This window comes from Coregonus lavaretus, assembly GCF_964263955.1.
Source record: "Coregonus lavaretus genome assembly, chromosome: 24".
In the NCBI taxonomy this organism is placed as follows: Eukaryota; Metazoa; Chordata; class Actinopteri; order Salmoniformes; family Salmonidae; genus Coregonus; species Coregonus lavaretus.
The window spans coordinates 32,048,140-32,164,152 of NC_140011.1; the positions used below are offsets into that span (position 1 = coordinate 32,048,140).

The window sequence follows — 116,013 nt, forward strand, 5'->3', positions numbered from 1 at the left end:
AGTTCAAATGTGGCTTTTGCAAGCTTGTGAAGGTCATCGACGTAGCAGAGAGGTTAACTACTCACGTTCTGACTTTGTGTCGACCCACGATGAAGGCCACTTTGCGGCTCCAGGGGTTGACGAAGGAGGACCAGCTGGTATCTATGGTGAGATACTCCCCGTTCCGGGCACACATACGCAGGGGCGAGTGTTCAAAGGGCTGCCCCGCCGACTGGAGAACTGAGGGGAGAACCAAAGATGTTAAAACTATGATAGAGTATAAGTACATAACCAATCATCCATTTGCCAGTTTCTAAATCCTTACAGAATGTATAAGGCATGACTGTTGGACAGAAGTACTCACTCTTCTTGTGTATGGCCACCATGACAGGCCTGTCATCAGGGTGGAGGTACATGAGGACAGGAGTCCCAACCAGGTCCTGGGGCAGGTAGCCTAGCAACGGCACAGCTCTTTCATCCACTTCCTGAAAGAGACAGCTGGGGGTGTGGCTAGTGTTAAAAATCCTCTTGTCCGCTGGGATACGTGGAGCTTCGTATCCTGAGTGCACCTTCTCAGCAATGAGCAGGCAGCAGGGCTGTGCCTGGGTCATGTCGGAGTCACGTAGGGTTAGCTGGTAGGGGGTCATACGGAAGGGGTAGTACCGCACCTCCCCCTCGCTGTCCCTCCCACCACTGATACGGCAGAACATGGATTTCTCCTGGGTGCAGTCCACAGGGGAGGTCACTGAGGGAGATATAGAGGGGGGGGGGGGCATTAACACCACAGCAATATTTATATCACATGTAAAAATTTTATCATCCATTTCCATGTGAATTCAGAGCTAAATTAAAGGACTTCTGTAGGAGTCTTACTGGAGCCAGTACAGGAGGCCCAGGGGGGCAGGCGACAGGGAGCGGTGCTGCTGTAGAAAGTGCTGACGTCCTGGGGGGCCAACAGCTCTGAGAAGAGTGCCCCCTGGAGTCGATTAGGCTTAGTGCGCAGCATGGGAGAGGCCTGGGGGGAGATGTACACCACCTTCCCAGAGAGGAACGACACTCCCACAGAGAACGTGTCCTATTACAGGAGAGAGAAGAAACAAGGGAGGTCAGAACAATGTTCAGTTGGGTTTAAAAGCTTTTAGTCTGTTTGAGAGCCGTTGGTCTGTTTGAGAGCTGTGGGTCTGGTTCTAGTAGATTAAGATTGTGCTCTAGTTCCTACCGTATTCTGGAGTGTGTATTCAGAGGTGATGTTGTCCAGTTCCTCTGTGGTGAAGACTGAGAGGTCCAGACTGCAACCGTGGCTCTCCTCCACACTCCACTGGTGATAATACTCCTGATTCGCTAAACACACACACACATTAGTATAAATAGTATAGATGGATAGTAAGCTTGCTATTTCATGCTAAAGCCTTACAGTATACAGTACATCTAGCAAAAGGCAGGATCAAAAGGCTGCATCTTACCTCGGACTTGTTTGACACAGTTGAGTGCATACTGCAGGGAGGCCAGGGTACTGGAGCGGCCTTTCACCCGGTGGTCTGCAGGCATGCGGATCTTTAGCTCCTTCAGGGCCTTGAGCAGCTCTCTCTGGGTCTGCAGCCGGGCCGGCTGGTCACTGCTGCAGCCGCTGGTGGACGGGTGGTCCTGCTCCGAGCTGCCACTCAGCAGGCTGTAGACCATAGAGCTGTTGGGAGGGGAAGGGCTGTGGGAGTTGGAGCTGACAGGGGCAAAATAACATGAAGTTATTATCACTGCTGAGCAGACATTTTCATAGTATAAAAATGATACCCATTGATTCTCCTGGCTACCATCTGAAAATGGAGTGGTGTTTCAAATATGTATTCTGTTAAATGTGTTACCTTTTGCTCTCTTTTGTCTCTATGGCAGAGTCCTGCCCGTTATGGGCGCTGCTGCAGGTTGATGCCTCGCGCCCCATGTGACCTTCCACCTCTCTCTCGGCTGAGTCGTTCCCGCTCGAGTGGGCATCGGTGTCATCAGAGTTTGAGGACTTGGGGGAGGACTTGCCCCCAGACCGAGTTCTCTTTCCATTGGAGCTACCAGAGCTGCCAGTCTGACTCAGTCCAGACTCAGGGGACTGGCAGCCCGCCTTGAGTCCCACCACATCTTCTGCTACACCTACTCCACTAGTGTCATTTCCAGAAGTGGTGTATGCATTCTCATCACTCATAATAACCAGTATGAGTGATTTACTATTGCTGTTTGACAAAAATTATCTGTCAAAACAAAAAAACTGTGATAGTAATACTGCTACTAGGTGGGGCTACTAGACTTAGATAGAGTCATGGTTTGGTAAAGTAAAAATTAGCCAGAAGATAAAAAGTTTGGACTGTGTCTCATTGATCTTGAGATAGAATTGACCAAAAAAAATTCAAAGTTTATGAATCTGATAAGCCAATTGAAGAGAATATGTGTGAGACCTTTATCAGTTTGCTCTTCCTCATGTGCACACAGTCAGTGTGCGAAATGGTTTTGACAAAATACCTGCTGGAAGAAACAATTCACAATCATGAGTGGTGAGTAACAAGACATCATGAGTCATACCTCTGTGTAAAGACAGTAGCACATCTCATCTGCAATTAAACATCAATAAAATCACACTACTGTGAAAGTAATTGTTCACCCAAACTACAAATGTACATAACTAAATGGCTGGATTTGAAGTAATCTAAGGTCATATGAGCATCCAAGTAAGGACTTTTTAAGTAAGGATTTAACTAATTGCAAAAATAATAAATGTTAGCAGTTGGTGGGAATGCTCCAAACAAACTCAAAAAGGTGTCCATAGCCTAATTTCAATCTAAGAAGACATTCAAATAATATAGCTAGCTAGGGGGAACTATCCTTTTTCCACCAACCTCACATTCATTTTGTGGGGGCTCAAAACTTGCTCTCCATATATTCCATTGACCATAATAAATAATTTCATCACTTTGAAGAACAGTTAACCGACGATAACAGGTAACATATAGGCTAAATAAACTAACTTTATAGTCCATTTCACTATCTGGCATGTCTTGAGGATTTACTGTAAGTAGCAGGAAGACACCGTTGTGGGATATTATTGTTGACGACAGAAGACAACGTGGGAAGGAAGACACCGGTGGGGGGTGTTTGTGTTGATGACAGTGAAGGTAACATGCCTCAACTAGACAACCGGCATGCGCTCATGCATTTATTCTACCTGACACAAGTCTGGCAAAAGATGAGTCTCACTTGTAGGAAACGCGAACTGAACCAAAACAACATTAAACTGTACCTTGGTATCTGACCGTATATGTAAATGTGTATTGGTACACAACATCAATCCCTTTAACGTTACAGTACACTCTTGCCATGCATGCCACAACAATGCTAGCTACACTTGCCAATGTCAGTGCTGTTGCTGATAGCTTGATCATAAAAAAACATAAACATAACCAAAATAGCTAGCTAAATTAGCTATGTAGCAACTATTGCTTGTACTACTAGCTAGTTTGCTAGCTGGCAAGTAAAGTTAAATAGTTAGCTAGTAACCTAGCTAGCACGGTAACGTTACTTTTTACCAGTTAGCTGGCTAGGTCTTGATCAAAGTTGACATTCTCACCTTTTTCCATGAAGAAAAAGTACGTTCCGTGGGATTATATATATTTTTGTCTTCAACAATGTATTCAGTAAAGTTAGGTTTAAAATGATTGAAAATTGTGAAACATCTCAATGTTGATCACCTGTAACTACACAAAATGTGTACAGAACAGCACATTCCCTTTATATGACTGGGAGGGAACACGCAAAAGAACACGTGCTTACGCCCCTTGTTTGCTCCCATGTGTTGCAGTGATTGGTCCTCAACTGACACCGACTCCGCCCTAGTGCTGTGTCCCAAGGCCCGGCGAATGCATTCATTGGTTGAGTATGGCGGTGTCTTGACTACACGGGGCTCTGCTTTTCTATCACGTTGCCCCAGCGGTGCCCTGTCAGTTCCAAAAGCATGCTAGAACATTTGTTGGCAACGTGCCTCTGTCAATACTCTGATTTGGCGTCATTTCCTCACCTCATCCTTTCCTTGTGTACTTTACTTAACCACAACACATGCATGTGAATAATTTTAAGGGTTTCTTTATATCAAATTGTTTCTACAGGTAATAATAAAGGAAAAGATGCATGGAAATTGGGACTAAGTTGATAGGACACATTTTAACTCAATTCCAGACATACTGTATGTTATCCATAGGCCGACTAAATGAGCATACAAATGCTACTGCAGCAGTGTGACTAGCCTTTTCACAAACATAAATCCTTTCTTCTCCAAAAGTCTACACTACTGCCAGAGGAGGAACCCCCACCCCACTGATAACACTAGCCTACTATTAAAGTTATGTCCTTAATTGAAACAATAACAAAGCACTATTAAACCCTGCCTCTGTTTTGGTAAAAAGCTGCGGGATGGGCCTGGAGAAATGTAACCACTCTCAAATTCATAGACAGAGCTATGGATGCAAGGACTGACCATCTATGAAGAAAAAAAAAAAAGCCATGTTTAACCATGTTTTGAGGTTATACAGTGTTTGTTTACATTTACATTGTTTATAAACATTGGAGTAAAACAAGCTTATATTTTGCGTTCTGATGGGGTATGAAAGTTGAACTAAGCTCATGACGCATTTATACATTATTTTCTTCAAGAATCAATGGGTAACATTAATTTATAAGTCCAAAAATGGATGTAGCAACTAAGGATTCTAGCTTTAAGAGCCATTATTAAATGAAATACAGTGTCAGTCAGTCCATCCCCTTGAATTGTTTTCAGATTCTAATTGTTTCTAGATCCTTATGGTATCTTAATTCTTTATATTGTTAAAATTTCCCTTTGGGCATTAAAATGTAATCTCATTTCATCTCACCTCTCTAAAGCAGTAACACCATCAACATGTGTCATGTGGTGCAGCTATGGGGGGTGACACATGGGGTGACATGCATTCACAAATCAGTGAAGTAATTGTAAAAGTAAACATCCACTGGGTGGTGCTACTGACTGTTTGGACCTGCCTACCTGGGGTGTATTCATTCAGCCGATTCTGTTGCAAAAAGATTCTTAAGGCTGCAATATGTAACTTTTGCGGCGACCCTATCAAATTCACATAGAAATGTGAGTTATAGATCTGTCATTCTCATTGAAACCATGTCTAAGAAACGGTAGATCTGTTCTATGTGCACTATTTCTATGCTTCCCGTTGTTAAGTTTCATTTTTGCATCTTTTCCTTTGGCTTTTGTACACCAGCTTCAAACAGCTGAAATGCAATATTTATGGTTATTGAAAATATATTTCACAGTGGTTTAGATGGTACAATGATTATCTACATTTGCTTGTTTTGTCACATAAACTGAAATTAAGGGAACTTTTAGAATTTTAGCAACCAGGAAATGGTGTACCGATTTCTGCATATTGCACCTTTAAACAGAAGCAAATGGAAATGAAACAGGGATGGACCATTTCGTTCTTAAATGGTAAACGGTTTCCGTAATGAATACACCCCTGCTGAGGCCTTCGCCTGACAAGACTACATTTTCCCTCTCTAGGCATTGTGAGGGGACATACCTAAACACTAATGTCAAACCAATGAAATGTTGACTCAAACCTATAATTCCTATGGCAAAAGTGTAGAAATCTGTGTTATAATAATTCTATGAATGTGCTGTGCCCATTTCAATTACATACAACTTCATATGAGTGTACAGTCCACACAGTGTTCTTCTAACTTGGCCCTTGGTTCCTTCTTTTTGGAGTGAATTCACAATGTTGGTGATCTGAACACTCAACAAATGTTTTCTTGACTAACATGGATGGGCACTTTCCCATAGTAACCCTAGCTAGCCTAAATATAATTGTAAAATCCACATCTTCTCTCCAGGATGATGAAACCCTAAATAGGTGCGAGATTATGTGTTTGATCCATACATTCCATGAAAGCTACGTGATGGCTGTCTGCAAAAATATTTTGTGAAGACAGCTTATAGTTATTTTAGGTTCATGTTTTTGGTGTGTGATTCATCTCTTTCTAGCTCAAATTCAAGTGAGATATACCATCCTGTCTTGGTGACATATGTAGTCAATGAATATATCTGGTTTGCAACACAGTTGTACAATTATCAATTGTATTTGGACCCATTTTATCATAGATTTTATTTAATTTCCTCATTATTTTCAAACACACGCACACACACGCTGGGAATTGCTAACTCTGAACAATAAACACAGGTCATCAGAATGATTGGTTTTCCAATATATATATATATATATATATATATATATATATATATATATATATATATATATATATATATATATTTCCATGATGTTCATCAATATAATAAGATATTGATAGATTTACACTACAATTGTGTTTTATGTACTTCTGGTTTTCAATTGGTTTCCTCTGTACATTGTAATCCACCTTGTTTAATATCCAATCCCATTCAAAACTAAAACACAATAAATTAAATAAAACAGACTGAACAGAACACATTACCCATGATCCCCCAGTCTATTCCCTCCTGAAAGGCCAGGCAAACAGAGGTAATGTTGACTGTCACTTCCCCAACCCCAGTCCCCAAATAACAAAATAATATTCCCTCCCCAAAATGAACAGTTAAAACAAAAATAAACATAGTTCATCTTTCCCCCCTCTTCCAATGTACACACAACCTAAGCCAATGACATCACACCAAAGTTATTACTAACTTTATGCAAATTACAAAGAAAACATAGGGTCCGACATTTTGTATTGGTGAGAGCATTGTGATTTTATAGCCAACCTGTGAAGGTCCAGTGCCTCAAAAGGTTCCCTCCTATGTTGAAGTCACTGAACACCTCTTAGGGTTGGCAATAACACAATATTCTCATCCACATCATATCCTAGCCCTGCAAAATACACCCAGAATACAACAGAAAAAAAGTGCCAGGACATTAAAAGTTGTGCAGACCCTTCCTCACGGAGAAAAAAAGCAACAGAAAATGAGCACTCACATAACATCAATTTGTCTATCTTTGTATCCAAATTTACTGAGCACTCTTAGGACAACCCTTGGATTTGTGAACAACACAGCAGTCCTACCCCGACCCATAGTGTCATGTCACTCCAATCCACTGAGACAATAATAACTCGAAATTGTAATTATTTGCTATTCAAATGTTTATATAGCTTTCATGTAGTTTTTTGTCCTCACCTTGTAGATTTTGATTAACTGTTATAATCTCCGACCTGAGGAAATAGGAACCCCCTTCCCCCAAATACACCCCCACAATACAACACCAGACAATACAGACTTTTTTTTATACATGTTTTGTTTGTTTTGTTTAACAGCTTTAGATAAAGTTCATATTTTTTATCTTTAAATTGTTGTCAGAACGACAGAGACACAAAAAAGAGGAGTTGTGCTATTATTAGTTATAGGAGCATGTGTCTAAAGACTTGGTATAGATTAAAGTAGTTTTATGGTGGGGGAAGGGGGCTGAAGCACGTTTTACTTAGATTTGGTTTCTCTTGCATATCTTCAAATAGCACATCATGTCACCATCTATTTGCCGGTATGACATACTAACTAAGATCTGAAAGGGTTAAAAGGTCATTTGACTAGGTATTTTGGGTTAAGGGTAAGCTTTCAAAAACAGGTACCAGTACCATTGCTTTTAAAGTGACACGGGTAAAATATGTTGTGTTACTCTACTTGTTTTTGATGGCAGTTGGCAGCCCAAGCAAGAAAATCTGGTCTTTGGTAATTTTCCTCTGAATTAGTTTGCTCTACTTAAATGGAATAAAGGGGTAGGGTGGAGAATATGCTTTACAGGGATATAATGGATAAGGCCATTTCCTTTAACTTGTGTGTGATAGAGAGAGAGAGAGCGAGAGAGAGAGAGAGAGAGAGAGAGAGAGAGAGAGAGAGAGAGAGAGAGAGAGGGAGAGAGAGAGAGAGAGAGAGAGAGAGAGAGAGAGAGAGAGAGAGAGAGAGAGAGAGAGAGAGAGAGAGAGAGAGAGAGAGAGAGAGAGAGAGAGAGGGAGAGAGAGAGAGAGAGAGAGAGAGAGAGAGAGAGAGAGAGAGAGAGAGAGAGAGAGAGAGAGAGAGAGAGAGAGAGAGAGAGAGAGAGAGAGAGAGAGAGAGAGAGAGAGAGAGAATGAATGAGAAGGGGGGAGAGGGGGGCAAGAGAGAGCAAGATAATATTTGTTGTTTATTCATAATGTGATGGGTGGTTGGGGGGGCTCTGTCAGTGTACATGTAGCATAGGAATATTCCTTGAGCATACCTGGCAAAATGGCAAACCTGACCCGTCTGAAAGACAGTCAGTGGGCTAATCTGTTACCTCCCCACTCTGCTCATCTAATTTAGTTGTCATGGAAACAGCTGGTCCACATCTGTGAGGTCTAAGCGGCCTAATCTGTCAAGAGTTTTACCAACACACACTCACACACACACTCACAGTGTAGGATCCTGAATCAGTGTGGGGGGAGCTGGGAACGGAGGAGAAACAGGAGGATGTAGGAAGTATGCAGATCCGGTGGAACAGAGGGCAAGAGGTCATGTTGAAGTGGCACAACCTATGGGAACAACTGTGTATCCCACAGTTCCAGGGGTCTTTCTGTTACTACTCATAAAGTAGACTAACAGAGCTGGCAGATAGATATCACTAGCAACTGGTAGGCATATACAGGGGCATTGGACAAGAGGTGACCATGCAAGAGCAATCCACTTAGACCATACCATTAAGGGCACCAATGAGAAAATAACAGAAAATAAAAGCCTCTCCCTAGTTACTTGGCAGTGTTAATCTTACAGAGCTGAACCGAAAAAAGACACGTACACACACAACGCAGAGGTAGAGAGGAGCTCACTGCTCGTATCAGTTAGTGAAGCCCTGATTGAGTTCAGTCTCCTCTTTACCTCTCAGCTTCACACAAACACAAAAATATACTATATAAAATAGACTTTATTACTATGTTTAAAAAAGAAAAAGGCAGTAACTAGGGAGGAAATGTAAGAAAGAGAGAGAACCACAGCACTAGCTAAACGCTCACTCTATCTTGTGTGTTGGGAATGTTAAGATGGTTTTTCATTACATTTCTAGGAATGTTCACTTCAGTTTTACAGCAACTCTGAATCTGTCTATGAAGCTGGCACCCATGGGCCAAGTTAGTCCCGTTCTCTAGATCATCTTTTTTCTACTACTGTGTGTCCATGCCAATTGCTTCATCCATCTTAATAATTGTAACTTCACTTTCAAATAAGGCTGAGTTGTCTGTGTATGTGCACATCAATAGGTGAGGTTTTGCTGCATGAGGTTCTATCTCGGCCGGTCATTCTGTTGACCAGTCAGACAGCGCCATCAAAAACAAAGTTCTTTGTGCATTTCACACCGCCTACCTCTTTTCAGTCAGCCACCCCCTACACAAAATAAAGAGTGTATGGGAATGTTTTGACCATTAATGTGATATATTTTGATCAGAGACTAAGGCTTCACTGTGTCATTGTGATTACTTAGTGTGTGTTAGTCATGACACCTCTGTAGGATTGGTGCATTGTCACAGCAACTTTATGTAATTTTATGTTGCTGAAATGAACAAATTAAACAGGTTAAAATGATGATCCACCAAACCAAAACTATTATGCCCTCCTTTCTATCAATATTGTTATTTTCCCCACTCTGGCTTGTTAGATTGATATCTGCGATAATATTTACGATAACTTTATACAGGTTATCTATTTTCAGTTTTTGAAAGATACTTACACATACATGTGCTACACTGACAGCATTTGTACTAGACTGCCATGAAGGAATGTTCTCGAAATAAGACACTAAGTAAAATAAAAAAAACATCTCCAGACATTGGTACAATTCTAATGGCAGTTTAAAAAGAGAAGGTATATGACTGGGAAAAGATAGACAGGGAAACATGAACAGAAAAAAAACAGAAATGGTGAAAGGATTCTAAAGAGACAGTACGGCTAAATGGTATAGGAGAGAGAGAGAAAGAGAGAGAGAGAGAGAAGCAAAAGATGGGAGAAGAGGATGGGAATATTGATGAAGTACCTCAGTTAAAGGAGACTATGTCACTGTGCAAAGATGCACCTATACTCTGTGTGAGCCAGAGCAAGACAGAGAAATCCAGAGACAGGCAGAGAACAGTAAGAGAGAACGTGCAAAATATACACACTCTGATTAATAGGCAGTAGTTCAAATCTGAAGCATAAGTCAAATTAATTAAAAAAAATAAAAAAATACAAAACGCACACCCACACACAACCTACAAAAACATTATATCAGAATAAAACTCTACAAAGAACTCTACATATTTCTGGAATATAACAATTATCACCAGGGTCATCATTTTCCTTTCTGTTGTCATCGGTAACAATCACAACAAGTATTGGGTTCTGAGTATGAACGACAGATTAGAAAAGCAGGTAAGTATTTACAATGGAGGCGGGGCCACAGATTTACAGGACGAAGATTGACAGGAGTCCAGAGGTGAGGCGGTGGAAGCAGGGGCTGAGGGGGTCAGGGGGTTCAGGGCAGGGTCATATTGAGACTATTTGGGAGCAATTTAATAAATTAATCGTCAGTGGATAATTTTCTCATCAATTTAAAGGATTTTCTGTTGCAAGGGAGCGGGCAGTCTTGACTGCAGACTGGGGTAGGAGCCACTCATCTTAGGTGCTGAAGTAGACTGGCGAGAGAGAGAATTAGAGAGACAGAGAGCAAAAGAGAGAGAGAGAGAGAGAGAGAGCGAGAGAGAGAGGGGGTGAGAAAAAATATACTATTGAAGCAGAGAGTATATCTTCATTCAAACTGCCATGGCAGGGAGAGTGTGGGTGTGACCCTTACCGATGATGACAATGAGGACAATCGCACATATCAGTCCCAGGATAATCATCATCTGAAGGAAGCAGAGTTGGACATGGAGAGGCAGTAAATCAGGGGTGATGGAACATGAGGTCAATCACGAGGTATACTTCAAGCCTCAAAGGGAACTACTATTATCATAAATAAATGTTGACCAAAGGACAATCTATCACAGTCTATTACCTTGGCATTCTTCCACCAGTACTTGTTCTTGAGTTTTGCAGCGCTGGTCTCAAACTGTGAGGCTCCAGCCTGCAGGGCATCAGCCCGATCATCCAGCTCTGACAGCTTCTGATCACGCTCCAGAACCTTATCCACGTTTACACGCATGATATCCACCACCTGGGGAGGGCAGACACATGGGCCGAAAACATACAGGGTGAATCACTCAATCATCTCAGACTGAGTGGCTGTGTGTGCTCCACAGTGTTACATACAGTAATGTATTGTTTACATTAGTGTGTTGGACACGCATTCATCCAGTCCATGTCAGCTTGTGACTATTCACAACATGTGAGCAACGTTATGATATTTCTGTGGGTCAGTATGTGCGTAATACAAGGTGAGTGTGTCTGCATGTTACTCACCTCATCCACCTGAGCCTGTGTCTGCTGCAGGCGGCGGTTGCTAGTGAGGTTGGGAGGGGGCGCCGCTCCATCTGCGGGGGGGGCGCCGGCAGCTGCTGGGGCAGACCTGCCAATCAAACACAACTCGTCAGTCAGTCTATTCACCTTCAATGATGTAAGAATGGTCATGTAGTAATGCATGCATCTACTAAATAGTCAAACCAATCCCTTTGGTACATAGAAGTAAAATAAGTTACTATCAAATCATGGCTGCTTGGAATTATCCACCATCACAGTACTCACTGAGGCAGAATCTCAACGTTATAGGTTTGTATCAAGTCAACAGCTTGACTGGATGATGGGAAAAAGAGGCAGAATACCTCTCTTTAATGAGCCTCAGCAACAGGCTGAATGGTTTACAACTACTGAACAGTAACACCAAACACCAGGATCCAAGGGCCTAGATAAAATGATCCACTAAGCATGAAATACAATGATACGAATCAGCTGTGCTTACGGACCTTTCCACTGCATTCATAACACCAACTACTGAAATACATTCAGTGAGGTTCTGAATTAATGAATCCAAACCATCGCATTCTCTGTCCTAAGAAGGCATCTACATCTGAAAGCTGAATAAAAAGCTGAATAAATTGATAAATGATGCTCTCTCTCTCTAATTACAGACAGGAATCAAATGTTTTTACAACCAAGACGATAGAAAAATAGAAAGAAAGCTAATCATAATGACTGGCTGGCATACTATCTGTCCTAACGGCATCTTCCTAAAGGAAACATGAAGATGACCCATATATTTTGCCTGTCATGTCCAGCAGACATACCAACCTGACCTACAAGCCTCAGCTGGGCATTTTTAGGGCTGTTCTAAGGGGAAACGAATGGACGACAATCATACATCCTGAAGCAATTACCACAAGTCTGGTCCTATCAATCTATTCTGCCCATGTATTCTGACCATCTACAACTGTGTACAATAACTCATTACTTCTCACCAAATGATATGAATGTGGCATTCTTTATTTTCATTATGAGCTCACTGCAGTTGTTCTTTTTTCAAAACCTTGACTATTTGATCATATAGTTCCAAATGTAGGCTAGATTAAAGTCTTTGAAAAAATGGAATGGCACTGGAAAGGCCCAAAATATTATGAGAATGCCAGGTAGTCCTTCCTCTGTGTGCTCCCTTTGCTCTGTTTCAGTCCTGCTAAAGCTGTGTTAGTAACTCACTATGTGACCATGGAGCTGAGCTGTGTTAGTAACTCACTATGTGACCATGGAGCTGAGCTGTGTTAGTAACTCACTATGTGGACCATGGAGCTGAGCTGTGTTAGTAACTCACTATGTGACCATGGAGCTGAGCTGTGTTAGTAACTCACTATGTGGACCATGGAGCTGAGCTGTGTTAGTAACTCACTATGTGGACCATGGAGCTGAGCTGTGTTAGTAACTCACTATGTGGACCATGGAGCTGAGCTGTGTTAGTAACTCACTATGTGGACCATGGAGCTGAGCTGTGTTAGTAACTCACTGTGTGACCATGGAGCTGAACTGTGTTAGTAACTCACTATGTGGACCATGGAGCTGAACTGTGTTAGTAACTCACTATGTGGACCATGGAGCTGAGCTGTGTTAGTAACTCACTATGTGGACCATGGAGCTGAGCTGTGTTAGTAACTCACTATGTGACCATGGAGCTGAGCTGTGTTAGTAACTCAGCGTTTATTGAGTCTCGCCAGTATTTCCAGCACCCACATAGAGCAATAGTTGTGTAACTGTAACTGCACCCTCAATCAGGGGTCAAACACTGTACTATAAATGGCTTTAGGAAAGTACTAGTGTTCATAATAACTCTACCTGTATGTGAGAGTGAGTATCAAACTGAAATTGTTATTTAATTTGAAGTCTCTGTAGCCTTTTCATTATTGTATCATCATAGGGGTATCATAGGGGTATCATAGGGATAAGTGGGTAGTAATTAATGCACAGCATTGAGTATGAACCACTTTCAATCTTGTTTCTCAACTACATCTGGAGGCTGCTTCCTGTCTGTAGTGACCCACTTTCTCCACCAGAGTGAGACAAAACTCAGTATAAAGGTAACCTTTAAGGCCGTCACACACAGCTAATAATGTGGCTACAAATCCTTCTGTACACTCTCGATGTTTTCGTTTGCCTGGCTTATCAGTCCAAAGCAAGCCCTGTCTGGAAACACTTGTGTCATTTTGCCACATTAATCATTATGCTACCCAAATCTTATGTGTTTTACTGGGAGCCTCCATTATGTTAGTGATGTCATTAGTGAGGTCGCTCGTGTTCTTTCTCATCTCGTTTACAACAATTATATTTTTAGAGGCCAAATCCTGCCCAGGCTCTTTCACCTTCCCCGCGGAAGAGGCCATCGTCATTGCGCCGCGAGGAAAAGTAAGATGAACGATGGACGAGGACGGTTATTGGCAACTCACCCTGTGTGTTTTGTACATCATTCCCCACATTGCCTACAACAACCATTGTTTTCTCAGGGCCTCAAGATAAAAGGAGAGGGTGGATTGTGTGCACTGTGACGGGGAACATATTGAAAGTGCACGACGAAATGGATTGTGTAAGCTATCCTCGGAAATAAGAGTAATGGAGTGTCGACAGCAGCCTTGGGGGGAACCCAGGGCAAGACCACACTGTAAAGGGGTTACCATGAATTTGACAGTAGCTTACAGGCAGCTAGGTGGCAATTAAAATTCTGTATTTCATATTAGAGTACACCTACTGTAATATAAATACAGTATCAAAGCAAGTACTGTGTAATGACACACAGTACAATACCGTAAATTTGACTGTATTATGCTGTAAAAAAGTAAATGCTACCGTGATTGGAATGAATGAATTTATTAATTCATTGAGGGGAGGGGTTTGTATTTCACAGTATTTTACTGTAATTACAAGGGATTGGTGCAAGCAGGTTTGCTGCTAGGTAAAGGGTTTACACATTACAGCATATTCATGACTATTTTGTGTTTTATGTCACTTGGACTCTAGAGGCCTTAACAAAGGCTTCCAAACTGGCAGCGACTACAGGGCAAAACAGACCAAAAGGACCTGGCAAAATGCTCAACCATTTAAGGTTCAAGACTTGCTGCCACTTCAATCTGTCCACTATTCTGTTTAAATTGATGGGACTCTATAACCAAATAGAAATTAAATTGGTACGGCATTCTCACTCGCGGATGCAACAAATATGCCTCCAAATATGTTAATGAGCCAGAATCAACAATACCATGCACCCGCTAGTGGTCAAAGGTTTTTAGCAGTCTAAAGATACAGTACGGTACTGTATACTGTGGTGTGCACAGTAACAATCGAAATAGAGTCATTTTCCCACAAGGCACCATAATTTCCAATATGCTGCAGTAAAAGGTTTCAGAGTTATTTTACTGATAATACCTAAAATTACCATATAAATTACAGTTTTTCGTTTACAGTGCAGGCCTAACTCACATTGGCAACGTCCTCAACCAACAGGGCGAAAGAAACGTCCCTTGTCAAGACAATCAGCCTATCAGCCAGTAACATTTTCATATTCCCTTTGAAAAACAGCTGTCATGCTCTGCTTGATCATAATACAGACACACACATGACAATTAGCCTTTTGCTATTAATAGGCAACTACATTAACTAGTAGGCCTAACTACCCGTATTTCTTCACTGCTTTATGGGCTTTATATGACCGATTGACATAAACATTCTGATGAAGCATTTACAAATCGTCTATCATCCATTACGAGACAGCGCTCACACACACCATAGCCACAAAAACTGTGGACTCTAGCCTGCAAGTCTGTTTCAGCACTGTTGGAAAAAACAGCGACAGGCAGCGCTGTCCAGTTCTGAAAATGAGGATTGGCACGGGCGTTGAATGGTCCCCAACATTTCTCCCATTGCAGTTAGCATAAGGAGAGGTGGTTTCATATTTGTAGAAAAGTTGAGGATGGTCCTGAGTTTCGTCTGAAAGCGATGTCACCACCAATTTATCGCGGGCGTTACAGTGAGGAAATAGGATAAATGCATAATCAATGGTATGGCTACATGTGTTTATCAACAGCATGTTGAAGATGTAACACTAACATTTGTTGCCTGGCTTCAACGAGATGTACCGGTAGTCTGTTTCAACAGCTTGTTTGTATGCACGAATCGACAGAGAAAAGACTAACACGGCCATCTTCCCTGGCAGTGAAACACCTGCGTCCTATAGCCTAGCAGTCGCAAAAAAACACACACAAAAAAACACGACTGAACATAGTAGGCCTATAGCTTGTCAAGGAAAGGAGTGGAAAACGCCCACATCCCCAGTGTACCCTTGACTCCTCAAATAAAATACTTTAAAAATTGCCCGTCCTCGCGTGACAATCGACAGATATGAACGTCAGTTACCCCGACCCCCACCGTTGGTTAGCAATATAAAAGGATAAGCCCACAAAATGGCTAATAATAGTTAATAATAGTCCAAGTCCATAATTACATCCAAGATAATATGGATGTATTGGTTCTCGAATAAGATGTTCAACGTGTTGAATGAAAGAAAACATGTTATTAGGTCAAAGTTGCTCATAATAAATGTATTTTGAGCAGTATCCATTCATTTGTCTAGAGAGGAATGGCAGAAATCCAAATCCAAATAACCAAATTAGAAATGTGAAGGTTTTCTACTTTCAATTCCAATTTCATTTTACAAATGGATATGGAGATAGCCTACAGACGAATACACGGACGTCAACCCATTCAAATCAAACCAGTCCAACCCGGAGAAAACGCGTGCATGTCCAATTCCAATTATTAAAAAAATTATATTTTAAATGTGAATAAATATAACTAATTATAAATAGCCAACGTGACTGAAATACGTTGTAAAGAAATATGGCTGACAACAGGGGCCAATGAGTAACCGTTATTCAACGCCTATGGAATAACCTATAGGCTAATGTTGGATATGCTATTTAACCTATGTGTGTTATAATGTATTGTCAGTAAATGTCGATAAATAAACATCAAATAGTAAATAAACACAATGATCATGGAATTATAGTGTTATTTAAGCCTGACGCACGATTCAAATGCCATATATGCCTTGGAGACAATTGTTAATTTAATTGGCTTTCTAAAAACATTTCTGAACAACAAATAGACTTACACCCTGCTACCCACCGACCACGGAAAGATACATTCACATTAGACAACAGGCAAACAAAGAAAATAAATGTCACAAGTAGGCTAGGCAACAGGGTGATACTCACATTTCCTATGATGGTTTATTAATGTACGCAAGTCCGACTGGAATGTAGGCTATTCGCCTAATAAGTGGCTATTGAGTGGGTTGCCTTCAGCGTTCTTTTTCCTCTCGCTCCCTCTCAGTCGATTCACTCTTTTGGCGTTTTCTATAGGAGGGAGTGATAATGTTTACCACCAATATGTGTTTATTCCCCCCTTGTAAATGTTCCCCTTTTCTCCGTTCGTGTGCTTCGCCAATATCGTTATATTATAACTGAGCTACCGCTAGACTCCTCTGTGCCACTACTGTAATGAACATGTAATAAACAGACACTTGGAGGGGAACGAAGATGGCTTGATGACGTCATTCGTCATCCTGGGAGCCGCAGGTTTAAAGGGGTGGTCAGCCAAAAGAATGAAAGACATATGGCAGTGTGCCCATATACGGTCAAGCCTTACCAGGGGTTGATCAGTTTTAAAATCCATAAAAATCATAATGGGGAGTAAGCTATGTCATTGAAAACCATATGCTATTAGTTGAAAAGGCAGAGTAGCCTATTGTCATATTGAGGGTGGAGACTCATTAAAGGTGGATGGAACGTCAACAAAATGGCGTTCCTTGTAAGGGGGTGAGGTGAAACTCCAGCCTCACATTGAAACCAGCAGGTTGATCCCGAGAATTGAGATGTAACTACCGTGGCGTCTACAGGTCGGATATGAACCTTCCAATGCCCGGCAACACTTGCATAGCCTACCAACCCAACATGGTAACACTAGTATTAGTCGTGCAAGAAAAACTCCTGGTAAAGAAAAAGCATACATGTAAAAAGTATACATCCAGACAAGTTAAACTGATTTATTCTATTGCACAGTTCAATAAAAGCAATTGAGAGCACAGTTCAAGAAAAATATCTGACAGCGGTGGGATTCGAACCCACGCCCCCGAAGAGACTGGAGCCTTAATCCAGCGCCTTAGACCGCTCGGCCACACTATCTCATTAACTATGAGAGCAATGTCAGAGTAATATAAAAGACACAACCCAACTCCAGACTGGTATATACAATGTAAATTATATTGATGATTGAGGGAAGTGTCCCAAATCTATAAACCATCACGCTGAAGCGAGCCTAATAGTCTGTGATAGATGTGATCCTCTTTTGAATGAAAGATATTAACAGGCGGAATCTCTATCCATATTAGGTCAATTACGTTGTCGTACCCGCACATGACTCGCCCACTCAAGTTTCCGGTCCCACTAGTTACCACAGCCACAAAGACAAGATTGTCTAGGCCCATATTGTAAAAATTCATGAATGTTTTTTGTTGTTACTTTTTGGTCTGATTTTAAGGTTAGGATTAGACATAAGGTTAGCAGTGTGGTTAAGGTTAGGGTTGAGGTTAGGGTTTGGGTTAGGTTTAAAATCAGATTTTAAGAAGAGAAATTGTAGAAATAGGCGGGAGTTATGACTTTGTGGCTGTAATAACTAGTGACGACCCCAGTTTCCTCAAATGGATAGCAAAACAAGTTTGGACACACCTACTCATTCAAGGATTCTTCTTTATTCTTTACTATTTTTTACATTGTAGAATAATAGTAAATATATTAAAACTATGAAATAACACATATGGAATCACGTAGTAACCCAACAAGTGTTAAACAAATCAAAATATATTTTATATTTGAGATTCTTCAAATAGCCACCCTTTGCCTTGATGACAGCTTTGCACACTCTCAACCAGCTTCATGAGGTAGTCACCTGGAATGCATTTCAATTAACAGGTGTGCCTTCTTAAAAGTTAATTTGTGGAATTTCTTTCCTTCTTAATGCGTTTGAGCCAATCAGTTGTGTTGTGACAAGGTGGGGGGGGGGGGGGGGGGTATACGCCAGGGTTGTGGGTTCGATTCCCATGGGGGACAAGTACGAATAACTACCGTTCAAAAGTTTGGGGGCACTTAGTAATGTCCTTGTTTTCGAAAGAAAACCACATTTTTGGTCCATTAAAATAACATCAAATTGATCAGAAATAAGAGGCAACTCCGGGATGCTATATCTCAGACTGGCCAATAAAAATAAAAGATTAAGATGGCCAGTCTGAGATATGGCTTTTTCTTTGCAACTCTGCCTAGAAGGTCAGCATCCCGGAGTTGCCTCTTCACTGTTGACGCTGGTGTTTTGCGGGTACTATTTAATGAAGCTGCCAGTTAAGGACCTGTGAGGCACCTGTTTCTCAAACTAGACACTCTAATGTATTTGTCCTCTTGCTCAGTTGTGCACCGGGGCCTCCCACTCCTCTTTCTATTCTGGTTAGAGCCAGTTTGCGCTGTTCTGTGAAGGGAGTAGTACACAGCGTTGTACGAGATCTTCCGTTTCTTGGCAATTTCTCGCATGGAATAGCCTTCATTTCTCAGAACAAGAATAGACTGACGAGTTTCAGAAGAAAGTTATTTGTTTCTGGCCATTTTGAGTCTGTAATCGAACCCACAATTGCTGATGCTCCAGATACTCAACTAGTCTCAAGAAGGCCAGTTTTATTGCTTCTTTAATCAGCACAGCAGTTTTCAGCTTTGCTAACATAATTGCAAAAGGGTTTTCTAATGATCAATTAACCTTTTAAAATGATAAATTTGGATTAGCAAACTCAACGTGCCATTGGAACACAGGACTGATGGTTGCTGATAATGGGCCTCTGTACGCCTATGTAGATATTCCATAAAAAATCAGCCGTTTCTAACTACAATAGCCATTTACAACATTAACAATGTCTACACTGTATTTCTAATCAATTTGATGTTATTTTAATGGACAAAAAATGGCTTTTCTTTAGAAAACAAGTACATTTCTAAGTGACCCCAAACTTTTGAACGGTAGTGTATACACTCACTACTGTCCTACTTATCCAGAGTGATTTACAGTAGTGAGTGGTTACATTTTTCAATTGGGTTCGATTCCCATGGGGGACAAGTACAAAAAATGTATGCACTCACTACTGGAATTGAACGCACAACCCTGGCATGACAATCCTGATGTTGCAAGCAGCATGCTCTAATAACTGAGCCACACTTCCTTTGAGCACAAACATTACATTAATGATGCCCTTTTGACGAAGTTAACAACAACTTTTTTATTTATGGGCCAAGTTAGCTAGCTGGAAAAAAGTGTGGCCAGATCACACAAACATTTATTGTTAGACGCTAATACTAACTACATCTTAATAGATTGGCAGTACATTTAACATACACTGCTATATTGTGTTTGAGTGACTAATGAAGACTCCAGATTGACGGATGCAGATGTGGATTGATCCAGGCAGATGAGGCCTGCTGCTGACAGTCAAGAATTTTGACAGGTTACCAGTATGGAGTATGGAGTTAGCTGCCAAAAGGTTGAACACACGTATCATTAGGATCGTAAGAAAATCCATACGTAAATTATTAGGATTGTAAGAAAAGCCATGCGTGAAACAAGAAACTTAAACATTAAATTAGATCTGTAAACGTACAAACCCTATGTTACGACTATGAATGAACATTTACACAATTCTTACTTTACGCCTCCCTTTACTCGGTTACAGACCTTTTTTATACGTACAAACTTTTGTCAGTAATGTGGCATCTGCAAAGGACATGAACCGAACATAGCTAGTCGAAGTTAGCTAGTCAATCAAGCAACTTTAGGCCAGATGTTAGAGTTGCTTTGCAGCTTCCAGTTTCATTTCCAAAATAAAAGTCTAGAGCTTGTTTTAGAACAGCATTCAAAAACGACTTTACACCAGTAGATGGCGTAGTATAGGCTTGGGCCTTCAGCAAATGATTTGTGTGAGAATGATAAAGACACAGAAGAGCCTTGTCTAGAATAACTGCCTGAGCTGCAAAATAGAAAGTAAATATGATTTAGGCTAGGCCTATTCCGATATGCCATGCTGTTGTGTGTTATTTAATGACCATATAATTGCATACATTTTTTTTATAGCTGTGTGGGGCTACTGTGGTGATCATTTAACCTAATGAATCACACCTTTTCCAGTATTTGGGAGCACATACTGTTGGCCTTATATTAGGCATTTTGACTGTTGTATTAGTGAATTCCACTCTGTATGTAGGCTTGTTATAGCCATTTGCGTTGCACAACCCCATCACGCAGAGGCTATATCCATATCAATAAATGAGACAAAACTAAATATTGATAGCCAAGGGGTCCCAAATGGTCAAGACTATCTATAGGCTATTCTTATTGCCAGATCTGTTTTCCCTATCAGCCACTGCATGTGCTTCTTCAACTATTTTGTTTAACATTTATTTAGAGGCTATATTTAGAGGCCTGTGAGCTAGGGTCTCTTTTTAATAAAACACAAAAAGAGTTCTAAAATTATTCCGCAAGACACCAGTACCCAAAATGATAGCCTAACTTGCAATGCCTACAAGTTGAAGGCCTATCGAACTTCGATAATTTTGAATTTACACATGGATTTCAATAGACAAATGGAATTTATTCTCTTTGATTTAGTTCCTATTGCAACTCAGACAAATGACTGAATGGACAACATACTGACTGACTGAACTGAATGAAGGATTCATTAAATGTTCAAATGAGGAGTTGTACGCATCATGCATGCTGTGCACTTTATTTGGCTAGTAGGCAAATGGGCCTACATTAGGGTATAATGACTCTATGGCTGCATGCCTCCAGAAGGGCATGGGGGGTGTTTTTCCGAAGGCACATTTACATTAACGTTTACATTACATTAACGTCATTTAGCAGACGCTCTTATCCAGAGCGACTTACAGGAGCAATTAGGGTTAAGTGCCTTGCTTAAGGGCACATCGACAGATTTTTCACCTAGTCGGCTCGGGGATTAGAATCAGCGACCTTTCGGTTACTGGCACAACGCTCTTACCCACTAAGCTACCTGCCGCCCCTAAGCTACCTGCCGCACATGGTGCTGTGGTGCTGCATGGAGATCACAAGCTCTTCAACTGGGCAGCAGTGTCGCGATGGAGGGAATAGCCTATACGGAGACGACCTAAGACCACTGCAACAGAGTTACTGTAAAGTGTGGGAATAAGCTTATTCCAGACATAGCCTACGTTTAACCTCTCCCTTGTTCATTTCAACGTCCATATGTACATGACCCAATTCATATAAATCATGTACAATTATAAAACATTAATATGCTTTGGCAAGATTTTGAGTGATTAAATAAATAACAAAATATTCTATAACAAAACTATTTTGAGTGGCAAAGACTCCAGTGGTCATGCATCATTCATAGATTCACCAAACATCTATTATTATTCTATGTTTCATTATTCCTGGCAGATACTAATGGTTATAATTGCAGACGGAGCCCAGAGAATGGGATGGTGCAATATTGAATCTGTCATATTTTGATAAGGTGCATGCATGGGGATGTCTACGTTACCCGGAGATATGCCCATGCTGTAGAGATGCAACTAGCGGACTGAAACTTCATTGTTGTAGGCATAATACAGCTAGTGCTATCTAGACTTGTGCTGGCAAACAAATCCATTACATTAGCTACCTAAATGTGAAGTAAACTCAACTGAGGAGTAATAGAGAATGGAGACTTTTTACTTGAAAACGTGCAGGATACCTCTTTCCGGTTTCACTGACTTCCGTTTTTTTTATACCCTTGTTATGCTTGTTCGCGTAGCACTCCTCACAGGCCGTTTGGTGAACCTTTTTTTTTGTTGGTGAGATGAAACTGCCAAAACTCTGGTATTATTGTACGTCGGAATTGCAAAACAAGATTTGTTCAAGCCTAAAATGTTAGTCCGTAATCGTAACATGGTGTTTGTATGTTCACAGGTGAAATTTCACATTTATGTTTCATGTTTCAAGCATGGCTTTCTTACGATCATAACAATTTACGTATGGATTTTCCTACGATCCTAACAATACATACGTTCAACCTTTTGGCAACTATCTCACTCCATATATCAGTCAGTGGCTTTTTTATCACCTTGTCCTCCTATACCAGCCTACACAATATTTACAAAAGTACAGTGAGGGAAAAAAGTATTTGATCCCCTGCTGATTTTGTATGTTTGCCCACTGACAAAGTCATGATCAGTCTATAATTTTAATGGTAGGTTTATTTGAACAGTGAGAAACAGAATAACAACAAAAAAATCCAGAAAAACGCATGTCAAAAATGTTATAAATTGATTTGCATTTTAATGAGGGAAATAAGTATTTGAGCCCTCTGCAAAACATGACTTAGTACTTGGTGGCAAAACCCTTGTTGGCAATCACAGAGGTCAGACGTTTCTTGTACTTGGCCACCAGGTTTGCACACATCTCAGGAGGGATTTTGTCCCACTCCTCTTCACAGATCTTCAAATCAAATCAAATCAAGTTTTATTGGCCACATGCGCCGAATACAACAGGTGCAGACATTACAGTGAAATGCTTACTTACAGCCCTTAACCAACAGTGCATTTATTTTTAATAAATAAGTAAAATAAAACAACAACAAAAAATTGTTATGAAAAAATTGCAGAAGTAAAATAGAAGTAAAATAAAATAACAGTAGGGAGGCTATATATACAGGGGGGTACCGGTGCAGAGTCAATGTGCGGGGGCACCGGCTAGTTGAGGTAGTTTAAGTAATATGTACATGTGGGTAGAGTTAAAGTGACTATGCATAAATAATTAACAGAGTAGCAACAGCGTAAAAAGATGGGGTGGGGGGTGGGGGTGGGGGGCAGTGCAAATAGTCTGGGTAGCCATGATTAGCTGTTCAGGAGTCTTATGGCTTGGGGGTAGAAGCTGTTGAGAAGTCTTTTGGACCTAGATTTGGCAGCAGAGAGAACAGTCTATGACTAGGGTGGCTGGAGTCTTTGACAATTTCTAAGGCCTTCCTCTGACACCGCCTGGTATAGAGGTCCTGGATGGCAGGAAGCTTGGCCCCAGTGATGTACTAGGCCGTACACACTACCCTCTGTAGTGCCTTGCGGTCGGAGGCCAAGCAGTTGCAATACCAGGCAGTGATGCAACCAGTCAGGATGCTCTCGATGGTGCAGCTGTATAATTTTTTGAGGATCTGAGGACCCATGCCAAATCTTTTCAGTCTCCTGAGGGGGAATAGGCTTTGTCGTGCCCTCTTCACGACTGTCTTGGTGTGTTTGGACCATGATAGTTCGTTGGTGATGTGGACACCAAGGAACTTGAAGCTCTCAACCTGTTCCACTACAGCCCCGTCGATGAGTATGGGGGCGTGCTCAGTCCTCTTTTTTTTCCTGTAGTCCACAATAATTTCCTTTGTCTTGGTCACGTTGAGGGAGAGGTTGTTGTCCTGGCACCACACGGCCAGGTCTCTGACCTCCTCCCTATAGGCTGTCTCATCATTGTCGGTGATCAGACCTACCACGGTTGTGTCGTCGGCAAACTTAATGATGGTGTTGGAGTCGTGCCTGGCCATGCAGTCATGGGTGAACAGGGAGTACAGGAGGGGACTGAGCACGCACGCCTGAGGGGCCCCTGTGTTGAGGATCAGTGTGGCAGATGTGTTGTTACCTACCCTTACCACCTGGGGGCGGCCCGTCAGCAAGTCCAGGATCCAGTTGCAGAGGGAGGTGTTCTCCAAGTCATTAAGGTTTCGAGCGTGACGTTTGGCAACTCAAACCTTCAGCTCCCTCCATAGATTTTCTATGGGATTAAGGTCTGGAGACTGGCTAGGCAACTCCAGGACCTTAATGTGCTTCTTCTTGAGCCACTCCTTTGTTGCCTTGGCCGTGTGTTTTGGGTCATTGTCATGCTGGCCCCGTCCATCGTCCCTTTGATGCGGTGAAGTTGTCCTGTCCCCTTAGCAGAAAAACACCCCCAAAGCATAATGTTTCCACCTCCATGTTTGACGGTGGTGATGGTGTTCTTAGGGTCATAGGCAGCATTCCTCCTCCAAACACGGCGAGTTGAGTTGATGCCAAAGAGCTCGATTTTGGTCTCATCTGACCACAACACTTTCACCCAGTTCTCCTCTGAATCATTCAGATCTTCATTGGCAAACTTCAGACGGGCCTGTATATGTGCTTTCTTGAGCAGGGGGAGCTTGCGGGCGCTGCAGGATTTCAGTCCTTCACGGCGTAGTGTGTTACCAATTGTTTTCTTGGTGACTATGGTCCCAGCTGCTTTGAGATCATTGACAAGATCCTCCCGTGTAGTTCTGGGCTGATTCCTCACCGTTCTCATGATCATTGCAACTCCACGAGGTGAGATCTTGCATGGAGCCCCAGGCCGAGGGAGATTGACAGTTATTTTGTGTTTCTTCCATTTGCGAATAATCGCACCAACTGTTGTCACCTTCTCACCAAGCTGCTTGGCGATAGTCTTGTAGCCCATTCCAGCCTTGTGTAGGTCTACAATCTTGTCACTGACATCCTTGGAGAGCTCTTTGGTCTTGGTCATGGTGGAGAGTTTGGAATCTGATTGATTGATTGCTTCTGTGGACAGGTGTCTTTTATACAGGTAACAAGCTGAGATTAGGAGCACTCCCTTTAAGAGTGTGCTCCTAATCTCAGCTCGTTACCTGTATAAAAGACACCTGGGAGCCAGAAATCTTTCTGATTGAGAGGGGGTCAAATACTTATTTCCCTCATTAAAATGCAAATCAATTTATAACATTTTTGACATGCGTTTTTTCTGGATTTTTTTGTTGTTATTCTGTCTCTCACTGTTCAAATAAACGTACCATTAAAATTATAGACTGATAATTTCTTTGTCAGTGGGCAAACATACAAAATCAGCATGGGATCAAATACTTTTTTCCCTCACTGTATGTGGCCACCCCTTCAAATTAGTGGATTCGGCTATTTCAGCCACACCCGTTGCTGACAGGTGTATAAAATCGAGCAAACAGCCATACAATCTCCATAGACAAACACTGGCTGTAGAATGGCCTTACTGAAGAGCTCAGTGACTTTCAACGTGGCACCGTCATAGGATGCCACCTTTCCAACAAGTCAGTTTGTCAAACTTCTGCCCTGCTAGAGCTGCCCCGTCAAGTGGAAACCTCTAGGAGCAACAACGGCTCAGCTGCGAAGTGGTAGGCCACACATGCTCATAGAACGGGACCGCCGAGTGCTGAAGCGCATATTTCGGGAAAAAATCGTCTGTCCTCGGTTGCAACACTCACTACCAAGTTCAAACTGCCTCTGGAAGCAATGTCAGCACAAGCACTGTTCGTCTGGAGCTTCATGAACTGGGTTTTCATGGCCGAGCAGCCGCACACAAGCCTAAGATCACCATGCGCAATGCCAAGTGTCTGCTGGCGTGGTGTAAAGCTCGCCGCCTTTGGACTCTGGAGCACTGGAAACGCATTCTCAGGAGTGATGAGTCACGCTTCACCATCTGGCAGTCCGACAGACGAATCTGGGTTTGGCGGATGCCAGGAGAACGCTACCTGCCGAAATGCATAGTGCCAACTGTATAGTTTGGTGGAGGAGGAATAATGGTCTGGGGCTGTTTTTCATGGTTCATATTGCTCTAACTCTGGTTTTCATCAGACAGCAACTTAGTTGAAAAGGTACAGTTGAAGTCGGAAGTTTACATACACCTTAGTCAAATACATTTAAACTCAGATTTTCACAATTCCTGACATTTAATCCTAGTAAAAGTTCCCTGTCTTAGCTCAGTTAGGATCACCACTTTATTTTAAGAATGTGAAATGTCAGAATAATAGTAGAGAGAATGATTTATTTCAGCTTTTATTTATTTCATCACATTCCCAGTGGGTCAGAAGTTTACATACACTCAATTAGTATTTGGTAGCATTGCCTTTAAATTGTTTAACTTGGGTCAAACGTTTAGGGCAGCCTTCCACAAGCTTCCCACAATAAGTTGGGTGAATTTTGGCCCATTCCTCCTGACAGAGCTGGTGTAACTGAGTCAGGTTTATAGGCCTCCTTGCTCGCACACGCTTTTTCAGTTCTGCCCACACATTTTCTATAGGATTGAGGTCAGGGCTTTGTGATGGCCACTACAATACCTTGACTTTGTTGTCCTTAAGCCATTTTGCCACAACTTTGGAAGTATGCTTGGGGTCATTGTCCATTTGGAAGACCCATTTGCGACCAAGCTTTAACTTCCTAACTGGTCTTGAGATGTTGCTTCAATATATCCACATAATTTTCCTTCCTCATGATGCCATCTACTTTGTGAAGTGCACCAGTCCCTCGTGCAGCAAAGCACCCCCACAGCATGATGCTGCCACCCCGTGCTTCACGATTGGGATGGTGTTCTTCGGCTTGCAAGCGACCCCTTTTTCCTCCAAACATAACAATGGTCATTATGGCCAAACAGTTCTATTTTTGTTTCATCAGACCAGAGGACATTTCTCCAAAAAGTACGATCTTTGTCCCCATGTACAGTTGCAAACCGTAGTCTGGCTTTTTTATGGTGGTTTTGGAGCAGTACGCTAATCTCTAGGAGACAGAACGTGTCTCCTTCCTGAGCGGTATGACGGCTGCGTGGTCCCATGGTGTTTATACTTGCGTACTATTGTTTGTACAGATGAATGTGGTACCTTCAGGCGTTTGGAAATAGCTCCCAAGGATGGACCAGACTTGTGGAGCTCTACAATTTTTTTTCTGAGGTCTTGGCTGATTTCTTTAGATTTTCCCATGATGTCAAGCAAAGAGGCACTGAGTTTGAAGGTAGGCCTTGAAATACATCCACAGGTACACCTCCAATTGACTCAAATTATGTCAATTAGCCTATCAGAAGCTTCTAAAGCCATTACATCATTTTCTGGAATTTTCCAAGCTGTTTAAAGGCACAGTCAACTTAGTCAACTTCTGACCCACTGGAATTGTGATACAGTGAATTATAAGTGAAATAATCTGTCTGTAAACAATTGTTGGAAAAATTACTTGTGTCATGCACAAAGTACATGTCCTAACCGAGTTGCCAAAACTATAGTTTGTTAACAAGAAATGTGTGGTGGTTGAAAAACAAGTTTTAATGACTCCAACCTAAGTGTATGTAAACGTCCGACTTCAACTGTAAATGCAATGACTTAACTCTGGCTAGATACAGTACATTAAACACAGTGATGGGGTTGCCTGACGACTCATCTTGAACTTATTTCCGCTGCTCTATCAATCGCTCCATACATTCATCATGGAGAAGAAACGCTAGTAGGCTAGGAATCTCCTGGTATCTTCTTGCTTTGTAAAGTGTTGTGGCCTGTATGGAAATTGTTTTGCCGGCAGTGTTGGGGAGTAGTGAACTACAGTACATGTAGTTCAACAAATAATTTAACTACATTTTGCAGTAGCTTGGTGGTAGTAAACTAAATTGATATCTTGGTGGTTTTTTCAGTAGTTAATGACTTTTTTTGCCATGTAGCGGTGTAACTAACTACTGGAACTACACACTACTTTTTTTACAAAAAGACAAAGAAATATGGGTGAAGTAGGCAAGAATTTCCTTTCCCTTTCAGCATCAGACCTGCCTAAATCTCACTTGAAACATCGTTTTTGTGTTTAATAGGCAAAATTACACTTTCTGTTAACATCTTACCCATACGACCCAACATACGAAGTGATATGTTCTTACAATTTGTAGTCATTGACATTTGAGATTTACATATGACAATTTTTCACTAAGTAGTTTGGATGTAGTGAACTACTTTTACAAAGTAACTTTAGTTAAGTAAACTATATTTTTCTTAATGGTAGCTTTAGTTTAGTTTGACTTCTTCCAGTGTTAAGTAATTGGTAGCTTGGTAACTATAATTTCAGAGTAGCTTCCCCAACACTGCTTGCCGAACAGTAAATTAATTAACAGTTTCAAAATGTCTACATGTGTGTAACATTATTCAACTGTGTTAAATTATGTGCAGCATGAGTGAGGAGCTAGCAGTTGCAACCCAAAGGTTCCTCAGGACAGGCTAGCTAGCAATGAGTGGCGCCAGCTGTAGCTTGCAGCAATTTGACACAAGAGGCACGGTGCTCTCGAGCTGTAAAGGGGACATCGGCTGCACCGATAGTCAAGATAGCCGATAGACTAGCATAGGGCTACCAAGAATATCGGCCCGACAGATTATCCGTCGTTCTCTAGTTGGCTCCCATTCAAATTAGCCCCAAGGTTGTCTTTTTAAATCTCGTTCATTCTCTTAAACTAAATATCATGACTGTTTTCTCATTCGCTGGGAATGTTGTTTGGAATGTCTGAAAAAATATAATTTGGTTGATATCGTTATCAACCTGCATAACCCTTTAAAATATAAATGTTCATGTGCAGAGTGTGCTATTAGTGGTTTCTTTTTTTTGCAAAAAATCATATATTTTTGCGAAAATTGTAGTGGGTAGTTCCAGTAGCAGTGTTAATTTTGTCAAACAATAACTATGATGAAATATATTCGTCAACAACCTATTTTTCCTGACGAAAACTAATGACAATAACGAGACAAGATGCCCTGAAAGAAACGATAACAATAACAAATTACTTTTCATTTTTGTTGACTAAAAGAGATGAGAATTCCACATAAGACTAATGGACATTCAATTTGACATTAAGCTCCTTTTAATTAGTGGGGTTATGGTATGGGCAGGCATAAGCTAGGGATAACAAACACAATTGCATTTTATCGATGGCAATTTGAATGCACAGAGATACCGTGACGAGATCCTGAGGCCCATTGTTGTGCCATTCATCTGCCGCCTTCACCTCATGTTTCAGCATGATAATGCACAGCCCCATGTCGCAAGGATGTGTACAAAATTCCTGGAAGCTGAAAATGTCCCAGTTCTTCCATGGCCTGCATACTCACCAGACATGTCACCAGTTTAGCATGTTTGGGATGCTCTGGATCGACGTGGACGTCAGCGTGTTCCAGTTCCCGCCAATATCCAGCAACTTTGTACAGCCACTGAACAGGAGTGGGACAACTTTCCACAGGCCACAATCAACAGCCTGATCAACTCTATGCGAAGGAGATGTGTCGCGCTGCATGAGGCAAATGGTGGTCACACCAGATACTGACTGGTTTTCTGATCCACGCCCCTACCTTTTAAAAAAAAGGTATCTGTGATCAACAGATGCATATCTGTTCCCAGTCATATGAAATCCACAATTTAAATTGACTGATTTCCTTATATGAACTGTAACTCAGTGAAATCTTTGAAATTGTTGCATGTTGTGTGTATATTTTTGTTCAGTGTAATTAACTACTGAAAACACAACAAAGATTTGAATTTAGTTAAACTACCATCCAGCTACTGCAAAATGTAGCTACATTACTAGTTGAATAGTGGAGCTACTCCCCAAGACTGTGTAGTGTAATGTAGTAAATAATGTGGCATGGTGACAGAGAGTGATATAGGCTAGGAATTGAAATATGGAGGAAAACATTATCTGTAACTTTAATTAATCAGTAAATTAATATTGAAATCAACTGGGTCAGCTCTATGGTGCTGTACCCTGCTGCTAAAACAGTTTTCTGAGTCCTACTGTTGAATCTGTTTTCGAAGTGTGTTCCTTTCTGTCATGGTCACGATAAGCAAGTGCAAAGGTAAGAGTACAGTCTTGTGAGTTTTATGTTGTGTTTCTACATTTCTGCCGCCTGGAGCATCAGAGAACCTTTGCCATCACCAGTAGCACTGGATCAGTAGTGGAGTAGCAGTCTCGCGAGAGCTAGTTTATTTCTGTCTGTTATCTTTTGTATTTAGTCAGCGAAATAACACAGCAATTAGGACAAAGTTCACCGCAAAAGGTTTGCTTGTAGAAATAAGTTATTGTGGTTTAGGTGATAGTACAAATGTTACATTTTAAAATCAAATAAACGAACTGGAGTAAGCACCAATAGGAAGGCTGGTGGTGCTGAGATTATGCTAATATTCGCCGCAAAGCATTCTCATCAAATAAGCAGAGGCTCCTGATGTTTCATGACATGTGCGTAAATATAACGATAGGCATACAAAATATCGACTTTTGGATAGGGCTGACATGAACTTAAAATTAGAAATATATCAGCATCGGCTAAAATGTCATCTTGTAACCATGACCTAAAATGACTTGCCACACATACTTGATCATCGCTGCCATATTCTAAAAGTATCGTCAGTGAGGTACATCCTTACCTGTTACTTCAGAAATGGAGTATCAGAACATGATGAATGGAGATTGATGAGAAATGATTATTCTCACCTGGTCCTCGGAGAAACGCAACACTCCGAGGATCCTATTCTGATAAACTGACGATGTGAGAAAGCATGTTAAAAGAAAGTCAAAAATTCTACACTTATATCATCTTTTTCAGTAGTTTCAAATAAAGAAATACAAATGCAGTGCCCAGTACATCTATCCAATTCTAGCGAACTGATTTGAAAACTTGATTAGTTGTTGTATTTATTTAGACCCTATCTGCAGCCCCCTTCCGCCCACGCACACAGATGAGATTCCCTAAAAACACGCTATTTCGGAACAGCTAGTGACCTTTTTGTGACAGGTTAGAGTATATGCAGCAGGTTTGGAGAATTAAGTTATAGAAATAGTGTTGAGGTCTCAGATTTGTCAGCGATTTAGAAATAATGTAGTTAATGAAATATTCTTAAATAATATGTAACAGCTATTTGCTAACGACGAGGTGGCCGAGTGGTTAAGGCGATGGACTGCTAATCCATTGTGCTCTGCACGCGTGGGTTCGAATCCCATCCTCGTCGTTGGAAGAGATTTTGTCCTCGATGGGAGATTTGTAATTGTAATATGTTTTCGTTTGACATTGTGTACAGCTCGATTTCTACGAGTATTTATGGATATTAAATTGATGGTGATGTTGCAAACAATGCGGTGGTTATCTGTATCGACATTAACTGTAATTCAATGTATGCCTAACAAAATATTTAGATACCACCAAGGTCGCAAGTCCTTTATAAATCAGGTACATTTTCTATATTTGACTACGGCAGTTACAGGACTGGATCATAGCAATACATTTGAAATGCAGACGGCTACTTTATTTCGTCACCTTGAATTATGTAATTTTATTAAATGTAGTCTAAATTAGGATACATTTTCGTTGTTAAGTAAATACATGGACAGCATACAAAGAACATTGCGCTCGTTGTGTTGCCAGTGGTGCCGTGGCTTAGTTGGTTAAAGCGCCTGTCTAGTAAACAGGAGATCCTGAGTTCGAATCTCAGCGGTGCCTTTTGCAATCTCTCAGCTATCACTTAATTGAACAGAAATGCAAACCATGGGCAGTTCTTCATTTTTAAGAGCTTTGAAATTCAACTGTAAAATACTCTAGCTATATTTCTACAGTCGCTGTTATATGTATACCACCATTTTACTAGACTCAACAAGCTCTGTCTCACATAAGAATGAGATGTTCATCTATGTTTCTCAAAGGTAATTAAGGTTAAGTTTGGCACTAACTCCGAATTTTTAAGGTTAGGGTTAAATTTAGGTGTTAACTATGAATGGTTAATGAATGGAACATCTGGCCTCAAAACTCAATTGGCAGCGGTGGGATTCGAACCCACGCCTCCTGAGAGACTGGAGCCTAAATCCAGCGCCTTAGACCGCTCGGCCACGCTACCTTACGTTATAACTTCAGGAAATGTTTTTGAAAACACAAGTCACGGCCAACTATATGATAACGTAATAAGCTATATGATAACGTAATACTTTTTGTGTTGCTTCATTGTCCCTTATTACATACTCACTGGCACACACACTGTATGTCGTCCTGCCAATTACTCTAGCTAGCATTAGTGTGTAGTAACAGCATCCAAACCTTACAAAATGCACCAAAGTAGTACTAGTCCTACAAATGTTAAATCTACAAAACAGACCGTCTGGAGAGCTCGTTTCATTTTTATTTTCAGTTATCACTGCTGTAGAGCGAACTTTTACCACAAACAATTTCAAATGGGACAAGTGACACATTTTAATTTTTTTATATTAATTGATAACAGACACACACACGTTGAACACAATATATTATAAGTCCGTTGTCTCTAAAACTGAATCAATATTATCTGATGGAACTGAGAAATGTAATACATGGGGGGAAATTGTTGTGTTTGTGTATAATTGTGTTTGTTATGGTTTTGCTCAAAGTCCTACCTGTATTTGGTCAATGACCTTCTACTGTACTGCAGCACTACTGTGTTGTGTTTGTACTTAGATAAACAAAACAAAAAACTGTCTACTGGGGGTCAAGTGCTGGGTCGGAATAGCGGTAAGGGTCAAAGAGGTCACGGCCCCAATCATAAGGGTCAGAAGGCGCTACGGTCTCCTCGGTGGCCATTTCTTCTTTCACCTCCTCCTCTTCCTCCTCTTCCTCCTCTTCCTCCTCCTCCTCCTCTTCCTCCTCCTCCTCAACAGGGGCCACCACAACAGGGGGGAGAGTAGGGGGTGGTGGTGGCTCAGTCGCCTGGACAGGGCGAGGTGGGTGATCGATCAAGCAGTCAGGGTCCCAGTAAGGGTCGCAGTCATACTCCATCCCTTTAATGACAATGGGAGCAGGAGAAGGAGGTGGGAGAGACTTCTTAGGAGGGAGTGGAGGTGGGGGAGGTGCTTCAACAGCTGGTTCTGCAGGTGCGGCGGCAGCTATGACCACCTTGCCGGTTTGGGGTTTGCAGGTAGGGTTGTAGCGTGGGTCACAGAGGACTGGGATGGCCCCTGCAGGCAGGTAAACGATGTGAGCTTTACAGAGGGGGTCTTTGGGGTTACACAGATACAGGACATCAGCCTCAATAAGAGAAAGTGGGGCTGGTGTGGTAGGAGGGGGCTGAGTGGTAGGAGGCAGTGTGGTGGTAGTAGGAGCTGCGGTGGTAGGTGGTGGGGTTACCACACCCAGGGCATTCTGGTAGCTGGAGGCGTCTGGGCCATAGACCTGCTCTAGGTGACGCATCTGCTGATACAGTATCCTGATCTTGTCAATCTCATACAGCTGGGAGAAATGGAGAGAGAGAAAGATCCACACAGGATTTGAGAATGAGAGAGGGAGGGAAAGAGAAAATAAGTGATCAGATTGGTTGAGGGATAGGCAGATGACAATAACCTAAATTAAATCTGGTTTAAGATTCATTATAATACCGCAATAAAAAAATACAAATCTCTCTCATGATGTGATCCCTTTACTCACTCCTTCAATATGGCCGATGCTGTTGTAGAATTTGTAGTAGGACTGGAAATCAGGCATGCTGCGGTGCCACTTAGGGTCCGGGTCGACGTTCCGTTTGGGGCGTGACTGAGACAGGAAGCCATGAGCCTGGGCAGAGTCGATGCTGACCTCCCCTACAGCTGCATTTAATGACAGGAATCATGGTGGGAGAGAGGGGGGTTGGAGACAACACATTTAAGCAAAATAATTAGAAAACATCTTTCTTTCTCGCACGCGTGAACACACTCTCTCTCTCTCTCTCTCTCTCTCACACACACACACACACACACACACACACACACACACACACGTCAAACATAAATCAAAGAGTAGGCTGCACAGTAAAACAAGCACGTGCTGATGTTGTATTTTTTAATATTAGGGCGAAATGAGTGCCTTATGTTATATTAAATGAAGTGCCCTTTAATATAGACCACATGGAGAATTCAATAAATCTGATTTTGAAAATGAAAAAAAGAATTTAGCATTTTGACATGTCCCTCCACCAACCCTGTGTAACTTCTAGGAAGATTTTAACCCACTTAATCCCAAAATGTCTCCAAGTTTCACCATCATTGTAAAGCCCTAGTTATTTTATTGCTTTGACAAAGTTTTTTCTGAAGATTATTATTTATTTCATGTGATTAGTGATCATTTACGTTTTTCCCTCATTTTAAGGTCAACCCTGTTACGTGAACTGAACTCTCGTTTTAATATGGTGAAACATTATTTTATTTTTTTTACAAAAGAAACATTGAACATCTAATAGTCAAATCATAGAGTAAAAACAGGTGAGCTGGTTCTACTCTTTTTGGCCATTTTCTGGTGTTTTGTGGTGGAAAACTGAGGGTGTCAAGCATAACACTTAAACCCTGTTACCCATAGATAGACAGGCCAGAAATGTTTTAACAATTTCACTTTTTTTGTGAAGCTTGCAGTCAACTGTTACTTTATTTGGCACTTACTAGTCTTTTAACCTTTTGAGATGGGAAAATGTGTTTTTTTATTAAGTTGAACATGTGCTCTTTATGACAGAATGTTACAATGGTGAAATCAAACTTTTTTTTTACAAAGTTACACTTCTCAAAAGGCACCAAATTGGTGGAACGACCCATTACCTCTAGTCTTCAGAGGTGTAGCATCCAGCAAACCTGCAGAGAGGGATAAGGGGTAGAGAATACAATCAGGGTCAGAGGTGGAGAGGAGTCTCTTGCTGCAGAAATATCTGCACTCAGAAGTTTATGAAAACTCTATAATTTTCTATTTCATAAAATCTGTTTGCGTTATCACTTGCATCTACCTAAATCATCTCTTACTTTTGCAATTGAAAGCTATGCCCCCGTTCTAGTTTCTGCTAAAATGACTAAAAATGTAAAAAAAAAAAAAAATTTAGTTGCCATCTAGGCAGAAATGTTGGTTTAATGTGGAAACAGACCTGGCAGTAGGCAGTATAGTGTCCCCGTCAGGAGAACCTGAAAAATCATCCTTGCCACCTGGATAACACACAAAAAGATGCATCACTGACGTAAAATACAGCTTGAATTCTGTTTTGATCATAAAACAGACTAACATAACTCGCCGCTCACCCAGTAGAGTTGTATTGGCATGCAGACCAGCTGCATATACCAGGATGATCAGAGATAAACTGACTATTCACAATGCTCCAGTTTCCTCTCACATTTGAAACTACGTCAACATTAGCCTGTACTTTCTGCATAAAATAATAGGTCATCTAGATGACTTCACAACAAGATTTTAATTTACCCCATGAATCACTTCAATCATCAGTCGTCCTTATAACAGATTCATTACATTACACAGGACCCTAAACTGGCACATTACGCCTTGACAGCAGTGATATTGATCTAGAATATAAAGATGTTCCCACGTCACTCCAGAAAAGGCTCTGGTGCACCAACTACTGTTTTAGGCACGCAATCACCCTTTCCTAATAATGATAAATATGAATTTAATTAACCTAGTCAGGCCTCTTGACCACCCTTATGATCACAGCACATATTATATTAAGTACATCATCTGCAAATCATATTCTTACTTACCTGTACTTGTATCTCTTCACAGTCCAGTGTCAGTCAGATAACATTACAGTTCATAAATACTGAACTCAACACAACTCATAATTTGGGTGCTTTCCATTGGCTATTGACCCCAAGTAACTCCACCCCTTGCACCTCTACCATCCTTTTCTTCTTGAAACATGGAAATGGTTAAAGCGCTCATTAAGCGCTATTATAAGTGTGTACCCGAGGGAATAACTATAAAAGTCAAACTTCAAATGAAATCCAACTCGCTGTAAAATGGTGACAGCCAGGCACCCGCTGAGGGCTGAAACGGTGCATGGGGGAGACAGGGTCCCTTGATGTTATGGCCCCACTCCAGCTGCATATGGTCCTGTTAGATATACTCAGAAGAAGACCTAAACTCACAAATACATTGTAGGCCATCTCTTTATGTCATATCACTACCAGTATGGTATGGCATGAACCTCATTACCTGACGCATGCATGTAGGCTAAATTAGATTGTCTCACCCCATGTTCAAGAATGGCCTTTTTCCCTTTATTCAGATTACAACCTCTCACTTTCAGTTATTTGAAAAAGAAATCATCTCCCAAATATCACTATTTCTAAAACAAGCCATAGAAAGTTAGTTGCAATTTCAATTTAATCCTCCAGAAACGACAGAACAAATAATGCAACAAATATTGTGGTTAAACTCAAATATACTAATTTATTAAAATCTTCGTAAATGATATCATAGGTAGAACTGGTGGAGTTATGTCGCACATGCAGCTAACAAAAACATATGGAAATGTCTGCTCTACCCAAAATTACAACCAAATAATTGCAGCATTACCGCAAAAATGGAAGAGGAAAGTGGAAGGGGGAAAAAGTAAGGAACTTGTCTGTTGGCCCTGCATTAAAGGCCATAAATCGGTTAAAGAAAATTGTGATAAATAAAAAAGTATACCTGTTTCATTTAAGGACCAAAGGATTGACAGCCGTCCCATATAGATTGCAAAATAGTTGGGAAGAGATTTTTGACGTACCGATTCCATGGCAAATGGTTTATGAACTGATACGCAAAACGACGCCGGATTCAAAACTTAGAATTTTTAATTTCAATTATTATACAAAATTATTGCAACCAAAATAATGTTATTTATATGGGGGATACAATCTTCCCAGCTCTGCAGATTTTGCTGCGAGGAGACAGAATCATTAGATTATTTGTTTTGGTACTGTCCATTTGTAGATTGTTTTTGGTAACAGGTCCAGGAATGGCTGAAGGATTGCAATATTTACCTGGAGCTAACCCTGCAGATAGCATTACTGGGTGATCTGAAAAGTCATAGTCAATCGATCAATAATATAATAATACTTTTAGCAAAAAAAAATATTTTCAGTTTTGAATCTGTAGAAACAATGAGAATAGAAGGGTTCAGAACTTTTGTGAAACATCACAGTACAGTTGAGAAACATACGGCAAGTAGAAATCCAATATGGATGGTGTTAAGAGATAGATGGGAGGGGTTGAATGGAGCTGAAGGTTGGGACTAATAACAACTAATAAACAACAAAATAACTAATGTAAAACATACTGTGTCCATAATAAGTATATAGGTTGAGAACTTTTGTGAAAAAGAGCACAGTTTGGGGGATATGGCATGTAGAGGCAAACCAGATGGACATCATGAAAATGATCAGAGAGGTTGAGGGTAGAGGAAGTTTAGGAGTAAAAACAAACAAAATATAATTATTGTAAAATTGACTGTGTCCATAAAATGTATATAGTATGTATAAGCTGGAAGTAGCTGGCCCTCCTGTAGCTCAGTTGATAGAGCATGGCGCTTGCAACGCAAGGGTTGTGGGTTCGTTTCCCACGGGGGGCCAGTATGAAAAATGTATGCACTCACTAATTGTAAGTTGCTCTGGATAAGAGCGTCTGCTAAATGACTAAAATGTCAATTGGATCACTAAAATGTAGAGGCCTAAGCGTTGTTGTTTACTCCAATTAGGGGAGGGGTGGTGGGGTTGGAAAGTAATAAAGGAAAATACTTTTTTTTAAAGTATATATATATTTGCCGTAAAAAAACATATGGGGGATTGGAAGTGATGCAGACAATTACATTGATGGAAGTTACAATCTATCTGCAATATTAAAGCTGATCTACCCCCTACATTTTTTAACTAATTAAATACTAAATAAATACTCAGAAGAAGACCTAAACTCACAAATACATTGTAGGCCATCTCTTTGTCATATCACTACCAGTATGGTATGGCATGAACCTCATCACCTGACGCATGCATGTAGGCCAAATTAGTTTTTAAAAATCCCAATACAGAATACTTTTCCAACTTTTTTAAAAGGTCCAATGCAGGCATATTTATCTCAATATCAAATCATTTCTGGGTTTACAATTAAGTATCTTACTGTGATTGTTTTCTATTAAAATGGTCAAAAATAAACAAAAACAGCTTATTAGCAAGCAATTTAACAACAATAATTTTACCAGGACTGTCTGGGAGTGGTCTGAGTGGGGAGGGGAAACTGAAAATTAGCTGTTATTGGCAGAGAGGTTTGGAACTATCTTTCTTATTGGTCTATTAACTAATTTGCCACATGGTGATGTCACCATGGAAGGCCAAAACTCCATTCCACCATGAAATTTCAGGCAGTCTTTTCAAACAGCTCTTACACTAAAAGGAGTTTATCATCATATTCACAATTGCACAGTATTATTGCAACCTCAGTGTGGAAATATATATAACACAGAGGAAAATCACGTTTTTGACTGCACTTGGCCTTTAAACTCTGTTCAGATGTGTGTTGGACTCCAAGGGGGTAATATTAGCAAAACAGCTATTTTCCTGACGAAACCTGCTTGAACGGCAAAAGTAACCCCTTCTCACAAAACAGCTGGGGTTTTCCGTTTTAACTTCTGTTACTTGGCAAGTAAAAAATGTGGTTGGGGGTGTAGGGTTGACTTCTGTTTCAGTAAATACTGCTTAAAAGGGATATCAAAAGCGGTCTTTACCACCTTGTTGTCACAGGTTACTAACAAATGAAAACACCTACGTTTCTTTGAGGGTCAAGTAAATTATTTATTTAAGACAGGCCTCACTAAAGGTACACCGAATGTAACCACATCGCACCCAAATAGGTAATTAGTAACAGTTTGCACTGTCAGACATTCAAATTCTATGGCTCTAGGTCACTTACCCTGAGGGAGACAAATATCACAGAAAAACATTGTACCACTGTGATCTTTAAGGAAAACCATGTTCTCCACAGGGAATTGAGAAAGCACAGTGAATCACTACCCTTGATGAACCAGACAGGCGCTGTGGCAAGGGGCCTCCTTGTTTACTTTGATAACTCAGTCACTACAATCTAAAACACCTAAGAGGAGCATTAGACCTATTTGTAAACCTATAGAAATTATTCTTTAAATGTTTTTTGACATGAATGGAAAAGCGGGACTGAGGGGTGGCAATATGGCAGTAAGGGACGTAATCTGGGTTGTAGTCGTGGCAGAGGCCCCCTGAACGGGCAAGAGCCGCACTTTAAGGAGGCGGAGAGGTGTCTCAGAGAGGTGCTTAAACAGGTGTGAGGGGGATGGGGTAGGAATCTGAGATATGCGCTGAAACAGTGGAGAGACCCTGACAGAAACATTCTCAACATAATAATCATATATACTATCCTGTAATGATACAGCAGAGGATTATAAACCACTTTCATGGCCAACCTGTCCTTACCAGTCTATCCTCCACCCCCTTCAACAACAAACATTCCAAGGAAAATGAGCTGTTGTGTTTGGGGCACACATTAAAACAACATATTACCATTATATAGCAGACAGTGGAGATGACTAATATGATATCCTTTTGGAGCGCTTCGTGATAATACTGTTAAAGGTAGTCTTTCCCAGTCGTGTGTCTTTGAAACCTCTACAATGCTTCACATTAGGGATAAAACACAGTGGTCAATAGTATTTGGGGTTTTAGGCTGGGTATCTGTAAAGCACTGTGACTGCTGATGTAAAAGGGGCTATAAAATTTGATTGATTGATATAAACATCAATATGGAATGAAGTTCAAAATGTGTTATTTGTCACTGGCCTTACAAGTTGGGATGTTGTAGCTAGGAGACTGCTATCCCCTCAAGACCAAGGGGATAGATTGTCATCACGAATCTTTGGTTAGTTGTCAACGTAATAACAAGTGCTACTTTGATTTACGAGTCGACATTCAAAGCTGTATTATTACTATTGCATGACTACAAAATACCTTCAAGCTACAGTAGAGTTCACTTCATACTTTGACAACACCTGGGATGGTATACTACAACCAATGCAAGATAGGGTCTAAACAAACACTTTATTTGTTACTTGTTCATCCAAACATACACTTCACGTCACATTCCAAATACCTCTTGTGTAGTGTTGGTCATGTGATCTTACTATCTTCCACTAAAATCCTTTACAGAAATATGCTTGACATTCTTGCCCTGCCAGGTCTATCTGTATGAGTTAACAGGCCTGTTTGTGCAGTCCCTTCCCATGTTTATCACATGCTTTGTAAACAACAGCTGTAGATCCGCTCCAGTGGTCGCACTCGGCCAGTGCTGTCAGACCGAGAAAAGTGCAATGCCTCTTAAGATTGACAGCAATTGCCCAAGACTCCGCCTCTCAACACAAGCTAGTCTTAGTGGCCCCATTTAGAATGTAAAACCACATAGAAGCATAGTTAGAAGCATAGCACATGATCCGCAACCAGTTGCACTAAATTCCAACAAATTTGATAAAACGGAAATGACTGCTGGGATGTTCAGGGAGAGTCAGCTGTCTGACTCGAGTCACATAGCCTATCTGAGCAGCTAGAGGTCCCAGGCCCTATATGGGTCACAGAGGAGACAGCAAAGGTGCAAGATAATAGGTTAATTTGTGTTGACCAGGGGTAGTGAGTCAGGAGGGAGATCAGTTCCAGTCATAGTCAGTTTTGCATGGGTTTGCACAGTGACTCTGAGATGCACACAGGCTGACTGTTCACCTAGCAAAGCTGACCAGAACTAGCAGCAACATCGTTTTCAAGGGATCTAAACCTTTGTGAATTCACATCACATTTGCACAGCAGCTGGACTCGCCTTTGCTTATAGCTTAAAGATAGACTCAGTTAAATGACGTTGCCACAAGCAGCACTGCAGATATTGAGATGAGCGAGATGCAAAACTCGCTCTCACACAGACACACACTGTATCTGCACATGCGCACGGGTTCGCTTCACACTGTTAGAGCGTGATAGCCATGGGACCAAAACAGTGGAGAAGTTGAGCCTCGCGCTTAAACGCTCTTAGTTGTTGTGGAAATGTACCTACTATGCGGTTTACTATCTGCATCTACATAATATCGCTGAGTCTACCTTTAAAACCCACACTAGAGATCCCTGGCAATGTTATTTGCGGCAACTGTGACCAAGGAATTCCTACCCTCTGGTGGAACTGGCTGAGTGGTGCACATCATGAGTCAGGAAGTGCTGGTTTTGCAGTAGGTCTGATGAGTTTATCTACCTGCACAAACAGCACTTTGGACACCAAGGGGCATAACGAACTAGTTCAGTGGATGCCACCAATTACAGCAAATATGTAATTGGGCAAATAGAATGAAGTAGACTTCTTGTTGGATGACCACGTCAGAGTTTAGCAGATAGGACGTCTGCTTTGTGACAGAAGTGCTCACATTGCGGTAGGTATAGGGCATAACCATTACCTGCACTGTAAGCACTTTATTACATAGCAGACAAGCTCCCCACAAAGCACCAGCACAGGACATTCTCAGTAAACCTTGTGAAGCATCAGGGGTCTCCACACATTAATTTAATGAAATGCAATGGCATGTAATTAGGGGGTGAAGTGTTAAAAAGATGTATAGACTCTTCCAAGTTCCCACAGTCCACAAAACTCACCCTTTGGCCTTACTGATGGTCAATTTGAACCAATCCCAGGGATCTGAAACCAGGCATCGAGTTGGCAGATACAGTGCCTTCAGAAAGTATTCACTCACACCCCTTGATTTACAGCCTAAATTTAATATGGATTAAATTGAGATTTTTTGGTCACTGGCCTACACACAATACCCCATAATGTCAAAGTGTAATTATGTTTTTCGAAATGTTTACAAATTAATTAAAATTGAAAAGCTGAAATGTCTTGAGTGAATAAGTAGTCAACCCCTTTGTTATGGCAAGCCTAAATAAGTTCAGGAGTAGAAATGTGGTTAACAAGTCACATAATAAGTTGCATGAACTCACTCTGTGTACAATAATAGTGTTTAACATGATTTTTGAATGACTACCTCATCTCTGTATCCCACACATACAATTATCTGTAAGGTCCCTCAGTCGGTTCCAATGCCTCGCAAAGAAGGGCACTGATTGGTAGATGGGTAAAAAATTGAAAAAAGCAGACATTGAATGTCCCTTTGAGCATTGTGAAATTATTAATTACACTTTGGATGGTGTATCAATACACCCAGTCACTACAAAGATACAGGCGTCCTTCCTTCAGTTGCCAGAGAGGAAGGAAGCTGCTCAGGGATTTCACCATGAGTCGAACGGTGACTTTAAAGTGGAATTGAAAGTGTTTTAACTACATTTCAGATATAAAACAAACAGACAATCATAATTCCAGTCAAAAATATCAAAGTCCCAGTTTATGCTACAAAACCAACTTTATAAGAGGTTTTAAAATTACATTATATTTGACTCAAAACTCCATGACGTACAGTAAGACATTGTTGGCAGAATAGATGGATGCAGTTTAATGCATGATTAATATAATTCACCAATACATTTCTTGGTAGGCCAAAAAATATTGCTATCAGGTTGTAAATCACAGCTGGCCTGATACATTGTTTGCTGCCTTCACCTATTTGGGATGCGCTGGTTCAGTTTCAATGGCTCAATATTTTGGACAAAAACGGACAAATGTAACTAAGGCTGGGAATGTCAATACAATCAAACTAGAAAAGGCAGTCATAAAGTGGCTAATAGGCTAGCATATCTATTTATGTAGCTATTTATTTAGCAAGCTAAAAACACAGAGCCTAACGTTAGCTAGCTAGCTAGCTGCTGGGAGGATGTCATGTCATTGGAAGAGTGGGTGAGTGACCGACTTTTTCCCATCATATCGTTTTTTCGGTGGCTACTGCTAACTAGAGATGCAGGTGTCATTTGGTTGGCTAGCAAAACATGTGAATCACTTTGTTAGCTAGCTTGCTATGCTGAACTTGAACAACTGTTATCCTGTTAGCATATCTCTTGCGTTCATAAATTCACTCTACCTATCTACTTCGATTTCAGAGCACTGTCGTCTGAGAATGCCAGAGCGCAGAATAACTGATGAATTTACGAACGCGCAACGCCCACTGAATATGACCCGTGTCAGCAAACTAAAGGCAAAAAAGGTAACAGTCACGAACGTTCTAGATAACATGTAAACAGCCTAACCAGACTGCTAGGGCAAGTAAAGTGGTCATAGTGAGGTGTTCTCTCATTTGTGTCTGGAAGTAGCTAGCAAGCTAGCCAACTTTAGGCAGTTAGCTTGGGTGCTTGACTGCCATTGTAAGGAACGCTCTGATCAACCTTACTCCTCCGCCAGAGCGTCCAGTGTCAATCGTGCAGTGTGCGCTCTGAACAAAACACTCAATTTACAAATAGACAATATGACAACGCTCTGAATTTACGAACAACCCAGAGCGCACTGACACACTGAAGTGAATTTATGAACGCACCCTTAGTTGTCAATCAAATGTATTTGGTATTGATGAAATGGGCGGACAGGCAAGTTTCCATTCCGTTGTCAAAATATGGGTTTTGACAAGCATGCATTGGCAGGCAAGCTGCAGAAGGAGGAGCAGGTTACTATTCCCCATCGTTTATCAGTGCAATTTTGACAGCCAACTAGCTGAGATGTTTGAGGGGGTTTATGTAATGTTCCGTCGTTAGATTTGAGCTCATCTTGCACTGGCTAGCTTTAATCGTTGATCTTGTTGTTGATGAGCAATAACTGAGGGAGAGAGCCTACCTTTTCATGGTTGGACTTTTCAGGAGTCCCAGGGTATTTACAGAAATCTATTCAGGTGTATTTTGTGGCTTTTGGCGAATGCGTTCTAATGATCTTCTGTCGCGCTGTTGCAACTGCCTGTAAACACACAGTCCAGTTCAAAGTGAATGATGGCAGGCACGTGTGGCTTATCTGCAAAGGCCTACTGTAGCTCTATTTATTTAACGTGACCAAAACAAAGGAGATGATTGTGGATTACAGGAAAAGGAGGACCGAGCACGCCCCCATTCTCATCGACAGGGCTGTAGTGGAGCAGGTTGAGAGCTTCAAGTACCTTGGTGTCCATATCACCAACAAACTATCATGGTCCAAACACACCAAGACGGTCGTGAAGAGGGCACGACAAAGCCTATTCCCCCTCAGGAGACTGAAAAGATTTGCCATGGGTCCGCAGAGCCTCAAAGTTCTACAGCTGCACCATCGAGAGCATCCTGACTGGTTGCATCATCGCCTGGTATGGCAAATGTTCGGCCTCCGACCCCAAGGCACTACAGAGGGTAGTGCGTACGGCCCATTACATTACTAGGGCCAAGCTTCCTGCCATCCAGGACCTCTATACGAGGCGGTGTCAGAGGAAGGCCCTAAAAATTGCCAAAGACTCCAGCCACCCTAGTCATGGACTGTTCCCTCTGCTACTGCACAGTAGCTTCTAACCCGAAGCCATAAACCTCCTGATCAGCTAACAATTACACACAACAATGAACGAACAGTCCAGGGCTAAATAGTGGTGATGATGAGGTGCAGGTGCGCTGGAGGTGATTAAGGTGCGTTGGGTTTCCATTCCTGTGTTTGCCGAGGTGGTGCAACGGGATGAGACGTGACACTCAGTCAGAAATTCACAGGTTTCAGATTTATTCAGGTTTTCGTTCTCAGAGTCAGACTTTTTTTTATTTTTTTACAGAAAAACAACACAATTGTATGTTCTAAGTCCATAACAATGCTTAAACCACATCAGGAGACCACTTTTGAAGTCTGGGAAAAATCTAAGAAATTCCTGTTAATTAAAGTGTGCAGGCACCTAGCACTGTTGTTTGGTTAGTGGTGTTTCTGTAGCACATGAGATGGAGTTGACAAAATAAATGGCCACTGGATTGACGCAAATAATCATCATGATATTATTCTGACAGGTAGGCATGGGCTACATTGTAGCTAGTTAACATTTAATAGAGAACGTTTTTGGGAAAGCCTTTCCATCTACCAGAAGACGGTTAGGCCTATCATTAGCGTCATTATATGTGTCCTGTTCCTTAATTGTTTGAAACCTGGACATGTTACTTCATATTATGAGGCATGTCTTACCTTGCTTCAAATTAGCCTATAGCCAAAATCCCACCATAGAAACGTGGAGGCAATTATTTTTATAGACTTACTCATATGCGTTCTCCTGTTCTATCTTTTTTTTTTTTTTTTTTTACTTTCTTTCATTGTCTAGCAGCCAAAAGGCATTATCCTAATCATATTAGCAACCCATGATAGTTGTTTCATCTTTAAATCCCCCCTCTTTCTAACAGATATTTCCATCTCTGTCCATGAAACCGCTTGCATATTCAGTGCGCATTTAGAACGGTGTTTTCCCGCAAATTACATTTTGGAACATTCACGTGTAGGCGTACTGTCGTGTGAACATTGCTGCGCCTAAAATGTGAAGAAATAATAGTTTATCAACATTTTAAGCTAAACATTCCGATCTGTTCCATCAACCCTTTTAATTTACACGGCTTATACCTCCACTACACTACTTTGATACGTATCAGTGGGGATTAAGAAGTGAGTATATGCAATGCCCACTGAAAAATAATTGGACACACCTGCATATACCCTCCACTACACCACTGACCATATCTAAGTGCTCACTTGTCAGTTTATTTTTTAAGCTGTCATATTCTTCCTGGGGGTGTATATAAACAGATTTTAATAAGATTTCATGTTGTTAAAATGCTGTCAGTTCCACTTTAAAATAGTTAGAGTTTAATGGCTGTGATAGGAGAAAACTGAGGATGGATCCACAACATTGTAGTTACTCCACAATACTAACTTAACTGACAGAGTGAAAAGAAGGAAGCCTGTACATAATACAAATATGCCAAAACATGAATCCTGTTTACAACAAGGCACTAAAGTAATACTGCAAAGAATGTGGCAAAGCAATTAACTTTTTGTCCTGAATACAAAGTGTTATGTTTGGGGCAAATCCAATACAACACATTACTGAGTACCACTCTCCATATTTGGTGGCTGCATCATGTTATGGGTATGCTTGTAATCATTAAGGACTGGGGAGTTTTTCAGGATAAAAAATACACTGTATTGAGCTAAGCACAGGCAAACTCCTAGAGGAAAACCTGGTTCAGTCTGCTTTCCACCAGACACTGGGAGATGAATTCACCTTTCAGCAGGACAATAACATAAAACACAAAGCCAAATCTACACTGGAGTCGCTTACCAAGAAGACAGTGAATGTTCCTGAGTGGCCGAGTTACAATGTTGACTTAAATCTGCTTGAAAATCTATGGCAAGACCTGAAAATGGTTGTTTAGCAATGATCAACAAAAATGTAATAATTTTTAAAATAATAAACGGGCCAATGTTGCGCAATCCAGGTGTGCAAAGCTCTTAGAGACACACCCAGAAAGACTCACAGCTGTAATCACTGCCAATGGTGATTATAACATGTATTGACTCAGAGGTGTGAAAACCCATCTAGTCAAGATATATGCGTTTTATATTTCATGATTATTTTTATTTTTTTTACATTTTGACATTAGAGTATTTTGTGTAGATCGTTGACAAATGACAATAGGCTCTATGCACGCATCACTTCCGCATTGGCGTAAGGATGCTTGGGCATTTCCGGTTACCGGAAAAAAAAACATTAGCCAGTGACAGTAGACCGTTATGATGGCAGAGATGAAGTTTACAAGGTGTTTGCTGGAGTTGGCTAAAGTATCTGTTAATGATATACGGAGGGTCGTCCGGACATCCAGTACGGAAAGCAGTGAGCGGTGAGCTACCAGACCCATCAACCCACTACCTGCCTATGCTGACATGGAACCAGACTCTCTTCCCCTTATCTGCAGAATGAACATCACATCTGACAAACCACTCGTGGACTCCATTTTTGGCAAGGTACCAACTGGCAGTATCCTGTCATATCAACACCCACCACCTCCACCTGACAGTGTTGTCATCCATGAGGATGCACCACCGTTCCCAAAAGTGCCACTGGACGGTTACCATTTACAACCAACAGACTGTTCATACGAGATCATGACGGATCAAGAAAAGCTTCACCTCAGTTCTCTGTCTGTGACTTTGTCACAGTCACACCTGATTGAGGAAGCAACCAGATGCCAAAGTGAAACACCCGAGTGGCATTCACTGAGGAAGGAGAGAGTGACTGCTTCACATTTCAGGGAGGTAAGCCATGTTAGAGGTACAAGCACAGCAGAAAAACTGGCAGAAAGAATTATCAGAGGGACAAGACAAACACCACTAATGAAAAGGGGGCTGGATTGGAAGCAGGTGCATTGAAGGACTATGCAGTTCAAAAAAATCTTAATCTGACAAAGTGTGGGCTAGTCGTGCATCCGGACGCACCTTGGCTGGGTGCATCGCCTGATGGGCTGGTATATGACCCACTTGAGCGACCATCATTTGGTCTAGTTGAAATGAAATGCCCAAATGTAGCCAGCTACATAGACTGCAAGTTCCTGAGATTTGACCATGGCCTACACAAATTGAAGGAAAGCCATTGTTATTATTGGCAAGTCCAGGGACAGTTACTCATCACAGGCATGGAATGGTGTGATTTTGTTGTCTGTGTTGTTTTGTTGTAAGAAAGTTGACTCGTCTAATGTTAATCACCCACCATTTATGTAATTCACTGTCTTTGGGAAAAGTAAAAAAAACTAACAGAAGAATTGCCTCTGGCAGACACTGTGATGGCTGGAAGAGCTGTCATCCCGTTTTTGAAAGGACACTTTCGTACGTTTACACGTCATCGTGTTATAAGTCAAGACGAAGTATTACAAGTAAAACATTAACATAAACATGAAGAAACAACAACAACGACGAAAATTAACCGTTTCAGATGTTTTTGACGACAAGCATTCAATGCTAGCATACGGTAGCACAGCATTCTACGATAACCGGAAGTTTACATCCATCCTGAGATTTAACCGGAAATACGTCATGATCGCCTGTGCATATCGCCTATCAAATAGATTTTAATCCCACTTTGTAACAACAAAATGTGGGAAGGGGGAGGGTTTAGAGGTTGATTGTAAACAAACGTTTCACCCACGTGACCTTTCCCTCCCCCTCCTAAATCTACAAGACAGTCATGTAGTAGTAAATGTACGCGCTATGCAACCTTATTAGAGCGCCAATATATTTCAGAATAGCCAGCTAGCTGGTTTTGAGGAAATAGGTTTCAGTGGGTAGTCAATTCGTAGCCCACACACTGATTGTGAAAGTCGACTTCCAAAATTAGGTAATGTGCATGACACATTATGACAAATCAAAGAAATATAGCTAACGTTAGGTAATCCTTGCTAGATAGAAAATCAATCTGGTGATGCACTTTCAGACCTAAACCAACTTTGACCTCGTTGAGATTTTCGTCCTTACAAATTCAGCTAATGAGAGGTAGCTAACATTTGTGCCACTTTCTTCAGTGGTAGCTATTTACCCTCCTACTCAGAAATCCCTTTGTTGTGTAGCTAGCTAGCTAACGTTAGCAAGCTGGATAGTGACGCGTTTAGGTTTACACGCCTGATACAACCAAGTTGTGGACAAGCTCCATAGCTCAAATTGCCAAAAGACTTGAGCATTCAAACAATTTATAGTTTGATGACCAAAGCAACATCGATGAAAAAATAATAAAAAACTAAATAGGCGTGCATGCCTCACGCCAAACCAAAATAAAAACAATTCGTTACTAACCTTTAACTTGACTTAAAAACGCAGACTTTCTCACCGGTTGTGTGGCTCACGTCTTACAAGCCCAAATTGCAGGTTCTCTACAGAACCATTCACACTCAACAATCTCTCCAACAGCCGCTGTTTTTGTAAACAAAGAAGCACATGGTTTCACAGCCATAGCTATATTCTTTATTTTCTTCCGCTCATCAAATAGTTAGTACCTGCACTCCATTTATAATGTTTTGGCTTTTCAGACATCTCAAAACATGTTGCTTTAGTGAAACTTCCATCCTGTATCAACGAAACAATACATTTTAACTTGCAAAAATATGAACGTCTTCAAAATGCCGCTTCCATGTTGCAAAACGGTGTAGGTAAATCCCTCCCCGTTTGTAAATCCCTCCCCGTTTGGTCCTAGAGTAAATGGTTTCCGCTGTAAAACCAACAGACAAAACGTTTTGCAACAGAATTAGCGTGATGAATACACCACAGGGCGATCCGCGAGTCGTCCGCTGAGATCCCTGCCCGCGCACACAGGATGGGTGGATCTTGAGGGGATTCGATTAATGCCGCGGTGCACTTAATCAAGCTTCCTAATTGTGACGCATAGGGTCAGTCACTACATACAACACTTCGATTTTACTCTACGGTATTTATAATATTAGGTAAACTTTTATCCCTCACACAATTAGCAGGGTGTCCGCGGGTCATCCCCAAATAATAATAACTCATACCCAAATAATGTTATTGACTCGTCCTATACTTATTCGTGGCCAATACATACATTGGAGAAAAAACACTTCAAAAGCCCAACCTCAAACTTGTAGGCCTACCTCAAACAAACCTTTAAAAAATGCTTGCTATTTCCTCATAGAGTATCAATCAAATAATATTTTTAATGACCGGCATACGTCCACACCATTCTGTTGTTGGAGTATGCCCCACCATTCCAAAACAGAAAAGCTGCTATTTAACATGCTTAATAAAAAAACTTTGGAAGGAAAACTATTTCACTCATATTGCTGGTGCATTCACGCTCAACAGTTGGAAAACCACATCAGTGTCCGACTTTCGGCTGTAGCAGATGCACCTTCCCCGACTTCACTCTTCGACATTCGTCTGAAGTCGGGTGCTTCAGCCTTACCACTCAAAACAAGCCCAATATTGTATCCTCTCTATACAGCTCGCCAGCTTAGTAGTCCTAAAAAACAGTTCGTTCAGCCATTCCTATGGGGAAAGAATAAGGTTTGGCTTTTTCAGACAATTGCAGTCCCCTAAAATACTGAGTACCTCTGGCACCTCCCTCATTTGCAATTGCTATTGTGGGGCACTTAAACATTTATATTGTGAATCTTTCTTGGGCATACCAAAGTGTTTGTTGTGTGAGACAATAGGATATAGGACAATAACGGTTTCCATATGTTACATATTGATGAACAGTGGCTCAATAAGCATGATTGTGGCCTCGTGTTCTATGGTGCTTCATACCGTTGGAAACCGTCAATGAGAATGAATGCTCCAACATAGGCTACCCTCACTCGCCCTCTATTCAATTAAGACTACTTTCAGGGATCATTTCTTTAGCATTAGGCCTATAGTAGAGTGAAAATGTGCAATGTATTCGACAGGTAACGCTAATCTAATTAGAGGGGTGGTCCATAGTTATCACAGCCAGAAAGTCCTAAACCCCGCCCATTTCTACAATTTATCTTTTAAAAATGTGATTTTAAACCTAACCTTAAACACACTGCTAACCTTATACCTAAACCTAACCTTAAATTAAGACCAAAAATCTAATTTGTGTTTTGATGCATTTTTACAATATTTCCAATGTTGACTTTGTGGCTGTGGTAACTAGTGAAAACCTATAGGCGCAGTTCTGAAATATTCAAGAATAGTTTTTCATTTTCCTTGTAATATCAGCCCTGCCTCAAATACATTTTAGTTTCAACATTTCAGAACGCGGACCAAATCTGCATTATGCCAGTGTAGTATACCAGAGGGAGGCAGAAGAAAGCCAGAGGACTAGGGAATGTTTTGACTGATAGCAGAGATACTGTATATAATGACGAGATGGTCTCCTCCCTAAAAATAGGAGTCGTTGTCTCAAAGGCGGGAAGGCAGGTCGTCTGCTTATCGCTGTATATTCCCACGTGGACCGATTTTGACTGGTGTGGACCCTCTCGCTTCGTCTCTTCCTGTCTGCTGATAGCTACATCTTCGGTAGCTGCCAGCTAGCAGTTCTCAGCGTCAACGTTAGCAAGGTACGTGGCCAAAGTTTACTATACTGCAATGCTAGCCAGCAAAGTATATAAATGACTTGGAAAAAACTAACTTGCTTAATAATCTCTGCGATTGTCAATGTAGCTTAATCGAAGATCCAAGAAGTCTGAATTCCAGGTCACAGTAGCTAGTGCTGCTAGCTACATAAACACAACTGACTGGAATCCACACGAGCTCCGTTATGTGAGTATTGCATTATCAGATCAACAGACCTCAACAGCAGCTGATTTGTTATTATTCACAGCAATTAAGATGGGGGGAAATGATTGTGCGGGAGTCAATGTCAGATTCAATCAAATAATTCGTATAGTTGTGTTCTGAATCTGTCCATGAACAGTGTTCCATCTGAACTTATTTTCCATTACCAGACAATGTCTTTGGCTCGGATGTTTTGCCGTTTAAATGGCTATTTGCAACCAATATCGAAAGCACAGGCTCCGTTGGTCTCTGGATTCATACGAACCCAGAATGAAGTGAGACATTGGCAGCATACTGCTCCACAATCGACGAGTTGTCACTGGCAGCTTCAGGAAGAATGCCTTGGTAAGTATGACTATTTGTCAGCCCTTTACCAAACTCTATATGAACATTTGATTTGCTCTAGACAGTCTGTTTTTGAATACAGCTACATATGTGTCTGCCCTTCTTTATGAGGCTTTCGAAACACTCCCTGCTCTTTGTAGTTGAATCTGTACTTGAAGTTCAATACTTGACTGAGGGACCTTACATATGTTGTATGTATGGGGGACAGAGGAAGGGTTAGTCATTTAAAAAAATAATGTCAACCCCTATTATTTCACACGGAGTGAGTCCATGTAACTTAGGTGATTTGTTAAGCCACATTTTACTGCTGAATTAATTTAGGCTTGCCTAAACAAAGGGACTGAATACTTATGCAATTACTATTTTAGTTATACAGTGAGGGAAAAAAGTATTTGATCCCCTGCTGATTTTGTACGTTTGCCCACTGACAAAGAAATGATCAGTCTATAATTTTAATGGTAGGTTTATTTGAACAGTGAGAGACAGAATAACAACAACAAAATCCAGAAAAACGCATGTCAAAAATGTTATAAATTGATTTGCATTTTAATGAGGGAAATAAGTATTTGACCCCCTCTCAATCAGAAAGATTTCTGGCTCCCAGGTGTCTTTTATACAGCTAACGAGCTGAGATTAGGAGCACACTCTCAAATGGAGTGCTCCTAATCTTAGCTTGTTAACTGTATAAAAGACAACTGTCCACAGAAGCAATCAATCAATCATATTCCAAACTCTCCACCATGGCCAAGACCAAAGAGCTCTCCAAGGATGTCAGGGACAAGATTGTATACCTACACAAGGCTGGAATGGGCTACAAGACCATCGCCAAGCAGCTTGGTGAGAAGGTGACAACAGTTGGCGCAATTATTCGCAAATGGAAGAAACACAAAATAACTGTCAATCTCCCTCAGCCTGGGGCTCCATGCAAGATCTCACCTCGTGGAGTTGCAATGATCATGAGAATGGTGAGGAATCAGCCCAGAACTACACGGGAGGATCTTGTCAATGATCTCAAGGCAACTGGGACCATAGTCACCAAGAAAACAATTGGTAACACACTACGCTGTGAAGGACTGAAATCCTGCAGCGCCCGCAAGGTCCCCCCGCTAAAGAAAGCACATATACAGGGCCGTCTTAGGTTTGCCAATGAACATCTGAATGATTCAGAGGAGAACTGGGTGAAAGTGTTATGGTCAGATGAGACCAAAATGGAGCTCTTTGGCATCAACTCAACTCGCCGTGTTTGGAGGAGGAGGAATGCTGCCTATGACCCCAAGAACACTATCCCCACCATCAAACATGGAGGTGGAAACATTATGCTTTGGGGGTGTTTTTCTGCTAAGGGGACAGGACAACTTCACCGCATCAAAGGGACGATGGACGGGGCCATGTACCGTCAAATCTTGGGTGAGAACCTCCTTCCCTCAGCCAGGGCATTGAAAATGGGTCGTGGATGGGTATTCCAGCATGACAATGACCCAAAACACACGGCCAAGGCAACAAAGGAGTGGCTCAAGAAGAAGCACATTAAGGTCCTGGAGTGGCCTAGCCAGTCTCCAGACCTTAATCCCATAAAAAATCTGTGGAGGGAGCTGAAGGTTCGAGTTGCCAAACGTCAGCCTTGAAACCTTAATGACTTGGAGAAGATCTGCAAAGAGGAGTGGGACAAAATCCCTCCTGAGATGTGTGCAAACCTGGTGGCCAACTACAAGAAACGTCTGACCTCTGTGATTGCTAACAAGGGTTTTGCCACCAAGTACTAAGTCATGTTTTGCAGAGGGGTCAAATACTTATTTCCCTCATTAAAATGTAAATCAATTTATAACATTTTTGACATGTGTTTTTCTGGATTATTTTGTTGTTATTCTGTCTCTTACTGTTCAAATAAACCTACCATTAAAAGTATAGACTGATCATGTCTTTGTCAGTGGGCAAACGTACAAAATCAGCAGGGGATCAAATACTTTTTTCCCTCACTGTATATATAATTGTTCTTCCACTTTGACATTAGAGTATTTTGTAAATTTAAATCTGTTTTAATCCCATTTTGTAACAATAAAATGTGGAAAAATCTGATGGGTCTGAATATTTCTACAAGGCACAAATAGTAATTGCATATGTCCTAGACTACCCCTTTTTTAAGTAATACATTCAATGCAGTATTAGACTATGAATGATGGGCGGCAGGTAGCCAAGTGGTTAAGAGCATTGAGCCAGTAACCAAAAGGTTGCTGGTTCGAATCCCCTAGGTGAACAATCTGTTGATGTGCCCTTGAGCAAGGCACTTAACCCTAATTGCTCCTGTAAATTGCTCTGGGTAAGAGCGTCTGCTAAATGATTAAAATATAAATGTTAAGCTTCTAATTTAGCGTCTGTCTTCACTTTTGCGCATTACACACTGGCTCTCCGCTGGCCTCTCTCCTTAGCGCTTGTGGAGTCCCAGGAAAAGCTAGACTAGAATAGATTGCTGGATTTTTTTGTTGTTGCATTTCTTATACTAATAGACCAGGGATTAGCAACTGGATTCAGCCTTGGGCCGATTTTTTTTAATTTCTTGAGCGGGATGGTCGGGGGCCGGAACATCATTACAAATAATTTGTAGACTATAAATTGACCGCAAGAAGGCCAAACAGATATAATATTTTACTAAAACATAATCATTTCTCAAACCTTGCTTACATTTGTATACGATCACGTCTCTCTATTATGCGTGGGAATACTTGGGAACAGATTTCCAAAATTAAAATAACCTATAGCTGATTTCCATGTGTTTTTACAGTCTTTTATGTCCCAAATGTTTTTTATATATAAAAAAAAAAAATCTCAGAACTTGGAGGCCAAATAAAACCACTTGGTCTGCGCCAGTTGGGGAACCCTGTAATAGACCATTCGAAGACGGATGCAAGCTTGCTCTTGTTTGCTGAATGTTAAATACAGCAGCCAAAGGAACTCACAGAGTTTGAAAGAAGAGACCCACTGGGCACAGACGTCAGTTCAACGTCTAGTTTTGATTTACATTTGGTTGAGTAGTCAACTAACGTGAAATCAACAAAAAATTTCACCATGACATTGGATTCTGGTTAAAAGTTGGGTAAAAAAAAAAATTATGCTGTTACGTTGATTACTTTTTGCAAATCCAATCAGTTTTCCATGTTGATTCAATGTCATCCCATAGATTTTTTTGATTGAAATTACATGGAAACAATGTTGATTCAACCAGTTTTTGCCCAGTGGGGAGAGAGTGCGCGATGGCGATAGACTATAGCAGTTATTTACAGACCCATAACCATTCAATCTTCGTGAAGAGAAGAAAAAGCCATCTGCATCTTATTCTAGTCCTATATTATTCATGTCATTACAATGATGAAGATAAGGTCAGAATGATTGGCCTAAGAAAAAAGCATTGCATTTCTTGTCTATCATTCCTAATGGCAATTTCCCTTGTCACAACTGCATTCACTGTTATGCCATGATCAGCGGGAACTCTCTTATCCATCCCCACACGGGTGAGAGGATAAAGATTTGGTAGAATAACCTGTAAAGCAAAATATGTTGTATATCTCCTTAAGTGTTCCTTTGAATTTTATTATGTGGGTAAGAAAGACCAAACTCTTGCCCCAGCAGGTCTCAATAAGGAATGTTCCTTTTCTTGTTTTTAATATACCCTCCTATAGGCGATGACATCATAATGTATCAAATTGATTTGATTTGATTTATTGTGTGTTTGTGTATATATATTTTACATATTAAACCCTAGTCTGGACCTGGCACTTCACACTTGAATAGGCCAGTTTCCACATGATAGACTAATATGTACTTGTAAATCTGACATTTGAATCGGCAGAGCTCAGCTATGGAGGGCTTGTGATGCACTTTGCCTATGTGTGGCTACGGGATCATTGCCGCTCTGCCTCCTGCTTCAACAGCAAGACCAACCAGAGGAACCTGGATACAGCAAATGTGGAGCTAAACATACGTCCCACCAACACCAGGGTGGATGATGAGAATATCTTCCTCACATGTAAGTCTTGGTTTGAAGATTGATTTTCCCAACTAAGAGGGAGAGAAAATATTCTCTACCCAGTTCGTCGCACATCACATACAGTAGGTGGCTTTCTTTGTTTTGATTTGTTGTAGATTTTAATTTTTTCTCCTTATGAATAGCTACAGTTGGTTTTGGCATGAAACACAGTTTTCTTTGGAACCAAAGTGAAAAATTGATTTTGTTTCTTTCCTTTGGACTCTATTGGAAGCCCATATTATGGAGGAGCCTAGCCTAAAATTATCTTCTCCACTGCCAAACCTGAGATAGTTATATCTTCTTAAAAACAAGCATCTTTTGGGGAGATCTTTGACTCTTGAAAAAGCTTGTAATGTACTGCAGATATTGCTGCCATATGCTTTATTTGAATTACATGTTTGTACAATGGTACATCTTTTCACAAGGCATTGGTTAAACTGTAACCGTTCACTTACTCAGGGTGCAATCGGTTGAACATTTCAGTGAGGTACTGTATCTAGGTCAGTTTGATGTCGTCAAGAACTCTAAATCCATGCCAGTAGTTAAGCCTATCATTTGATAATTTTCAATGGAGAACCGCAATCCCATTTTCTCTATGGCAGAACTGTGATCTATGCGCCTATTGTTACTCATCATTCTTTTTAACAGTTATTGAATGTATATTAGAAGGAATTGTCTTTGATTTGTCTACCCCAGGGCCTGATGGTCACGTGACAAGGTACAACCTGAGTTGGCTGGCTCAGAACAGCTATGAGGGACAGAAGCAGAGTGCCATGCAGCCACGCATCATCTGGAACTCAGACATCTATACCAGTGCCAAGGTGCCCTCTGCCAACTGGGACAAGTTTATGAGCTGTGATGATGAACTGAAAAAGTTCCTTAGGAGCTTTCTGCTGTATGGCATTGCTTTTGTGGAGGGCGTCCCGCCGACTGTTGAGGCCACAGAGACTCTTACCCAGAGGGTCAGCCTCATCAGGTATAGTAAGCCCCTCTGTGATTGCCTGGGGTAGGGAATGAGAAGGGGGGTTGAGGGGGCTTAAAAGTAACGGCATACCACCCACCACAATGCATACGAAACATGCATGGTTTTAGAGTAGGGATTATTTAATAAGGAATGAGAACAAACACCCCAGATATCTATTTTTGGGGGCCATTAAATAAGCTTGATATTTATCAGGGTTGGCTTGTTTACACTCTTTGTATTGCAAAGTAACAGTGCTACAGAGAAGGTTTTGGTTTCTTTAACAACAAGTTTGATACTTTTGTCAAACTCGGCACTTGGAATGGAGGGTGGATTTGTCAAAAGAATGGGCATTGTGTCTCCTCTGCCAGTGTACTGAGAGAGGAGAGGTACTTTGTTCTCATTAATCCACCAGGTCTGTTCATTAATGACTCTGCAGGTGGTGTGGTTTTGAAGTTTCAAACGCCTGAGCAAGCGCACTAATCCCTCTTTGTACTGGACTCTACTTTGGGGTGAAGAGGAGGGAAGGGAGGGAGGGAGGGAGGAAGCAGCGTGTATTAGAAATTCATTGCACATGGTTGCCAGATAAGGACATTTTCGTATTGTAGTCCAGTGAGGATATTTGGTAATCAGAAGTAATTGCCCTCCTCCTGACACCCCAAAGAAACAAAATATCACTCACTATTTGGATCACAGTTGCCATTATAAACTTTTTTGAATTGTTCTTGTACTATATAATGTTTTAGGTATCACTTTTGAAACAGTTGACTCTACTTTGTGTTTTCATTCTTGTTTCTTACTAGGGAGACTATGTATGGCAAGATGTGGAACTTCACATCCGATTTCTCCCGAGGAGACACTGCCTACACCAAACTGGCACTGGACCGTCATACAGACACCTCATACTTCCAGGAGCCATGTGGGTATGTATTTAGATCGATGTTCACACATGGATTATTTGAACTGTATTGGAGTGATCATGTCAGGTCAAAGTATCAAGGCAGCACACCTGTTGATCTGTATCTTGGTTAGGTTGAGATTCCTCAGATGAAGACACACTTTAGACATCTTAGGTTATTGTGTTAGGCTATTACAGTGATGTTACAAAAACTGTAACAGTTGTAACAACAGATCCAGCATTGTGAAACAGGCCATTCCTTTTGCAAGCTGCAGTTGGACACTGTTTAATCACCTGCTTATGGCCTTTTAAAGACATGCTCCGGAACTTTGGCAACTAGTAAGTACTTTTTAAACCTCCTGCTGTGGACTGAATGTGTAGTTCATACATGCAGAATTACTGTCTTACCTCAATTAGCCACAAAATCCCTAGTTTGAAGCGACCGTTTTCTGGAGGTTGTGCAGCGCCATTTTCCCTACAATTTCCCCCACGTGGGCCAGCTCCTGGCGATTTGAGTTCTAGCCAATGAGCTTTAGCCTTTCGCCATTTGAGTGACAGCTAGCAAGACGCACACACAGCAGAGCGAGAGAGAGAGAGCAATGACGTGGTGCACATATGTGATATAGTATGCAATTTTCGGGGAACACTTTTGGCTTGTGAGCGCTACTTTCTGAACTACTGGCTAAAAAGTATACAAAAGTACCGGAGAATCTCTTTAACTGATAAGACACAAGCCAGATGCACATTGCTATGCCACAGACTTCTTGAATCTTGATAAAATAAGATATAGTACAACATGAAACTAAGCTCTACCTTGGCCTCCCATGAAATTACAGGGCAATACGCCATCTACTGGGCATTTCATAATAACGTGACTTACTTTGATGCCATTGACTGTGACTTGCAGGATCCAAGTGTTCCATTGCCTTAGACATGAGGGAACGGGAGGAAGAACACTACTTGTAGATGGATTCTATTCTGCAGACAAAGTGCTCCAGAAGACGCCTGAAAACTTTGAGCTGCTAGCACGGGTTCCTATCAAGCATGAGTACATTGAAAATGTCAGCGACCACCACAACCACATGATCGGCATTGGCCCTGTGCTCAACGTGTATCCCTGGAACAATGAGGTGTACATGATCCGGTATGACCAGTCTGTTGTAATTTGAGATGATCCGGTATGACCAGTCTGTTCTAATTTGAGATGTGTATGTCTCCCTGAATGTCTTGCTTTAAACGTATCTTCCAACGTCATTGGCCATACAACCTTACATTAACCAGTCTTGGTTACCTATTAACTCACAATGTTGTATGCATTTGAAAAATTTGACACCCATCGATACAAATTAACTCACTTTGGAAGGTTCTTAGTGGAAGGCTCAGGATCTGGTGCTCATATGCAGCAAAACGTTTGTTATTCCAGCTCCTTTGAGATCAATGTAATGAATATATGATCTGATATTGAGTATTAATATGGTATCACCTTCTGTTTGGTTGCCTGTCTTACAGATACAATAACTATGACCGTGCAGTCATAAACACTATCCCCCATGACATTGTCAAGCGATGGTATGTGGCTCACAGAGAGTTGACCACAGAGCTGAGGAAGCCGGAGAATGAGTTGTGGGTCAAACTGAAGCCTGGAAAGGTAAGGAAAAATAGTTGCCTTTTCATTGATCTAGCCCGAAAGGATTTAGCACTACATGACCAGTTGAGCTAGATATTGATATAAAAGGGGGGGGGGGAAACATCCCCCACTTAACTGAAAACCAGGATTGAACTGCAGGTGACGGGTGAAGTCTTACAAAATCTTACACAAAAAATATGTTCCCTCTTTTTCTGTAAGGTTCTCTTCATCGATAACTGGCGTGTCATGCATGGCCGGGAGTCCTTCACAGGCCTGCGGCAACTGTGTGGCTGCTACCTGACCAGAGACGACGTCCTGAACACTGCCCGCTCCTTGGGTCTGCAGGCCTGAGTGAAGAAGAGCCACCCTGAGTCTCCAACCCTTCCAGCCAACACCAAAGTCCTTTAGAGATAAAGCAGGACTTCAGCCCGGTACCATCAGAAAAGCACCATCACCCAGTCAGTCATAAATCAATGTTTAAGGAGACCGAAAAGTCTTATAGAATCAAATCGTTTTTGTATTATGAGCATTTACTGAGTGAAATCATGTATTTCCACTGCATGAATGCAGTTAGATATTGTTCATGCAGAACTAAATGCCATTCCTAATATGGGCATAAAATAATTGTACTGTACTTCAGAAATATTCTCTACCCAGAAATATTTTACATGAGAAGATAATATTATTAGATTTGTTGAAGTCCAGAAAATGGACTGATCTGTTTGGGATAGAAGATCTGTAGACATACATTATGTATGCACTATGCTCTTGTCACAACAACAATCATCTTTTGAACTGGAACTTAACATATTGAGGTGTTTAACTACATATTTTTGGCTTTGTTTTAGGGATTCGTTTCTAGTATGTCATAAGTACTAAATAGCACGTTTACTAGTCATTTAATTGTTTATGAATGTATTAGGAAATGTTGCCTTGTTTACATAATGAAATAAATTGGGTGATTTCTCAACACCTTTTTTCCTGATTTCTATTGGGTGGCTGTGTTTTTTGTCATGCCCAGAAAGACTGACATGAAACCACAGACAGAAGAAGGAGTTAGTTATAAATATATTTGATGAAACCATATCCAGCATGAAAAGGAAAGTACAGGGCCATGTTAAGTTGGCAAAATGTTCTCGAATGTTGCAGATATTAATGCCATGAATAGAGCCGATGTGATTCCTTAGTCTACATGTCAGAGAGGCATGTTTGATCTACATAGCCTAAATATATCTGAAGTTGAACGTTCTAAAACGTTAAATCCTGCTGAACGTGACCCATATTTGAGGTATTTGGTCTGGGTGTCATGCATAGACCGTATATATAAAGGTAGCATGTTAACAGAACATTTGTTTTATGTTGTCTCTCGAGCGCATATAATTACACATACTAAACCATCTTTGTTAAAACTCTGCTCGAGCGACACCTTCTGTTCGGACTACTTTTTCTCGTTTGGTTGAGCTTGAAATGAACTATCGCGTGGCTTAGTGAGGAGGTAGTGTTTTTTCTTAAATTCATGCACACTGAGCACGCTTCGTGCTATCCGGGATCTCATTGAGCACACACGTGTTGTCGTCAGGTCAGTCGCGCAGCAGACCGAAGATGGCGGATGTAGAAAGTAAGTAGTCCTTGCACAGTCTAACAGAACTATCTTATTTCAAAGTAGCTAGCTACAACTGCTGTGACATTTTAGGTGTTTGTTGTTGTGTATGTTTATTTACTAGGAAATTGTGAAATATTACTAGCAACACTGCACCCAACATTGAGGCATGATCAAACAAGCGGCCACGTTCCCAATAACTTTGCATGACCCAGCGTAAACCATGTGGGTATCCAACTAGCTACACATATAGCAGTATATTCATTGATTTATATAGTTACTTGCGTATACTCCCAGATCATGGTATTGCAATCGTGCTGAATTTTGTTGGTAAGATGGCTAGCTAACTTTAACAACTAAGTAGTCATAGGTTACGTAGCTAGGTAACGTTAGATGGCTACTGTAACGTTACATAACTAGATAGCAAGTAACTAACGACGTAGTTGTCTAACTGTAACTATGTACTTAGCGCTAGCTAACAAAGTACATACTTTTGGGTAACAGTAGTGCCCAATGGCAGCCTCAGAACTTTATCTTAGCTAGCTAACGTTACGCCATTTTGTTAATAATCACACTCAACTAGAGGGGTTTCATCCAGACACAGAATGGTTGCCACGTTCCGATGGTGGTCACGCTGTCTGTGAAACGGTACTGCGAATTCATGAATATGAACTATTTTCAGTTAACTAGCTTACTTGCAATATCTGAGTTGTATATGTGTCGTTATGCACGTTTCTGTGACTGCGGACACCGTACATAGTTGGGTAAAATTGCCCGTAAAGGCTCATTTTCTTACACCACCAAAAGTACCACGTGCCAGTCGTGTCGGCCACGTGGGAGCGCTTTGCCAAATCGAATGTGGTATGCTGATGAGCAATAACTATTAGCTATCTCTCAATTAGCTGATTAAACTAAACGATTTACGATGGACCACCACCATTTAAGTTTAAAGTTTTATTAGTCGTATGTACGGGATATGCATGGTATACATCTTCCAACGAAGTGCTTACAGTACCTACAGGTTTCTTCTCGACAATCCTCCAGTAGGGAAACGTCATGGAACACATGTTTGTTGCTAGCTAGTAACATTATCCCTTTATTTTTCCTTTCAAGTGAACTCTGCTAAAAAGCAGAAGAAGAAGAAGGAAAAGACAGTTGCTGTTGATGACGTTGGGGTAAGTCCTTACAAGCTTTTTTCACTGTTAGATTCAAATGGTATGAACATTTCCCCTAAATTCCTCATTTTTTGGTACAGGATATTCAGGAGAGTGGAGATTTCCTCATCAAACCGGAGTCCAAAGTTGCTAGTCTGGACACATCTCAATGGCCTTTGCTGCTGAAAGTGAGTTTGGCTACTCTTGTCCTGTCATCCATCTGTAGAAGCAGGATGCTGTATCTGAAATGATGAACTTGTTTATCCATTCGCTGAGTGCTGCTGGGCCCTGGCCCTGCAGCCCCCTGTGTCTGTTCTTGACTCAGGGGGATCAGCGGCTTGACTCTATGCTTTTGCCCCAGTGTTCTACTGGGGTAAACTGTGTTGGGGGCAGGTGTGCTGGTGCTATGGTTAAGGGCCCGGCTACAACTAAGACGAGCGTAAACTCCTGATCACATGCACATCCCTTCCATGCAATTACATTTGGTTATTTGTAAGGGAAATTCTTAATTCTAACTTCTCCCCTGTTGACTCATTTTGTCATGCAGAATTTTGACAAACTCAACATCAGGACAGCTCACTACACACCCTTGCCAAATGGCTCAAACCCTCTGAAGAGGAACATTCAGGACTATGTCAGGTAACTTTTGGTCCTTTTTGCTCAGTCGTGTGAATTTTTTATGAAGCCACATGATGAATGTAAATAGATTGCACTAGCACTATGTGCAAAGATGACTCCTTATCTATCACCCTTGTCTGATGGCTCTACACGGATGCCTTTTAAAATATTGAAGTGTTGTCTGTGATTTCATTTTGCTCCACTCCTCTAACTCAATCCATGTGATGTGCAGGACAGGCTTCATCAACTTGGACAAGCCTGCCAATCCCTCCTCTCACGAGGTGGTGGCCTGGATCAGACGTATCCTGCGAGTGGAGAAGACTGGCCACAGTGGTACCCTGGACCCCAAGGTGACAGGCTGCCTCATTGTGTGTGTGGACAGAGCCACACGACTGGTCAAGTCCCAGCAGAGTGCAGGTGAGTCACCTTGTAAACCCAACTCCTTCCTGCTCTGAATGTTTACCTCCTGATGGTTATGTAAACACATTAAGATTGGCCTCTCCTTACTACTCTTCTGCCGTCTGTTTCAGGCAAAGAGTATGTGGGAATTGTTCGGCTGCACAATGCTATTGAGAATGAGCACACGCTTGCTAGGGTAAGTTATCTTGTTAATGCAGTTTTTTACTCTTAGCATGGTTCAGAGTTTGTAATTTAACTGTAAAAGTATGCCAATAAATGTGTCTGCTTTTGTAATATTAAGTTACTGCCTCTTGACATGTATGTGAGATGATGATTGTGTTTATCCATTCTCTGAGTGCTTGCTAGGGTCCTGCTTTCTCTGTGGTGCTCATGTCTGTTTTAGCCATGAGTGTCTGCTGTGCCCCTGGCGCCACTCTGCCACTTCAGTGTTCTACTGGGGCAGCTTGTGGTGGAGACAGGGGCAGGACTGGAGGGCCCTGCGATAACAAAGACGAGTTGACACGCCTGATCACACATTAGTAAGGACATGGGTGTTATACCGGTGTTGTGGGACGTCATGGTTAATCCAACACTTGTCTCTTTTTTTTTTTAGGGTATTGAAACCCTTACAGGAGCTTTGTTCCAGCGACCACCTCTCATCGCAGCCGTTAAGCGCCAATTGAGAGTTAGGACCATTTATGAAAGCAAACTCATTGAGTACGACCCAGAGAGGAGATTGGGTAAGGAATCGAATGCTTTATTTCCTTATGCTCCGGTTAGAAATGTTTGTCAGTACTTGAATACATGAAATTACGATACTCTTTATAAACTGGAAGTTGTTGATGCTATTTTAGAGATGATAATCTAACCGTATTGTTTGTTGCAGGTATTTTCTGGGTGAGCTGCGAGGCTGGGACCTACATCAGAACCCTGTGTGTCCACCTGGGGCTCCTCCTGGGTGTTGGTGGTCAGATGCAGGAGCTGAGGAGAGTTCGCTCTGGTGTTCTGGGAGAGAGGGTGAGTCTCTTACCTCTTTCATAATCCTTTGACTGTGTTTTGTCTGGTTACTTTGAGGTCCAAAGTGTTGAGTTCGGTTCTGGGCCTCTCCCCAGTCCTGGTAATTATTCTTTGGCACAGAAATGGCATAGAGTGGCTCTGAATAGAAAGTGGACATGCCAGCCACTTGATTCCACTCTAGCCAACATGTTATGCGAATGTTGATACTTAGGCCTATGGTCTGTTTAATGTGTAATGTATTTAGGACTCATTCAATGTTGGAACATGTTCTCTGCAGGACAATTTGGTGACCATGCACGATGTGCTGGATGCTCAGTGGCAGTATGACCACAACAAGGATGAGACATACCTTCGCAGAGTCATCTACCCACTGGAGAAGCTTCTAATATCTCACAAACGTCTGGTCATGAAAGACAGTGCAGTGAGTTCTTGTTTTCTGACTCTAAATTGATAGTCTGGGTGTTGTTTTCCAAATGTGCCCTTGTTTAGAGGACTAAACAAGTCTTTGAATTAATTCTGATTTATGTTCTCCCCAGGTGAATGCAATCTGCTATGGAGCAAAGATCATGCTGCCTGGTGTACTACGATATGAGGATGGCATCGAGATCAACCAAGATATTGTGGTTATAACAACCAAAGGAGAGGCCATTTGTATAGGTGCGCAATAGAAATATGCTGTTCTGCAAAGCAATTGGTTTTTCAAAAGGCCACATGATGATCTCATAGACTGCATTAGCACTTTGTGCAAAGATGACCTATTATCTATCACCCTTGACTGATGGCTTTGAAAAACTAGATTTTCTCCATATAAATGTTTATGCTCTTATCTCAACTTTGTTTTCTTACAATTTTCCAGCTACTGCCCTCATGACGACTGCAGTGATCTCCACATGTGACCACGGGGTGGTGGCCAAGATCAAGAGGGTCATCATGGAACGAGACACCTACCCCCGCAAGTGGGGCCTGGGCCCAAAGGTAACGCCTCTTGTGCAAGCTATTGGTAGTCTCCATTTACATTTTAGTCATTCTTATCCATAGCGACTTACAGTAGTGAGTGCATACGTTTTTTATACTGGTCCCCCGTGGGAATCTCGCATCCCTGGCGTGTGTGAGGCACACTGGACTACAACAGTTTATGCTTTTAGTGCTGTATTAGGAAGATTCTAACTATGATTTCTAATGAACAGGCCAGCCAGAAGAAGATGATGATCCAGAAGGGCCTGTTGGACAAACATGGCAAAGCCAACGGCAGCACTCCATCAGACTGGAAGGAGGGCTACGTAGATTACAGGTGTGAAACCAGTCTGGGAGGGGGCTAGATGGAGCAGTTTGGTATAGCGACCTACATGCATCTTATGATTCTAGTCAGCAGACAGTTATCCCTTTCTGGTCTGCCCCGTGGTCTCTGAGGGAGTCAGTCTGCAACATCAACTCTCGTAGCTCAGCAGAGATCTGGTAGTGCATTCTGCCTGGCTGGCAGCTGAGCTGTGTGAACATTCATAGCTACTATTTCCCACCCATGTGGGGTAACTTGCAACCCAAACCTTTTCAGTCAACAGTTGATCTGTAGGTGCATTTGTTAATCGTTCTTAAGGAATGAGTCTGATACAAAGGCTGACATGTGGCCTTCTCATTTTCAGTGCGTCCAAGCCCAAGGCTGAAGGAAACGGCAATGGTGAAGCAAAGGTATGTGTACATAAGTTGATACTCTGGTATTGATTGATTTGAATTGGATCAGTATTTGGCACGCATGCCAAAGAAGCTGTAGTTCATTCCATGTATGAAGTTATGTGCATAATGAGATGGACTAAACAATGTCTCCGTCTTTCAGAGGAAGCGTGAAGACAGTGACAGTGATGCAGCAGCACCCTCTGCACCTTCCACTCCGTCGGCAGAAGAGAAGAAGGAGAAGAAGAAAAAGAAGAAGGAAAAGAAGCAGAAACTAGAGGAGGTGGAGCCAGCAGCAGAGACAGACGGAGAGGTGGGTTTCTGCTTCTGTTCTGAATGGACAGCAGTATGACCTTGTGGCTCTAGAATATGCTCTGGTCACAGGGAGGGACATGTTGAAGTTATGGTTTTCAGCAGTAGTTTCTCTGTAAATATACAGCCAGTTAATGAAGTGCCATGCCTATCACTGGTGCAATATAATTTGCATTTATCCCGTGCAGAAAGTTATCCCTTTCCAACCTGCCTGTGGCTGCAGAGGGAGTCAGTCTGCTACATTATTGTGGGTGTCTTTCAAGCATGAGCATTTGGTCATGTTGGTTCCTTACATCTTCTACACCTATTTTGTTAGCAAAGTCACTACAGCTACACCTAACATGCCTTTTAAACTGCAGAGGGCATTTTCACTTAGGACTTTGAATTGCTTTAAACATTTGCCAAAGGAATAACAAATCTCCTTATGCACAGGTGGGCGAGAGTGCCAAGAAGAAGAAGAAGAAGAAGAAGAAGAAGGAAGCGGAGGCAGAAGCAGAGTGATAAGCTTATGAAAAACATGGACAATGAAAGGACCATAGAACGAGTGCCTGCCGCTATTTACCTTACAGATGCAACGGGCGCTGAGTAGGCAGAACCCAGAGTTTTAATCCTTTTTTGTTAATCAAGTCTTTGTCCAGAATGGCCGCACATGGATAATCATAAGGGGCTTGGACTAGGTTAGGCTTGTGATCATGCGGTTAATGGTTGCCATCTCAACCACCACGGTATGACCTTGTTTTTCTACTCATGACAGTGACATTTAGTTTTTACATGTTTTATGTACTCTCCCTGTGTTGACATCAGTTTTCTCTGGGTGTACCTCTATGTGAAATGTGATCAGAGTTTTTCTTTTATATTGTACTGTAAATACAGAAACCATAAATTGTGTAATTTGAAATGAATGTTTTTTTCTAACTCTGCCTTGGTGTCTTTTTTCTGCCTAGTTGCTAGGATCTGAGGCTGTCTACAGCAAGCGGGACATTTTAAAAAATGTATTTAAATATTATATTTGAGTTACGATTTTTGGCTTAAAATTACTCATTCCATGATATACAAACAACCTCCAATAGATGGCGCTGTAGCCTGGCAGCACGCTCTGTATTTGGGCCTACAGTCAGGTTCAGAATGCGCCCAGTCATCGCCACTTCATTGCTTGATGACTTTTGACGTGAAAAAGAGAAGTGGACTCTGAATGCTGCTCTACTTTTTGTCAGAGGAATAAATGAGAGCTTTGAAATAAGAGGAACTTGCGATGGAATCAATGATGGGAACAACCAGGGGCTCTGACTTATACAGTGAAGGAAAAAAGTATTTGATCCCCTGCTGATTTTGTACTTTTGCCCACTGACAAAGAAAAGATCAGTCTATAATTTTAATGGTAGGTTTATTTGAACAGTGAGAGACAATAACAAAAAAATGCATGTCAAATGTTATAAATTGATTTGCATTTTAATGAGGGAAATAAGTATTTGACCCCCTCTCAATCAGAAAGATTTCTGGCTCCCAGGTGTCTTTTATACAGGTAACAAACTGAGATTAGGAGCACACTCTTAAAGGGAGTGCTCCTAATCTCAGTGTGTTACCTGTATAAAAGACACCTGTCCACAGAAGCAATCAATCAATCAGATTCCAAACTCTCCACCAAGACCAAAGAGCTCTCCAAGGATGTCAGGGACAAGATTGTAGACCTACATAAGGCTGGAATGGGCTACAAGACCATCGCCAAGCAGCTTGGTGAGAAGGTGACAACAGTTGGTGCGATTATTCGCAAATGGAAGAAACACAAAATAACTGTCAATCTCCCTCGGCCTGGGGCTCCATGCAAGATCTCACCTCGTGGAGTTGCAATGATCATGAGAACGGTGAAGAATCAGCCCAGAACTACACGGGAGGATCTTGTCCATGATCTCAAGGCAGCTGGGACCATAGTAACCAAGAAAACAATTGGTAACACACTACGCCGTGAAGGACTGAAATCCTGCAGCGCCCGCAAGGTCCCCCTGCTCAAGAAAGCACATATACAGGCCCGTCTGAAGTTTGCCAATGAACATCTGAATGATTCAGAGGAGAACTGGGTGAAAGTGTTGTGGTCAGATGAGACCATAATCGAGCTCTTTGGCATCAACTCAACTTGCCGTGTTTGGAGGAGGAGGAATGCTGCCTATGACCCCAAGAACACCATCCCTACTGTCAAACATGGAGGTGGAAACATTATGCTTTGGGGGTGTTTTTCTGCTAAGGGGACAGGACAACTTCACTGCATCAAAGGGACGATGGACGGGGCCATGTACCGTCAAATCTTGGGTGAGAACCTCCTTCCCTCAGCCAGGGCATTGAAAATGGGTAGTGGATGGGTATTCCAGCATGACAATGACCCAAAACACACGGCCAAGGCAACAAAGGAGTGGCTCAAGAAGAAGCACATTAAGGTCCTGGAGTGGCCTAACCAGTCTCCAGACCTTAATCCCATAGAAAATCAGTGGAGGGAGCTGAAGGTTTGAGTTGCCAAACGTCAGCCTCGAAACCTTAATGACTTGGAGAAGATCTGCAAAGAGGAGTGGAACAAAATCCCTCCTGAGATGTGTGCAAACCTGGTGGCCAACTACAAGAAACGTCTGACCTGTTATTGCCACCAAGTACTAAGTCATGTTTTGCAGAGGGGTCAAATACTTATTTCCCTTATTAAAATGCAAATCAATTTATAACATTTTTGACATGCGTTTTTCTGGATTTGTTTGTTGTTATTCTGTCTCACTGTTAAATAAACATACTATTAAAATTATAGACTGATCATGTCTTTGTCAGTGGGCAAACGTACAAAATCAGCAGGGGATCAAATACTTTTTTCCCTCACTGTATGACAGGGTGTCTGTCTGCTTGGAAACAATGTGGAGCAAACTGACAAACGTCACAACAGATGGATCACCAAAAATAACCGGTAAAAACATTGGCCTACTAAAAAGATTTCAAGACAAAGTAAAAGAAAAAAGCCCTAACTCGGAGGAATTGATATTTCTTCCCTGTATTCATCAGGAAGCCCTGTGTAAACGTGTGTTAAAGCTGGAAAATGTCAAAGTGCTTGTAAAACTTGTCAACTTTATACGGGAAAGGGGGCTTAACAATGACACCGGCAGAGCACCAGGACTTGTTGTACCATTCAAATGTGCGCTGGCTAAGCCTGGGAAAAATACTTCGCCTTGTGTGGGAACTGAGGGGAGATAGGTATGTACCTTGATACTGTTGGTAAAGCTGACGACGTCTCCGAGTTGAAAGACAGACTGGCTGGGCGACTTTGCTTTCGGTGTGGACATATTGGCGCATCTGAACGATCTAAATGTGAAACTGCAGGGAAATTGTGTTTTTGTGCATGAACTGTATTCCAACGTGAAGACATTCAAGGCCAAACTTATGTTGTTCTCCGGGCAAATGAGCAGCCGGTCTCTCGCTAATTTTCCGACACTGGCCGCACTCACATCGCAGTGCCGCACTGAGACATACAGTAGCTCTTTGATCGACCTGCATGCTGAGTTTTCCCGCCGCTTCTCAGACTTCACCAAGACTGAGCTGGAGCTTGTATCATGCCCCCTGTCTTTCGACAGTGAGAAAGCACCACCAGACACACAATTGGAGCTCATCGACATCCAATGTGACAGTGCTTTGAAGGAGAAGTACAAAACAGCAGCGATAGACCAGTTCTATGGCTCACTGAATGAAACAAAGTTTACAAACATTAAAAAGCACGCCCAAAGGATGTTTGTTTTATTCGGATCCACGTTTGTGAACAAACGTTCTGTCATGAATTACAACAAATACCGTCACAGGTCAAATTTAACAAATTACTACTTGTCAGCTGTTCTGAGAATCTCTACATCAAAGATGACACCAGACTTTGATGCCCTTGCCAAGAGAGGTGACCAGACCCATTGTTCACATTAAGACTAATAACCTTGACTGGGGTAGGCAAGGATTATGCTTTGTCATGGTGATGGTTATGCAGTGAGAATTGACCAGCAATGCACTTGGATACAGGTAATAACTATAACTAATCAGTCAGATTTGGCCTGAGGTGATTGGATAATTGTAAATATGTCTCACAATGGAAATGAGAATTGTTCATTAATATGCTTTCAGAAACAGACCATTCCAAATGAAACTGATGCTCTTCCCATATGTTTCACTCAAATTTTAGATTTTTTTTTTTTTTTTTTTTACAAATCTGCTGTTACATTTTGCATGTCTCCAGTCATATAATATATATATATATTTTTTTTAAGTTTGCATATTGTGACTAAGTTTGATTGTACTTTACAAGGGTAGAGATGCAGGATCTGTGTGTGTGTTTGACTGTGTCTGTGATGTTATAAATTATATCAATTTTGTGAAAATTTTGTTCACAAAAAACAAGGGTAGAGATGGTACAAGGGTAGAATTGTTCTGCAAGCATATGTACACCTACAGTACACTAGTAGTTGCGTGTCAATGTGAAAATGAATAAAGGCTTCACATGTTTTGTCACGCATATAGTATGTGGCCCTTCACTTGGTTTCCAAAACTCAATGTGGCCCTTGAGCCAAAAGGCCTGGTCTACAGTGTAATGACTTGAAGGACAGAGTGAGAATAATTGATTTTCTTATTCAGACCTACCTTTCACACCAAATGAGTATGAAACTCAATCAGCAATATGGAGTGGGGGGGTTTAATTGTTTGAAAGTGCCTTACATCATAACATGAGGTATACATTTCTGATGAGTTGAGACCAGTACTGAGGTTGTCAACAAAATGATTCACTTAAGATGACAGACTTGACAATTTCATGTAGGACACGTTTCCCTGTATTTTAACACATTACCACGTATAATATAGCTATGCAAAATTTCATGACACTTTAAAAATTAAACCCGAGTTAAGGATACTGATGAAACCCTGTCAGGTAGTGGCGTTGCGTTCACAGTAGTGGTCCACTTTAATTGTTAACATACCAACAATCCTATCTGCAGCCGGACGGTACCAATCACTCTGCACCTAAAAAGCCTGATTCACTAAGGTTTTACAAACGTAAATTATCCCTTTGGTTGGGTTCATTATACTTTCTCTGAAATAAAATATCTTCATCTATTGCTCTTTTTTTTAATGCTCCTGTGTGAAACTGAATGAAAATTACAATAACCATAGTGATTAGCTGCTACACAAAGAATGGCGTATAAGTAACGCGTGGCAAGGGCCTGTATTCACAAAGCCCCTCGGAGTAGGAGTGCTGATCTAGGATCTGACAATAATCTTTTGCATTATGATCTAAAAGGCTAAACTTATCCTAGATCAGCACACTCACTCTGAGACGCTTTGTGGATATCGGCCCAGGTCTTGTGGGGGTGTGATATTGCACCAGTTTTTGTTAAACATACAATGGTTCTTCAGGGGTACACAGGTCAGTAGACCCACGAAACAGGTACCCATTGTGGGGTGGAGGTGGCTTGCTCCATGGCTTCCTCCACTCCTTTCACACTCTCATCAACATCATTGTTAACTAGCTGCACATCAAAGAAGTGGCTGTAGCTGGAGAGGATGGCATCCGACTCCTTCTGGATCAACTGCACCGCTTCTGACTAGAAGGGAAGGTACAACAAGTTATCAGACTACGAAGTCAAACTCCTGAGGGGTTCAGCATCTCATTACAGACTGGAAACGATATCGTAGTGTAAATGGTTGGAGAGAGCCATACTTTGAATGGTCCTCAACTGAAATAACCTTAATTCCTGGATATAAGGAATGAGCAGTAGCGTACCTGGGTAGCTGAGTTGGTGGGTGCAATGAACACCACGAGAGGCGCAAAGTCTGCCGTCCGCAAGAGTTTCAATGTCTGCATAACAAGAAAAAGTAAGCCAAATCATCTTGTTATTCATCTGAAACAAATATCTTGTTCTGCTAACCTTGAGTGTGTGTGTTTTTAAATAGTTAATTTTTTATCAAGTTCTATGCCTACCTGTGGTTCAACATCCAGCAGGGCGATTTTGCCTTGCTCATGGATCTTCTGGATAGTCTCTATTTTGGTTCCAAACATGAATCCCTGGAAGCTGCCATACTCCAGCAGCTCATTCCCAGTGATGCACTTGGTCATGGCGTCGTTGGAGATGAAGTAGTACTCCTGCCCGTTCTCCTCGTCCTTACGTGGGGGTCTGGTGGTGTCTGTTGTTTGGATCGAGCCCCAGTTAATGGTGGGTTTGGGAAAACTAATTGCTCTCAAACCAGATAGAAGACCATTAGAAGTAAAAGCCCTACTTACGTGGTGCAGGGTAGGCAAACCTCTCGGGGTATTTGGTCAGCAGCGAGCTTTTGATATGGCTCCTTCCTACACCCGGTGCACCTACACACAGATTACAGAAGGCAAAGAGAGGTTCATCTACTCACTTTTAGCGTCGCAATCTCAAATATCGGGTTTAAATTAGGTTTAAGGCAGGCAGGTCTCGCTTATGACGATCATATAGGGAGCTTACCAATAAGCACCAAGGTTTTTCTGCTGAAGGCAGGGAGCCGAACAACCTCTTCATAGGAAATCACGTCCAATTGGTCAAAGACTAACAAGGGAGAAGAGAATATACATGGGTGGTTTAGGGATCTAAAACAATGCCATGCAATGTAAAATACATTATACATCTAGTTAGTATAGGTAGTTCTCAAGATTGTATTGGGTATAAACAAATGGCAAGTCTTACTAGAGCTGTGCTTGGCCAGATACTTGTCTTTGCACTTTTTCTTCTTTCCAAAGGGGCTGCAGGATTGGGTGCCCTCTGTGGCCTTGCTTTTACTTGCCACACGCCTGGAGCAGAGAGGAGAGACTGGGGGTTATTCACACACTGAAAACCTATATTTTAGAGCGGGTCTCAACTTAATGTTGAGAGTTAGAATAGTAGAATACACAAGGTGCATTTTTGAAATTTGGTTGTGCATCAGCAGTTTTTCTCTTGTTATGTCAGTCACTGACTGTCACTCAATTAGCCCATGTCAGCTAACATTTTTAAGATTGGTAAGTTAGTCTTACCAGCTATCTAAACTTGTTGTAATCATGGTCAAACTACCGACCGGGAGCGGGGGGGGCATTGATTTTGTTAGACACTTTCACTCAGATATATAAAAAACTGCAAACATCTCTCTACACCCTATGGCAAAATTAGAAGAATTGCAGAAAAATAGCTTTAAAGCTGCTAATTTTTCTCTCTGCCCCATGGCAAAATGTGTAGAATTGCCGCAAACTTGCTTTAATATGGCAACATTTTATCTACACCCCATGGCAAAATGTGTAGAATTGCAGGCAATTAACTCAAAAATTCAGCTGTCAAGAGGGGGTCCGCTAAAATATTTTGCTCGCAAGGTGGGGGGTCCCCGCAACTAAATGTCACTTAGGGCCCCTAAAAGGCTAGGGCCGGCTCTGACTGCATGTGTGGGTATGGATGTGTATATGCAGCCGCGGCTCCTCATGATGAGTTCAGATTTTTGTAGCCCCCAGCCCCATCAAAGTTGCCCATCCCTGGTTTACAGTAAAGTGTGTTTTTCAGCATTTAATGTTTTTGTTAGGATTAGGAAAAGGCCAGCTGATCCTAGGGATTTCAGTGCTTAAACATATTGATACAACAGTAGCTAAAATGGGGAGAAGTCTGTCCATAATAAAGCACTGCTCTCCCTTCTTAACAGCACTATCAACAAGGCAGGTCCTACAGGCCCTAGTTTTGTCGCACCTGGACTACTGTTCAGTCGTGTAGTTACATGCCACAAAGAGGGACTAAGGAAAATTGCAATTGGCTCAGAACAGGGCAGCACGGCTGGCCCTAGGATGTACACAGAGAGCTAACATTAATAATATGCATGTCAATCTCAGTGCTTCAAGCAACTTTGAGGCAAAAGGTTTTTTACAGGTAATCAGAAGTGGGTCTTCTACTTTGTGTACTATTACCATTCTTGAAGTTCTGGGGATGGGATGAGTCCAGCGAAGTCGGCGGTAGAGTTGTCTACCCTGCCTTGCCACCAGTTTGGATCCTGCTTGTTAATGATCTGAATGATGTCGCCCGTTTTGAACTTCAGCCCTGCCTCTTTGCATGGGATGAGATCATCTTTGGCAGGGTCGTAGTCAACCTGAGCCCTCATGTACATCTGTGGAGGAAGTAACACAGAACTGCTGCACACACAGAGATGGCTGAGAGGACATGATCCCCTTTCCGGGAACTGGGCAATAACGTTCGCCATATGTGTATTGTGGTTGATATGGTTGTTGCAATGACGTGTAGCACTGCAGTTTCCAGCATATGGTGCGAAATCGTATGTTATTTTGAATTAAATCAGGAGATAGTGCTGTGGCTCAGATTAAATTTACCTGTCTAAACAGCATCCTAGATGTTAGTGTTAGTTAGTAATCTATCAGTTAATGGGTCACAGACCCTTCCTGTGGTAATATGCTCTCTGACGCAACACACAGAGGACCTAGCAGCATCCACAGGAGGGATTTGGTCTCTAAAAGGTTATTGTTTTGTATATAATTACCGTATAGTTTAGGATATGCTACTAATCGATCAATTGGCAGAAAAATTAGACTGTCATCACTGACCACACAATTCGTGCAGTTATCATAATGCCTGGACAATGGACATGCTTCTACTATTCTGGTATTGACAAACATGACTTTGGTTGAAGTGTTTGTCATTACGTTGTATAACACTGTTTTCCAATTAGTTCACATTTAAAAATGAAACTCATATCTCGAAATGTTGAATTATTCTAGATTGAGAGGCAGAACAATCACTATCAACTGCCGCACGTTGGGGGAGATTTGATTGCATAATGTGACCAGCAGATGTCAGAGTGAAACGCTGAGCACTACCAATGTGTTTCAGTTCAGTTCGCCAGTCTAACATGAGTGATGATCTGTATAGTAGTGGAATCTAATGGTTGTATAGTCACCTGTGTCTTTAATTGGCTTAAGGGTAGGATTCGCCTGACAAAGAACAAACTCAATTTAATAAAGAGGATTTGGGAGAAGACATGATTGGAGGTACAGGACGGTACCGTATCAAAGACGTGGTTACGCTTCTAGCACGGTATCATAGAAAAATAACCTTAACACTGTGGAACCTTGTTTATTTGTCTTATTACAATAGTGGTAGTGAATAATCCACCAATTTGCTGATATGGTCAAAATATAATAGGAACAGTATTTAGATGACGATATAGCACGTGACTAGAGTAGGTTATGAGTCAAAATGGCACCACTAGATGACTAAATATAGTGACTGATGCCCTCTGTAATGACTGTCAACCCCTTGTTAACTGAAGGGTGTACTATTACACAATATCATCTACCTGCTGTATTTTTCTGATTAAATCATTTGGGATATCATGGCAGAACTAGTACAACAAAGAGCGTAACCCCGCTTGAATAGTAACCATTCATTTGATCATGCATGCGGTTGAAATTTGATTTCAGGGTGCGAAAAAATAAATACAAAATCAGTCCAGATAGTGATCATAGCCAAGTCCATTCATAAAGGGGAAAATGTGCAAATCCAATGGGTCATTTATTGGCTTACCTCACACACAGGAGAGCACCTTGGTTGGTTGGGGATGATTTTCATTGTGACTACTCCGTTGGTATCTTTCTGTAATGGAGGATGACAACCATTTTACTTACACTCCACACTATCAAAACTATGATTGTGAGATTGCAACATATCACCCATTCTCTCAGGGGCAGAATGCTCTTCAGTATATTTTCTTTGTTAAAACAGAGATGGTAGGGACTTGCCAGGATCTTTTGTAGCTGGTCGACAGATTGGTTGGCCACACTCGTTCCATTGATCTCTGCTATTTCATCCCCTTCATTTAGGGAACCTGGAGACGGACAACAAATTATCAGCACAGTACTGAGGATCAGTATGACCAAAGAGTGTTATCAGGCAAATAATATAATATATATATATAATAATAAACTAATGTCTATTTGCCATACAAGTATGGGAATACTGTTGCTGTTCTAATACAAATGCATTACAATCACTTCAGTATGTTAGTCGGTGTGGTTGAGTTTTGTACCTTGTCTGTGTATCATGCCCCCATGTAATATTCTGGCCACAGTGCACTTCTGTTTTCCATTCAATTTCAGAGTCACCCCCTAAAGGCAAAGAACATGAGGCATGAAAACAGCACACGACAATCTTTCCTCAAAATGACAGAGCGAGTCACTGAGAGATAGAGAGGAGGGACGGGGAAAGGAAAGGAGTGAGAAAGACAGAAAGGGACTGAGAGAGACAGAAAAAGAGAGGAATTGGCATCTGAAAGGTTTACCATGGGCTCTGAGGGATTTTTTTCAAACGCCACCTCACGCATCCTGGTTAGCTCAGTTCCGTTCATGTGACCAGCACTGCCGTTGGTGTATACTTCGGCTCCCTTTGTCTCATAGGCTGGCATAAGCCCCTATGGAAAAACATGTCAACACTTAACATCAATAGGCACAGGAGATGGATTCATTGACATGGCTAGGTACAACAGGATACTGGGGTGAAAATAAATAAATAGATTGTTACAATGAGCTAAACATCCTGACCATCTGATTATTGGAACACTGGTATTTCCAGTGGCGTTATTAAAAGCTTTTTTCGGCTGCGTCCCAACAGCCATGTTTAATTTGCAGTTTCAGCATCTGTTTGGGGTTGAAAATTAACTCCACATTTTCACCAGCTCATTAGGCAGGGACAACCCATGTACGCTGCTCTGGTACACAAAAGGTTGTCATGGCTACGCCTGAGTGAGATCGCGTTTAGAAGAAAAGTATTGATATGAACAAACAAATCCCTCGTAAAGATTAAGACATCCATTACATCAACAAATAACAACCCTGACTACTTGACCACTGTCTGGCTGTGAGAACTGAACTGTGTGTAATGTCACTCAAAGGAATGTGGCCTTTAATGGTGATCCCTCCACTCCATCCGTTTCATTTCAGCAATGTGCAAACCAGGTTTGATTGAATACAAGTACAAATGCAAAATGCTTAAGTACACCAAAAGTACACTATGTTAATGACCTTTTTATGAACTTGAAATATCAAAGCAGCAAATTCAAATCATGGATCCAAATGTACACCATGAGATTCTTTTAAACAGATTGGAGACACTGGTGCCTTTCCTTTCCTTAATTCCACACAGAGAGCGGATAATAGAAGTGGGTCCTCCTGTGGGATTTGGCCTGCTCTGCTGTGTGGATGTCCCTCCATTACACACGCTTTTATCACATTAACTAAATCACTTTTACTGCCCCCGGCCCCATGGGCATTATCACATTGCTAGCCCTGCCAGGGATTAGTAAAACCACTCACGTGGATGGCCATCATACTAATCTAGCCCTTGACTGTTCTGTACATGGACCCCAGGGTGACAAAGGTTACTAACCACCCTTATTGTGCAATAATGGAATGAAGCCTCCTGTACTCCCTGATGGAACATGCTGCCAGCTACAGCGGCAAATGTTTGTTATCTAACATAGATACGTTTTATTATCTTTTAACAGATAACTGCAAGTGTCCCTTTACTGTTAGCGATCTCAGGCTGTATAGGGACATGGAAAGTGATAACATTAGTTCAGAGAAATCACAAGGTGACTTTGTCAACCACGCAAACAGAAACAACTTTTATTTTTAGATAAGTTAAGAATGTGTTCAATGTGTATGACCACACCATGCTGACACAAATTAATTCGCAATGACACTGACAGCTTTGTTTTCACAGTTATCCGCTCACAGAAAAGTAATTAGGCCTATAAGAAGGGGGTAATCTGTCATAGTTCTTTATATGAATGGAAATCAATATGCCAGTAGTCTTGTCTAGTCTAGTCAGATCCACTGGCTAAAGTAACAGGAGGTGGCAGTGATGTCTTTGAGAGAAAACAACAAGGCCATAAAAATGATTAACAACTCCAATGGCAATGAGCTGGTCCTTCCATCATCATATTTTCACAAAGCTATTTCCTTTATCTTATAGGTTTTAGTCTCTCCTTGTTCCTTGTAACTGAGTGGATTATCGTTAGAGTGTGTGATCTATGTGCAACAATGGCAAATTATATTATAGAAAAATCGAGTGGAAGTTTTACGACAACTGTAGGTCTATCCTGCCCATTTCTATGGGTTAGAGGTAGAATGGATATGTAGCAGGCCCAGTCTGGGGAAACCTAATCATGCAGAGTGCAGGATTCCCCCTCCTGTGTGTCTGAGACGGAACAGAACAAGGTCACACACACACACACACACACACACTACACTTTAACACCATATGGACTATCCTGCAGTGTTCTAGGAAAGCCTAGAGGTGTCTTATGGTCAATGTAAGTAAACATGTTGTTTACTTTGCAACATAATACAGATATTTACAGGATACCAGTACTAGGAGAGTAGAAATAGTCCCTGTCATAACACATCAATGTAGTAGAGCAGTCTTTAGACTGGATCCCACGGTAAACACTGATGAAATGACATCCCACACAGGGGCATAGAATGCAGTAAAGAACACATAGAGTGCAGTATGCTGCTTGTCCACTAAGATGGACCAGTCCTGGCCTTTAAAAAAAAAAGAAACCTGTAGGAGACACCTGGTGCTTAACAGTTTCACCATCATACAGTGAGGGAAAAAAGTATTTGATCCCCTGCTGATTTTGTACGTTTGCCCACTGACAAAGAAATGATCAGTCTATAACAAAAAAATCCAGAAAAACGCATGTCAAAAATGTTATAAATTGATTTGCGTTTTAATGAGGGAAATTAGTATTTGACCCCTCTGCAAAACATGACTTAGTCCTTGGTGGCAAAACCCTTGTTGGCAATCACAGAGGTCAGACGTTTCTTGTAGTTGGCCACCAGGTTTGCACACATCTCAGGAGGGATTTTGTCCCACTCCTCTTTGCAGATCTTCTCCAAGTCATTAAGGTTTTGAGGCTGACATTTGGCAACTCAAACCTTCAGTTCCCTCCACAGATGTTCTATGGGATTAAGGTCTGGAGACTGGCTAGGCCACTCCAGGACCTTAATGTGCTTCTTCTTGAGCCACTCCTTTGTTGCCTTGGCCGTGTGTTTTGGGTCATTGTCATGCTGGAATACCCATCCACGACCCATTTTCAATGCCCTGGCTGAGGGAAGTAGGTTCTCACCCAAGATTTGACGGTACATGGCCCGTCCATCGTCCCTTTGATGTGGTGAAGTTGTCCTGTCCACTTAGCAGAAAAACACCCCCAAAGCATAATGTTTCCACCTCCATGTTTGACGGTGGGGATGGTGTTCTTGGGGTCATAGGGAGCATTCCTCCTCCTCCAAACATGCCGAGTTGAGTTGATGCCAAAGAGCTCCATTTTGGTCTCATCTGACCACAACACTTTCACCCAGTTCTCCTCTGAATCATTAAGATATTAATTGGCAAACTTCAGACGGGCATGTATATGTGCTTTCTTGAGCAGGGGGACCTTGCGGGCGCTGCAGGATTTCAGTCCTTCACGGCGTAGTGTGTTACCAATTGTTTTCTTGGTGACTATGGTCCCAGCTGCCTTGAGATCATTGACAAGATCCTCCCGTGTAGTTCTGGGCAGATTCCTCACCGTTCTCATGATTATTGCAACTCCACGAGGTGAGATCTTGCATGGAGCTTGACAGTTATTTTGTGTTTCTTCCATTTACGAATAATCGCACCAACTGTTGTCACCTTCTCACCAAGCTGCTTGGCGATGGTCTTGTAGCCCATTCCAGCCTTGTGTAGGTCTACAATCTTGTCCCTGACATCCTTGGAGAGCTCTTTGGTCTTGGCCATGGTGGAGAGTTTGGAATCTGATTGATTGATTGCTTCTGTGGACAGGTGTCTTTTATACAGGTAACAAGCTGAGATTAGGAGCACTCCCTTTAAGAGTGTGCTCCTAATCTCAGCTCGTTACCTGTATAAAAGACACCTGGGAGCAAGAAATCTTACTGATTGAGAAGGGGGTCAAATACTTATTTCCCTCATTAAAATGCAAATCAATTTATAACATTTTTGACATGCGTTTTTCAGGATTGTTTTGTTGTTATTCTGTCTCTCACTGTTCAAATAAACCTACCATAAAAATTATAGACTGATCATTTCTTTGTCAGTGGGCAAACGTACAAAATCAACAGGGGATCAAATACTTTTTTCCCTCACTGTACAAACAGGCTGAAGCCTTGAACGTTCATTACTCATATTGTTCAGCACACAGAACTGAGTCATAAAGAGACAGGGAGGGATCACTCAGCCTTCAATAAATCCTCCTGCGAAGTGCTGACACTGGTTGGACTGAGAGGGAAGTCACATGTCCAAAGGAAACCGTCAGACTGGTCTAAAGGTCAACTGGTATCATCTGGATAATTAATATATGTAATAGCAGAAAACAGCTGAGGTCAGCTGAAGAACACACAGCACTGGCATTTATTGAATAAGCTGAACTTACAAAGTTGCAAAAACGTTAACTTTCCATTTTTGTGTTAATGATGACCAGGGCACACTTGGTTCCCACTTTTACCACCCGTCCTTGATGAACTGTCTGTCGACTGGGCTGTCATTTTAAGGTCACCTTTGTATAATTGATGAGCTCCAGTTTTTCTTAAGTTTTTTTTGGAACTTCTGAAGTTTATTTTTTACAATATCCCATTTCCATAGTTACAAACCAGAATCAAAGAGGTGTGTGTCTAAAGTGAGAAATAAAAAGAGAGCTTACAGCCTTTCAATACCCAATAAAGTTTGAAAACTAGTTTACCAAGTGAGCTATCAAATCATTCCAGTTAGAGCTAAAGTATCTTATTTTATTTTAACATAACAAATTACTGGCACCATACCCCGGCGACAATGCCAAACAGTGCCTTATGCCGAAAGAGTCCTGTTACTATGTCATGTGAAATATGGAATTCGTTATGCTGTTACAGTGAAATTAGGCAGGCACCCCCTGTAGGTATTATCAGTTTAACAGTAAACAAATTGTGTAGTCTTCCTCAACAGGTATCACAGTTTAAATATAGCATTATTAAAAGATTACAGCTACTCATTGTATAATCCCTCTCAATGTCGGAGTCTAAGTTTTGTCAATAACCCTCTTTATCTCATAATGCTGAACTAGTCAACTCAGTTGTCAGGAATGCAACATAGTATGATACGCTATCTGAAAAAACAGCTACAGGCTTCAACGTGCCACGGTAGATTCAACTGTGGAGTTCCTTGGCACTCCCAGTCTCCCAGAAGCAAAACACTCTGTTCTTCTGTGGCTTCCTACTTCCACTGAGCAGTGTCAGAGGGGAGGGGGGTGGGGGGGTCACGTGATCTCAGAGTCAAAGAAAAACAAGCTGTCTTGAATCCTTGGGGTCTTTTGTACATGTGAGTCATTGGTGCTGACCCCTGACCTCATTGTGTGAACAGCAGGCCTCTGGGAGTTGTAGTCATGCAGCAGTGACCGAAGCTATGATGGGGATAAGTAAACATAGGTCACTCAGGCCATTTACCATAGAAGAAAATGGTCAGTTCCGGTCTACTTAACTGGGTGTGTCTCCCATAGACACAAATGCAATAGCAGCTGGGTCTGGTCTACTTAGTTCATTGACTTTAATTGAACCAGAAAAAAAACTGAGAAAATAAAACAGTGAGTGGGGTTTCTCGCTTCCTCTTCCATCTCTGACGGAAGCTTGGTTATTTAAGTGGGGGAGGGGTGTAAAAAACAACAGGGCCATGAGAGTTTGGAACTCTCTTTGTTATTGGTCTATTAACCAATTTACCACATGGTGATGTCACCATGGAATGCTGAAACTCCCGCCCATGCAAACCTGCTGATTAGAAGGTCCTGTGTAAATTGTATATTTAACCAGCAACTATCAGGAATAACACTGATAAAATGTCTTCACACTTTTACAGTGTTAGTTTCATCAGCTGTTCTACAATATTATACAAAACACAGGAAACATTTAATTTTGACTGCACAGGGCCTTTAACCAATGTAATGCTTATAATACCTTAATAATTCAAATGCAATATTTGAGGGATGTCAAGACCAGCTAAATTTGATATGAAATCAGAGAGCAACATTGTTCATGAGGTCATGTTTTTTTGGTTCAATGAGGGGATGGGAGCATGGAATGTAACACAAGCACATCCGCAATGTTCTAGTGTCAGTCTGTCCCTGTTTAACCCAATGAGTCCCACTGTAACGCCTGCAAGTTTTGGACTTCTAACTGGGTTGTACCATTGGATTTGTCAATTTCTTCTGTATCCGTACATACCAACCATTAGTGAGTGTGATTACGGGGGCTGAGCTAGAGCGGTGTTTGTGAGACAAGGACGGATCCCGGGGCCCGGTCTTTGTACAAAAAGTCTGTAGAGTCCCAAATGGTTTGAGCTACAAACTATTAAAAGCTAACTATGAAAAGCTGAGTCTCACGAACACGCACATGTTTTGCTCTAGGATGCTCACAAGCTACTCAAGGGTCATTAGAAGGTAAGGGGTTCTTCTATAGAAGATCATAGGAAATCCCAGGAAATAGTGTCTCTAATTTTGCAATAAGCTCACATAGTTGCTGTCACAAACTCCACAAACAGTTGTCACCAACTAGTTGGATATTCATTTCCCAGAGTACTTACAGCATTCATATACATTCATTTTTATCAGGTTTTTGCTTTGGCTAACCTATTTTTTATTTATTTACATTTGTCAATAAAACTCATGAATGCAACTGTTTATGCCAAATTGTTCTTTGTGTTCTCTCTGAAAATGACTTAATTGGCATGTAGCCTCGAGGTTAGAGCGTTGGGCTAGTAACTGAAAGGTTGCTGATTTGAATACCGGAGCCAACAAGGTGAAAAATCTGTTGCTGTACCCTTGAGCAAGGCACTTAATCCTAATTGCTCCATGGGCGCTGTACAATGGCGAACCTGACCATGACCCCACTCCCTGCGGGTGCCTCAGGGGGAGTTAGGATATAATAATAAATAATAATATGCCATTTAGCAGACGCTTTTATCCAAAGCGACTTACAGCCATGTATGCATACATTTTTACGTATGGGTGGTCCCGGGGATATGGGGGGAAAAAAACATTTCCATTACACACTTGTGTGTAACAGGACAAATATAAGCACCTCCAAAATTATTATTAAATATAAGGGCTGGACATGCAGATAAATGAAAAAACGATTTCTGCTGGGGTCTCGGGACTGATAAGGTTAAACTACACCAATGACACAGTGGTTTAGGATGGGAGACATTGTGCATTAGGCAGACATGGCTGTGTGTCTATTTATAGAAAGCTGCAGTTCTTTAGCCTGGATGATTAGGCTAGTCTCCAGTGAAACATGACTCAGTGTGTGGCAGGCAGGAGCAGGCTGAGTCTGCACACGTCAGGTGGCTAGCACACACAGGAAGTCTTATTCACACACAAGCAAATACAAAACATACTGCACTCTAATCGATCTGGCTAGAGTCGTTTTTCAGTTCAGCTACAGACGCAAAATATACACTTGCAGTCCGAGGCAAGCATCACAAAGATGGAAAAGTAAAGTCAATGTTGGACACACACACACGCAAACAACGAGACACCAGCACTCATCTCTACGATATTCCTAAAATAAGATATTTGTTTACCTCCTCAAAGCAGATGTGATCCTGACTTGGCGACGGTCCAGATTTCACAATAGATGCAGATTTCACATTTCAGCTTCTCGATGAGGTACACTTTAACATGAGCCTCTGCACAAGGTTATTACACATAATGTCAGGGAAAGTCTCCATGCAAGGCTTCCCTTCTCAGCACTCAACGTTTAACCATGTCAAAGTTGCTACTTCAATGTCACTTTCAGACATACTTTGTTTTACGTATCAATCAGGGGACATGTTTTCCTTGTTGGAAGTATCATGACTTCTTTCGAACTTGATTGCCTGACTTGCTCCCTCACTCATTAGCACCTCCTTCACTGATCAAGCAGAGTGAATCACTGGAACCCATGCTATACAGACATTGAACCACGGGTCACTTCCCGTTTCACACTGCGTATTTAAATACTGTATCCCCGACGTAGCTCATCATAATATTTCTACTACTGTACAATGTATTTTAGTTACACTGTTTATACACACCGCATATTTATTTATACACTGTATTCTTGAAATTGCTTACTCTAATATATATACTGCTGTACATATAATTATTAGTTGATCTTGTGTCAATTCTCCTGGTATACATACGTATATAATTTTTTTTATTACTCCTACAGTGCTATTTGGGTTGTTAATCAGATTCATCCCGCCGTTCTTGATTTCTTTTTTTTTTTCTGTCCCTTACATTTTCATTGTTTGACATGTTACTGCATTGTTAGGAGCTAGTAACATAAGCATTTCGCTGCACCCGCTAAAACACCTGCTAAACTGTACACGCGGCCAATAAACGTCAATAGAACCCTCAAGTAAATCCCATCAAGGTGAAATAATAATAATTAAAAAAGGGGGCCCTACTGGGCACTAGAGCTGGGACGATCAACTGAAAATGATCGACACCGACCATACCGATCACTTATCGCAGGCATTTTGCTGATATCGTTCATTATGATAAGTAGCCTCTACTCGAGAAATGTGAAATTCGAAATGAAATTAGTTTGCGAATATGGGTGATTGTTAATAGGACAGTTGATGGCTACAACCATCAAACTAGTAGTAGCAGTTTAAAGGATACTTTAAAAAAAAAAAACTGGGGTGCACATTAATGTAATAAACGTATCCTTATATTGATCGGTATCGCATCAATTCAGTCAATTTATCGCGATTTTGATTTTTGTCCCTATAGTCCAGCTCTACTATGCAACCTAACCCTAATCCTCTGACCATGACATGGCAGTAGGGGCCCTACTAAGGCACCCTACCCCTAATCCTCTGACCCTGACCAGGCAGTAGGGGCCCTACTGTGCACCCTAACCCTAATCCTCTGACCAGGCAGTAGGGGCCCTACTGTGCACCCTAACCCTAATCCTCTGACCCTGACCAGGCAGTAGGGGCCTTACTGTGCACCCTAGCCCTAATCCTCTGACCCTGGCCGGGCCTATTGTCCAATCATCACATGCCAAGAAATCCCCCCTTGAGACAGACAAAGGAGAATAGGGGCTTGTTCTTAACCTCCTGCCTGTGTCTATTAGGTACACCTGGCTCTGCATTTCCCCATGCAAGCAAACAAAGACAAGGACCTGAGAATGTCAACCTGATCTAGGGGACTGAGGGGATTAACGATCTGCCCGGCCTAGGCTAATCTACTACAGTAGTGCCTCATCAAGAGGCTGATAACATTAAGTCCTCACCTTTGGGGTCAAAGGTCCATGAATTGTGTTGTTGGAATGGGATCATACTACTGCTGTAAGACCCTTACTAGACAAGTCGAATTATTTCACAAATAATTAAGAAGACAGATGAAAATCCATATTAAAAGATCCAGCGCAGGTGTCTCAGTTTGGAAAACATCCCTTGATGTAATTGAAGCTTATTATAGGAGCGTAACACATTGTAGAATTGAGATGCTGTACATGGTCAACATATGTACATATCTAAACAAGTTGAAAGTAGTGTTAAAAACAGTAGTAGGCCTATACTGGCTATGAGTACCAATGTCAGTCCCCTCTTCTAAAGAATACAACTATCCATTATGTGGACATCACATGTATTTTCCCTATTGCTGTGAAACAGTTAACCTGATTCCTCTATGTGCCTGGTATGTGGTTTCTGTTCCTTGTTAGAGAAATAGCAGAACTGAATCTTGCTTATTATGACTTGTCTGGAACAAATTAAGACGGGATTTGACAAGCACTGAACTTTTCATGATGCAGTAATGTCTTGGGAGAGACCTAGACTGAAACTCTACACATGTGCATGACATAGGTGAAATTACCACATGCCCCCCCCCCCCCCCAGAACAAGAGTTTGTTAGCTAAGCTAGCCACTTGTAGCTAGCCAGTAACTGCTCCAGTATGTGTTGACGTAATTTCACAGTATTTGTTTTTGGATTGAAGCTGTAGAGATCGGTAAGAAATGGCACTTCTGTAGCCAAATATCTTATTCATCTTGTTTTGTTTTTTCATTAAATGACCTGGTATGATGGTGCATTGGTCAGTTATATAGTTTAAAGCCATTACTCGTGCATTTTTGCCCAAAGTCGACCTTTAAAGTAATTGTCCAGTGTTTCCAGATTTCTACGAAATATGGCTATAATTAATTACAATATGAGTGAAAAAGTTTTCCTTCCAAAAAATGGTAATTAAGTATGTTAAAAAGCAGCTTTTCTGTTATGGAATGGTGTGGGCGTACTCCAACAACAGAATGGTGTGGGCTTATACCGGTCATTAAAAATATTCATGCGAGTAGACCGCTGATTGGCCAGCTCAAGCTCCTCAGGAGGATGACATCATCCTCTATGAGGAAAGAACAAGCATTTCTTAAATGGTCTGCTTGAGATACAAACTGCTAAATGTTCTCTCATCCTCATGGCAAAATGTGAAGACTAGCATGAGATTAGCTTAAAACAGCACATTTTTCTCTCTGCCCCATGGCAAAATGTGTTGAAATGCAGGAAGTTAGCTGTTTTCCTATAGAAAAATATGTTTTCCCTTCCACTTATACCCTCCATATACCCCACAATTTACCCCTCAAGAGAGGCATAATAAATCATATCAAACTGTGTAGAATTGCAGGAAATGTGTTTTAAAATGTAAAAAAATTAAAATCATAGTATCCCCCACCCCCCCCCCCTTGATATATAACATAGGCCTGTGTGGACGTCATATTAAAATATTTACTAATAGGAAAAACGTACATTTAATAATGTATATGAAAAATACAAAAAGCACATGAACACCAAGATGATAATCTTAAACCGGGTTGTATCAGCCCTGCGTCCTGAACTGATGCAATGAAGTTGATGGACAATCTGTATTGTTTTACAACATCACCAAGGAATGTAAGTAGGCTACAGCCTTCCAGGCGTATAGGCCTACTGCTTATCTGATTAAGACATATTTTCTATAATTATACTATTATGGCAATCGTATGAATGTATTGTAGTGTAAACCTCTTACCTTTTCCGCCTTTGGTTTATTTTGGAGCAGCTGCTCCAGGTACAGGTCGGAGAGGGCTGTTCGAGCGCTGTTGACCCGCTCAAGTATGACAGCGGGTTCGTTTTTATTGGATTTTAATGTCATCTTTACTGGTTAGCAAAAAATGAAAAGTGAACGTGATGTGCCCTTGTTCAAGGTCCGCAATAGGCTGGTCCTAGGTGTAGCAGGGGAAGGGAAAAGGAGTGATAAGGAACCCTGGCGGTCTAATAAATTGCTGTTCTAGGTTAAAGTCCGAGGTTCTGATCAATTCGGAGGTAGCTATATTGTATGATAGGCTGCAAGGACACAGCTGACAAAGCAAGAAAACATTCCAGTGCTAAACGAGGCTGGCTCAATGCAGTTTCCTCAGCGGTAGAGCTCTTACGTGCTGCTGAGGGCAGAGGGGGGACATACCAAAAGTGGGGACCGCGCGCCGGAGAAATACGCTACGAGAGGCTACCCTCATGAATTAAGGCGGTATTACAGCATCACTGGTTTTTTACATCTGACTGCTATATGAAACACCTGGGAAAATCCGCACACCATTAAAGAGCACTACAGCCGAGAGGATACCCCTCAGAAATGGTGTTTTCCTCTAATCTCGACGCAGTGTCTACAGACACCATAGCATACAGCCAGACACATATCTATGAAGCGATTTACACTGAAAAACTGTATAAATGCGCCAATGTTGTAGAAATATTGCATTGCAAGGCAAAAGACTGAAACCAATTATGCTCATGAAAGAAAGTTGAAGGTAATGAACAGTCAAAATCATGTTTTTCATGAAATTAGATGATATTTTGATTAAACCAGATCAAAGTATGATGACCAAAGTAGGATAAAATGACTGTTGCTGCTACATTGATAAAGTTTGATCATAAAGTTACTGGTCCCCTCCCAAATGCCAAACACTTGGATTCAGGAGGCGGGATTATTAAGGGAATAGGGTGACATCATTGTAAAAAAAAATTATACATAATTGATGCAATTTCAATGTTGTTTGAGTTGCTTTGTGTATCACCAAATTTGCTTGAGGTGATTTTACTGCAACACTGCTCACTGCATCCACATTTCTTGATACAATGCCTTCAGAAAGTATTCACAACCCTTGACTTTTTCCTCATTTTATTGTGTTACAGCCTGAATTTTAAATGGCTTAAATTGAATGTTTTTGTAATTTTTGTCACTGGCCTACACACAATACCCCATAATTTGAAAGTGGAATTATGTTTATCGAAATTATTCAACATCTTTCTTATGGCAAGCATATTTTTTTTATGACTACCTCATCTCTGTACCCAACACATACAATTATCTGTAAGGTCCCTCAGTCAAACACAGATTCAACTACAAAGACCAGGGAGGTTTGCCAATGCCTCGCAAAGTAGGGCACCTATTGGTAGATGGGTAAAAAAAGCAGACATTGAATATCCCTTTGAGCATGGTGAAGTTATTAATTACACTTTGGATGGTGTATCAATAAACCCAGTCACTACAAAGATACAGGCGTCCTTCCTAACTCAGTTGCCGGAGAGGAAGGAAACCGCTCAGGGATTTCACCATGAGGCCAATGGTGCCTTTAAAACAGTTAAACAGAGTTTAATGGCTGTGATAAGAGAAAACTGAGGATGGATCAACAACATTGTAGTCACTCCACAATACTAACCTAATTGACAGAGTGAAAAGAAGGAAGCTTGTACAGAATACAAACATTCCAAAACATGTATCCTGTTTGCAACAAGGCACTAAAGTAATACTGCAAAAAATGTGGCAAAGCAATTAACTTTTTTGTCTAGACTACAAAGTGTTATGGTTGGGGCAAATCCAATACAACACATTACTGAGTACCACTCTTCATATTTTTAAGCATAGTGGTGACTGCATCATGTTATGGGTATGCTTGTAATCGTTATGGACTGGGGAGTTTTTCAGGATAAAAAGGAAACAGAATGGAGCTAAGCACAGGCAAAATCCTAGAGGAAAACCTGCTTCAGTCTGCTTTCCACAAGACACTAGGAAATGAATTCATCTTTCAGCAGGACAATAACCTAAAACACAAGGCCAAATCTACACTGGAGTTGCTTACCAAGAAGACAGTGAATGTTCCTGAGTGCCCAAGTTAAAGTTTTGACTTAAATCTACTTGAAAATCTATGGCAAGACCTGAAAATGGTTGTCTAGCAATGATCAACAACCAATTTGACAGATCTTGAAGAATTTTGAAAAGAATAATGGACAAAAGTTGCACAATCCAGGTGGGGAACGCTATTAGAGACTTACCCAGAAAGACTCACAGCTGTAAACACAGCCAAAGGTGATACTGCAAAGTGATGTGTGAATTATTATGTAAAGATATTTCATTTTCAATACATTTGCTAAAATGTCTAAAAACATGTTTTCACTTTGTCATTATGGGGTATTGTGTGTAGATGGGTAAGAAAAAAATCAATTTAATCCATTTTGAATTCAGGCTGTAACACAACAAAATGTGGAATAAGTCAAGGTGTATGAATACTTTCTGAAGGTACTGTAGGCGTTTCAAAGAACTGTCAGTCAAGGCAAGCTCATGAATTTAAGCACCCCACTCAGACAGTCTTTTCAAACTTCCTGGTAGTTAGCAATGAAAGAGTACTTTTTCAATGATGTTGTGCATTTCTATCCCCCAAAAATATTATGAGTGACATTTTAGTCACTCTAAATAGTATTTTACATGGGATTCAGAATGACTGTTCGGGAACTTTTAAAAAAACGTACATCATATAGCCTTGGCCTAATAACCATGGTATATGCTACTGGTGCAAACAGCCAACTTGAAGCAGCTGGTTATGTTATTTGAGTTTAGAAAATAATAAATAGGCCTAGGATATGAAAAAGAGTAGGTTAGCCAATACAAATGTGCCCCACACGAATAAATAGTTAGGGGTAGCCGATAGTTGGCGCTAGATCTGCACTATCCTCTATGATTGATGTGCCCAGCCTGTAACACACTCATGTCCCCAGTGGACGGCTCGTACAGCATCCTCCATTTAGAATGCAAAGGCATATTTTTCCTTCTTAACTAGTTTAAATGGCGGGCCATCTTAATAAAACACACATTTCCACCACCATTTTCGGATTTTCGGACAACTTAGAATGTTGCACACCCTTGGCTGAACATGGTGTTTTATGTGGTTTATTAAGATGGTACACATATTTTTTCTATTTTTATACCAACGGCCCGCCATTAAAACTAGTTAGGGAGGGAAATGATGCCTTTGCAGCCTGAATGGAGGAAGCTTTATGTACGAGCCGGTCCACGGGGTACATGAGTGTATTACTGGCTTGGCACATCAATCGAAGACGATAGTGTAGATCTAGCGCCCACTATCGGCTGCCTATGCTAATAAATAGTGTGATAAATAGATCCTATGATAAATAACTCAGTAAGTGTGTAATGAAACATTACGCAGGATTTTCACGAGTTTACCAAAGTAAGCCTATTTGAGAACCTATAGGGAGGAGGTCAGTGACCTGGCAGTGTGATGCCAGAACAACAACCTCACCCTCAATTTCAGCAAGACAAAGGATCTGATCATGGAATACAGGAAACAGAGGGCCGAGCACGCCCCCATCCACATTGACGGGGCTGTAGTGCAGCGGGTCGAGAGCTTCAAGCTCCTCAGTGCCCACGTCACTAAGGAATTATCATGGGGCCTCAGAACCTCAAAATGTTCTACAGCTGTACCAGACTCCAGCCACCTAAGTAATAGACTGTTCTCTCTGTTACCACACGTCGAGCGGTACCGATGCACCATGTCTGGAACAAACAGAACCCTGAACACTTTCTACCTCCAAGCCATAACACTACTAAATAGTTAACCAATAGCTACCTGGACTATCTGCACGGACCCTTTTTGCATTAACTCTTTTGACTCATCACATATGCTACTGCTAATTATCTTTCCTGTTGCCGTCACTTTATCCCTACCTATATGTACATATCTACCTCAATTACCTCATACCCCTGCACATCGACTCGGTATTGGTACCGCGTGTATATAGCCAAGTTATCGTTACTCATTGTTACTCATTCCTAGTGTTATTATAATAATATTATTTCTCATTTTTTCTCTCTGCATTGTTGGGAAGGGCCCGTAAGTAAGCATTTCACTGTTAGTCTACACCCGTTGTTTACGAATGACAAATAAAATTGGATTTCATTTTGATTTGAGAAAAGCCCTGTCAAACACAATATTTCATATCCGAGTGCTCTTGGTAATTAACGCTTGTCTGTCATCCGGTGGTTTAATTACGTTACTGCACCCACGGCCAGCTCTTGCCACGGTCACCACCCACGGCCAGCTCTTGCCACGGTCACCACCCACGGCCAGCTCTTGCCACGGTCACCACCCACGGCCAGCTCTTGCCACGGTCACCACCCACGGCCAGCTCTTGCCACGGTCACCACCCACGGCCAGCTCTTGCCACGGTCACCACCCACGGCCAGCTCTTGCCACGGTCACCACCACATAAAATAGGCTAGTTGGCAATCCTAAAAAAGGCCTTTTGTTGTTGAAATACCCCTACGCCAGTTAGAGCAAAACACAATACTTTGGAACAGATTTCTCAAATTAAAATCACTTGGAGCTGATTTGCTGTTGTTTTTAAAGTTGTAACTGTTGCCAAATAATGACATTACTATATATTGCTAACAATGTGAGAGTAGGGTGACTACCCTATTGGGTCTTGAACCAAAAGGGTGAATGCACTTTTAAGTAAATCTCAGCTCTGTTAAGAGTACACTCAAGAAAAACTATTTTATTGATCATAGTGATTCAGGACTGTCATTAAAACAGGTTAACATGCCCCACCAACATTAGACAACATACAGAAAGCCCTTAAATTGCTGGAAAAAGTATATTAATTCAGTGTTGAGAATTGTCCGATTAACTGATACCTCACATAGACATGGTGGCGTTATGGGAAGATTGAGTGCTGTGAACTAAGAGGTTGTGAGTTCAAATCCCATGTGAGGACATGTTGAATAATAATTACTGTATAAATGAACATGTACAATGTAACTGTCAAACATGTTGAAAACAATGAATGTTAAAAGCAATGTGTTTGACCTTGCCAGCAGACAAAGAGCTATGACTGGACCAGTGGTTCACCAATCAGGGCCTTCATTGGCTCAGTAACGAGGTTACTTGGGGGGGGGGGCTGTTTCTTTGGGACCATTAGCCAATGTGCTGACAACTGATAGACAGAAATGTTCCCATGAAACATGTCTAGAATATCTTATATTCTGAGAACATGGCAACTATGTTCCGTGTATGTTTGGTGTGACGTTGATGGAATATTATTCTAACCCACAGAAAACTGGACACATGAATGTTCTTGCAATGTTCCCATGAAATGTGTCTAGAACATTAATATCTTACATTCTGAGAACATGGTTACCCCGTTCTGGGTAAGTTCTATTTGACATTAAGGGAATGCAACCATTTTCTGTGTATGTTTGGTGCGAAGTTGATGGAATATTCTAACCCACAGAAAACTGGACACATGAATGTTCTTGCAATGTTCCCATGAAATGTGTCTAGAACATTAATATCTTAAATTCTGAGAACATGGTTACCCCGTTCTGGGTAAGTTCTATTTGACATTAAGGGAATGGTCTCTTGGAAACATTCCTTGTACATCACAGGAACATTCTTAAGGGAACGTTCTTTAAAGTTGCGGGAACATTTGTTGTTAGCTGAGATTGTCTGCATATAGAAAAGGCAGCAGACTGCTTGGCATTTAAACACCAAATATTCAAAGTCACAAGCCTCTTTGAGGATCAGTGAGGCAAATCGGAGGCTCCAACAAAAGGAAATAGAACTCTGGACACCCTCTCCCTAGCTCTACAACTTGCGGTATACCAACTGTGGTATAACTTGTGCCTCCAGGATTAGGCTCTTAAGTCACATCCTTAAGCTTTGACTCATTGCTAGTCCAAAATGGCTTCCTGAATCCAACATGACCTTCCGCTGGCTCACTGCATTTGTGCACTCTACTGCTGTTTGGGTTGAGCAGGCACATTTATTTTTTCAAAAAATCATGTCCACCATCCTGGCTGTCTGTCCTGGAGTTACATTTACATTTTAGTCATTTAGCAGACACTCTTATCCAGAGCGACTTACAGTTAGTGAGTGCATACATTCTTTTTTTATTTTTCATACTGGCCCCCCGTGGGAATCAAACCCACAACCCTGGCGTTGCAAACGCCATGCTCTACCAACAGAGCTACATCCCTGCCGGCCATTCCCTCCCCTACCCTGGACGACGCTGGGCCAATTGTGCGCCGCCCCGTGGGTCTCCCGGTCGCGGCCGGCTATGACAGAGCCTGGATATGTTGACTTGGTGGTATTATGGCGTATGGGTAGGATGCAACCATACATGATTACAAGCGCAAAAGGCAGGTAGGTGTTCACTACAATGAACCAACACAATCTGACACTCATTGACAAGAAATGCCATCAACTTACTGGGCCTTCACATGTCATAGGAATTACGCCTCTCCAATGTCAATGCCAACCTGAATCTCCCAGTCTGCCTTGGCATTGCCGTACATGTTGACTTGGTGACGTTATGGTGTATGGGGAGAATGCAACCACTTGATGACAAGCTCATAAGGCCGGTGTTCATCATAGTGAACCAACACACCTCTCCAATGTCAATGCCATCCTGAATCTCCCAGAACTGTCATCGAAAGCCCCACTCCACCATCAGTCCTCCCCTCTGGCAGTTAATACAGAAAGAGACACCATGGAACTGGACCATCAGGAGGCCATTCAACTGACCAAAATGCAGTCTGGAAAGTGTATTGCCCTTATATGCTACCACCCATGGCTGGCCAGCCCATGTGACACCTGAACTGGATTCACATGGCTGTGGTGACTCATGCATTGGTCTGGGAAACTGTTCAGGAATCACCACATCTCTTTGAGGACATATGGCAAGCAAGAGGCCCCTTAGGATGGTCAAACTTAAACAAAGATGCTGTATGTCATCATGTACAGTGAGGGAAAAAAGTATTTGATCCCCTGCTGATTTTGTACGTTTGCCCACTGACAAAGACATGATCCGTCTATAATTTTAATGGTAGGTCTATTTGAACAGTGAGAGACAGAATAACAACAAAAAAATCCAGAAAAACACATGTAAAAAATGTTATAAATTGATTTGCATTTTAATGAGGGAAATAAGTATTTGACTCCCTCTCAATCAGAAAGATTTCTGGCTCCCAGGTGTCTTTTATACAAGTAACGAGCTGTGATTAGGAGCACACTCTTAAAGGGAGTGCTGCTAATCTCAGCTTGTTACCTGTATAAAAGACACCTGTCCACAGAAGCAATCAATCAATCAGATTCCAAACTCTCCACCATTGTCACGGTTTCGGCCGAGGCTGCCTCTCTTCCTTGCTCGGGCAGGCTTCGGCGTTCGTCGTCTCCGGAATACTAGCTGCCACCGTTGTATGTTTCTATGTTCGTTTGGTCTGGTCTGGTATTGTACACCTGTTATCGTTTAGTGTCATTAGTGTCCTATAAGTTCTCGTTGTGTTTGTCAAGTGTTGTGTGTGATTGTTTTCACTGTCGTGCGTTTTGCTAGTACGTATACATGTTTGCTCGGTTGAGCTGTTCTCCATTGTGTTGGAGTGTTTTGTCGCACCTGTTTTGTGCGCCCGTTTTGTTTTCGCCTGCGTGCGGAGTTCTCGCCTCAGGGCATTTATTCGTGCTTGTGTTTGTGCATCCACTAAAGTCTTTTGGACTTACTTTCTGCGTCCTGCGCCTGATTCCACCACCACACCCACCTACAGCAACACTGACAGAATCACACACCTGCTCGAATGGAATCAGCAGGAGCCGCAGCAGCACAGGAGACGTTGGAGGACAGGGTCCGGGAGCAGAATGACCAGATCCTGCGGATGGGGTCCGCCCTGCAGGAGGTGATCACCACCCTCCAACGCTGGGAGACCCGAGGGACACCCCCAACGCCATCTTCCCTGCCCTCACCATCGGCAGGTCAGCCCATTCCCGCTCCGGAACCCAGAGGAGTTCGACTCTCGCTCCCGAGGGCCTACGATGGGACCGCTGCCGGGTGTCAGGGCTTCCTTCTCCAGGTGGAGCTTTACCTGGCCACCGTGCACCCGGCGCCCTCGGGACACGAGAGCGTGTCCGCCCTGATCTCCTGCCTTTCCGGCAAAGCGTTAGAATGGGCCAACGCCGAGTGGAGGAGAATAGACGCTACCACCATCACGTACGCCGAGTTCTCCCGCCGCTTCAGGGCGGTGTTTGACCATCCCCCGGAGGGGAAAGCGGCGGGGGAGCGTCTGTTCTGCCTCCGGCAGGGGAAGAGGAGTGCCCAGGAGTTCGCGTTGGAATTCCGGACTCTAGCGGCGGATGCAGGGTGGAATGAGCGGGCCCTCATTGATCACTACCGCTGTAGTCTACGTGAGGACGTCCGTAGGGAGCTGGCCTGTCGGGACACCAGCCTCTCGTTCGACCAGTTAGTCGACATGTCCATCAGGCTGGATACCCTGCTAGCTACCCGCGGACGTCCCGAGGGGGGTCCGTCCATTTCACCCTCCAGCGCCTCCGAGCCGTGCCCCATGGAGCTCGGGGGCGCTGGCGCTAGAGAGAGGAGGGGTCGGAGTACGAGGGGGTCCATCTCCTGCACCAACTGTGGTCGGGGAGGACACACCGCGGCTAGGTGCTGGGGATGGCCTCCTAGGGGAGAAGACGACAGGCCCCGCACTGGGGAGCCCTTCCAGGTGAGTAGGCGCCCCACTCACCCAGAGCTCTCTGTTGCGTACTTCTGTATACCTGTGCGTTTTCCACAGGCCGCACCTCATTCCCAGCATAAGGCGCTGGTAGATTCAGGCGCGGCTGGGAATTTTGTTGATAAGAGATTTTGTTTAGCCTTAGGGATTCCCCTTCTCCCTGTTGACGTCCCCTTCCCCGTTAATGCCCTAGATAGCCGTCCGTTGGGTGCGGGCTTGATCAGGGAGGTCACGGCGCCACTTAGGATGTGTGCGCAGGGGGTTCATCAGGAGATGATCCAGCTATTTCTGATCGACTCGCCTGCGTATCCGGTGGTGCTGGGCATGCCCTGGTTGAGTACCCATAACCCGTCTATTTCGTGGCAGGAGAGGGCTCTGATGGAGTGGTCTGCTCAGTGTGTGGGTCGATGTTTAGGCGTTTCCGTAGGGGCTACCTCGGTGGAGAGTCCAAACCAGGTGCCCGCATTGCACGTTCCCCCTGAGTATGGGGATTTGGCTATTGTGTTCAGTAAGTCGAGGGCGACGCAGTTGCCTCCCCATAGGCAGGGAGATTGTGCGATAGACCTCCAGGCAGGAGCTGCGCTCCCACGGAGCCATGTGTATCCTCTGTCTCAGGAGGAGAAGAGAGCTATGGAGACTTACATAGACGAATCTCTGAGACAAGGATACATACGGCCCTCCACTTCCCCTGCGTCCTCGAGTTTCTTTTTTGTGAAGAAAAAGGATGGTGGGTTACGCCCGTGCATTGATTACCGTGGTCTCAATCAGATCACGGTGAAGTACAGTTATCCACTCCCGCTGATTGCGACCATGACGGAGTCATTGCACGGGGCGCGTTTCTTCACTAAATTAGATCTCAGGAGCGCGTACAACTTGGTGCGCATTAGGGGGGGCGATGAATGTAAGACAGCCTTTAGTACCACCTCGGGCCATTACGAGTATCTTGTCATGCCATACGGGTTGATGAACGCTCCTTCAGTTTTCCAATCATTCGTGGATGAGATCTTCAGGGACATGCAGGGGCAGGGGGTGGTCGTGTACATAGATGACATTCTCGTGTACTCGTCTACCCGAGTCGAGCATGTGGCCCTGGTGCGCCGAGTGTTGCGGAGGCTGTTGGAGCACGACCTGTATGTCAAGGCAGAGAAGTGTCTGTTTTTCCAGGAGTCGGTCTCCTTTTTGGGTTATCAGTTGTCTGCGTCAGGGGTGAAGATGGAGGTAGACCGGGTGTCAGCCGTGCGTAATTGGCAAACGCCAACCACTGTGAAGGAGGTGCAGCAGTTTTTGGGGTTTGCGAATTACTACCGGAGGTTTATCCGGGGTTTTGGACAGGTGGCAGCTCCCATAACGTCTCTTTTGAAGGGGGGTCCGGTGCGTCTGCAGTGGTCAGCCGAGGCGGACAGGGCGTTTGGGAGGCTGAAGGACCTGTTTACCTCGGCCCCGGTGCTGGCGCATCCGGATCCCTCTTTACCATTTCAGGTAGAGGTGGACGCGTCAGAGGCCGGTATAGGAGCCGTGCTTTCGCAACGGTCCGGCGCGCCACCTAAACTCCGCCCCTGTGCTTTTTATTCCAAGAAGCTCAGTCCGGCGGAGCGAAATTATGACGTAGGGGACAGGGAGCTGTTAGCCGTGGTACAGGCCCTAAAGGTGTGGAGGCACTGGCTTGAGGGGGCTCAACACCCTTTCCTCATTTTGACGGACCACCGTAACCTGGAGTACATCCGGGCAGCGAGGAGACTGAACCCTCGCCAGGCGCGGTGGAATATGTTTTTGACCCGGTTCATATTTAAGATCACGTACATCCCTGGGTCACAGAACGGTAAGGCAGACGCACTGTCTCGGCGGTATGACACGGAGGAGAGGTCCGTGGAGCCCACTCCCATACTGCCGGAGTCTTGTCTGGTGGCACCGGTAGTGTGGGAGGTCGATGCTGAACTCGAGCGGGCGTTACGCACCGACCCTAGTCCACCTCAATGCCCGGAGGGTCGGAAGTACGTTCCGCTCGAGGTTCGGGATCGATTGATCTATTGGGCTCACACGTCACCCTCCTCTGGACACCCTGGTATCGGCCGGACAGTGCACTGTCTTAGTGCTAAGTACTGGTGGCCCACGTTGGCGAGGGATGTGAGGGTTTATGTTTCCTCCTGCTCGGTGTGCGCCCAGTGTAAGGTGCCTAGACATCTGCCTAGGGGTAAGTTACTACCCCTGCCCGTTCCACAACGACCATGGTCTCACCTCTCGGTGGATTTCATCACTGACCTTCCTCCTTCACAGGGGAATACCACTATACTGGTCGTTGTGGACCGGTTCTCTAAGGCCTGTCGTTTGCTCCCTATGCCGGGCCTTCCTACTGCCCTGCAGACCGCCGAAGCGCTATTCACCCATGTGTTCCGGCACTACGGGGTACCCGAGGATATTGTGTCTGATCGAGGTCCCCAATTTACCTCCAGAGTCTGGAGAGCTTTTATGGAGCGGTTGGGGGTCTCGGTGAGCCTCACCTCGGGTTACCACCCGGAGAGTAATGGGCAGGTGGAACGTGTGAACCAGGATGTGGGTAGGTTTCTTAGAACATACTGCCAGGACCGGCCGGAGGAGTGGGCAAGGTACGTTCCCTGGGCCGAAATGGCCCAGAATTCCCTACGCCATTCCTCCACTAACCTAACCCCTTTCCAATGTGTGTTAGGTTACCAGCCGGTTCTGGCACCTTGGCAGCAGAGCCAGATCGAGGCTCCTGCGGTGGATGAGTGGGTGCGGCGCTCGGAGGAGACATGGAACGCTGCACACGTCCACCTGCAGCGGGCCCTCCGTCGTCAAAAGGTGAGCGCCGATCTCCACCGCAGTGAGGGACCGGTGTACGCACCTGGTGATCGAGTCTGGCTCTCTACCAGAAACCTGCCCCTCCGCCTGCCCTGTCGGAAACTGGGTCGGCGGTTTGTAGGGCCATTTAAAGTCCTGAGAAGATTGAACGAGGTGTGTTACAGATTACAACTACCTGTTGAGTATAAAAGTATTAATCCCTCGTTCCATGTGTCTCTTCTCAGGCCGGTGGTAGCTGGCCCACTCCAAGAAAATGAGATCAGGGAGACTCCTCCGCCCCCATTGGACATCGAGGGGGCACCGGCGTACTCCGTGCGGTCCATCTTGGATTCGAGACGTCGGATGGGGGGTCTCCAATATCTAGTGGAGTGGGAGGGGTACGGCCCGGAGGAACGGTGCTGGGTGCCGAGGAGAGACATTTTGGACCCGTCTCTCCTGACGGAATTCCATCGTGGTCACCCGACGCACCCTGCTCCGCGTCCTCCTGGTCGTCCCCGAGGCCGGAGTCGGCGCACGTCTGGAGCCGCGCGTCAAGGGGGGGGTACTGTCACGGTTTCGGCCGAGGCTGCCTCTCTTCCTTGCTCGGGCAGGCTTCGGCGTTCGTCGTCTCCGGAATACTAGCTGCCACCGTTGTATGTTTCTATGTTCGTTTGGTCTGGTCTGGTATTGTACACCTGTTATCGTTTAGTGTCATTAGTGTCCTATAAGTTCTCGTTGTGTTTGTCAAGTGTTGTGTGTGATTGTTTTCACTGTCGTGCGTTTTGCTAGTACGTATACATGTTTGCTCGGTTGAGCTGTTCTCCATTGTGTTGGAGTGTTTTGTCGCACCTGTTTTGTGCGCCCGTTTTGTTTTCGCCTGCGTGCGGTGTTCTCGCCTCAGGGCATTTATTTGTGCTTGTGTTTGTGCATCCACTAAAGTCTTTTGGACTTACTTTCTGCGTCCTGCGCCTGATTCCACCACCACACCCACCTACAGCAACACCATGGCCAAGACCAAAGAGCTCTCCAAGGATGTCAGGGACAAGATTGTAGACCTACACAAGGTCGGCAGTAAATATCGGCCATATAATCATCCTACCCGACTTCCAAAGGAATATAAAGGAATATGTAGGACGTGAGTGACGGGCAGGACTTTTTGCCACATTCAACATTAAAAACTCCAACCACAGGTCAATTAGGTGTTGGAAGGATCTAAGGGCCGGTCTGTTTGTGACAACCCTTTTACAGACTATCCTTCACAACCAGACAACTAACCATTCCACTACTGGAGTATCCCCTGCATCATTCAGGCTGAGATAACATTCCAGTTAGTTAGTGGGTCTCGTTGGCATACAAGCTGCATCTGAGTGCCTGCACCCAACTGTTGTGGAAATGGAAACTGATCACAAAGCCCTGAATACCCTTCCAGTCATACAGGAAGGATACTAGCCTTGTCGTTGCAGCTTGCCCAGAATGACCAGTTAGCTGTGCAAGTTGGTCAGGCCCCAGAACTACAACCATTACTGGCTACTTTGTCTCCTCACCCTGTTAGGACACACTCATGTCCTGGTCACCTGGTCAAGACTGAATCAACCTTGCACACTTTCAGTGAGGAAAAGAGGGGAAATGTTAGAGCTGTACATATACTCTACTAGAGTAGCTGACTGTTGTATTACAGGTTGCTTTCCTGTAACTTAGTTACACTACTATGTGCCTGTGTTGTAAAAAACATGAACACACATTGAACAGCCAGTTGGCTTCAGCTATTCAAACAAAACAGAGGCATGGCAGTGCCACTCATAGTTCTTGTTATACCAAGAGCCGTAGGAAACCCTTTTAAAGACAGAATAACACAATACGAAATAAACCAGGGCAATTTATATGCAGGCGAAGGTGTCTGAGCGTAATGATGTTGGCCACATTGTTTCATAATCAAATTGATTTACACCAAAACAGTCTTTATGGGCATGAGTGTTGTACACAATTCATCTATAAAATTCATATTTACATGTGATTTGACCTCCATCAAATGGTATTATGGCAGCCATATTGAATTTTGGATGGCATATTGGATTTGAGGCAGGGTGGCCCCAAAGATAATCTTTGCTGGCCCCCTGACTAAATTACAGGAGTAAGGGCTAAAGATAGAAAATCCTTCAAGGAACCTTGGAACCCCAAAAAGGTAATTTCGATGTCTGAGCCCAGTTGTTTTCCTGAGAGCCGATTACAATAGCCACAACATCAAAATACAGTGTATTTTTGTCAGGCAGGACCAAACAGCACTGAAAGATAGCAAATTTGACTTGCCTATTAATCAGCTACCAAAAAGTAAAGCTTACATTCATCATAAATATTAATGGTTGAAATGTCCGCCTATTCTATATCTGTAATTCCAAGATGCATTAAGATATCCTAATGCTGTTTGCATTATTCCGAATTTTTTGAGTTTAGCGGGTGTGTCACAATATCTATCAATTTAACCACTTTTGCAGTAAAATATTTTTACACAACCATCTATTTCATGAATGGGAGACATTAGAGATGTGAAGAAAACATGGTTGTGTTTTGTTCTACCTCAGGTAGGTGTATCTAAAACAGTAGTAAGCATTTCACGGTACGGTCTAGACCTGTTGTATTCGGCGCATGTGACAAATAAAATGCGAGTTGATTTGATTTTAACCATTTGTTTTCTTAAGTTCTCTTTTAGTGGTATATAGCTCTAGTTTCTTCCCTTTTCCTAAAACGTCTGCTCTGATTACCAGTTCAAACATGTCCTGCACTTCTTTATGCATTAACTTCAGTGGATGTATTCTGCTTCATGTTTGAGGAAGCAGTTTGACAACCTTTGTCAACCAAATGAGATAAAGCGATACTGTGGCTGCATTTACACAGGCAGCCCAATTCTGATCTTTTTTTTTCAATAATTGGTCTTTTGACCAATCAGATCAGCTCTGAAAAATATCTGATTTGAAAAGATCTGATGTGATTGGTCAAAAGACCATAAATATCAGAATTGGGCTACCTGTGTGACTCAGCCTGACTGATGCAGCTGTGCTCACTCTGTGGCCACAGCAATAACCTTATGAAGTTCTGTGTTGTCTCAGGATGTTTTTGTTTTGCACAGTGGCATGCACTGCTACATGAAACCAGACCCAGCTTAGACATTTACTGTTCCTTTTTATGTATGTGAAACTCAAAAGGGTTGCAGATGATTCTGACGCATGTCTGTTTTATACTATGGAAAGAACTATGAAGGAGGGGGAATGACCTGACCAGAAAAAAACACTACAGGTACCACAGAGTGACACAGGGGAGAATGGTAATAATGATAGAGGGGTGGTGTATTTATTTGGTATCACTCTAACAATCCCAATGCCATCCGCTGTGGGTGTGTCAGGTTGAATCCCCAGCCACAGTCATAGGGCTGTAGCCAGGGTCTGAGTTTTAGTGAGGTACGTTTCCTTTGCATACGTTTTTTTGTTGCTGTTTTACAGCTAATTCCCTGCAATTCTACGTATTTTGCCATCACATATGCCATGTTAATATGATATCTGAGAGTGACTAACAAAATCAATGGGGGCCCGCTGGGCATGTGCCCTGCGTGTCCAGTTAGTAGTTCGACCATGATTACTACAAGTTTAGATAGCTGGCTAGACTAACTAGGCTAATTTACCAATCTAAAAATGTTTAAATGTAGACTCAGAGAAAGGACATTGCAACGAGCAGCACAGCAGATATTGGGATGAGCGAGATGCAAGACTTCACTCTCACACAGTCACACACAGTATCTGTGCATGAGCAGCGGTTCGCGTCACGCTGTTCACAGCTTGGTAGCCATGGGACCAAAACAGTGGAGAAGTTGATCCTCACGCTTTACCCACTATACTGTTTACTTTCTGCATCTACGTAATATCGCTGACTCTACCTTTAACTGAAGGGCTAATTGAATGACTGTCAGTGAGTGACATATAACAAGAGGAAAACTGCTGATGCACAACCAAGTTCGAAAATTGCACCTTGTGTATTCTACTATTCTAGCTCTCAACAGTTGTTGCGTCCCCAACTGAGGCCCACCCCCTCCCCATTTTTTTCCCCTGACCTCTGCGTCCTCATAATATGTAGCTACGGCCATGGCCACAGTCCATTGTATCAGATGACAAATTATAAATGCTTCCAGATGCTTAAAGAATGCTTCCGGAATTCCAGAAGACCAATGAGAAGAGAAACACTCCTTAAAACATACTGGTGTATGAGGTAGCTTCACCTTGAATGCACTGAGAAAGAAAGTTGCAAGCACCATAGATAACATAGACTTATCTGATGACTTAATTTGGCGGTAGGTGACTTGGGGAGTTTTAGCATGTGGGTGGTGAGGTTGTTGAAACCAGACTCTGTTGTGAATGTATTACTTTTCTGTGCTTTTGCAGACTGCTAGGGCATGTACTTTCCTGTTCTACATGTTTTTCTTTTCAATATGTGGTTTGCTAATCCAGTATAAGGTTCAAGCTGCGATACCACAAAAGCAAAAACCCTGAAGACCTCCATTTAACATCCTCTTGAACAGGAAATCTGTATGTCATTAACCAGCTCATAAAGTGATGCACCATCAGCAGAATCAAGCCTACCACAAAGGTTGTTGGCTCTCTGCCTTGTGTCAGTAGTTACACTGGAGGTAGTTTGACTAATAAGCTGAAGGTCAAACCGCACAGACAAGCGGTAGAGTAAGTTTAAATGTCATTTTATTCAACATTCTGGCTTTTAAGGAACATTTACACGATTTTGCAGGCATTAGTTTCAGGCTGTATATACCAATTAATTGTGTATTACAGCCTGATTAATCAGACTACACTGGAGGGATTCCATGACAGCATGTGGACATCACCTTGGATCCTATAAGGCAGTATTTCCCAACTCCAGTCCTTCAGTACACCCAACAGCACACATTTTTGTTGTAGCCCCGGACAACAACACCTGATTCAACATGTCAAGGGCTTGATGATTAGTTGTCAACAAGTAGAATCAGGTGTGCTTGTTCAAGGCCACAATAAAAATATGTACTGTTGGGGGTACTCAAGGATCAGAGTTGGGAAACACTGCCAAAGGTTTTGACTAGATGGGATACAGCTTTTGTCAGATTTGACTTTTCACATCAGGTTAGGAGAACTTACGCAGCAGGTTAGGATAATTAACATAGCAGGTTAGGATAATTATGTTAAGGTTAGGAAAAGGGTTAGGGTTAGCTAAAATGCAAAAACATAATCAGATTTTGACGTTAATTTGACAAAAGCCTGCTATAGGGGATGGTCACTGTAGGTCCAGGAGTTCTTCCTGACCAGATATATCTTCTATCAGGTTAGTGTGGTGAAGGGTCTGAGGTTTTGTCTTGACGGGAAGTGAAACTGTATCTAGAACACAACATGCTGCTATATCCTGTAACAAGACACTGAAGAGTCATAGTTTAGTCTCTCATGATATCTTGATAAAATGTTCATGACGTAGGAAGTTACTTGAAGCATCCAAATATCCACACAAATCTCCAACTTCCCCTTACATTATCAGATTTACTATTGAGACTGTTTTAGAAGGCAGGAAACTAGGAAGAAACCTAGAGAGGAAACAGGCTCTGAGGGGTGGCCAGTCCTGTGGATATTTAAATCTGACAGATGATAGTCCATTCATTTCTTGAGCAGAAGTGAGAACTTCCAGTGTGCCCTTCTTGTGTTCCTCAACAACATACAAAACCATTGATCTTTATTAATGAGTTACTTCTTACATAAGAAGAGGTAGTTTTGGTGATTGAATATGAACCTTGCTGTTCTCAGCAGAGGGATAGTGATTAGGGTAAATCGCTGTACCTGGTCATACTTCTGTAAATGTAGTATTTCCCTTGGAGAAACATAACCTGCATTCCAATAATGTGTTAGCAAGTGTCATATTATTTAATAATCATATTCACATATGACAAGCAAAGGAATCTGCTTCAAAATGCTTGTTCTCCATAGACCCAGAAGCAGTATATCATAACCTCTTATAGTCCCCAAAACAATGAAGTCAAGACAATGTTGTGTTTTCTTCAAGTATTACTCCTCCACATCTAGCTATGTCAACGTCATGACAGGGCGCTCTGAAACGTCTCAGTGTCATTTTCCCTTTGCTGAAAGCTGTGGGATAGAGGAAGCCACAGAAGGTGCCGTTACGGGATATTTGATGGCTGACTCACGTCACACTTCAGTATTTCCTTGATGGGACTTGGTTCTGTCAAAAGCACTACTCATGAACAGGAACTCATTCATTTCAGTCTGAGACTGAGAGTGGAGTGGAGCGGAGGGCAGAGCAGCTACCCAGGTAAGTTCTCGCTTATGTTTCCTTTTGTAATAGCATGGCTTGATAATAGTTTATTTCAGACTTCAATCAACACAGCATATATTAAAAAAGATTGCAATTTTCATCACTTTTATCAATTTTGTTTATTTGATTTGATCAAATTATTTGATCAACATTTGTTTCCTTCCATTGAAAGAAAATCCATGTATGCATGGTGTTTATAAAATGCTGTCCTTGAAATGAATGGGTTTTAATTACACTTTTGCCTTTCTTTAGGTGATTGATCAGAGTGCGTCGTCCTTGTGATTCAGCTTGTGTATCGGCCAGTGGGACTAGATTGAATACCACCCTGTTAGTGGGACGATGAGGCAACTAGGAGACAACTCCAGTGGGCTTGATGTGAACGGCACCTCCTGTGAGATCCATGACAGCATCCTCTCTCCTGCCTTACAAATTCTCTACTCAATAATCTGCTTCTTCGGCCTGGTCAGCAACACCATGACCATATTTGTGTTCTTCCTGAGGAAGCACTCCGACTCGTCCATGGCTGTGTACATGAACCACCTGGCTATGTCTGACTTCCTGCTGGTGTTGTGTCTTCCCCTGCGGGTCTACTACCACAACAGCCCGGGCCCCTTCTACCTCTGCAAGGTACTGGGCGTCTTCTTCTACATTAACATGTACGCCAGCATCCTGTTCCTCAGCCTGATCAGCCTGGATCGCTACCTGAAGATCATCAAGCCTGTGTGGGTCCTGAGAATCCACAGGGTGCGGTGGAGCCACCGGGCGTCCTTCTCTGTGTGGGCAGGTCTGGTCCTGGTCATGCCTCTTTTTTTCCTCAGCAACAACAGGCAGCACCCCTGTGACAGGATCTGCTTCCACTTCCACCACAAAGGTCTTCTGGGGGGCGTGGCCAACCTCACCGTGGTGACCTTCTTCTATTCTATCTTCCTCCTCTTCATCTGCTTCTACGCCAGGATAACCACCAAGCTGAGGAACATGTCCTTAGGCAACCAGGACCCCAAGGCCCAGCGGAGGAAGAGCAGGGTGATCCTGAAGACTTTTGTGGTGCCGGTGATCTTCACGCTCTGCTTCCTGCCGTACCACCTGGTGCGAGTGCCATACGTGCTGGCCCAGATGGATGTGATCCAGGCCCTGGGCAGTAAGCAGATTCTCCACATCCTCAATGAGCTCACTCTGATGCTGTCTGCCCTCAACAGCTGTCTGGACCCCATCATCTACTACTTCCTGTCTTGCACCTATAGGAGGACCATCCTGTGTGCCCTGCAGGGGCAGTTCAAGACCATGTACGCTGTTAACAGCAGACGCATCAGTATTAACCGATCTATTACAGAGATATAGAGCTACAGTATCTAAGGCAGGCAATTTTAACATTTTGCACAAATTAATTTGGATAATGGACATTAAACAAAGTTGGATTAACTGAAAAAGATAATGTATAATACGTGTTAATACTGTTGATACTATTGACTCTATAAAATAAAGTATAGGATATTATTGAATGTCCTTTACGAAAGATATATATAAATATGAACTCTTGTTATCAATTTCTTACTGGACTTTGTATAATTGTTGGTCCAGTAAGAATGTTTTTTATTTATTTATTAGAATTTGTGCATTCTTTTTTGTTTGAGTATGTTACTCACACTTATGGAGGGTGGCCTTAGGTTCTCATGGGTAAAAGGGCAATATACAACATTACCCTTTAAATGTCTTACACACAAGGAATTCCCCAAGATGAGTATGCTGTTTCATTTCATTTCAATGACCTACATACTCACCTGAAGGCCACAAGATACGTGTAGTCGCAAAACGTCTATGTTGGCAGAAAATGTATTCATTAAATTAAGTACACTGACAAAGGCTGCTATGACCATGTTGTGACAGTCTTGTGCACTTTTAAAAATAATGTTTTTTCTGCCATGGGATCAATACATTTATATTTTCACACAATAGAGAACCATTACGTTTATTTGTGGAGGTATTTGCCTTTTACAATTGCATTAGTTAAATTCATCAAAGTTACTTTCATTTGAAGAGTTTATTTCCAAAATGCTATATCCACCAATTTTCACATTTGTGTCACTCTGGATAAGATCATCTGCTAAATGACTAAAATGACATTTACATTTTAGTCATTTAGCAGATGCTCTTATCCAGAGCGACACAATTAGTGCATTCATCTTAAGATAGCTTGGTGAGACAACAACACATCACAATCGTATCAAGTACATTTTCCCTCAACAAAGTATTTATCAGCAAAGTCAGTGCTAGTGGGAAAAGAGATCTCATATTACTGTTTTAAATCATTTTAATGTTGATGTCACAAATGTATTATTTGTATATTTCTTTATTAAGAATGTAGTTATTTGTTACATTTACTTAGTAAAACCTAGCAGTACTACTTATTTATCTGACAGTTAGGTGGACATATAGCATTTTGCTATTATGATTATTTGTCTTTCTGAAAATGGAACCATCAAGTGACAGAATTAAAACAAATACATATCTGTCATTGAACAACCCCATGCAATGATTGGTGTGTTTTTCACTATCTAATCTCTTTCATAATTTCTTTAAACAATAAAAGCTTATTTACCAACAATCCTGAAAATGGATATATAGTGTTTTGGAATTCAATTAAATGTGATGTTCATAATGGATTATCTCCTCAGAAAACACTTTGAGATTCTCTAATTATTATGGAATCATTGTTTACTTGCTTTCAAAATATTTATATTAAAGTACATTGATATTAAACGATAACAGAGTACTGATCAATTTAAGTAAGTACAGTTGAAGTCTGAAGTTTACATACACCTTAGCCAAATACATTTAAACTCAGTTTTCCACAATTCCTGACATTTAATCCTAGTAAATATTCCCTGTTATAGGTCAGTTAGGATCACCACTTTATTTTAAGAATGTGAAATGTCAGAATAATAGTAGAGAGAATTATTTCTTTCAGCTTTTATTTCTTTCATCACATTCCCAGTGGGTCAGAAGTTTGCATACACTCAATTAGTATTTGGTAGCATTGCCTTTAAATTGTTTAAATTGTTGGGTCAAACATTTTGGGTAGCCTTCCACAAGCTTCCCACAATAAGTTGGGTGAATTTTGGCCCATTCCTCCTGACAGAGCTGGTGTAACTGATTCAGGTTTATAGGCCTTCTTGCTCGCACACGCTTTTTCAGTTCTGCCCACACATTTTCTGTAGGATTGAGGTGAGGTCTTTGTGATGGCCACTCCAATACTTTGACTTTGTTGTTCTTAAGCAATTTTGCCACAACTTTGGAAGTATGCTTGGGGTCATTGTCCATTTGGAAGACCCATTTGCGACCAAGCTTTAACTTCCTGACTGATGTCTTGAGATGTTGCTTCAATATATCCACATAATTGTCCTTCCTCATGATGCCATCTATTTTGTGAAGTGCACCAGTCCCTCCTGCAGCAAAGCACCCCCACAGCATGATGCTGCCACCCCCGTGCTTCACGGTTGGGATGGTGTTCTTCGGCTTGCAAGTGACCCCCTTTTTCCTCCAAACATAATGATGGTCATTATGGCCAAACAGTTCTATTTTTGTTTCATCAGACCAGAGGACATTTCTCCAAAAAGTAAGATCTTTGTCCCCATGTGCAGTTGCAAACCATGGTCTGGCTTTTTTATGGCGGTTTTGGAGCAGTGGCTTCTTCCTTGCTGAGCGGCCTTTCAGGTTATGTCGATATAGGACTCGTTTTACTGTGGATATAGATACTTTTGTACCTGTTTCCTCCAGCATCTTCACAAGGTCCTTTGCTGTTGTTCTGGGATTGATTTGCACTTTTTCGCACCAAAGTACGTTCATCTCTAGGAGACAGAAAGCGTCTCCTTCCTGAGCGGTATGACGGCTGCGTGGTCCCATGGTGTTTATACTTGCGTACTATTGTTTGTACAGATGAACGTGGTACCTTCAGGCGTTTGGAAATTGCTCCCAAGGATGAACCAGACTTGTGGAGGTCTACAATTTTTTTCTGAGGTCTTGGCTGATTTCTTTTGATTTTTCCATGATGTCAAGCAAAGAGGCACTGAGTTTGAAGGCAGGCCTCGAAATACATCCACAGGTATACCTCCAATTGACTCAAATGATGTCAATTAGCCTATCAGAAGCTTCTAAAGCCATGACATAATTTTCCTGAATTTTCCAAGCTGTTTAAAGGCACAGTCAACTTAGTATATGTAAACTTCTGACCCACTGGAATTGTGATAGATTACATTTACATTTTATTCATTTAGCGGACGTTCTTATCCAGAGCGACTTACAGGAGCAATTAGGGTTAAGTGCCTTGCTCAAGGGCACATTGACAGATTTTTCACCTAGTCGGCTCGGGGATTAGAACCAGCGTCCTTTCGGTTACTGGCACAACGCTCTTAACCACTAAGCTATCTGCCACCCCGATACAGTGAATTATAAGTGAAATAATCTGTAAACAATTGTTGGAAAAATTACTTGTGTCATGCACAAAGTAGATGTCCTAACCGACTTGCCAAAACTATAGTTTGTTAACAAGAAATGTGTGGAGTGGTTGAAAAACAAGTTTTAATGACTCCAACCTAAGTGTATGTAAACTTCCGACTTCAACTGTAGGTGAGTAGTCTGTATAGTAGAGGCAATACATTATCTACTTTTTAAATAGTCTAATCCAATCACTGTTAGGATTCACTCAGTTTTTCTCTGATTTATCAGGTGAATTATGGGTTGAATTAGTTTGTTTTATCACCTACTGCTCAAAAACAGGCTCGGCTTCGACTGACAGCATAGATTGATCACAGAGAATTATCAGTTGAAATGGAGGAGCAGAGGAAAGAGTGATATACCCGCTGTTCAAAGCCAGACGTTCACATTGATGATATCTCTAGCAGATGATCAGCAGCTTTTCATTACAGAGAACAAAGCCATTTCAAGTCCTTATCTTGGATAAATACTGATTGGTGCATATTTAGGATATTTGCATTTCGTATGAGTTGATCTTGCAGTAAAATACCTGTTGACAACCTTATTTTCTGTCATTTGTATATCATATAACCTGTAAATTATAATTATAATTTTTCTTACATTTCAAACCTATTCTTATCTTTTATTTAATCCTACAGAGCACTGATCTCAGTTGTTTCCTGTGTTTTTGTTAACAGTAACACCAGTTCTGGACTTTCAGCTCCCCCTACTGGTCATTCATATTGTCTTTGAATCAGCATGTGGCATAATATTTTACCACCATTTTTTTCATTACTGTTTGGGCCAATTGTCTGGAGTATCCATCTGTCCACACAAGAGACATAGGTCCACGCTCATTTTCTGTTTTCATGCTTATCTGAATCGTGACTTCGGGATCAGATGGACTCTGCACTCACACAGCTCTCTCCGTCTCCCTATAATGGAAAAAGACAAGGGGTTAACCCAACATTAACAAAGAGCACTATTCTAGTATTTTATTCCCTTCTATTTCTTAGAAATGTATTTATTGGAGACAGCAGCGAGGCGTTAAGGTAAAATGGCCGAGTCCACCTCTGATTGGCTGTGCTTATCTCATGTCGCTCTCCTCGGGGGGCCTGGAAAGTCCATTGGGACTCAGGGAGTCATCACATTCCTTACATCCCAAACATACAGTATTGAGCTCTCCTCAGGCTCAGGATTTACCCCATGTCATTCCAAAGCATGTGTATATCCACATTAGTATTGAAACAGTTTATGCAAAATTAAATGTTTCTTTATTTTTTCCAGAAAACATGGATGAGTCATCATTGGTTAGAATGTCACAATGAATATGCAATTGGCATTAGATCATGATATCTAGTCAGGGAATGGATGGATTACCACATATTAGAATTAATCAGGCTGTAGAGTGATTCATATTTTTTTGCGCGTGAAATAAAGATATTCGGAATACAATAACTTTACGTTTCTTAAATGACAAAACAAATATGAAGCATTATTTAAATTGTCAATAAAACACACACTATACAAAAACACAAACTCAGAAACAAAAGTAAAAATGCTATGGATACTCTCTCCAAACATGTCACACGGGCATTGGTAACCTCCAGTGGAGCATTGTTTTTCAGAGCAGTGATATCACCCCAGACAGTGATATCATCCCAGACAGTGATGTCACCCCAGACGTGTGTGTCAGGCCTCTCCTAAGCCTCGGCCTCCTCTCCATCAGCGTCAGCATAGATGTGGCTGTGTGTTGCCATGGGAACCCCTCCGGAGGTCACAGAGGCCTGGTGGCCACTCCCCATGGTAGGGACGCCTTCATACGCCACCGTGGCCGAACTCTTAGGTTTGGCCCTGGAGGGGGAGAGGAACTGTAGGTGAAACACAGCACCTCACATTTAAATTGTATTAATGTCAATGACTTCATAGTGCAGCACAAATCATAACCACTCACTGCATCTCTGTTTCCTTGGTATCCTTGTATTTCTGCTTCTTCATGGAGTGTGTCATGTACAAGACGATAAGAATGATTAGGACAGCTCCAAGAAGTGCTCCAATGACTGCACCAGCAATGGCCCCGTCACCTAGCTCTGTTAAATAGGCGGGTTATTGGTAAGATTAGTTACAGCAGTGTGTCTATAGCAGTGTGCAGATTACATAGCCACATTCAATCAAAACAACATCATATATGTTACCCATACCATGGTTGAGCTCCACAGTGCAAGTGGCAGATCCCACAACGTTAGAGGCACTGCACTGGTACTCTCCAAACTCAAACTGGGATATGTTTCTGATGTACAACGATCCTGTTTTCGGATCTGAAAAGAACAAGAGAGAATAAAAGTCTAGCAAAAAGCATTCTAATGAATCAGAGCACAACAGAGTGATGGGGGACGGAGGAACAGTATGGCAACCCACCGGTGTTCCCCAGCACAGGTTTCTTGGTCTTGTCCTGGTCCAGTTGTGTCCAGGTATAGGAGGGGGTGGGGCTTCCCTGCTCACTGTGGCAGGTGAGGGTAACCAGGTGACCAGACTCCACATCACCATGGACAGCACAGAATGGCACAGAGGGCCTCTCTTACAGACCATGTGATAGAGAGAGAGCATGTGTTAACTTTACGTAATATGCTGCAATCTGGACCCAGTTGATCAAACTACTGGTAATCAGAGAAAATGTCCAAAGTTAGACATGAAAGTCAACACTTGCCCTGGACCAGTAGCTAGCTATTTTGTCTAGTAGTAGGTACGTTTGACAGTTGGAATGCAGAACACTGAATGCCAGTGCTTGATACCAGTCATTACAGTGATATATTCAATCAAACATGAGCAGTCTAGCAAAGATGATGTCATCCCCCTGAGTGTCTCTTATGCGTTGCTATGGTGACAATGGTGACGTTGTACATCATGGTACTTGCAGTGTTTACGGTGACTAAAATGACACATTTATACAACAGACATGACCAATCATACGCAAGTATATTATTTGTAAGATGAGCAGCCATTGTGGATTGGTACAATCAAATGTATAAACAGGATAAAAAATAAAAGACCAACAGCATGTCCATGTTAGGACTGAATACAGTGTATTGCCTTCACCATAATGCTTCAATACAACCTCTCTGCTCTATCGAACTGGGAATCATTAATTCAATCTAAAATAGAGTCATGTGTTTCTCCATTCTATTCCTAAAGAGTACGAGACATGTCGGGAGGCGGTCTTGTACTCCTGTGTTCCTGTTCTAATTTCTGACACTGACAATGAAGATACTAGTCTGCTCCAGTTCCCATGGAAACTACTGTGGATACTGAGGCCAGCAATGTTGTCCTGGTAACTCTGTGAATGAATGGAATCACAGACGGCATGTAATTCAATGATCACAAAACTCAGATTAGGGAAAAAACTTCAAAGATCTGGTTGTGTGTTGTGTTGACACTAGCATAGGAAGAAGGATATACTGTACGTTACTATTTATTATTATATGTGACTTCCCTATATTCATTGGTGAAGTAAACCATGACTTATTTCAAAGCATTTGACCAAATGTAAAAACAGAATTTACCAAGAATGTTGACAATGATGGTGGCCTCAGTCTTCCCATTGACATCAGGGAAGTTGCGGACTTCACATGTGTAAGCCCCTGCATCGGACACTTTCATGTTGCTTATTGTTATTGAGGCATTGTTGGTAGTAGCTGGAGAGCTGGAAGGCTTCAACCTGCCTTCATATGGTTTGGAAATCACGTCCTCTCCTGACTGAGAGTAATACACCTAGAAAGTAACAGCAAGAATGTCTTCGAGCCTACATAAAACCACTGGAAAACCATTTCTTACCAAAAACACAACAATTTATGCACTGATTGACAGATTTCGTGTTGATATTTCAGTGATTGCTCATTCTACAAAAGAAGGTTCCAATTTGCCAGAAAATATGGAGAAAACCCATGTTAGTGAGACTTCTGACGTTCTGCTCTACTGTAACACTGCTTCTGCACACAAACAAATGACGGTTCCTCAATGGTTCTTTGGGAAGGGTGATGGTTCTATGTGGAACCATACTGACCATCATTTGAGCCCTTCAATGGTTCTTTGCAGTTCCAAAAATGGTTCTTTCCTCTTTTAGTGATAATTAAAATGTAGGGGCGGAATTCATTAGAATATTTTGGGACGTGGTTTGTGCACATCTCTTTTTGTGCAACTGTGACTGAGGGTGTCATTCTAGTTGATCTAATCTGCAGTGTTACACTATTACATATTAAATATGACTATGGCCAGTGTCAGTATCCTTTGAAAGACTCATGTATGGCCTTGTGTCAATAGAGAATGGTTGATTAAGACAGTAGTTCTAAATTCTCTCCTCAGGGACCACCCGGCTGTTCCAGAACTAGCACAACTGATTCAACTAGTCAATAAACACAATAATAAAACCTATGACATTTATACAATATAATATGGCTATTAAACCAGAATAAAAAACCCTGTGTGGTTCTACAAATAACTTTTGAGATTGAGAAAGGTTCTTTATAGGACCATTCTCCATAAAGGTTCTATAATGAACCATAAAAAGGGTTCTATATAGCCCCAAAAAGGGTTGTAACCATAGTGGAACCCTTAGGAAATAGTTATTTATATTACCATACAGGTTCCATTTAGAACCTTATGAGCATGGTTCTTTATAGAACCTTCTAAAAAAGGTTCCATATAGCACCAAAAAGGGTTCCGCTATGGTTACAAGCCAAAGAACCCTTATTTGGCACTACATCAAATAATTTGTTTTTAGTGTGTGTTTGGAGGGCAGGGAGCCACTGGTGCTCTGGTGACTGGGCTCTTTGTTGTCTTGCCAGGGTGTGTCACAAAATGGGCACTCAAGAGCAACCACCATATTGAACTAGTAGCCTACCTGCCTCTGCTTTTATTAAAATACAGACGCACCAATCCTTCACTCTTAGAAGAAAAGGTGCTATCTAGAACCTTAAAGGGTTATTTGGCTGTCCCGATAGGATAACCCTTTGAAGAACCCTTTTTGTATCCAGGTAGAACCCTTTGGATTCCATGTAGAACCCTTTGGGGATTCTACCTGGAACCAAAAAGGGTTCTACCTGGAACCAAAAAGGGTTCTCCTATGGGGACAGCCGAAGAACCCTTTTGGAACCCTTAATACTAAGAGGGTTGTGAGACCTCATATAATACAATAGCATGTACAACTGCAATAACTCTCCTGAATTTCCATGTAAACCTGAAAGCAGTTTGATCAGAGATTTTCAAATTCAGACATCTTTGTAAATCTCTGTAACTACAGTAACAAGGCATTTAGTACTTTTGTCCTTGAACAGAGACATATCTTTTGGAGCACTCTGGGTGTTGAGAATGGTCCAGGTGACTTTGAGGACACACAGGGAGTGTGACAATGTGGCAACATGAGACAGAGTGAAGAAAGCCACAGAGTAACGTTGGTCTACATACCTGCTGTGGCACCATGGAATCTTTGGCAACAAAATTCCACTGGATGATGAGGTCACTGGTTTTCTGCTCAGTGGTAACAAACGTGCACTGGAGAAGAGCACTTTCACCATTTGTCACGTTCAAAAACTTCTGGGGAACCGTCACTGTGATGAAATGCCCACAACCTAAAAAAAAAAGGACAGGGTTAATAAATATACTGTACTTGTGTACTTTTATGTTTATTTCATTCGGATTGAATATTATTCTTTAATATCAGACCCCAAACGTTCTAAAACTTGCCCAGAGTCCCATTTGTAAGAGCAAGAGATATGGGTACCAAATCCTTTCACATTACTGAAATATCATTATTATTATTTATTTCATAATACATGAACATGTAACTCACCCATCATGCCGAACAGCAGCACCATTCTCAGTGTAGAGGACATTTTAAAGGAAATGTTGCAGCTTATTTCTGTCTCCTTCAATAAGCCAGTCAAGAGTGGTATTGCTCGCACTACCTCAAAATCCCTCACCTTTCTCAGTTCTTACCTATCAACTAAGTTGTAATGGGCAACGCCTAGGTAGAGCATACTGTATAAGCCTGTGGGGACTCTGTGGTAGTGTACAGGCTGATTTTGTGCCTGTACATATCATGGGGGTGTTCAAGTTGTGTGCACAGCCTTGTTTGCCATATCACCTAGACTGGGCGGGAATAATCTCAGACTGTTATTTTTCAAAATGTTGATTTGCATTTCCAAATTAGCACCATTTGTTCCTACTTCAATCTTTAGACTTACGGGGAAACCATGATGTCTGTGCTAAAGAATATAGGACACACTTAAATGTATGTTTTTGCACTTTACGCTATCAGTTGTACTCTACACAGTACAGTACAGTATATCATTTTTTCATTTTTCTCCTTTCAGTCTGTTAACCTTATTGCAGTGGCCCACTAGGTATTGACAGTGAGTGACTGTTCCAGTATTTCATTATTCAGT

General features: G+C 42.0%; 8 protein-coding genes across 12 annotated transcripts in view; 3 read left to right on the forward strand and 5 right to left on the reverse strand.

Moving 5' to 3' along the window:
* The window catches only part of LOC311100281 (period circadian protein homolog 1-like), a 9,194-nt gene extending 5,474 nt beyond the window's left edge, over nucleotides 1–3,720 (reverse strand). Inside the window, exons 1-7 of the mRNA XM_084141136.1 lie at nucleotides 3,584–3,720; nucleotides 1,839–2,484; nucleotides 1,443–1,696; nucleotides 1,199–1,320; nucleotides 853–1,054; nucleotides 344–724; nucleotides 66–219 (exon numbers count right to left, since the gene is read on the reverse strand). Coding sequence (XP_083997262.1) covers nucleotides 66–219; nucleotides 344–724; nucleotides 853–1,054; nucleotides 1,199–1,320; nucleotides 1,443–1,696; nucleotides 1,839–2,167 — 1,442 coding nt within the window. The 5' untranslated portion in view covers nucleotides 2,168–2,484; nucleotides 3,584–3,720. The remainder of the gene's footprint in view (nucleotides 1–65; nucleotides 220–343; nucleotides 725–852; nucleotides 1,055–1,198; nucleotides 1,321–1,442; nucleotides 1,697–1,838; nucleotides 2,485–3,583) is intronic.
* A 6,891-nt stretch (nucleotides 3,721–10,611) lies between these two features.
* On the reverse strand, nucleotides 10,612–11,641 carry LOC311099350 (vesicle-associated membrane protein 1-like; the record flags this gene model as incomplete). Its single annotated transcript, XM_084140068.1, has 4 exons — nucleotides 10,612–10,698; nucleotides 10,857–10,908; nucleotides 11,058–11,216; nucleotides 11,462–11,641. The coding sequence occupies 4 exons, from the start codon at nucleotides 11,639–11,641 to the stop codon at nucleotides 10,682–10,684; spliced, it is 408 nt and encodes a 135-aa protein (XP_083996194.1). The 3' UTR covers nucleotides 10,612–10,681.
* A 20,899-nt stretch (nucleotides 11,642–32,540) lies between these two features.
* Nucleotides 32,541–49,296, reverse strand: LOC311099566 (uncharacterized protein). 2 transcript variants are annotated; one of them, XM_084140264.1, is made up of 5 exons: nucleotides 48,942–49,296; nucleotides 35,287–35,344; nucleotides 34,970–35,002; nucleotides 33,834–33,991; nucleotides 32,541–33,638 (listed from the first exon to the last, which is right to left on the reverse strand). In XM_084140264.1, exons 2-5 carry the CDS (start codon nucleotides 35,333–35,335, stop codon nucleotides 32,892–32,894), a joined length of 987 nt encoding a protein of 328 aa, XP_083996390.1. In that variant the 5' UTR covers nucleotides 35,336–35,344; nucleotides 48,942–49,296; the 3' UTR covers nucleotides 32,541–32,891. The 2 variants fall into 2 exon arrangements, with proteins under 2 accessions (XP_083996390.1, XP_083996389.1); XM_084140263.1 differs by having other exon boundaries at nucleotides 49,142–49,282.
* Nucleotides 49,297–51,015: 1,719 nt separating this feature from the next.
* On the forward strand, nucleotides 51,016–60,242 carry LOC311099567 (trimethyllysine dioxygenase, mitochondrial-like). Its single transcript, XM_084140265.1, has 9 exons — nucleotides 51,016–51,184; nucleotides 51,288–51,386; nucleotides 51,572–51,746; nucleotides 55,591–55,767; nucleotides 56,464–56,743; nucleotides 57,532–57,651; nucleotides 58,534–58,770; nucleotides 59,136–59,274; nucleotides 59,473–60,242. The coding sequence occupies exons 3-9, from the start codon at nucleotides 51,575–51,577 to the stop codon at nucleotides 59,602–59,604; spliced, it is 1,257 nt and encodes a 418-aa protein (XP_083996391.1). The 5' UTR covers nucleotides 51,016–51,184; nucleotides 51,288–51,386; nucleotides 51,572–51,574; the 3' UTR covers nucleotides 59,605–60,242.
* A 553-nt stretch (nucleotides 60,243–60,795) lies between these two features.
* Nucleotides 60,796–66,940, forward strand: LOC311100163 (H/ACA ribonucleoprotein complex subunit DKC1-like). The gene is made up of 15 exons (XM_084140949.1): nucleotides 60,796–60,871; nucleotides 61,967–62,028; nucleotides 62,109–62,195; nucleotides 62,555–62,646; nucleotides 62,858–63,042; nucleotides 63,156–63,220; nucleotides 63,638–63,764; nucleotides 63,911–64,041; nucleotides 64,319–64,462; nucleotides 64,578–64,698; nucleotides 64,898–65,016; nucleotides 65,229–65,332; nucleotides 65,682–65,727; nucleotides 65,873–66,022; nucleotides 66,454–66,940. The coding sequence occupies exons 1-15, from the start codon at nucleotides 60,856–60,858 to the stop codon at nucleotides 66,520–66,522; spliced, it is 1,518 nt and encodes a 505-aa protein (XP_083997075.1). The 5' UTR covers nucleotides 60,796–60,855; the 3' UTR covers nucleotides 66,523–66,940.
* Nucleotides 66,941–70,701: 3,761 nt separating this feature from the next.
* Nucleotides 70,702–87,543, reverse strand: mpp1 (MAGUK p55 scaffold protein 1). 4 transcript variants are annotated; one of them, XM_084140656.1, is made up of 12 exons: nucleotides 87,137–87,543; nucleotides 76,348–76,476; nucleotides 76,096–76,174; nucleotides 75,809–75,894; nucleotides 75,594–75,662; nucleotides 73,967–74,163; nucleotides 72,732–72,835; nucleotides 72,513–72,593; nucleotides 72,302–72,418; nucleotides 72,002–72,204; nucleotides 71,804–71,878; nucleotides 70,702–71,624 (listed from the first exon to the last, which is right to left on the reverse strand). In XM_084140656.1, the coding sequence occupies exons 1-12, from the start codon at nucleotides 87,257–87,259 to the stop codon at nucleotides 71,448–71,450; spliced, it is 1,440 nt and encodes a 479-aa protein (XP_083996782.1). In that variant the 5' UTR covers nucleotides 87,260–87,543; the 3' UTR covers nucleotides 70,702–71,447. The 4 variants fall into 4 exon arrangements, with proteins under 4 accessions (XP_083996782.1, XP_083996783.1, XP_083996785.1 ...); XM_084140657.1 differs by having other exon boundaries at nucleotides 72,302–72,382; nucleotides 87,137–87,541; XM_084140659.1 differs by lacking the exon at nucleotides 87,137–87,543 and adding an exon at nucleotides 83,670–84,059 and having other exon boundaries at nucleotides 72,302–72,382.
* Nucleotides 87,544–105,042: 17,499 nt separating this feature from the next.
* Nucleotides 105,043–106,966, forward strand: gpr34l (G protein-coupled receptor 34 like). Its single transcript, XM_084140647.1, has 2 exons — nucleotides 105,043–105,100; nucleotides 105,356–106,966. The coding sequence occupies exon 2, from the start codon at nucleotides 105,443–105,445 to the stop codon at nucleotides 106,439–106,441; it is 999 nt and encodes a 332-aa protein (XP_083996773.1). The 5' UTR covers nucleotides 105,043–105,100; nucleotides 105,356–105,442; the 3' UTR covers nucleotides 106,442–106,966.
* Nucleotides 106,967–111,276: 4,310 nt separating this feature from the next.
* Nucleotides 111,277–115,461, reverse strand: LOC311099523 (V-set and immunoglobulin domain-containing protein 1-like; the record flags this gene model as incomplete). Its single annotated transcript, XM_084140225.1, has 7 exons — nucleotides 111,277–111,427; nucleotides 111,528–111,663; nucleotides 111,775–111,891; nucleotides 111,992–112,150; nucleotides 113,134–113,341; nucleotides 115,034–115,197; nucleotides 115,419–115,461. The coding sequence occupies 7 exons, from the start codon at nucleotides 115,459–115,461 to the stop codon at nucleotides 111,277–111,279; spliced, it is 978 nt and encodes a 325-aa protein (XP_083996351.1).
* Nucleotides 115,462–116,013: the final 552 nt, after the last annotated feature.

What these genes read in the sequence shown, in the direction of transcription:
- LOC311099566 (XM_084140263.1), bottom strand. Translation starts at nt 49,210, where the DNA reads ATGGAAGTTTCACTAAAGCAACATGTTTTGAGATGTCTGAAAAGCCAA. An exon ending in ACTATACTGCCTACTGCCAG is followed by an intron (nt 35,003 to 35,286) that starts GTCTGTTTCCAC and finishes CCCTCTCTGCAG; the next exon opens with GTTTGCTGGATGCTACACCT. An exon ending in GCATCGGCCATATTGAAGGA is followed by an intron (nt 33,639 to 33,833) that starts GTGAGTAAAGGG and finishes CATTTCTCCCAG; the next exon opens with CTGTATGAGATTGACAAGAT.
- LOC311099567 (XM_084140265.1), top strand. Translation starts at nt 51,575, where the DNA reads ATGTCTTTGGCTCGGATGTTTTGCCGTTTAAATGGCTATTTGCAACCA. An exon ending in CAGAGGGTCAGCCTCATCAG is followed by an intron (nt 56,744 to 57,531) that starts GTATAGTAAGCC and finishes GTTTCTTACTAG; the next exon opens with GGAGACTATGTATGGCAAGA. An exon ending in TACTTCCAGGAGCCATGTGG is followed by an intron (nt 57,652 to 58,533) that starts GTATGTATTTAG and finishes TGTGACTTGCAG; the next exon opens with GATCCAAGTGTTCCATTGCC.
- LOC311100163 (XM_084140949.1), top strand. An exon ending in AGTGGGGCCTGGGCCCAAAG is followed by an intron (nt 65,017 to 65,228) that starts GTAACGCCTCTT and finishes TCTAATGAACAG; the next exon opens with GCCAGCCAGAAGAAGATGAT. An exon ending in ACGGCAATGGTGAAGCAAAG is followed by an intron (nt 65,728 to 65,872) that starts GTATGTGTACAT and finishes TCCGTCTTTCAG; the next exon opens with AGGAAGCGTGAAGACAGTGA.
- mpp1 (XM_084140656.1), bottom strand. Translation starts at nt 87,259, where the DNA reads ATGACATTAAAATCCAATAAAAACGAACCCGCTGTCATACTTGAGCGG. An exon ending in GTTTGCCTACCCTGCACCAC is followed by an intron (nt 72,205 to 72,301) that starts GTAAGTAGGGCT and finishes TCCAAACAACAG; the next exon opens with ACACCACCAGACCCCCACGT. An exon ending in TGCTGGATGTTGAACCACAG is followed by an intron (nt 71,879 to 72,001) that starts GTAGGCATAGAA and finishes CTTGTTATGCAG; the next exon opens with ACATTGAAACTCTTGCGGAC.
- gpr34l (XM_084140647.1), top strand. Translation starts at nt 105,443, where the DNA reads ATGAGGCAACTAGGAGACAACTCCAGTGGGCTTGATGTGAACGGCACC.